We start from the raw sequence: 142,271 nt of genomic DNA on the forward strand, positions 1-142,271 counted from the left end.
GGAACTCCCGTTTATAAAACCATCAGATCTCGTAAGACTTATTCACTATCATGAGAACAGTATGGGGCAAACAGCCCCCATGATTCAATGATCTCCACCTGGCCCCACCCTTGACACGTGGGGATTATTAAAATACAAGGTGAGATTTGGGTGAGGACACAAAGCCAAACCATATCACCCACTGTGTACAGGTAGTACACAGTGACTGGATTTGAAACCAAGTTTGGGGGCTAATTTTTAAAAATTGAGGTATAATTTATCTACAATGCAACACACAGATCTTAGTGTTCAGTATGATGAATTTTTACAAATGTATACAGCACCCCAATTGCAATAGAGAGTATTTCCATTGCCCTAGAAAATTCCATTGTGCCCTCTTCCAGCTAAATACACCCATCTCCACCTGTTTTTTTTTTTTTAATTTCTGTCACTGTAGGTTGCTTTGCCTGTTCTTGAACTTCTGTGAACAAATGTGAACCTGAAAGGGCCAGACCTTCAAGATGGATCCTGAGTGGCTAAGTGGGCTAGGCTCCGCTGTTCTTGCTTGTAATCCCATCACTTTGGTAGGCCAGGGTGGGCGGATCACTTGAGCCCCTGAGTTTACGACCAGACTGGGCAACATACCAAGACCCTGTTCTCTACAAAATAAATAAATACTACCCCCCCCCCAAATAAGAATGGGTAAGTGGGCCTAAATTTAAAATAGAATGAAGCAGCCACTTGCTGACTATGGTTACACAACTACCCTGACTTCCCCAGAAAACCTGCACCTTTTTATCTTTGGTACTTTCTCAGCTCACCTGAACCAACCAATCAGGGCTCAAGTGTATAAACCAATCAGGGTTTGGCTGTATCAACCAATGAGAGCTCAGCTATATTGACCAATCAGAACTAAGCAAGTTTCAATCCTTCATTTGCACATCTTGATCTGATTGGGAACCTGGGCAGGAACTTTTGCGCAAAACTTGATGCTTCCCTCATTCTTGGGAACTCCCCTTCATTTTCCAGTGGAGGGTGCATCTCCAAGTTTGCAAACTGTTTTCTGTACTAAAGTCTCTTTCCTCTAAATTTCTTTTCAGAGAATTTTGTGCATAATGTAAATGGAAACTTACAGATTGTGCTGCTTTGCGTCTGGTTTCTTTTACTCAGCATAATACGTATATGATTAATGCATTTGTTTTATGTATCAGTAGTTATTTTCTTTTTCACTGCTGATATTTCATTGTTGCTGGTTGTCAAATTATTGCCTCTCCGCTCCACATTCACCCTTCTTGCCTGCTTGGTAAAAATGGATCTGGGCCCTTTAAATTTTCTCCCTGGCCAGCAGGCATGCTGGGCTTTGCCAGTAGAGGGCGCTGGGGAGCCCCAGCAGCGGGGAGGTTCCGCTTCCTGCTTGCCACGTGCTCACAGAGTAGGCTGCGGCACCACGTGCAGCCGCTCTCGTGCAGGCGTTTGCAGTGTGCAGCTGAGTTCGGCAGCTCACACAGCACCCCTTTCAAGTTGTTTTGCAGTGGGTGCCTCTTGTGAGACACTGTTTCTGAGAGCAGCTTTTGTGGCATCTTACAGGGCAGATTTCTGGTACGTTCTAAAAGTTGAATTTCTAACTTTGGCTGGTTGTGGCCCCTGACTGTTTTTTTTTTTTTTTTTGTCCTTCCTGTGGCACAGCCATGCCCTCTTAAGCAAGGCCTGGCTGTCAGCCCCCAAGGGTTTGTGTGTGGGGCACTTCTTTGTGGGGTTGGGGAGTGACAGGCTCTACCTCAGACCAAGGGCTTTTCCTTAGGGACTTGATTTCAGCTTTTGGAGGAGACTCTTCCATAGCGGCTGTACCTCAGCCACATGTGTGGGACTGGGGGCCCTTCCTTGGGGGCCCAAGCTTAGCCCCTTGTGGGGGCACCGCCTGGAGGGGGTTATCTCAGCCTGGTGGAGGGTCCCTTCCCTGGGGTGAGGGGCTCTTTCTGGAGGTCTCTATCTCAGCCTGATATGGGGGTCTCTTTTTGGGGCTCTATTTCAGTCCTGGGGTGGGGGGCTGTTCCTTGGGGGCTCCACGTCAGCCCTGGGAGGGCTCTTTTTTTGAGGACGTTTACTCTGTCACAGGTGGCAGGAGGGTGTCTCTTCGGGACTCTACCGCAGCCCTCAGGGGCTTTTTCTTTGTGGACTTTATTTCAGCCTTCGGAGGGGACTCTTCCTTGGGGGATCAATCACAGCCCTGGGTAGGGGGCCCCTTCCTTGGTAGCTCTGGGAGCTCTTCTTTGGGGCTCTATCTTATCCCTTGAATAGGGGCTCTTCCCAGGGGGCCTCAGCCCTGGGGGCCTCTTCTTGGGAACTTTTTTTTAAACCTCTAGTGGGGGACTTATCTTTGGGGAACCTATGAAAGCCCCCAGGGGCTCTTTCTTGGGGACTCTACCTTGGCCTTGAGGGGTTCTTCCTTGAGAGCTTTGTCCAGCTCTGGTTTGGGGGATTCTTAGCGGGGGGTTGTTTATCACAGCTCTGGATGGGGTCTGGTCTTCAGAGACTCCATCTCAGCTCTGTGGGTTGTGGTTGCTCCTTGCGTCTGCTGTTTCTGTATTAATTATCGTTCTCTTTACTCCTTATCAGTCAATTTCTTGTTAATTCAGTTCTCTATTATAAGTTAATAATTCTTCATATGAAACTTTCCCTGTAAAAATCACTGTATGGTGTCCTTTCCTTGACTGGACCCAAACTGATACAGAATTGGTGTCAGGAATAGGTATCAGGAGATGGAACCACAGAGGTACCATTTTGGGAGTGGTTTTCTGGTGATTTTGGGCTTGGGTGTAGTGTCAAGTTCCTTGCCAATGGGAAATGGGGTGCTAGTTACCCAAGGCATGTGGTGACATTATATGAGTCTATCATTTGCGGTTAAGACAAAATGCCACCTGAGGCACGTCTGTTGGGAGCCAGAGTGATGCTGCACTTGACTGTGTGGCCATAATGAGGACTGTGAGAACTGTGGGGTGGGATGGATCCTTTTGAGGGCTCCTGTCTTCAAGGAACCAGATACTATGCTCTATTTAAAACATACATAGGCAGGCCGGGCACAGGCATGGTGGCTCAGGCCTTTAATCCCAACACTTTGGGAGGCTGAGGCAGGCGGATTGCTTGAGCCCAGGGGTTTGAGGCTGCAGTAAGCTATGATTGCACCGCTGCACTGTAGCCAGGTGACAGAGCAAGACCCTAGCTCTAAAAAATAATAATATAATAAGAATTTGAAAAATGTGTAGATAATGACATAGAAAATGACAAGCCCAGGTCCATTAACTCTTCCTTCGAGCCACAGTCTGAGAATCAGACAGCTTCCATGGCAGCCCTTAAGGAAGTTCTTATTTCTTGCAGCCACAAGGCTGAGACTGCTGAAAATAAAACAAAAAATTTAATTGTGCTGGTTGCTGAATTATGACAACAGTTGGAATCACATCTGGACAAATTAGGGCATGAATCGTGAAAGAATGGGGTCCTGAAACATGGAATGGGGGCAGTTGTTGGACTCTGATGAAACTGACAATCTAAACTGCAAGTCACTCTGAGCCCACCCCCCCCACCCCCACCCCAACTTATCAAGTGGAAATACCTTTCCCTCCGCAGTGCTGGAGGAGACTGCTTTTTCTCTGTTAAGAAACCCTGTGATAATCTCGGCTGGAGCAGATGCTGTTCTCAAGACTCATCACAGCCACCTGCTGTTGTCACTAGCCCCTAGCTGTGGTCAGATCTCAGCATGTTCCACGGTGGCGGGTATACACAGACCTAGGAGGAAACAGAAAAAGAACGACAAGACTGGTGACATGTATGGGAGTGGATTCTAAGGGTTTTAGATCCAGGAAGGCAGAATGTAACACTAGCCTGGGCTGGATGCATTGATACGGGCACACTCATTAGAGGTTCTGAATTTGGCTGTTAGCTTCTGCAGCTGGAGGTGGCTCTAACAGCTTGGTTGGTTGACTGAAACTTGGACTTGACAGTAACCTGCAGTTAATGAGGGTTGTGATGTCATGATGTGGAAGAGGGAATCCAAAGGCTTGGGGAGACCGCAATGTTGGACTGCATGTATCATGTCTAATCTGCACTCCCCTGCTGCCACCACCTATGTTCCACAAGAAGGACCCAAAGACAGAGACATAGAGAGATCCATTAGTGAGGGAGCCCCTTTGTCCTTGAAATGCACAGTGGCTGCTCTCTTTTGTAGGCCACTGTGAATATAGAGGCTGCCTCCATTGAGATGGGCTCCCTGATTTCAGTGGGGATAAGGGGGTCCTGGAGTAGCAGATACCGAGGGGCAGCACTTCACTGTCAAGGACAAGGTGGGCACACATTGGAGAGGGTAGCAGGAATGTATGGGAAGGCAGAATGCCTTTGCCCACAGGGATTTCTAGTGGTGGTGAATTGATTAGAGTGTCTCTGGGAATGAAATAAGTGGGCAGCCTACTAGAGTATTATTTCATGTATTTTTATATGTGATAGAAAGTTCTAGGCCCGGTAGCCAAAACCTGGCAATTGATAGTCATGGCTTCTCATTCAGTTTCCAGACCCTAAGTCAATTCACAGACCCAGAATCCCTGGGTGGCCGGGTCCCCTTGAGGAAGGAGCCTGCATCATTGCCATAAATACTTATTGTAAATCTTCCTCCAAACCTTCCTCCAAAGGGACCTGTGACCATTTACCAAAATAATAGGGAAATGGACATACCCAGACAGTTCTGGAGTTACTTGGCACTAACTCTGAACTGATGCTGTTTCCTGGGGATCTAAAATGCCACTCTGGCTCATAAGTCAAAGTGGGGCTTGTGATGGTCAGGGATAGAGTCTTAGCTGTAGTCTGACTCTCAGTAGATTTGCTTGGTCCATGCCCACCCCGAAGTTATTTTCTGAGCTCCTGAATAAACAATTAGAGTAAGCACACTTGGTAATTATCCATTTTCTTCTCTCTTCTTCCCATTTTTGTTTTATATGCAAGTTTTTGGAAGTCGACTTTATAGTCTTTAGGTGACAGAATGTTCCATGGAACTGTGATCGGTATTTAAGTCCTAATAAATATAGTCCATGACGACTCCTGGGCCTATTAGTCTCCTTGTTTTGGGGAGTGAGTGAGAACTTACAAGGATGATAGCTGCATCTTTTTAGATAGAAATACGCAGTTGTGTTGTTGTACAGGACTTCAGTGGTGTGCAGGAGGATTCATATGGAAGCTAAGTAGTCAAAGAGATGGGCTTTTCTGGTTATCAATTATTGCTTTTCTGTGTCCAATCACCCTTCTTGCCTGCCTGGTGAAAATGGATCTGGGCCCTTTAAATTTTCTCCCTGTCCAGGCAGCAAGCTGGGCTTTGCCAGTAGAGGGCGCCGAGGAGCCTCTGCAGCAGGGACCTTCTGCTTCCTGGTTGCCACGTGCTCACAGGGCCTGCTCCTGCAGCACGTGCCGCTCAGTGCTGGCTGCTGCCGTGCTCAGCAGAGGCCAGCAGCACCTTATTTTAGGCAGTTTTGTAGTGGGTGCCTCTGGTGAGACACCTCCTGTGAGCAGCTTTTGTGGCACCCTGCGGGGCAGATTTCTGGTAAGTTCTACAGGTTGGCTTTCTTGCAAGTTCTGCTGGTGTGCACCAGACCAACTTTTTTTCTCCCCCAATGTAGTGAGGCACAGCCATACCCTCTTCAGCAAGGCCTGGATATCAGCCCTCAGGGGTGTTTGTGGGAGGATGCTTGTTTCTGGGTGGAGGCTCCTCCTTGGGCACTCTGTCAGCTCAGGTTGAAGAACTGTTCTTTAGGGGCTCTGCCATAACGCTGGAGTAGAAGCCTCTTCCTTGAGGGCTGGATGTCAGCCCTAGAGAAGGTGCGTTTGCTTGATACTCTAGCTCAGCACTGGGTGGGGTGGGGGACTTTTGCTTCTGAGGGTCTCTTTCAGCCCTGGGGGGCAGCAGCTGCTCCTTTTGTCTCCTAAACCTATATTCTTCAGAGTTCCCTTTACTTTCTAGCCAGTTTCTTGTTAATTCCACCTCCCATTATGGTTAATAATCCTTTATATGAAACTTACCTATTCAAATGACTGCGCAGCTTCCCCCTCCTAATAGGATGCAGAGTGATGCCCATTGTGCATACTGGCCACAGTTTGTCCACAGTTTTCCTGTGGACATTTCCAATTTGGGGCTATTATGAATAATCTGTGATGTGTATTCTTGAGTGGATGGGCTTTTTTGTGTTATGCGTTTTCATATCTCTTGGATAAATACCTCGAATGAGGTTCCTTTGGGAAGGCCAGGCCACAGGGCTTTCAATTTGTCTAGAGGGTGCTGAGGAGCTGCTGGAAGTTTTGTGGGTCTATTTTAAGTAACACTGATGGATTCGATGTGGGTCTTAGAAGGAGTGAATGGGAGGGGAGATGCCAGTCTTCAATTCCCCAGATGAGGGTGGCAGCTCAAACTGGTGACTTGGTGTGGGACTTTGCTCCATTGTCTTTTTCCTAAACTGTGAAATGGGTTTTTCACAGGCGTGCATAGGATCGTTGGCAGGACTGAGTGGGATGAAGCATGAGGGGCACTTGGCATGGGGCTGGCATGGAGCAGATGCACAGTGGTTGCAGCCAACAGGACTGCCATTTTTAGGTGTTTCAGGCAGGATGTCCTAGCTTCCCCCTGGTGCTAGCCATTATGTGTTCACAGTCCAAGAGCCCAGGGGGGTGGCAAAGGGTCTTGGTGCCCTGCTTAGAGACAACTCTGGACCTAGAAGGTGGGGCACAGCTGCCCGTTGCTGTGCAGTGCTGGGCACTTTCTGATGCCTTCTTGTGGCATCCCTCAGAGGAGTGGGTGGACAAGGTGGCCTTGGGTTCTGGGCACTTTGCCCAGCCCCCTGACAATCACCTCAGCTGGCATCTTGCCTGTCCAAGCCCCGAGCTGCTGTGCCCCAGCAAGTCAAGCGGCCATGATTAGTCAAATAAAATTTCCATCTGTTGAAGAATTTACGAGAGTTATTACTGGCTATAAAACCGATCTGAGGAGAAAGATGGATCCGAGGGGGTAAGTGCCTCTAATTATGTGCGGCAGTGACGTTTAAATAAGGTAGCACAAGTCCTTATTGGAGGGAGCCAGGTCCCTATCCCTCTCTGGGCCCAGAATGTGGCCAGACTGGTGGGGGTGGGTGCTTCACTGCAGAGGGAGGAAAGAGGAGCTACCCTATGCAAACTCGGGGACAGGGGTCATTGCGGCTTAATTTTTTTTTTTTTTTTTTTTTGGTAGAGACAAGGTCTTGCTATGTTGCCCAGGCTGGTCTCAAACTCCTGGGCTCAAGCAGCCCTCCCGGCCTCCCAAAGTGCTGGGATTACAGGTGTGAGCCACTGTGCTTGGCCACTGTGGCATTTAGAAAGATCTTAGATGCCAAAGGGCCTAGCGCAGTGCCTGGCATGCAGCAGTGACTTAATAAATGCATGTTTCTGCTTTACCTGCTTCCCTCCTACCTCCGGGGACTGAGCTGGGCCGCTTACAGGATGCAGGAAGTGGTCTCCCTGGGCCAGGCTCTTGTTGGCACAGACTCTGTGTGATCCGCCCAGGTAATCTTGCTGGGTCTTCATAGCTTCGACTTTAAAGTGGGACAATTAATTACCGAAGGAACACGGGGAAGGCAGGCTTTTGGGTATGTGGGCCCAAACTTGTTCTGTTTTTTTTTTGGGACTGAGTCTCGCTGTTTCACCTAGGCTGGAGTGCAGTGGTGTGATCTTAGCTCACTGTAACCTCTGCCTCTTGGGTTCAAGTGATTCTCCTGCCTCAGCCTCCCAAGTAGCTGGGATTACAGGCACCCACCACCACGCCCAGCTAATTTTTGTATTTTTAGTAGAGACGGGGTTTCACCATGTTGGCCAGGCTTGTCTCGAACTCCCGACCTCAGGTGGTCCGCCCTCCTCGGCCTCTCAAAGTGCTGGGATTACAGGCGTGAGCTGCCGCGCCCGGCCCTGTTCTTAACACATGACTTAGCTCTAATGCCTCCAGCATCTAGGGAAGGAGATCACATCGTGGGTTTCTCCTCATCTCAGGTGGGAAGGTCTCGGGGGTCCATGCGCTCACCTGAGGTCACCTGGATCCCAGATGCTCCTGCCTTCTTGGAGGAATGTGGCTTTAAAAGGCCAACCCCTAACCTTCACCTTACTCAAGATACTGAGAACAAGACCACTTGGGAGCAAATGTGGCCTCCTGGTAGCTGGGGAGAGCCGTGAGATGGTTGGTGCTGGAAATTCTGCCTGGAGTCCGGCATAACTGAGTTCCCGGGACCCAGGGTGGAGACGAATAATCCCATCCCAGAGAGTCCGAGCCTTCAGATATAGGGCTCCGGGGCCTGAGACTCTGAGGTCGTGCAGCAAATTCGTGGCAGGTCCACTGACTGCTAGGCCAGGGGTCTTGTCGCTGGTCCACGCAGAAAGGAAGGATGGCTACTTTCTGTTCCTCCCCTGACCACCACCCCATCAAGCACAGACCAGGCCCCACCCCCTGGGCCATTTAAAACCAGAGGCCCAGGTGCTGTGGCTACGCTTTCAGACCGAGAGTCAGCTGTTAAAAGGCTCACACCTGGGCCGGGAGCCATCCGAATTCAGTCTTCCTGAGGCTCTGGCTCACCTCCAGGCAGGTAGGTCTCACCGTGGGTCCCTTTCTCTCGGCCAGGCAGCTTGAGTGTGACTGTTTGGCAGTGGTTGTGCACTGTGTCTGGAGCCCCTGGTCCCCGATATCGAACCCCAGGGGGTTGGGCTGCAGGTGGGAGCCCAGGGGCTGGCGTTTGTGGTGGGGCTGCAGGAAAAACCAAGCTTCTCTGGTCAGGTTGTGGCCTGTGTGGGTGGTCTTCTCCTTGGTGCCCCCCGCCCCCCAAGGCCTTGTTCCCCGGTGACTCCTGAGCTGTGGGCCCCAGGTGGCAGTGGAGGGGCTCCCACCTCTGGCGCTTTCTGCGTGGCCTCCCGGGGACTCAGTTTTCCTCTGCGTCCATGGGGGTGGTAGGGCTGCCTGGTGGGGCCCGCGCAATAATGGAATGAGTGTGTGTGAGAGAGGGGGACCCCAGGCCTCTGATTCCTCGTTCGCCTTTTGGGGCCAGGCTAGGAGAAGCGGTGGGGAAGTGCTTACCTTGCCGTGGCAAGTTGATGTCTCTTGGACTGAGACCTTTGGGCCAGAGTAGCCTAGGTCTCTGGGAATTTTCATTTCATCCTGCAATGAAAGAGCCTGGCCTGCGGGTCCCCAGACACTGTGGGCTCTGGGACAGCTATGGAATTTCTGTCTTTGGATGGCTTCTATCGTGCTGAGGGATTCATTCTGTCTGGGTTTCACGTTGTTTAAAACCAGGTGGGCTGGGGAGCGGGAGTGTGTGGGGGCTGTGTTGATGCACCCCTGTGTTGGCCCCGAGCTGGCCCAACGCTCCTCTGACCTCGCTTTCAGACCGTAGAGTCAAGTGACGGGGTAGCGTGGGGGTGCTTTGGGGTGTGGTCTTTAGAAAGCCTCCCCGGAGGTGCTGGCATCCCTGGTTCCCTCTTAGTCATAATATGTGACCTCCATGGCTTTCCCATCTCAAACTCGGGGTGGAGTGGGTCCCTCAACCCTTTTCCCCACTTCTGCGGGACCCTCGGCCCCTCCCCGTGTCCCCTGCCTCCAGCCTGGAAGGAGGTTCTGACGAATTGGAGGGCTGCAGATCCCCCTGCTGGCTCCACAGCCTTTGTAAGCAGCTCATTACGTCTTCCCCATCCTATTCCTCATTAGCCGCAGGTGCTCTCCATGAGAGGGTTGCCAGGATTTCTGAGTTTTAGTGGCACCTAGGGCAGGGGAAGGCTTATGGCAAAATGTTCCTTAGTCTTTTCTCCCCCATTCCCTCCCCCTGCAGAAAAGGATGAGCGGTTGGGAGCCTTGGGGCTGACAGGTTTTGTGAGTGTGCAGTGGGGGCTTCCGCCCTCGGGAAACAGGGGTTGGCCCTCTGGAAACAGGGGTTGCGATGGAGCTCCATGCTTTACCGGCTGATGACTCAGCAGGTCTGAGCCTCAGCTTCCCATTTACTAAATGGGCTAACTGGGACAATGATTGATCTAGTGCCTTCTATCATGATAATCATTATTTTTGATAATATGTCCCAGACAAGAATAGCAAAGGTTGGAAAGCAGCTCTGTGTTGAGCTGAGCAGGGCTCGGGAAACCCCGGTGGGGGTGGGGGTGGGGGTGCTGGTGCTTTCATGGAGGCAGAAGCCTCTGGCTGGTCCCTTCCCTTGGTGGGCAGCTATGGTCCAGTTCCCGGCTGACAGTGGGGCTGGCCTTAGGTGTGACGCAAGGGGTGGGTAGAGGCCAGGGAAGCTGCTCTGTATCCTGCAGTGCACAGGCCGGCCCCTGCTGCAGACAGTCATCCTGCCTCAAATGTCAACAGTGCTCAGGTTGAGACACCCTCAAGCTCCATGCCTGGCACATAGTTGGCTCTCTATAAAGCTTGGATGAACACCAGTGGGCAAGCCAGGGGGGACTGGTCATAAAGTCAGCCTGAAAACTGGGGGTTCACTTCTTTCCAGCCCAATGTTTCTTCTTATTGCTCTGTTAGGCATGGTCAGGAATGCTACGAGGTTCTGACAGGCAGCTTCCAGTCCTGGGTACCCTTGGAGGTGGGGTTGGTGATGCTGTGACTTCAGCAGCCTAAGCTTCTGGGCACCCCCCCACAGCATCTCTCATCCTGATGCCTATTGGGTTCAGCCTCGTCCTCCTTGTGTCGCCCCCACGCTGTTGATGATCCTCCAGCCCCACTTGGCATGCCTGATGTGGCCTGAGAGCCTGGGTTTTAATAGCTGAATATTTCTTTAAAAGAAATTCCACTTGTCTTGAGGCCCGCGTTCCTCCAGCGTTGCCTGCCTGGCTCCCCGGGGGAGTTCACGCAGAAACTGATGTGTTAACAGGCTGCAGTGTCTCCCTTTCCATCTCTCCATTTAGCCTCCCTTGGAGATGGCCTGGTCGCTGGCTCTCTGTGCCCTTGCCTAGTGGCTCAAGATGGCACATGACTTGGGGCCCCCGGATCTGGGTAGGGGGGCTGTATAGACACCAGATGTTGGAATCCACCCAGGTAAAGCCACCATGATGCACAAGTCCCAGGTGCCAACTGTGCAGCGGTTGGGGGCTCCAGCCAGAGTGGAGTTGGAAGGGATGCTGCTGGAATCCAGCTTGTGGGGAGATGGTACCAACTGGAGGTGCTGGACGCTTCCTTCTTTGAGATGAGCAGGCAGCGATCACCGGGTCTGGGGCTGTGTGGAGCAGGTTGGGGCTGGCCTTCCTCCTCTGGGTCCCTGAGTGTGGTGGGCCTGAAGGAAGAGAAACATGTCAACTTGGCTGTCCAGGCCAAGTGTACTAAAGAGTAACCTCCACGTGGGCAGGGATTTTTATCTGCCTTAGTTCACTGTGGTGTCCTGGTGCCTAGGAGAGTGCCTGGCATGGAGGCCGCACTGTCCCCCACTCCTTGCCTCCAAACCACCTCTGCTTGAGCTCTACCTACAGACAGGACCCTGTGCTTTTTACACATTAACTCATCAGACACTCGCAATAACCATATGGAGTTGGTGTGATAACATACCCATTTGACAGGTGAGGAAACCGAGGCCCAGGAAAGTGAGGTAACGTGCCCAAGCCCCTCTCCATGGCAGGCTATGTAGCATCTCTTAGGTCTCAGCTCAGGGTTCCCCTCTTAAGAGGTCTGACCAGAGCCCTGGCTCCATTCCACACATGATGTCATTGTTGCTCCCTCGTAGCACGTCACCCGGCTCTCTATAAATGTCTGATTCACTCACTTATTCACGATCTGTCTCCACTCCCCGGAATGTGAGGTCTCTCAGGACAATGTCTGGCCCCTTGCAGGGCAGAGCTGACTGGTCTGACCTGACATCTGTGCTCTTACCCACCAGGCTTTCCTGCCTGCCTGGTTTGATGAGCTGTGGGTTCATTACATCTGGCATGGGCGCCATTTCCCGGGTCCTAGGATGTGAGGCAGAGGTTCCCTCGAGACCTCTCTCAACTCCCAGGGAGTTAAATCTCACCCCAGGTTTTAGAGCAGCCAACTTCCTGTGGCCTGCCCTCCTGCAGAGTAATTACTGTAATTTTCCCAGTGTCACCCTCAGCCTTTGGATGATATTGTGACCAAAATGTGAGAAGCAATGACACCCTGTGACACTCCCAGCCCTTGTAATTGAGGCTTTGAAAGCACTGCTGATGTCTCCAAAGGCATCTGGGTGCTCCACGGCTGTGATGGAGGTGGGACCTCTGAACCCTGGCTTTTTGACTTTGGCTGCTTTGCAAATGTAGTGACTAATAGATGTGATGTGTTGATTCACTCCCCTGTCTTCCCAAAATTGTGTTCACATCCCTGATCCAATCTGGAGCCTTGTAGCAGCCTCGTGAGGCTGGGACTGGTACTTTGGCCCTGACTTAATCGGCAGAGAACTTGTGCATTCCTTGAAATTGTACAGCGTATGAGTGGCAGAGCCTGGCTCAAACCCGGGTCTTCTGCTCCCATGTCACACACACTCGGTCTGGGACCTCTTCTGTGCAAATATCCCATTCAAGAGGGCCTCCTGATTATTCTACCACTATCTAAAGTTGGTTGCAGAGTAGCAATAGCAAAAGCAAAAGTCACAACCTTGGGCGCTGACAGCCTGTCAGGCACCGTCCTAATTGACTTGCCATGTGTTAATGCATTTATTCCTCCCTGAAGCCCACTGTGGTGGGGGCTGTGATTATCCCCACTTTACAGATGAGGAAACTGATGCCCAGAGAGGGTATATTTAGCCCAGGACTGGGAGCCATAATGTGATGGAGCTGGGATTGGAACCCACGTAGTCTTCAGAGACCAAGCTTTGACCATACTGCCATATAAATCATCTAGAAAGCCATAATTCCTGGAACTTACTGCATTTTTTTCTCAGGGGTGTTCATTTGTTCATTCATTCCTAAGCTATGGTTGAATGAATGAATGAATGAATCTATTATGTACTGACCATTGTTCTAGGTGCTGAGGATTCAGTCCTGGGCAAAACAGACAAAGTTTTGCCCCCGTGCAGTTCCATTCTAGTTGGGGGAGACAAGATATGCAGATGATGAATGTGGTTTCAGGTTGGGAGAACTATGGAGAACAATGAATGGAACGGGAACAGAGAGTGATGAAGAAGGTGACTTTGGCCACAGTGGTCAGGGACGGGGGAAGCAGACACCTGAGGGGGAAGCGAGACGGGTGAGCATCATGAAGAAGGGGTTCCAGGCAGAGAGCAGCGTCTGCAAAGGCCCTGCGGTGGGACTGTGGAGGCCTGCTCTGGAAACAGTGAGGAGGGCATCAGGAGGTGAGGTCAGAACGGTAAGAGTGAGGAGATGCTGGGGTTGCATCGGATGATAGGATCCGACTTCGCTGCTGGAGACAGAGCCGGGGGATGAGGCGGAGGCAGGGGGGCCAGTGTGGGGGCCGTCCCTGTGGTACAGGGGTGAGACGATGCTGGCAACTTAGCCTCAGGGTGCTTCTAAAGAGTCTCTTCTTAGATATCGCTCTCTTCCCTTTCCTCCCGGACTGACGTCTGCACATCCTTCTCTCCCGGCTAAGACCTTCCCTGCTCTCCTGGGGGTTGAGTTTGGCCTTGTCTAAGCCCGTGGCTGGGTGCATGGCTCCCGGGCACTGCTCTTTTGTGGCTGCCTTGTCCAGTGGTTATTTGGTGCGCAGTAAGCCCTTTGCTTTTTGGGTATTGACTGTAGATCAGTGCTCACCATGTTTATCCTCCATAGGTGCTTTATTATTATTTTTGGCATCTGCAGAAATACCTGCTTTATGTGTTGCCTGCTCAGTTATGTCTCATTGTTGCCTTTATTTACTTATTTCACACGAGACAATGTCCCTGCTTGGCTTCTCGGCTCAGTCTGATGCCGTGACTGCTGACACGGGAGGAATGACACTGCGTTACTCAAGCAGGTGGCAGTGTGGCTTTTCTCGAAAGCATGAGGCCCCAGCCTCCCTGGGTGTGCAGAATGGGTGCTCGTGAATCCCTCTGGTGGGACTGGGTGTCTGTGGGTTCAGTCCTGGGGGGCAGGGGTGAGCATATATGTGATGTGGGGTTTTAGAGAATCAGTCAGGGCTCCGTGTGTGTAAGCAATAGAAATTGCCTCTGGCCAACTGCAGCAGAAAAGGAATCATCAGAAGGAAACTCTTGTATCTGAAGTTGGGCCAAAAGACTGGCTGGGAAAAGGTGGGAACCCAGCTAACTCTGGTTGGGAATAGGGTGGCGGGCAGGTGGGGGTGGGTGGGTGGTGTTTCTAGCAAGATCTGCTCAAGGCCCTCTGGGGACCCCACCAGGATGGGTGGCTCCAGCCAGCTTGAGAATTTTGCAAGACTGGAAATCCATGTACCCAGAGAGAGGGGACCTAACTGGTGGGGATTTGACCTTGTGGCGAGGCCTGGCCTGGCAGTGTGCAGGGCTCATGTTCAACAGTCCTGCCAAGACTGCAGTTTGGGGAGAGGATCACTCCTGGAAAGGAATTTTGGGGTGCTGGTGTCAGAAGAAGAGAGGCTGGGCACTTGGCTGCTACAAGTACCTCCTGTACCCTAGAAGAGCCACACATGTGAGCTGTGTTTTGGTCTTTTAAGATGCTAAGGATGGAGGATATCATCAAATGGAATGTTAAAGTACAGGACCGAGTTCCTCTGAGCCAGTGAACGGGCTGGGCTCAGAGTGCAGAGGGGTTCCCAGGTCTGGGGAAGTTTTGGACACAGTGATCCGGCTGGGCCTCTAGGGCTGGGTTGCCTGGAATAGGAGGGGCGTTTGGGGAATGGAGCTCTGAGTCAGGCTCACTGCAGGGGCGAAGGCCTGGAGGCTGGGTTTGGTGGAGGTGAGGGGCAGAGTTGCTGACTCACTGCTAGGGAGTGGGGAGTGAGGCTGGAGCTGCAGGCTGAAGATGTCTTTGGACACCAGGCTGAGGAGTGTAGTCTTGGGAGGGTAATTGTGTCAGGAAGCAGAGCGGGAGGAGTGGTCCACTGCTTCATGACATCCCTCCTATGTGCCTGACACTATACTAATAGTGCTTTGTTGTAGCCTGTTTAACCTACTGATGCTGCTATTTCCCTTTTATACAGATGAAGAGACGGGGGGTCAGAGAGGTTAAGTGACTTGGACAAAGTCACATAGTGAGTCAGTCGCAAAGAAGGTCCTGCTTCTTGCTACGTCGCCCAGGCCTGGCCAATATTCTCCACTGGTCTGTGTTGCAGAATCGCCAGCTGTGAAGTCAAGCAGCTGCTGATCTGTCCTGTTGAGCGCCTTGATTCTTTTCCTTCAGCCTTCCCTTCCCCAGTATCCCTAGAGCACATTGGGCATGGCTGTGGGCCGGCAGGGGTGGCAGAGTGTAGGGAGAGGGTCTGGGGAGACTTTCTCCTTGTCACTGCAGAGCTGTTTCTCTTCTCTCCATTTCCTCTGTAAAGAGCTGGTACAAAGCTAGCAAAATCAGAGTCAGCAGAAAAATCTAATTTTCACCTTAGACACGTTTGTAGCTGGTAGATAGTAACCCACCTTCTAGACTTTCCTTCCAGACAGGGCTGAGCTGAGTCCTGCCCTGGACATTGGGGACCTGCTCTGTCACGAATTCCCTGCCTCTTGTTAGGCAAGACAGTTCTTCTCTGTAAGCCTCAGTTTGTCCACCAGTAAAAAGGGGGTGGTGGTGATCGTGGCAGGGTGTTACAAGCCCACATGCCTGCAGGGGCCCTCCAGGAGAGACAGAGGCATGAAATAAACCAGGCGCAGGGCAGAAGAGGGCATGGGAATACAAGGGGCCTGGTGGGCACGTGCTCAGCTCATAGAGTCAACCCCAGCTCGGGGCCAACCAGCTGTTGCTGTGTAGGGCTTCTTGGGCCACATCTTTGGATTATTTTCAAGAAAATCCAGAAATCTGAACTATGCTCCAAAATAATTGAAATTTTAAATGTTAGCAACTTATTTGAAATTTTTGAAAGATAGTATAGGCCAATAATAGTAGCTCCATGGCCTGAAACTGGCCTGTGGAGTCACCAGCTTGCAGTGTCTGGATTATTTGGGTCTCCTCCAGCCAGATGAGCTATGGCTACATTTAATAGGCGTATAAATAAAAATAAAATATTTGCCTTCTAGATATGTTGATTTGTATTTATTGATGAGGTCTGTGGTTTATAATTGGCATCTGAGCTCAGAGTTAATAATGGGGTAGAAGCCTCTTTGAGAAACTTTAATCAGAGATGTAGAATTGGTGTGCTTATACCTCTCTCTCCAGATTACTTCCTCCTCCTGACATCTATCTTTAATCCTTCCTGCTGCAGACTTAGCCTAGCCTAGTTTCTGTGGCAACAGAGTATGCTACCTTTTCTCTCCTCGTAGATTCAGAGAGAAGGAAGCAGGGAGGGTGGCCTTGAGATTTTCATAACTCAGACAGCAGTTCCAGGGACCTCTACTTTCTACACCTGCAAAATCAGGGGCAGGACAGGTTTATTTGAAGCCAGTGGGCAGCCCAAGAGCAAGATTTATTGTCTCTCATAAATTTTTAGAGACCTCTGGCTAAGAGCTACCGACTTTATCACATTAGCTGCTACCTTAGTCCCCAGTCTGGAGGGTGTTCGTGGATTAGTTTCTTTAGTATCCAGAGAGCAGTGAGTTTATAGGCCCTTTTAAGGGTGGGCTTGGGAAAGACCTATAGGAACCAAAGGCTTAAAAGAGGATCTAGGGGTCATACTGGCCAATGTGCTGGTCATTTCTACCATGCACAGTGCAGAGTTTGGGAAAGACCTCAGAGAGACAGTAGTGGCAGAAGAGGATCTAGAGGTCATAGTGGCCAATGAGCTGGTCATTCTCGCCATGCACAGTGAAACCAAGATGGACTGTATAGTCAGGAAAGGGAAGTGGCTCCACTGAGATTGTGGTGCTGATAGCAGTTGTCAGTCCTGGGCTCTGACCGGGAAGAATAGGGGAAGTGGGTAGGATACAGACATTGGAGTCAAATGCCTGGGTTTGGATCCTGGCTTCACCGCTGTGAGGCTGGGGGCGCGGGTAATTTACTTAACATCTCTGAGCTTCTAAGAACTCATCTGTAATGGGAAGATGACAGCAGTTACCGCCTCATAGGTTATCGTGAGGATTGAGATGATACTTGTAAAGCGTATAGAACAGGGGCGGCAAACTTTTTCTGTAAAAGACCAGATTGTAAACATTTTGGGCTTTGTGGGCCATATGGTCTCTGTCGGACGCTGCAACTCAGCTGTTGTAACTTGAAAGCAGCCATAGATAGATAATATGTAAATGATGGGCGTGGCTGTGTTCCAATAAAACTTTATTTATAGACACTGAAATTTGAATTTCAGATACTTTTCATGTGTCACAAAATAGTCTTCTTCTGATTTTTTTTTTCAACATTTAAAAATACAAAAACCATTCTTGGCTCTCGGGCCATATAAAAACAGGCAGTGAGCCGGATTTGGCCCGTGGGCCATAGTTTGCTGACTCCTAGTATAGAATAATGCCTATTATGTGTTTATTAAATGTCAGTCACTGATATTACCTTGATCTTTATCATTATTCTTTTTATCTCAGGAGGGCGGGTTGAAGACAGTCAGATATTTGGCTCAGAAAGAGGTGACTTGGTTTGGGGGAAGGAGCATATAAACCGTTACTACCAGGAAGGGAAGATGGGATTTGTCCTGCACTGTCCCAGAGGTGTGTCCTCCAGGCCCGATTGGCAGAATTGACAGGGAGGTAGATTTTTGGCTTCGAGGCCCCTAGCAGCTAGAGGTACTGAAAGTTGCTATAGACTGCCTTGGGCATAGTTGAGTGCCTGTCACTGGGGGTGTCAAGCAGAGGACAGATACTCCTGACATGCTGCAGTGGAGGGGGCGTGCTCACCGGCTGGACAAATGGACACTGAGGTGCTGGGGTCACCACCGTTTCTTGCAGCACCATCAAGGCTAATGGAAGAGGGGGTGTTTTCCTATTCTTCCACGGTCCTTTTCTTAATTCGTGAAGTATCTTGTCCTCTTCCTGCCTTCTCAAATAATCCAGTGACATGCACAGGCCACATTCTCCCCATTTGAACAGGAGAGACAGAGACAGAAAGCAGGAGAACAGGGAGGTGGTGGGAGACAGGATGCAGCGCTAACCTTCGCTGTGGACCTTGTGCAGTGCATGCGCTTCGTGTATCCCCGTGAGGCTGAGCTCTGCTGGGTGTAGTCTTCCGTGTTCACCTAGTGTTTCTAGGGGAAAAGTCCTGAATCAACACATGAGAAGTTTGCATAATGCTCAGATTATTCCCTAATGTATCGATTGCATTGGAACAAATACGCATTTTAAAAATTAGTGTTATGGCAGCATGAACTGCACTTTGGATCGGGAGTTATGAGCGGTGGGAGGGTCTTTTCTAGATAGGGACTTCCTTGTAAGGCTCACCTCACCCCAGAAGGTGGGCTGTTACTCGGCACTTCAGGGCCTGTGAAGGTTTCTGGGCTTTCGGTGAGGTTGATCCTCTCCTAAAGTCGGTTTCTCCCCCAGACCCCAGCAGCTTGTCTTTTGGGATCTCAAGGCACCATACTGGATCCCTCATAACTTCTGATCCCACCCATTATTTGGGGGAAAGCTGACACCAGGGATGTTGGGGCAGCTCCACAATTCTGACCACACAAACTCAGCAAAGATGTAGTTTATGCAGGATCATGCTGGACCGGAGAGAGGGAGCCCAATAGTGGTGGGAAGAGGTTGGGGGGCTCCCTTTTGAACGAGAGGGGAGCAGTGATGTTTAGCAGGAATTGGCCATGCATCCCTAGCTCCCAGCTCCCTGGAGCCTCTGCCATTTGACCAGTAAGTCCCACGTGCTCTGGAGCTACAGGGACCCAGAGGGGTGTTTCTGGGGCCAGACCCAGGCAGTCTAAGAACCGCTTTCTTTTGCATCAAAGCCCACCATGGGGCCTCTGTGTGGGTAATGAGGTCTTGTGAGTACCTCTTCCTTAGAGCAAAGAGGAAAGGAAAAAAAAAAGGATTGCCTGGAATTTATTAGTCTAATTACATTTTCCTAATGTGGTTGACCCTCGCTCACAGCAGCGAGCTTATCAAAGCAGCAATCATACCAGCATTATTGGAGTTTTAATAAGAGTCAATTGGTTATTGTCCTCGCTGCGTCGGACACTGTCGACGTAATCCTCCGAAGCCCCTCGAGAAGATAGGGAGTTTGCTTTCTTTGCTGGAATATTATTTACGTTAATAACAAGGATTAGAGGCTTGTTCTATGTGTTTAGGAGAAGCAGAGCTTTTCTTTGTTCGAGTAGCTCCTGGCTGCCGGCTGTGTACCTACTGGTGGCCCCTCTGAAGTCTAGAGAGCACCAGGCTGAGAGTCTGGACCCTGGGGCCATAGCTCCAGCTCCTGGCTCACCGATCGCTGTGCCTTGCTCTGTGAGCTTAGCCAAGCTGTCTCACCTCTGTGGTCCCTCCTTTGTGAAATGAGAAGACACAAGTAATAACAATTAGCGAGAATGCAGGGGAAGCCTTTCCTAGCACGCAGCAAGCATTAACAAATGCAGGCTCTTCTAAAATAGCCAAATACAGTGGTAGGTGCCGGCTTAGCTCTACCCTTATGCGTTTATTTATGATGCCATAGAGTGGAGCAGCTTTGTATCAGGATTGAGCATTTCCAGAGTGCCCGGTTCTGTCCTAGTTACTTGACACAAGCTGGGGAGCAATTTAGCCTGATGAAGAGGAGGCGGGGCTGCAAGGCTCACATTTCTGCTCTCCCCTTAGCTGTGTGACTTTGGGCGACATTCGTGACCTTTCTGTGCCCAAGCAAGGATAATCAAAGGGTCTCTCTCACAGGCCTAATGAGAGGATTAGGAGAGGCAATTCATGCAGAGTCCATAGAACAGCACTTGGCCCATGCCGAACAGATGCTGGTTATTGTGAGATTAACAGGATTTCTGAGCTTCCGTCTTCTACTTTGCGAAGGGAGGGAGAAGAGGCTGTCTGTGCAGGGCCACAGAGGGTGCACTAGAGTGACGTTTATGTAATGCCTGGCACAAGAGGGTAGCCAGAGGTGGTGGGGTGGGCATACAGGTGGGTAGACTGAGGCCAGATGGTGCAGGGGTTGGCCTGAGTTCACCTTAGCAAATTAGATGCCCACCTGTGGACATTGCTGTCATGGCCTAGAGGTAGCGCCACCTTCTGTCTCACACTTGAGGACTGCAGAGTCGGAACTAAAGCCTGGGGTCCTCTGAGGCCAAAATCTGGGCTCGTTTAGCTCCAGCAGGGGCTTGGGGGGTACTTTCTGTGACCGAGGACTCGGCAGCCTGACGAATAATCGCTTCCTGCCTTTCCCTCATTTTGCTAATGAGGAAAGCTCTTCCACCAGCTGAACAGCTAGGCGCCCTTGCCCACGCTGGGGGGTGGGGGCGGGGTGTAGGCTGCTGAGTCCCAGGGCCAGACCCAGCACCAGGCACATAGTAGGTGCTCCGTAAATATCAGCCCCACGTGGAGCTTACAGTATGTCAGAATGGAATGGGGACAGGATACTGGGGGACTGGGGGTAGGGGGTGTTTAGGGAGCCTTGAAAATTCAACTCCTCAGGGGCCAGGGAAGGCCCACTGAGAAGGTGCCATCTGAGTAGAGAAATCCAAGGTTATGAAGGAGCAGGGTGTGCCACTGTCAGGGGGAAGGGTGTTCAGGCAGCAGGAAGAGCAGGTGCAAAGGTCCTGGGGTAGGCATGTGCCTGGAGTGTTTGAAGAGCAGAAGGGAGCCAGGGAGGCTGGAGTGCAGCGCGCAAGGGGGCCTTGTGGACAAGGCCACAGCCAACTCTGGGACCACAGCAGCTTGTCGGGCCAGGCTCTGAGCTGCGGTAGAGGTGTTGACAGAGGCACCTGACCCCTGGAGCCGCTGGAAGAGGGCTGAGGGCCGCCTCTTTTGAAGGTTTGACTCTAGCATCTTTGTCTACGTCTCCCAGGAGATGATGCTCCTCTCTCAGCTGGGTGGATGTACCTGCCATGCCAGGCTCCCCTTTCATCTCTCCAGTCATCTTCATTTACCTGATTCCTAGACAGGAGGCGTGGGCTCTGGAATCTAGGTGAGGAGAGAGAGGCCTGGAGGTTCCTGGGAGGTGCTCCTTGCTCCTTCCCAAAAGTTCTAGGAGGACACCCCTGCTGGCTCAGCCTTCTGCAGCTGCCCTGTCTGTACTCTGAGAGGACTCCTTACATCAGAGCAAAATTTAGCCTGATGCTCTCTAAATACAGGTGGGTAGGCTGAGGCCAGATGGTGCAGGGGTTGGCCTGAGTTCACCCAGCAAATTAGAGACCGAGGGCTGATGTCAGCCAGTACGTTTGGAGCCCAGGGGTCCAGCTGGGCAGGGTCCCAGGAATAGCCTGCAGAGGCCACCCCATCCCTCCCCACTCAGCTGATTGACTCCTGGGGCCTGAGTCCTCACTGCCTGGAACTGGAGGAGGAGGAGGAGGGTTGGCTCTTAGGATGGGAATGGCCAGGAAGCTTATTAACCAAGCACCGGGCTGGGGAGGTGGAAGATTCCGGAGGGAAGTGAAGAGAGAGGTACCAGAGGCCAGGAGGTCCAGCCAGGGCTGTACTGTCAGCATTAGAAGCTCAGGCAGACCCAGAGGTGACATCACAAGGAAACCATCACAGGCCTGGACCAGGTATACCACCAAAAGGCTATCGTTTCCTGCCAAGGTCACCTGTGTCCCATGGTAGTTAAATCTAACAGCCACGTCAGTCCTCATCCTGATCTCAGCAGAGTTAAAGATATTCTTTCTTGAAACGCTCTTGAGCTTTTGGCTTGACTCCACTCCAGGCACCTGCTTAACTTTGAGAATGTCCCTTTTGGGGCTCCTTGAGGCCTCTCCTCTCCTCCCCCATCCTCCTTCCCTCCTAACATTCATGTGCCCTAGGTGCTCTCAGTCTAGTAGAGTAGACAGACCAAGGCTAATGAACCTAGCGTGAGGCAGGGGCTTCTTAGAGCTAGGACAGAAGATTCCCGGGACAGTATAAGGAAGCATCTATTCTACCTGGAAGAGTCAGGGAGGGCTTCCTGGAGGAGGCCTCAGACCAGATCTGTCACTGTTTGTGCTATCCAGATGCTGAGGTTCAGGGAAGTGAAGTCTCTCACCCAGGTCACATAGCCTGTAAATGATGGGGACAGGATTTGTCCCCCTTAGCCTTGCCTCCCCAACCAAAACTTGTGACCTGCCTCTGAGGGCCACAGGGAGCCATGGGAAGCTTTAGAGCAGTGGTCAGAAAGCAGCTCAGGATGAAGACAGCACGAAGGTCCTAGGCAGGATGGGACTTGCCCAAGGAGCCTTCACCCTGCCCCTTCCACCAGGCTTTGGTGACAGCTGTCCTCTCTGAGAGGACCTAGAAGACAGTCAGATCATGGGTTCAAACCAGATCCTGTGTACAGCCACTCCAGGGTCAATGAGTTTGGTTGCTCGGTGCCTGGAGCTGATGGTGAGGACTGCTGGGTTGGTCCTGAACTTGCCTTCCTCCTGTTTTGGCCCTCCCGCTGTGCCCCTGGTGTACAGCTAGTTCCAGGAGTTGCGGGGTGAGGCTCACTCGCTTCGGCTCCTCTGCAGTCTCCCAGGAGCTTGGACGGCTGCTTCCTTGCAGACCCCCTCTCTGTGAAGCTGAGTCTGCTTCCGTTCCACTCTGCCGTCGTCCCTTCTTCCTGCCATATGTTCCTAATGGCCTCATTTTTCCTCCCAGGCAGAGTCAGTGGCCATCTGCAAACTTGGCAGTGTCACATACGTTCCTGTACCCAGCTTGCTCAGAAGGGTTTTAAATAAGGCCGATTCTAGCACCGGTCCCTAGGGTTACCTCCTGTTTTATGCATTCCTTCCAGAGGACCTTATTTGATCCTATTGTTTGTTTCCTCTTTCCTTTTTCTTTGGACAGGGTCTCGCTCTAGCTCCCAGGCAGGAGTGCAGTGGTAAGATCATGGCTTACTGCAGCCTCGACCTCCTGGGCTCAAGCAATCCTCCCACCTCTGCCTCCTGAGTAGCTGGGACTATAGGCATCCACCACCGTTCCTGGCTAATGATTTTTTTTTTTTTTTTTTTTTTTTTTTTTTTTTTTTAGAGATGGGGGTCTTGCCATGTTGCCCAGGCTGATCTTGAATCCTGGGCCTGGGCCCAAGTGATCCTCCTGCCTTAGCCTCCCAAAGTGCTGAGATTACAGGTGTGAGCCGCAGAACCTGGCTATTTCCTTTTTCTAAGCCAATAACCTACCTGTGGCAGAACAAGCGCCTCTCTTTGAAAAATGCCAATCATGTGTCTATTGTCCTGGGTCAGAACTTTCAGAAAGTCCAAGGTCCCACATCCTGATTCTCCAGGAACATTTTAGCCTCCCCGGAGCGCCACCTGGTTGTTTACATCGTAGAAATGCTACTTCCTCTACCAGCAACTTCTCCTGGCCAGCAGTTCTTGGGTGGCACAGCGCCCCTGAAATCCTTCATCCCTCAGCCCCAGGCTCATGCTGTTCCCACTTGGAAGCGTGTCCCCATTCTCTCGCACATTCCACCAGATAAACACGTGCCTGGTGGTGGAAGGTGTCTGAGATCCTTGGCCGGTGATAGCAGGTGTGAGACGGGGTGCTCATCTCCTGTGCCAACTCTGATAGATTGGCCGTTGCTTACCAGAGTATGGTGTGGAGCCATTCCAGGCTGTGCTTGGGCTCGTGGGAAAGAATCCATCTGCTGATTGATTCGTGATGTCTGCCACCTCTGTGATGGAAAAGATTGGTGGTATGTGTGCTAGAAAGTGCCATCTGAGGCCGGCTGCCTTTTGTTTTGAAACAGTCTCACTCTGTCACCCAGGCTGGAGTGCAGTGGTGCAATCTCAGCTCACTGCAACCTCCGCCTCTGGAGTTCAAGCGATTCTTCTGCCTCAGCCTCCCGAGTAGCTGAACTACAGGCATGTACCACCATGCCCGGCTAATTTTTGTGTTTTTAGTAGAAATGAGGTTTCACCGTGGTGGCCAGGCTTGTCTTGAACTCCTCACTTCTGGTGATCCTCCTGCTTTGGACTCCCAAAGTGCTGGAATTACAGGCGTGAGCCACCGTTCCTAGCCCCGCCGCCTTTTTCTCTTGGGTTCCTTGTCATGCCATGTACTGTGGAAGGTGACATTGCTGGATGGTGGCACATGTTGGCTGCTTTGAGGGCTGAATGGGAGACAAGCTCTGCTCGTCTTAACCAGTTTGGGGAACAGTTGGGAATTGCTCTGTGCTTAGCAGCAAAAAGCTGTGGGTTGGCCCCTGCATTGGGGTAGGCTGGGGCAGCTTTGGTAAACAGAAAGGGTTTATCCAGGCATGGGGCTTTGGGATCCCTCCAGCCTTGGTGCAGGGCCTGCTCTTTTCCTGGTGGCATCTCACTGGCCCCGAGGGGCTGTAAGGCTGAAGCATTTCCTAAGCTGTAGGCCAGGGTGTCTTTCAGGATCCTGGGTGGGGGAGGGTATGAAGGGGCCCAAGCTAAGCTGCTCCCACTGAGACCCTGAATCATCATTTCATTCCCTTCTGTCTCAAGACTAGAACTGATGTCTAGTTGGCTGAAAGCATGTTGTCGGGTGTGGCTCCTGATTCAGAGAAGGGCCACTTTTGGTGAAGCAAAAATCCCAAGGACCCTGGGATCCCAAGAAGCAGTAGTAAAAGAAAGAATAGTATTCTCGGGGATGAATCTGCATTCTAGTCGCACAGCTGTACCTTGGATTTGCTGTGTGGCTTTAGGGAAGTTAATTCCCTACTCCGGGCCTATCTTTCTTCTCCGTACAAGGAAGAGGACTGACTAGAGATCTAAGGGCCCTTTTTGCCCTAACTGATGAGATGGGCTGTCTTGGGCACAATGTGTCTGATTAGCTTTCGGTGGGGCTTGTTTGAGAATCTGAGCTCAGGGATGATGAGTCCTGGAGGCTGCTCTCCCAGACATGGATTTGGTGCTCGTGTGTTGGGCGATGAGTTGAAGAAGAGATGCTGGAGTTGAGTGGCCAGTGTGGGAATGATAGAGGGGCTGATGACACAGGCCCGACCCGGGTCATGAGAAGCCAGGCCCTGCCTGCCTCTCCCCAGGACTGTTTTTGCCTGGAGGTGGGATAGGCACCCATTCTAGAAATGTCCCCGTCCCTGGCCTCCCCACTTACCTTGTACTCTTTCTCTGCCTCTCCAGCCCTGTTCCTCCTATACATACCCGAGATTCCAGATGTGCTAAACGACTCACAGGCTCACAGCTCAGTGTTTGATTTCTCCCCTGGGCATTTGTACCCATGGACCCTCTCCCTCCTGGACCCCTCTGCCTCCTGGACCCCTCTCCCTCCCACAACCCCTTCTCACCTCCTTCAACATTCAGCTGGGGCAAGCCACCACAGAAGCCTTCTCTGACCTTCGCCTTGTACCTTGCATCTGGCTTGAGTCAGAGGCCATCCAAGACTGCCTCCCTCCCCATTAAATTCCTTTGCCACCCTGTCCGGGTTTGATTGCTGCTTCCCCACATTATAGCTGTGTGAATTTGGGAAAATCCTTTTATCTTTCTGCCTAGATCCCTCATCATCAGATCTGCAAAAGGAGACAGTACTTGTGTTAGTCAGGATAGGCCAGGCTGTGTTGCACTAATAAATATGTCCTGAAATCTTGGTGGCTTAAAATACCCAAGTCTGGTTCTTCCCCCTGCAAAGCGCTAAGATGAGCTGGGTGCCTCTCTGGAGTGGCTCTCTTCCATGCAGTAACTCAGAGATCCAGGGTTGCTTTCATCTATGGCTCCACCCTCTCAACATGGGGCCTCCGTGTTTACCGCTAAAGGGGACAGACCACAAGCACACAGACGTCCCGCTGCTTTTTAACAGTCTTAGCATGGAGGTGATCACTTCTGCTCATAACTTTATAGGCTAAAATGTCTCATGGCCCTACCTGGAGTGGGTCTTCCATGTTCCTGGGGAGGGAGACCTGGCTAGGGGTAAGCACTAAGGAATCTACTACAGTCCATGAATCCATAAAGCTTAAGAACCTTTTGGCTGGGTGCAGTGGCTCATACATGTAATCCCAGAGTTTTGGGAGGCTGAGGCGGGAGGATTGCTTGAGTCCAGGAGTTTGAGACCAGCCTGGGCAACATAGGGAGACCCTTTCTCTACAAAAAATAACCAAATTAACTGGTTGTAGTGGTGTGCACCTGCAGTCCCAGCCTCTTGGGAGGCTGAGGTGGGAGGATTGCTTTGAGCCTAGGAGGTCGAAGCTGCAGTGAGCTGTGATTGCGCCACTGCACTCCAGCCTGGGCGACAGAGTTGAGACCCTGTCTTGAAAAAAAACCCCAAAAACAAAAAACCCTCTGGTTTAGTGACCGGCTTGTAGCAAAGAAGTGGCATTAGCCTGGGAAGACCTTAGGATGCTCTTGTCTAAAGACCAGGTGGGAGAACTGAGGCTCAGAGAGGGCTGGGGCCTTGCCTGAGATGGCATGTGGAGTCTGCGGAGGGGCTGTAGATCCTAGTTCTCCCACAGTCCAGGCCATATTCTTCCTTCCTTGTTCTGCTCACTGTAGCCTGGCCTCCTGCTGTGGGATGCAGGCAGGGATGGGGGCGTCATCTCTGGGGCTCTTGTGAAATTATTTTAAGACCGTGGAAAACAAATTAGAATTTCAAACCATCCAGCCCTCTTGAAAGCAGACTGGGGGTGTGTTCGAAGTAATGTAATTTTTGCTTTGTTTTATTAATAGGATGTGGGAGGTGAGGGGAGGGTGTGAGCCGATGGTGACTGAGGATGCTGGCTTCAGTGCCTTGGTTGACAGTGCAGTCCTGAATCGGGAACATTGGAGGAAGAGCAGGGGTGGGAGTGTGTTTTGGGGGTGGGGGTGGGGAGGATAAACCCAATTTGGGACACACTGAGGCTGAAGGGCCTTGAGATAGTTCCGGGTAGTGGCCAGGGAGCCCTGGCCTGGACATTCAGATTTGGCAACTGCTGGTCTGTATCCGGGAGGTTCTAAACTGGAGTCTGTGGTCTCTCTGGGACTGGGGGGCTGTGTTAATTTCCTTTGGTTGCCATAACAAATGACCACAATCTGAATGGCTTGAGAGAAATGTATTCTTTCATAGTTCTGGAGGTCAGAAGTCTGAGATCGGTCAGCAGACTGAGATCAAGGTATCAGCAGATCCCCAGTAACCTCCGAAGGCTCTGGCAGAGGATCCTTCCTTCCTCTTCCAGCTTCTGGGGAATCCTGTTCCTGGCATGTGGCTGCATCACTGCCATCTCCGGCTCTGTCCTTACATGGCCTTCCTCTCTGTGTGTCTGTGTTCTTTCCCCTTCTTAGAAGGATATCAGGAACATTTTCTTTCTTTTTTTTTTTTTTTTTAATGGAGACAGAGTCTCACCCTGTCACCCAGGCTGGAGTACACTGGTGCGATCTCAGCTTGCTGCAACCTCTGCCTTCCAGGTTCAAGCGATTCTCCTTCCTCAGCCTCCTGAGTAGCTGGGATTATAGTGCCTGCCACCACGCCTGCTAATTTTTGTATTTTTAGTAGAGACGTGGTTTTGCCATGTTGGCCAGGCTGGTCTTGAACTCCTGACCTCAGGTGATCTGCCTGCCTCGACCTCCCAAAGTGCTGGGATTACAGGTGTGAACCACTGCACCCAACCAGGATACCAGGAACTTCTAAGTCATTGGGCTTAGGGCCCAGCCTAAATCCAGGAGGATTTCATCTTGAGATCCCTAGCTAGTTACACCTACAAAGATCCTTATTTCCAGATAAGGTTACATTCTGAGGTCCTGGGGTAGACATGAATTTTGGGGGACATGATTCAACCCACTACAAGGGCCATTTATGGGTGGGCTTCGGGAGGGCTGCACACCACCTAGATCCATACGTAAAATCCCATGCATACATTTCCCCTGGAAAGACACACAGCTCTCTTTGATTTGTTAGGGCCCCCACAGATGCGGGGACCCATGCTCCTCCAGGACCCATCTCTGGCAGATAGGGCTATTGGGACAGAGGACAGGCCACAAACACAGAAAGAAGGGGAATGTGGAGAATGGGCCATCCATGAAGGAGCCAGATGGAGCCAAGAAGATATGGCAGAAAGATGTTTTGGAGGGTTTGGGAGACTGGCCATACCTCCTAGGTGTTACAGGCATCTTTAAGAACCTGATTTTTTTGGATCTATTCCCACAAGAATGTACATAATGAACACACACACCTTTGGTATACAGCTCTGGTACACGAGCCCCCGCTACCCCAAAGCCCATCCCTGGGCCTCTGGAGACCCTGATTCAGACTCCAGTTAGGGTACCTTGCTAGAGGAGAAGAGTTTGAGGACAGGGGGAGGGAACAGCACTAAATGCTGCAGACAGCTTGAGGCAGACTGACAATTAGGAAGACAAGGGCCATTGCTTTCGCTTCTGGCATTGAGGATTACAAGAGAGAATACGGGCGAAAGTGCTCTGTGGTTTTAAAAGTTAAATGACTTATCTTGTCATTTTTTTTTTGTTAAACGCTATAAAGCAATATCTGTCCATGGTAGGAAAAAATGAGGAAATATGCAGATAAGCCAAAGGAGGAAAATCCCTTTAATCATATTATGCATAGATCGCCACGGCGGCCACCTGGGTATATGACCTTCTGAACCTTCTTCTCTGTATTTTATTTGACATGAATGGGACCATAACATACGTAACGGTGTAACTCACATTTTCACGTGAAGAAGTGCTCATGAAACGTCTTTACCAGCCACATAGAGTTCTGTTGTCTGGTTGTACTGCACCTTAACCAGTCTTCTGCTTCTGAACAAATTGTTTTGCATCGTTTCCTTCTTGGTAAACAATTCTGTAGTGAACATCCTTGGAGTTTCTTTTGTGCATCTGCTTCTATAGGGGAAAGTACGCCACAGACTCTAAACCGTAAAGCACTTTACTGATGTACACATCTCAAACGCCTTTTATTTGATGCTGAATCTGTGTGAAGCTAGTCCTCAGCTATCCCATCCCACATCTGGGAACTGGCTTTAGGCAAGTTAATTCCCCACTCAATCAATGGCACATTGCAGAATGGAACCTTTCCAGTCAACATGGCTCACCATGTGTTTGCCAGCACACACCCAGTATGCCAGGCCAGCTGCTGATTGGGCAAATGGGGCCAGACACTGAAGTGGGCCCCATAGGCCCACCAAGAACAGGTCTTGCTTCCAGTTTATGGATGAGGGAACAGAGATTTAAAGGTCATACAACTAGTAAGTAGCCCAACAATCATTCAGACTGGCTCTTCTGGGTACCTGATATGGTTTGGCTGTGTCCCCACCCAAATCTCATCTTGAATTTCCACATGTTGTGGGAGGGACCCAGTGGGAGGTAATTGAATCATGGGGGCAAATCTTTCCCATGCTGTTCCCGTGATAGTGAATAATTCTCATGAGATCTGATGGTTTTAAAAAGAGGAGTTTTTTTTTTTGTTTTGTTTTTTTTTTTTAAAAAAACTCCAGGGCCTGTGACCCTAACTAGTCCCATGTGTCGGATGATGCCTGGAGGCTGTCTGTGTGAAGGTGGTGGTCCGTATTTAAAGCATTCATCACTTGTGCTCGCTTTGGCAGCACCACATATACGAAAACATTGATTACTTAATACTTGTGTTCCATGCCGGACTAGAATAGAGGAAAAGGAGTTCCATTCCTGCTGCCGTTTGGCTCTCTAGCTTCGCAACTCTGGCCTCCTTGTGTGTCCCTGAGGTGAGTTTATTTCTCGTGATGTTAAAGGGATCTGGAACTGCACGGTCGTCGGGCTGGAGATGTCACCTCCAGGCCTCTTCTGCAGACAAGCTGCTCCTATGTTCACTTTCATTCTAAGGAAGGGCTCCGTTTTCTGGGGAAAGCTTCTCTTAAGCTCCACTGGCCTACAATTCTCAAATGAGAAATAGCTCTTGCCTTGAGTTGGTGTAAAGGGGATATCTTGGGCCCTTGGCTGAAAGCCTTTGAATTGTTAGTAGCTTGGAGCTTAAGAGTCTCTAGGATGGGTCTGGCATCATCACCCTCTAGATCTAAATGGATATCCACCTTCCATTCTGCCTCTCAAATTGCAGACTTGGCCGAGCTGCTTAAGCATGTTGAGCCTTAGTTGTCTAGTCTGTGATATGGGAATCGTATTAGTCCATTTTCATACTGATATAAAGAACTACCTGAGACTGGGTAATTTATGAAGAAAAGGGGTTTAATTGACTCACAGTTCTGGAGGCTGTACGGGAACCATGGTTAGGGAGGCCTCAGGAAACTTACAATCATGGCCGAAGGTGAAGGGGAAGCAAGCATCTTCTTAACATGGTGGAGTGGAGGAGAGAGAAAGAGTGAAGGGGGAATTGCTACATGCTTTTAAACAACCAGATCTCATGAGAACTCACTATCTTGAGGACAGCAAGGGGGAAGTCCGCCCCCATGATCCAGTCACCTCCCACCAGGTCCCTTCTCCAACATTGGGGATTACAATTCAACAGGAGATTTGGGTGGGACACAGAGCCAAACCATATCAGGAATTGAACTTCTACCTTCCATGCCTCATAGGAACATTAGAAAGCGAGTTCCATTGTCCTCTGTGGGTGAAGAACAAGTACCATATGTTTGGAAGAATGATTTGTCATAACCCACTTTCCCAGAAGTTGTTATTGTTCTGAAATTGAACTTTTGTTATTTTTGTCCTCATATTTTCTGAGAGCAGTATAGAATGTTAGGAAAGAGATTCAGCATCTTCCTATGCTGGGTACCATGAGGTGTTCTTCTCAATACAATGCTATACCCCATTTATTCCTCATGGGATAAGCACCACGCTTCTTCCCGTTTTATAGGTAGAGCAGACTGAGGCTCAAGAGATAGCATGGTGTGTTCAAAGCCTAGGTTGTGGAGTCAGATGAGACACAACATGGGCTTGGGTACTGTATTAGTCCGTTTGCACACTGCTGATAAAGACATACCCGAGACTTGGCAAGTTACAAAAGAAAGAAGTTGAATTGGACTTACAGTTCCATGTGGCTGGGGAAGCCTCACAATCATGGCAGAAGGCAAGGAGGAGCAAGTCCTGTTTTACATGGATGGCAGCAGGCAAAGAGAGAATGAGCTTGGGCGGTAGAACTCCTCTTTCTAAAGCTGTCAGATCTCATGAGAATTATTCACTATCACGGGAACAGCATGGGAAAGATTTGCCCCCATGATTCAATTACCTCCCACTGGGTCCCTCCCACAACATGTGGGAATTCAAGATGAGATTTGGGTGGGGACACAGCCAAACCATATCAGGTACCCAGAAGAGCCAGTCTATATGATTGTTGGGCTACTTACTAGTTGTATGACCTTTAAATCTCTGTTCCCTCATCCATAGACTGGAAGTAAGACCTGTTCTTGGTGGGCCTATGGGGCCCACTTCAGTGTCTGGCCCCATTTGCCCAATCAGCAGCTGGCCTGGCATACTGGGTGTGTGCTGGCAAACACTTGGTGAGCCATGTTGACTGGAAAGGTTCCATTCTGCAACATGTCTCTGATTCTTGATAGGAACATTTGGACTATCCCCTTTTGTCCTGGGAGATAAGAGGACGCACCTAATAGGTTGTTGTGACAATGAAATGAGCAAATGCAGGTAAATTTCCTAGAGCAGTTGACAGCACAGATGTACACTGCCTTGCTGGTCCTTCAGGGTCTTAGATTTCAACCCTCTCATCCCACTGTGACAGGGATGCTTGTAGGGTCCTTTGCCCTAACTCACTATGGCTCCAGATAGTTGTTAGCTAGTTTATATCTGCTATTCTTCATCTCAATCTTCACTTCTTACAGTTATTAGTATCTTTTTTTCACTCCACTCTTTTATTTCTTAATTTGATGGGTGTGTTAGTTTTTTCCTTGTTGCATAACAAATGACTACAGATTTAGAGGCTGAAAACAGCATTAATTTGTTATCTCACCATTTCCTTGGGTCGGGAGCCCAGGCAAAGCTTAGCTGGGTCTCCTGCTTGGATCTCACAAGGCCACAGTCAAGGTGGTGACTGGGCTGTGTTCTCATCTAGAGGCTGGAGTTGGGAGAGAAGTGCTTCCACACTCATCTGGATTGCTGGCAGGATTCATTCCCTGTGGCTGTGTGACTGAGGGCTCCAGCCTATTTCTGGCTCTTGGCTGGGCCTGTCCTTGGGTGCTGCAGGTGGCCCTGAGCCCCTAAGAGGCTCCCGCAGGCCTCTGCCATGTGGTCCTCTCCATAGGCAGAGCCCAGCATGGTGCTTTGCTTCTTCAAGGTGGACAGGGTGTCTCTCTCCAGCCTGTTCAGACAGAGTCTAACAGGAACAGGAAATAGAATGAAACGCCATCACAGGAGAGAGGATTTATCACCTCTGCCTTACCCTATTGATTAGAAGGAAGCTGCAGCTCTCACCCACCCTCAAGGGGAGGGAATTATACAAGTATGTGGATCACTGGGTTCGCCTTCAGGCGTGTCTGCCTTGGTGAGTTTAGTAAGCTGACAGCTTATTGAAATACAAAATAAGAGTTATTAGTTTAAAGCAGATACAATGCATTTTGACCATCAGATGTCTGTTTGTCTTGTGGTTCTAGGCTGTGTTCTGGAGAGTGAAGGGTGCCAGATAAATAAGTTATTTAGCCTGTTACTTAGCCTGTTACTGTTTGTTTTTTGTGTCTAAATGGCCTGAAGTGAGAGGAAGAATGGAGAACAGGGGAGGAAAGTGAGCAGGACCTCAAAAGGGATAGAGGAGAGAGGGGACATATACATGGACCTTCTTTACGTACATATGCAAATGCCTTTTGATAGACAATTTTATTTTTAATTATTATTTTTTTAGAGATACGGTCTCACTCTGTTGCCCAGGCTGGAGTGCAGTGGCATGATCATAGCTCAGCACAGCCTCGAGCTCCTCAAGCAATCCTCCTGCCTCAGACTCCCAAGTAACTGGGACTACAGGTGTGCACCACCATGCTGGCCTATTTTTTTAAATGTTTTTTTTTTGTAGAGACAGGATCGTGCTTTCTTGCACAGGCTGGTCTTGAACTCCTGGCCTCAAGCAATCCTCCCACCTTGGCCTCCCAAAACCCTGGGATGACAGGTGTGAGCCATCACGCCTGGCCCTGACAGTTTTAGATAAGTGCATAAATGTTACATTTATAAAGTTCAGTATATTTTTTCCCTTGTTTTGTTTATCTCCTAACCCTCCTTCAGTGACATCCCCCCTCACTCCCACCCTGGAACTCATGCTAATGATCTCATATAGATCTCTTTCATACTTTTCCATGCTCTTATAGTCAGTTACAAACATATATGAATGCTTTCCTGGATCTTTTCTTATTCAACCATGTCCTATGGAAATCCTCCCACCTCAATAGCTGTAGATCTAGTGCATTCTTTTTTTTTGAGACAGTCTCATTCTGTCACTGGGGCTGGAGTGCAGTGGAGTTATCTTGGTTCACTGCAGCCTCTTCCTCCCAGGCTCAAGCAATTCTCATGCTCAGCCTCCCAAGTAGCTGAGATTACAGGTGTGTGCCACCACGCCCAGCTAAATTTTTTTCTGTATTTTTAGTAGAGACAGGGTTTCACCATGTTGGCCAGGCTGGTCTCCAACTCCCAGCCTCAAGTGATCCTCCTGCCTTGGCCTCCCAAAGTGCTGGGATTACAGGCGTGAGCCACACCGCGCCAGGCCTCTAGTGCATTCTTTTAACAGCTACATAATATTCCAGTGCGTGGGTGTGCTGTAATTCAACTGACCATTCCCTATTGATGGGTATTTGTTTCATTTCTCATTTTTTTTTTTTGCCATAATAAATAGCACCAAGATAAACCTCCTTGCACGCACATACATCCTACAGAGCTAGTTTTATTTCTCTGGGGTATAATCCCAGGCATTGGATTGCTGGGTCAAAAGGTTTGTGTGCTGTTAATTTTAATAGCTGTTGCCAGCTGGATTTCCCCAGAGGCTGTAATACTTCACATTTACCCTGGTAATTTGAGAGAGGTCGTTTTCCTGTATCTTGCCAGCAAGAGATGTTATTGGCCTTGTTAGTTTTGTGGGGGCTGAGAGGTATAAAGTGATCTCATTGTTGCTTTCCATTTTCATTTCCCTGACAAGCAGGGGGGCTGAGCAGCCTTTCATCTGTTTGGCCCTTTGGCCGTGCTCTTGTGAGTTGCATCTGTGGATCCTTTGCTCATTTCCCCGTTGGGTCCTCTGCCCCTTCTTGTCCACTGTCAGCCCTGTGTATAGCATAGATATCAACCCTCTTTTTGCCTTCTGTGTAGCAGTTATTTTGCCAGAGATGTTGTGTGTTCATTTTGTTTATGATATCCTTTGCTATGTAGAAGTTCTTATTGTTAGTCAGTTTAAAAAAAATCTGTGTCTTCTTCTGCAGTCTCTGGGTCCCCAAGGTTGGTTAAGAAGCCTCCTTTCCACCCCCTGCTCCTGCCACATGCCTACCTTCCTTTCACATCCACAGCTCTGGACTGGGGCCGGGAGTCAAGGTGGGCTGCTGCCTCAGCTCAGAGCTTCCCAGCCAGGATACAAGTGTGCCCAGCTCTGATGCCCTCAGCCCTCGGAGCAGCCAGGCAGGGCCTGGGGTAGCCAAAGCCTGAGGAAGATCACTGCCTGCCATGGACGGCCTCATCCCTTTACCCCGTACAAATATTTTCTGTTTTCCAAGTTTGCATGCTTCAAGGATGACAGCTGAGTCAGCCAGGTGCAGAGGAGGAGGGTGGTATGAGAGAATTCCTGGAGGAAGAAACAGCAAGAGGAGTGGGGTGGGGGGTCTTGTCCTACCTGAGGAGTCCCACCCTGGGCCATAGGAAGAGGTGGGCACAGGGGAGCAATGGGCATGTGGGGAGGTGTACCACCAGGCTGCAGAAGGCCCAGTGCAAACCAGAAAGGAACCCAGAGTGGGTGCCCACCATAGCGGGGATGTTGGGGAGAGGAGAGTTGGACACTTTGCCTCCTTTTTAGTACATCTGAGGTGGGAGGGGCAGGGCCCCTGTGTGACAGCTGACCTCCTGGCATGGCTCAGGTCATCTCTCCTGGCTGCTCTTGATCAGTGGTCATCAAAGAGGTATACACGAATTTGCAGGAGAGTTTGAGAAGACCTGCAGAGTGCAGGAGACAGAATTAGAACTGCATTTCTATTTATGTTCTCATTTCTTCCTCTAAAGGTGTATTTTTGTGTGTGTTTAATGATGTACATAATATTAAGAAGGCAGTGCATGTTCTTAATTATAAACAAATATGTATCAGGACATATACATAATCAGAGTTTGGAGACAACTGCTCTTAGTGGCATGATGTATGGCAGCCCTTGGTCCTCTTACCTTCAGCGACTCCCAAGAGCGAGGGGATCCCCTGACATAGAAGGGAGGGATGCTCGTGTGGGCAGGGGAGGACTGGGAAAGTGATTGCTGGGAAGGGAATAACTTCTCCCATGCTCCCAGAAGGGCCATCTCCTTCTCACATATCACCCCTTAGAGCAGTCCCTCTCAGTGCCCCTTGCATGTTATTCTAGCCCCCTTTTTTCTTTCCAAGATATCTTCTAATTTGTAGTGATTTTGCCTATTTACCTTTTTCCTATTTCCCCACTAGACTGTAAGCTCTGTGAGAGCAGAGATGGGATGTTTCAGTCTTGGTGGTGTCCCCAGCACTTAGCACAGTGCCAGGCAACAAAACTGGCCCTCAATACAGAGTTGGGGAGCGTAATGAGTGGATGTTCCAAGCACATGTTAGTGTTTTCCATACCTTATTTATTTCTATGTCCTTGAAGGTAGACATCATCATCTCCATTTTGTAGGTAAGAAACTTGGGTTCAGAGAGGTTGAGTAATTTACTCTAGGTCACACAGCTGTTTGTGCCTAGAGGTGGGAGAAAGAGAGATAACATTTTCCAAGTACCTGCTAAATGCCTGGCTCTGACCATACCGTTGTTATAGGACCTTTGGGGTGTCATTTTTCTGGCTGGAAACCTCTGTGGCTGGTGGCACCTTTGCCTGAGTTTTGCTTAGGCCTGCTGGGCTCATTTCACGCACTCAGCCTGGAAGGCTGCACTTGGCTCATGCCACTGGCCTGGGTCCCACGCCTGCCAAGGGAGAGTCAAGTGTGGAATGGCAAGGGGTGTGTGAGCAAGCGTGGTGTGTGGCCACTGCACACAGTCAGACATGCCAGCTGCTGCAGTGGGGCAGGCAGCTCTGGGTGCCAGCACAGGTGCCAGCTCTCTGTGGGTCTGTGGCTGGACCAGGTGTACCACAAGCAGCTTCCACGGCTGGCACCGGGGAACACAAAGGCACTCGGAAGCTTGGAGATGCCAGGAACCACAGGGCCCCAGTGAGGGAGTCACAGCCCTGGCATGGGGAGCTCCCAGGTCTGGGCTCCCTGAAGGGCCACAGCTCTTCTCTTCTTCTCTTCACCTGCAATGTGGTGAGCAAGGGTCATGTTTCAGCCCTGTTTGTGTTACAGCTCTTTTAGCCTCATTCAGTGGTTCCCAAGTTCTTGTCCCATGCCCTGGAAGAATGAGATAGGCAGACAAACAGAAGGTGAGCAAGACGAAGAGGAGCTTTATTGAGCAAATATAGCTCAGTGGAGGCCCTGGAGTGGGTAACTCCTCTCTGCAGCCTGTTGTCCCGATGTCTGCTCAGCTCTGGCTGATCCCAGGGCTTTTATGGGCCTCAGAAAGTGCATGCTGATTGGTCCATGGGCACCCATGGGCGGGCCCAGAAAAGGCACCACAAGTTCCCACTCTGTGAGACTGGCATCTGGCCCCCAGCCTTCAGGTCCTCCCTGATCTGAAGGTGGGGCCTCACCAGGGACCCACCCCCTTCTACCCAGGAAACTGTCTGCCTCCTGCTGCTGTTCATAGTGCCCCAGGCTGTAGGTGCCAAGGGGCACCTGCAGGCCAGTGCCAAGTTGCCCTTAGCCCTCCCTTGGCTTCCCTCCTGTGCTCATCAGCATCCAAAATTCAGAGGGGGCTGAGGCAGCAGGAGGCTGGTGTGTCAGCACTTTCCTGACCGTGTGCACATCTGGCTGGGCTGTGACAGGGCCTGGGCTTGGCCTTGACTTTGCTCTGAGATTGGAGCAGATGCTAACAGCAGGGGGAAGCCAGGCAGTGGGAGCAGGCTTTTCTGAGCCTATGAGGGTTGGGGGGAGGGGGCCTTCCTGGGCCCCTAAGAGTGCAGAGATGACTGGGTGGCTGCAGCTGTGCCTGGCAGGGGGTGGGGCCGGGCTCCTGCCTACTCCATGGAGCAGGAGGCCTGGGTCTGCTGCCATAGTTCAGACAGCTGCAGCGGCACCCAGGGATCTCCTGCCCCAACTCGGAAGGGGCAGGCCTCCTGCTTGTCCCCAGCTCCCGCCAGCTCCACGGAGTGTACAGCCCTGGCCACGCCTCCCTGCTGCAGCAGGCGTGATGGCAGCAGCTGCTTCAGATGGCTCGCTGCTGCCATCACCTTGATACCACCTCATTGGCTACGAAGAGGAAACTGTGTTCACAGAATAGTAAACTGAGACTCAGAGATGAGAAGCAGCTTTCCAGGGCCACACAATTAGGGAGTGGAAGATCCGGGATTTGAACACAGGTCTGTGTGAATCCTAGGCACATTCTCTTGCCACCACCCCAGCAGCAATTTCCTTTATTTTGAGTCAGCTCAAGTGCCTGGTGGTGGCTCTGAGGTCTGCATCGGGCACATCGGGGTGCAGAGTGAATGTGGGTTCCCCTGGCAGATGCCTCCCTGAGGGGCCATCAGCATGGTGAGGAGGCTGGCTAGATCAAGCCGCCCTGCGAGTGGGCACCGGGCCATGGGCACCAGGCCCCGAAGCCAGCCTGATTTGCCTGTGGAACGAGGAGGGTGATGTTTTATGCATGGTGCCTAATTTTGCCCTGGCAGTCTCTGGCTATATTTAACACCATTAATCATTATTGTTGGCTCCCAGGGGGATGGATCCCTGATTAGTGTCAGAAACACATCTTATGAGGAAGAGAGAGGGAAAAAATAAGAGCTTCACCCCCAACTTGATTTCTTCCAACTGAAGCCGGGACTCCCATTCCTGCCACCATCTCTTTGCTATCTGCAGAGTTTGTGACTTGTGGCATCCTTGGCTTGGGATCCTGCCCCCCCTCATCAACCCCATCAGGAACCCTTATCATTGGGGCTGGAGCCAGGGCCTCTTAACCCCAATGGGCCCCTCTCAGTTCAAAGAAGAGGAGCCCCTCTTTGCATCAAAGCACTGTGTGGCTCAGCCAGGTCAGGACAGCTGCCCCAGGTGGAGCTCAAGAAAGGGTGGACCAGGCGCTTATTAGGCTCTTGCAGTAGGCAAGTCTCGCTGCTCAGTACCTTACCTGCCTTATTCCAGTCATCCCGACTCTGACCTTCCTAACGGATGTGTTTTTAACCCTTCTTGACAAATGGGGAAACTGAGGCTTGGAGTTAGCTTTCATAGGCCCATGGCTGGTTTGATCAAATGTGTATAATCACCCCCTCTCCATTTATAAAGTACCATGTGAACATTGTGTAACCCTGTGGTTTTGCCTTCAAATATCTGGAAGGGTCTTCAGACCATATCCAATACAGGCAAGCGTCCATCTTTCTGATAATCAAACATCACCATGCATATAGACCAGAGATTCGTGTACAACATTCATGTTCTGCTGTCTTCGGGCCTCAGATAAGGAGCTTGAAGCCCCTTCTGCTTATCTTCATCCTCCTCCTAACTCTGCCGTTTGACCCCCACTCCCTTGGGGCCCTGCTCATCCTGCCATTACCTTTGTGTTGACATTGGGACAGTGGCTCCTTGTCTCCTCTTGGAGATCGTGAGGCTCTTTCCTGAGCAGAGTGTCTGCCCTCCTGCTCATCGTGATGACTTTTCTTGACATGACTTTAGGGCTCACTAAGAACCTTCCCTAGCAGGGGTGTATATGGGAGACCAAAGAGAAGGCAAGGACAGAAGACCCTGTTATCATCCAGGGAGGTGGCAGACTGAAGATCCCAGAGAACTAGACAGAGGTCAGTGGAGAGTGGAGACAGGAGGACATAGGCTCTCTCTCTGGGGTGTGGGAAGGGACAGGACCACCATCAGGTTCACATCTGCATTTTTTGGGAACCAAAGGCTTCTTGCCCTGGGAGAGAGAAAGCAGGGGCGGGACAGTTGGTCCCCTCCCATCCACCCTGCCCAAGCCTGTCCTGAGTGGTGTCTTCTGACTTTCTTGCACTGTCGAGGGGACGATAACCACACAAATGACAACAGATGCCGGCCTGGGAATGGAACAGCATTTCCTAAGCAAGGGCTGGACTTCCCTCTCTTTTGTGCCAGATCTAGTGTCTCCAGGTTAGACTGCATTGGGTGCTCTTGGTCTGAAATGTTCAAATCCTGGGGCTCCCTGGAAGGGTCTGGAGTGGCCATCTGGAGCCCTCTTACTCTTGCATATGTGGAGCTGATGCACTGTGAGCACCTACTGTGTGCACAGCCTGTGCAAAAGGTTTTATCTGCGCAGCTAGTTAACTGAGGAGTCTTAATGCTTTATGGGTAAAACCAGGATATGGTTTTCATTTTTCCACTTGTTGCTTTTAATGGAATTCCTTCAAGTTCTCCTTTTTTTGAGCCTTAAGGTCCTCAGGCAGATTTCATTATTTTCCGGCCATTTCCAGTTAAAATATAATCTGATTCATTTTAGAACCTGGGACCTCACATCTCATCTAAAGCACTCTAAACCCTTCCCCTACAGCTTTTCCAGGCTGCTCCAGGAGTGGGGAGAAGGAAGGAATCTCACTCTCTATTGGACAGGCAGGTTGCAGAGGGTGAGTGGCCACCTACCCTGGTCTGGGTTAGCTCTGCCTACTCTGGTGATCTTCTGCTGTGGTGGCACCTCCTGGCTCCTGTTCCCTGACAACCTCCACCTCCCGGCCTGTGTCACCTCTCCTGGCCCATGCTCTGCTCTCTGCAAGGTTGGCATCCTTTGTGTAGAATATGTGTGGGGAGAATTGGTATTGGGGGTGATTCTGTTGGCTTGCGGTCAGTGCTGCCTGGTAGAGGATGGGAAGGGGGCAGGTCTGGCTCCAGTTGTGAGTAGCTTCTTGTCAGCTCTCTTTAGAATCTCGGGATACTTGGCCCTCCTTGTCCTTCATTTTGGCTTCAGCTGTCATTCCAGGGCACCATGAAAAGTCCCTCTCACATTCTGTTATGTGGCAATCTCTCTTGCTGACGCCTCACAATCACCCTGTTTATGGGATTATTCCTATGGACAGATGGGGAAATAGAAGCTCAGAGAGATGCAGTCGCTTGGCCAAGGCTGCTCAGCAGTGGAGAGTGGGTAATATCTGAACCTAGGTCTGGCTGACCTTTTAGCCCGTGGTTAAGAGCCCAGTGGAGTGGAATCACAGTACTGCCATTTCCTAGCTGTGTGACCTTGGACATAGTTACTTAACTTCCTTTTCCTCATCTATAAAATGAGGAGGATGACTAGCAACAATATCCTGGGTTTCTGGGGCGATTCAATACATTGTATACCATAAGACTCATGATTGCATTGGCTACCAGGACTGTTGGTGGCATTGTCCATCAGTTACACCATCCCCTCTAGGCTCCACAGGAGAAATGGCTTTCAGGCCATGATGTCTGGAAAATAGATGTTAAACAAGCAACAGTTACCATAAATTGATTGTGTTTTCCTCTTTGCTTTGGCTACTAGGAAGCTCAGTGAAATTGCTCAAAGTATATAGGCCTCCCTGGTCTCATCTTATTTTTTTACTACTTTTCTCTTTGCATAATTTTTATTTGTGTCTTATTTCCTACTGTATGAAGTTGTATTAACATTTTAAATTTCTGTATCAAGCTCTTGTTGTCATAAGCCAATGTTGCCATCAGAGGGGAAGTTGAGGGCAACGTAGAGATCCCACAGAGAGTTGCTCTCCCAGATCGTGTCCAGTTCTTATTCCTTAAAGAAAAGCACCTTTGAAAACAGAATTGCCCTTGTGGGAGTGGGAGAGGGGGCTGGTTAGTGAGACTGGACTTTCCTTCTAACTCTTTGGATGCTGAGGTGTGTGGTAGGGGAATCTGCTGATGACATCTGCAGAAGGAGGAATGCTTAGCAGCTCACTGTATCAGTTTAAGATTGATGCAGAAAATCCCCAAATGAGAGGCTTAAACAATCCAATAGTTGATTTCACTTTCATGTTCAAATAGTTTAGAAGAGGGTCCATTCCTGGGGTGGCATGGGGCCCCAGAGTCCAGGTACGTTAATAGCATTCTCGCTCGCACTGCTGTGTAATAGCTTCCATTCTCAAAGTCACTCATGTTCCATGTCCAGAGTCACTGTCGTTTGCCCTCACACCCTGCATTTCAGAAGGGAGGGCAAAGCAAAGAAGGGCACTTCCTAGAAGTTGCAGAAGACAGCCCCTCCCCACCGTACTTTGTCCTCATTGACTAGTTTCAGGACCGGCCTAGCTTCTAGGGAGGCCTGGGAAAGGAGTCCTCATTCTGTGCAAACTTGGGCTTCTTTGAGCCTATTTCCTCCACTATAAACAGTCTGACTGCCTTGCAGGGTTCGTGTGAGGATTAAATAAGAATGTAGTAAAATATAACAGGTGTTCTGCAAATGTAAATTTGCTTCTATTTTTAGTTTTCCCTTCCCTCTGTTACTTGGGTCTAAGAGAGAAGCTTTAGCTACACGAAGAAAGATTTAGGAGCAATAAAAAAAGAAAACTCTTTAAGAGGAAACGTTGCAGCACACACCAGGAAGCTGGGATAACAGATTCCCTTTGGCTCCAATCAGGGAGGCAGTAAAACTGAAATTAAACAGAAGGGTGGGGGTCCCGCGTCAATCACTAGAGGTTAGATAGGTGCAGAAATGGGGTACAGACCCTCAGAAGGACCTCCCGTGCCGTTTGATTCCAAAATCTTGTTGTGATCACCTTCCCCGAGTTCGAGGTGGTGAGTGCAATACATGTGCAAGGCGGGTTGCGTTTGAATGTGCAGCTGTTTTCATCCTCAAGATGAGCTCGGGCATTTCCAAGACTGTCTGCACACCAAGCACACTGGCATGGGGTACAGCATTGCTCAGCATCTCATTCCCCTGATGCCCCTTTCTGCCAGGGCTGAACCCTCAGGAAGTCCCCTGGGGCCTTTAAAAGCTGAGCTAGGGAGGGAGAGAGCCCAGCTGGTGGCTCGCTCTGCTCAGTGGGGGCTGCTGGGAAATGCTGCTCTTTCCTGGGTGTCTTACCAGGGTGGAGATGTTGAAGTCAGCAATGGGGCAGCAGGTCCTGGGGACCCCAGCTGCTCTGGCTACTGAGCATGCTCAGACACGGACTCTGCTGGGGATGGTTTGGTTCCCTGGAGGAGAAGGAAGAAGAGGAGGAAGAGGTGGTTTTGGGTGGGGTGGGCTTTAACTTGATGGAGGGAGGAGGATGGCTCTGTGCATGCGTGCACCTGTGTGTGTGTGTGTGTGTGTGTGTGTGTGTAGGTAAGCACTCCCACTGTTTTAAACGTTCTCTAGCACTGCTGGAGTGATGGGCAGCTGGAGGTGAGTTAGCTCATACATGCAGGTGCCTTCAGTATCTCATTTAATCTTTACCATCCCAAGAGGTCGGCATCACGCCCCCACTTACCAGAGGTGAAACTGAGGCTCGCATGGGAGAACAACTTGTCCAAGGTCAGTGGCAGCCAGCGGTATATTTGGAGAGATACAAATCCAGCTTTGTTAAACACTCAGCTTTGCCCTCCACCCCCTCTGGGGTAAATGGGCATAATCCCTACAGGGAATGCTGGGACTCTCCAACCCCCAGCTCTCACAGCTACCCTGTGGCTCATACCGGATTCAAACCCCAGGTCCACCCGGCTTCAAAAGCCAGCCGTGTGCTTCTTGATCTAGTCTTCCGACCTCTTCAAGCTTCTTCAGCAGCTGAGAGGATGCTCTAGACTTAGATTGCAACGAGTAGGGAGGTTTAGGTGGCTACTTGTCGGAGTGTTAACTTCTAAGCTGGGAATTTCTAGAATGATAGAGTTTGCACAGCACCGGCACTGCCGTGGCAAGTGGGCCAGCCCTGAGGGCCTCGGAAGGCAGCAGAAGTCTGCTCTCTGCTCTGGCACTTTCTAGGGACACGCTGCTCAAGTATGGCTCGTACAGGGCCTTCCCTAGGGGTGGTATCCACACTCCTAGCATGGTGCTTCCTGGGTTTCAGGCCAGTAGCTGAGATCTGGGGCACCTGCTACTAAGAAGCTCTTGTTTAAGCAGAAAGAGCTCAGACTTCCAAACCCACCAGGGTTGGGATCCAAATCCCTCCCGCCTCTCTGTGGTCCCTGCTGCCTGAGAGTTTCAGTTTCTGCACCTCTCCAGGCAGGACAGCAGCTGCCACCTGCTAGGGCTACTGTGGCAGTTCGCGGTGATGCCGATGTTGTGCCCAAGCCCTGTCATGAGGGCACTTGATGCATGGTAGCTATTAGTCATAATTTAGGACCTCTCTGTCCCTCCTATGAGACCACGTATGCTTTGGAGCTAAGGACCCCACCTCTTTGAAGTGCCTGGAGCTTACTTCATGCCATATCGGCGCTTCCCAGGCTGTGTTCTGCAGACAAGAATGTTCCCAAAAGGAGTGTTCTGTAACCACCGTGCATCGGAGGCATTGCGCTCAGTAGCCTTCTCAGGATCTTTAATATGGCAGAAAGCATTGTGACTCTGCAGGCGGACAGGGCCAGGTATCCAGCATTTCTCAAGCTTGACCAATAATCAGACCTTCCTGTCCTGCCTTCAGAATGCAGTGTAGTGTGCAGTCGAGAGAATATTCTGGAAGCCCACAGGCCTGGGTGTGGCTCTGGCAGCTTCCTGTACTTGCTGCCTGTTTCCTCTCTGAACCCTGAATCTCATTTCTTCCTCTGAGGAGTGGGGAGATGAATCCCCAGCCTTCCAGGTGGCTGATAATTAAATTGTGGGATGGAAGTAAAGCGGTTTGCACAGGGCCTGGCCGTCAGTGGGCTTCCAGCAAACGGGAGCCAATGTTCCTGGCAGGGGCTGGGTACAGGGCAGGGGAGCAGGAAATCTGACTTGGCTGTAGGAGGCGAGGAGGTGGGAGCAGGATCATTGAGAAACTGAAATGCTGTCGAATCTGAGTGGGGCAGAGGACGGAACTGAGTCTCCCTCCATAAAGGCGTTTTGTCCCGGAGTAGATTGACAATCTGTGTTACCTCCACCACATCTTCAGTCTGGGGGCACCTGGGTTCTCTCCTAGGATCTCAAGGAATTAGCTAATTAGGCTGGTGTGCCTAGAAGGCAGAGGTCATATGGGTCTGCGCAGTCATCAGTCCCGGCTCTGCCTTCCCTTTTCCTGAAATATGCAGTGGGAGTGCTGCAGGGTGTGGCACATGTCATCACTTCATGCCACAAATATCTACCCCAAGATATTCGCCCGAGGTGCCCTAAGGAGCTCATGGTCTAGGTGGGAGCTAGACCAGCAAATGCAGAATTAGAATAGGTGACTGGGGAGGGGCCAGGAGGGCAGAAGACCCACTGCTGCTGGGAGGGAGGACCCAGACGGGAGTAAGAGTAGGTGATGGCAGAGGTGCTGGCTCTTAAAGGAAGCCACAACAGCTCGCCTGGCAGATGCTGGGCTTGGAGAAGGACATTTTGGGAGAGGGAGTTGGTGGAGGGGGCCATTCAAAAGGACCAGAGAGTTTTCTTGGGAGTTCTGTTTTAAGATTTTAGTCTGAGTCACATCCTAATTTCTACCAGGATGATTGAGATGCATGAGATTGACTTGCATTTGTTCCAAACATGCTTTTCAAAAGCAAAACTGCTTTTTAAAAAAATCTATCTTTGTTCCCCCAGGTAAAACAAGTTCATGTCATTCTACCATTTGTCTGGCCAAGGACCCTCTCTGGTTTTCACTTTTTTAAAGTCTTTCCTTCTCCATTCCAGCTCCTGGACCCTCCTGGTGGGAAGCCACGTGTGTGTTGTCCTCAGATATGTGTGCATCCGTGTAAAATAAGCAGGCGTTTGCCTTAACCGACATCACTAGTCTTGTGCTATTTAAGTTCTTGTTTTACATCTTTACCATATCTACCCCACACGCTGTTTGAAAGCTCTGTCTGCACTGCTGTGAAGTCCACTCACGAGCGAGCTCTCCACGGATGCATTCCTGGCTCAGCCTCTCCCTAAGCGATGCCCACTTTGGTCCCCTCTCTGGTTTTCCACTTTACTAATGATGCTGTAGAGAATGCCCTTGTAGAGTCCCATCACAAGCTTGGAGGACGTGGTTTCTCTGGGGGGTGTGCCAAGGTTTGGGAAATGCCGAGTCAGCAGGACACGCACATCAAATTCACCGTGTTCCCAGATGCCTTTCCAGCCAGTCCCATTGGGCTCACTCCCACCAGCGGGGTTGGGAGCTTCCTTTTCCCACATCTGTGCCAGCACCTGTTGGCGATCGTCTAGTTTTGCTAATCTGATATGTGTAAAACATCTCATCCCTTTACTGTGTGTGTTGCTGATCAATGTATGTTTGAACATCATCTCCTTATATGCTTGCTGTTTGGATTGCTGGTGTCTGAATGGATGCGTTTATACACTTTGTCAATTTCCTCATCTTTTTGTCTTTTTTTTTTTCTTGTTGGTTTCTAAGTTCGTTCCATGTCATTTTTAGATGTTGCTAGTATCATCTCCCATTTTGATATGTTTGTCTTAAAGGTGTCTGTGTTTTCACTGAGCAGAAATCTATTTCTTTGTTGCTTCCTCTCTTTTTTTTCTCTGGCCTTAGAAATTGTGTGTGTGCCTTCTGTCTTGTTTTTAGAAGTCCTTCCCTTTACCAAGACCAAAAAAATTCTCCCACAATCTCTTCCCTTAGCTTTATAGTTTTACTTTATAAATTTAGGTCTTTAATCCATCTGGGTTCTGTCCTGTGTTCTCTGTCTGATAAGCACACAACCTCGTTTTTCTCTGTACTGTAAATCAGCTCCGCCCCCGCCCCCACCACCCACATCCATCCTTTTTCCTCCGGTTTCAGGAACCACCTTTATGGTGCTGAATTCAGCTCTTCACACACAGGAGGTTCTATTTCTGAGCTCTCTCTGCTGTTCCGTTGGTCTGTCTGTTTTTATACGAATGTCTTAGCCGTTTCTATTGCTGTACCTCTGGGACATCTCTTAATGCCTCGGAGGCCAGAAGTTTTGCTCTTCTTTTTCATGATTAAGCAACTGGCAGACCCTTTTCTTCTTCTAGACAATTTTAGAACTTATTGACCATATTCTCTAAAAACCCTGCTGTAATTATTATTGAAATTACTTGAAAATGTCTACACTACTTTGGGGAGTTAACATGTGACTAATGTTAACATGACAGTTTCCCTTTTGGGTCATTTTAATAATGTAAAACTTTTCTCCATACAAGTCTTGAGCATCTGATTCAATTCTAAAATAGTGTATATGTTTTCGTTGATAATATGAGTGGGGTGTCATTTTCTGTTGTGTTTTCTTCTAGTTGGTTATTGCTAGGGCAAAAGAATGCTGTTAATTTTTAAGTTGGTCACTTTGAACGTGTTCAGATTCTGTTGGATTTTTTCTATAGATGATATTATCTTAAACGTGAACAATGGTGGTCTCTCTGTCTCTTCTTCCAGTTATTTTACGTGATGTTTCTCCTTTGCCCTACTGCCCTTGCCGGGACTTCGTTTGATGTTGAGTTGTTGCTCAGTGGCAAACTTCCTTGCCTTGGTGTCAATCTTTTTTTTTTTTTTTTTTTTTTTTTTTGAGACAGAGTCTCGCACTATTGTTGCCAGGGCTGGAGTGCAGTGGCGTGATCTCGGCTCACCACACCCTCTGCACCCGGGTTCAATCAATTCTCCTGCTTCAGCCTCCCGAGTAGCTAGGACTAAAGGTGCGTACCACCATGCCTGGCTAATTTTTGTATTTTTAGTAGAGTCTGGGTTTTGATATGTTGGCCAGGCTGGTCTCAAACTCCTCACCTCGTGATCCACCCACCTCAGCCTCCCAAAGCGCTGGGATTACAGGCATGAGCCACTGTGCCCGGCCACCTTGGTGTCAATCTTAAGAGAAATAAGGTGAAAATTCCCAGCTAAGGGCGGCATTTGCTGTAGGTTTTACTATGTTGTGTTCATCCAGTCAAGGAAATTCTCTTCAATTCCTTGAGTTTTTAAAAGTAAATACATGTTAAATTTGGTCAAATGCTTTTGCCAATCTATTAAAATAATTCTTGCACTTCTGTGCTAAACTCTGTTCTGCCTAAAAGTACTTATAAAGCTCTGTGTGCCAGACTGTGTTGTAGGTGCTTTGTAAATATTTACTTTCTTAATCCTTATGACAGCTCTATAGAGCTAGATACTGTTTATTATCTCCTCCTTGCAGATGAGACAAGACACAGAGAGGTTAATTTACTCAAGGTCACACAGCTGGTCAGGCCCATCTCTAGCATTTGCAATACTGGGGAAGAGTATAAATGGACACACAGCAATTCTAGATATTTAAAGCTGTAAAACAAGATAACAAACTGTTAAACATCTATCCTCTTATCTGAGAAATATACGTTGATAAAGATAAAATCTACAAGATACCAAGATGGCCAAATTTAATGATTATTGCACATTTTGGCATTCCATTGTAAGTCTGAGATAGTTGGATGAGTAATAGTCATACATAACTCATAAATTATGTATTCCATAAAATTTTTCTTGCCTTCAATAAAATAAATTCTGATGTAATCAAGATTTTCATGTAGTTTGTGTTCTATTATAGTAGTGATATAAAAGATTAAAAATAAAACATAATTATGCTCAAAGCATACAAAATTAAACTTTTACCACCTAGAAGTGAAAGTAAATGTAAAAAAAACAATTTCTGAAGCTTTCAAAAAGTTTTTCATCTAAAATTGAGAATTATCTGTAAACATTAAGAAGCAAAATACAAATCAGTATGAATTTTTAAATTAAATGTATTTAAAACTGAAATTTATTCATGCTTTGAAAATACAATGTTAGCATTCGGTGTCCATCTAGTTACCAGCATAAATCATTGGTCTCATGCTTTTACCCTTATATCTACAGATGGGTATATGAAGGGTCATATGAATTGTTCAGGGTTTCGAAATGTTCCCAAGCTGCAGCGTTGAGCTGTTGTGAACGCTGTTCTAATTTAGCTGCTAATTCGTATACCTCTACTATCCCAATGAGGAGCATGAAGAGAAACAAGAAAATGGATGCCCTGCATTTCTAGGAAATGAGTCTTCATTTCGTGGGAATCTATTGCAGGAGTGCTAACAGGAAGATTTGATAAGTTGGTTAATTTGTCTTTTCTCTTACCGAAGTGCTTTTGCAGCTCAAATCCTCCCTGCACCTCAGAGCTGTGCCCTCCTTCTGTCGACAGCACTACATACAACCAGCCTCCACGGTGTGTGGATTCAGGTTGCTGTTTGTTTCTATGAAGTTGAGCCGGGGCTGCTGGGGAGTGTTTCCCTGGGCCCTGAATGGTACTAGTCATGAGGGTGGACGTGGAGTCAGGAGTTGCATCGTGCTGGCACTGAACAGCAGATCCCGGATGACTGTGCGTGCGTGTGTGTGTGTGTGTGTGTGTGTGTGTTGGAGGGCAGTGGTGCACATATTTATCAGATGATGGGGCTTAGGGCAGAATCCCCTTTTACCTGGGCTGAAAGGAGTTACTACCGCGGGTAAGGAACAGAGCTGGGGTGTGACCTCAGGCTGCCTGATTCGAGTCATATCCCCGATCATAACATCATGTAACTTTCTCTACCATATTGTCTTTAACTCTTAGACTTAGCTAGCTGATACTTTATTTTGCAGAAAAGATATCTTCAAACAGTTAGTGATGGCTGGGCATGGCGGCTCATACCTGTAATCCCAGCACTTTGGGAGGCCAAGGCAGGCAGATCACTTGAGGTCAGGAGTGTGAGACCAGCCTGGTCAACATGGCGAAACCCCATCTCTACTAAAAATACAGGAAAATTAGCTGGGCGTGGTGGTGGGCACCTGTAATCCCAGCTACTCGGGAGGCTGAGGCAGGAGGATTGCTTGAACCCGGAAGGCAGAGGTTGCAGTAAGCCGAGATCGTGCCATTGTACTCCAGCCTGGGTGATAGAGTGAGATTGTTTCAAAAATAAAAATAAAATAACAAACAGTGATATCTGCTGCTATGGTTTGGCTGTGTGCCTATCCAAATCTCATCTTGAATTGTAGTTCCCATAATCCCCATATGTTGTGGGAGGGACTTGGTGGGAGGTAATTGAGTCACGGAGGCGGTTACCCCCATGCTATTCTCGTAATAGTGAGTGAGTTCTTACAAGATCTGATTGTTTTATAAGGGGTTTCCCGCCCCCCCTTTTGCTCGGCACTTCTCCTTGCTGCCGCCATGTGAAGAAGGAGGTGTTTGCTTACCTTTCCACCATGATTGTAAGTTCCTGAGGCCTCCCCAGCCATGCGGAAATGTGAGTCAATTAAATCTCTTTCCTTTATAAATTACCCAGTCTTGGGTATGTTGCCCAGGCTAGAGTGCACTAGTGGTGCAGTCTCAGCTCACTGCAGCCTTCACCTCCTGGGTTCAAGTGATTCTCCTGCCTCAGTTTTCTCAGTAGCTGAGATTACAGATGCCTGCCACCTTGCCTGGCTAATTTTTGTATTTTTAGTAGAGAGGGGGTTTTGCCATGTTGGCCAGGCCTGTCTCAAACTCCTGACCTCAGGTGATCCATGTGCCTCGGCCTCTGAAAGTGCTAGGATGATAGGCGTGAGCCACTGTGCCTGGGCCTTGGATATGTCCTTATTTAGCAGCATGAGGACGGACTAATACACCTGCCAAGGGTATAAGTGGGGAGTGAGAGTGTATGCTGCATTGGTCATTTCTGACTTAAATCATTAAATTCAGCAGAAGGTCTCTATGACTGTAAAGGCAGACAGAGTGAGCGAGGGAGAGTGATAGGGAGTCTAAGCACAGAGTAGGACTTTTGAGCCAGCAAGACTTGGTTCATATGTCAGCTTTGCCAATTTCCATCACTATGCTTCTGGACAGTTTATTTTTCTAGTTCTCAGTTTTTGTACCTGTAAGTTGGAAAATTGGATATACGCTTACTTCCTAGGGTCCTCATATGGCCTAAGTGACATCACATACGAACCCTAAGAATTCTGTCACGAATCTAACCTACCCAAACTGGCTCAAAGAAAACAAGGAAATTGATTGATTCAACGAATTTAAAGCCCCAAAGGTAGTTCATGCTTCAGGAGCAGTTTGATCCAGAAGTTCACAGTGATGTGCCCTGGCCATATTTCTCTGTGACATTCTTGGCCCTGTCCTTCTCCACAGGCCTGCCTCTTCTTCAGGCTGTAGTGGGAAACACTAAAGGCTGTGGTGGTCTCAGAGCTGACACCCACCAGCTGAACACGAGCAAATGGGTCTTTGGGGGTCTTGTGTGATGAGGAATGAGAAAGCCTCTTTCCCAGAAGCCCTTAGTTAGTGTCTCCTCCTCTGATTGGCTTGAGTTGGGTCACATGGTCCTCCCTGAACCTTCACTTTGTCAAAAGGTTGGGCTGTACCCCTGAGCTGAGAGAGGGGTGAATACATTTCATCTAGGCCACAGGCTGACATGGGGAAAGGGCAGGTCCAAAGCAAGACCTGGGTGCTGTGGACTGGGGAGGCAACGAGGACACAGGGACCCAGCAAATGGCTGCCCCTGACCATTGCAGCCACCACCCAGCTGGTCGTCTTCCTTTCATCTTTGTCCCCATCTTTTTTTTTTTTTCTTTTGAAATGGAGTTTTGCTTTTGTTGCCCAGGCTGGAGTACAATGGTGCCATCTCGGCTCACTGCAACCTCTGCAACCTCTGCCTCCTGGGTTCAAGCGATTCTTCTGCCTTAGCCTCCTGAGTAGCTGGGATATAGGCACACACCACCAAGCCCAGCTAATTTTTGTATTTTTAGTAGAAATGGGGTTTCACCATGTTGGCCAGGCTGGTCTCGAACCCCTGACTTCAGATGATCACCCACCTTGGGCTCCCAAAGTGCTGGGATTACAGGTGTGAGCCACTGTGCCCGGCAGTCCTCATCTTCTATCCTCAACCCAGCAGCCAGTGTCATTCTCCTAACACTTGGGACAGACGGGACCCACCTCCTCTCTGCTCAGAAACCTTCAGTGGCTCTCCGTCTCCCTAGGGACCAAAGCCGTATTCTTTACAATTTCCTAACAAGGCCCTAGATGCCCTGCGCACCTCACTTCTCCAGGACCTCACTTCCTCTCCCTCCAGCTCCCTTCCAGCCACACGGGGAAGCACCCACTTCAGGGCCTTTGCATTTGCCCAGAACCCTGCCTGGAATTCTCTTCCCCAGATGTCTGTGTGCTTCCTGCCCTCACTACTTTGGGGTCTTGGCCAACTGGGACCCTCCTCAGTCTAAAACAGGAACTCTTTCATCTTCTGTCATCTTCTACCCCTCACAAGTCTTGGCTTTATTTTTCTTTATAGCTAGTGCTTTATAAAATAGATATATTTTCTTTTTCTTTTTCTTTTTTTTTTTTTTTTTTTTTTTTTTGAGATTAAGTCTCCCTCTGTCACCCAGGCTGGAGTGCAGTGGCGCGGTCTTGGGTCACTGCAACCTCTGCTGGGTTCAAGCGATTCTTCTGCCTCAGCCTCCCAAGTAGCTGGCCTACAGGTATGCACCACCATGCCCAGCCAATTTTTGTATTTTTAGTAGAGACAGGGTTTCACCATATTGGCCAGGCTGGTCTCAAACTCCTGACCTTGTGATCCACCGCCTCAGCCTCCCAAAGTGCTGGGATTACAGGCGTGAGCCACTGCGTCCGGCCAAAATAGATGTATTTTCTAACAGACATACAGACATGCATACACACCCTCCACTCCAATGTCAGCTTCCTTAGGGCAGCCACTGTTGTCTTGTTCATGGCTATATCTGCAGAGCCCTGTGCAGTGTATGGTACATAGAAGGTGCTCAGTAAGTATTTGTTGAGAGCTGTAACTCTAACCCCACTGCCTCTTCCTAACAGCCCACTGAGGGTCTCCTCTCTCTCACCTACCTATCCACTCTTGTCCTAGGGACAGGCTGGGAGGCCGTAGGGACAAGATGTCACCTACCCTGATGATTTGTGATATGTGTCCTGGACATTGGTGTATCCATTCCGGTCCTTGGGAGTGGCTGATTAAAGGCATCATCTTCCTGCTTCCTCCTTTTCCTCCTCTTTCTAGGCTGCCAGGATCTTATTAGCCCTGTTTACACAGCCGGGATGTCGAGCGATTAATTTTTAATGGCTTGGTTTATTGCATGTTTGAATGGTTTATTGAGTAATTCTCACATTTAAGTGATTAATTCTCCAGAGTTCAGAACGACTGGTTAGTTTTACATTAATGGGGGTTTCTGAATGCCAAGAGACAATCAATCAAGCCTTCCTGCCAGGGAGAGTAATGTTAAGATACCTCAAGGTACAATGAGGTTAAGAAGAGGCATAATTAAAACCCTGTCCTCCCCTCATGCAAATTTGATGTCTTTCTCTGTTTCTCCTTCTCTTTCTTCTGGTACTCCCCCTGTTTCTCAGTACAGCCCTCCCTGAACCCGGTTGCTCTTTAAGAGGCGCAAGTCTCCCTCTGTCCCTGGAGGCTCTGACTTCCCTGGTAATGAGGCCCAGTCCAGCTGCTGCTGGGAGTGGGACTTGCTTAGCGCTTGGTCCCCAGGAAGGGGACTTTGGAGCAGAAGAGGCCTGTAGCAGAGGTTCCTGATTTGCAGGGAAGCTGAGCCACATCCTCAGGATACAATGTCCGGTCACACCTTGTAGCCAGACAAAGCCCAGGTGGGCCTCAGGAGGACATCCACACAGGGAGCAAGGGAGGGTTTTGGGATGGGGTTTTGCCTTTAGATTCTTCTGCAGAGCCCTGCGACCTGCTGCGCTTTGAGCAGGAGAGAAGTGGGAGCTGCTTTTGCATCTGCATGAATCTGCTGTTATTACTGTAGCAAATTACCAAATGCAGTGGCCCAACACAGCACAGATTCATTATCCTGCAGTTCTGGAGGTCAGAAGCACGGGATGCGTCCCACTGGGCTACAGTCAAGGTGTTGTCAGGGCTGCCTCCTTTTGGGGGTTCTAGGGAAATATCCATGTCTTTGCCGTTTCCAGCTTGTGGAGGCCACCTGCATTGCTTGGCTCATGGCCTCTTCTTCCATCTTCAGATCTGGCAGCGTTGCTGCATCTGCACATCTTTCTCTGACTCTGGCCATACTCTTCCACATTTAAAGGACCTTTGTGATTACTGTGGGCTCACATGGATAATCCAGGATAATCTTTGCCTTCTCAAAGTCAGATGACCAGTAATCTTAATTCCATCCGCAGTCTTCATTCCCCTTGGTCTTGTAATCTGACATAGTCACAGTTTCCATGGATTAGGGCATCAGAATCTTTGTGCTTTGGAGACCGCAGCATTGACAGGATGAGAAACAAGACGGCTGACAGGTTGGAGGCACAGACCCTGGAGCCTGATACCCTGGTTCAGTCCTTGCTCAGCTCCTCAATAGCTGTGGGGACATGAGTAAGTTTCCCAACTGTGCCTCAGTTTCCTTATGAAACTGAGGCAGATGATAGTACTGATCTCCTAGAGTTGTGCTGGGGAAACGAGGAGTGAAGTAGTTGGCCTGGCGTTTGGATCATAGCAAGTATGCCGTGTTATGTATGTTTATTGCGGTACTATTCACAATAGCAAAGACTTGGAACCAACCCAAATGGCCATCAGTGATAGACTGGATTAAGAAAATGTGGCACATATACACTGTGGAATACTATGTAGCCATAAAAAAGAATGAGTTCATGTCCTTTGCAGGGACATGGATGAAGCTGGAAACCGTCATTCTCAGCAAACTATCACAAGATCAGAAAACCAAACACCACACGTTCTCACTCATAAGTGGGAGTTGAATAATGAGAACACATGGACACAGGGAGGAGAACATCACACACTGGGGCCTGTGGGGGGTGGGGAGCTGGGGGAGGGATAACATTAGGAGAATTACCTAATGTAGGTGACGGGTTGATGGGTGCAGCAAACTACCATGGCACGTGTATACCTGTGTAACAAAATTGGATGTTCTGCACATGTATCCCAGAACCTAAAGTATAATAATAAAAGTATGCCATGTTAGCAGCAGTAGCAGTGCTGATACCCATAAAATGAGATGGAAACTGGAATGATGTTGCCTACTTTAAGAGGTTGTCTAGGACTCACTGAGAATGTGGGTAAAAGTGCTAAGTGGAAAGTTCCTTGCAAGATGTTTACAATCACAAAGCAATTCATAAGGGTCCCTGATGGAGTCTTGATGAGCAAACTCTGGAGAGCTTGTGTGTGCAAACATTGCACAGACTTGAGGGACACAAGACCCCAGGGACACATTAACAGGAGGCAGATGGCAATAAGAGCTCAACAGACCAATGTGAGTGAACACACTAAGGCCTCTACCCTTTTTCCTTCAAATGTTATTGTTAGTCCTTTCATCTGTGAAAGATAGTTATTTTCATCTGAAGACTACGGTGTAGAGAGGTGCTTAACTTCAGGCCACATAATTAATCATGGCAGTGATTAAGAGCTTGGGCTGTGAACCCACAGGTACGGATTTGAATCTTGACTACACTCAAAGGTGGGTGGCGTGGGGACAACTCTGTCACTTCTCTAAGCCTCATTCCTTCATCTATAAACTGGCAATGATACTATGCCCTCATCATTGGGTTTTTATGCGGAGCAAATAAGAGAGATACTGTGTGAGAAGTATCATACCCAGTGCCTGGTTCTTAGTAAGCGTGCTCAGCAAGGATTCTGGATTCATAGTGGTCCGTGGAGGAATGAATTCCTGTTTGCAAGTTGTCTGGTGTTAGAAGCTTTATGGGGTGAAGGTTTGGTGTGGATCTTGAAGGACTGAGAGGTGTGATGGAAGTGAATTTTAGGCAGAGAGGAGATGTAGAAAGGACGGAATTCTCCAGCAGCAAACATTCCAGCGTGGCTTTAGCTTCAGGTGCATGGAGAAGATGGGGAAAGTTGGCCAGAGACTGGTGGGCTTTGTGTGTCAAGCTAAGTTTAGGCTTCATCTTGTTGGCAGTGGGAGCTGTTGAAGAGTTTGGAGCAGGAAAGTAACCAGAAGCCTATAGAAGAAACCCATGTTTTAGGGACACGGGAGTGCAGCCCATATGGAGCTATCATGCCGCCAGCAAACCAATGTATTTTTAAAAATTTATTCATTCAACACAAACTGATTTAACAAAAATATGCCAGTTACGTGGTAGAAATGGGGAAGTAAAATACAAATATGAACTTGTCTTCCTGGAGCCTACGTTCTGGTGGTGCTTGGGAGAGGTAGACAACAGCCAGCAAACACACAGCATAATTATGTATGGTAATAAGTGCTATGACAATAATAAAACTAGTCAATGCAATATTGGGTTGGAGTTGAGTGGTCAGGAAAGGCTCCAGATCTCACTCAAGCTAAATAAGAGTGATGAGAGCTGGTTTTTGGAAGGGCTAGCCGGGGGTTCCACACAGAGGGTAAGGCAAACATAGGGGCTGAGGAAGGAAGAAGCAGGCTGTGGTCCAGGGACAGAGAGAAAGGAAAGGCCGTGGCCTGTTGGGAACTAGGCAACAGGAGGTGAGCAGCAGGCAGGTGAACCAGTGAGGCTTCATCTGTATTTACAGCCACTCCCCATTGCTCACATTACTGCCTGAGCTCCACCTCCTGTCAGATCAATGGTGGCATTAGATTCTCATAGGAACATGAACCCTGTTGTGAACTGTGCATGTGAGGGATCTAGGTTGCGTGCTCCTTATGAGAATCTAATGCCCGATGATCTGTCGGTGTCTCCCATCACTCCCAGATGGGACCATCTAGTTGCAGGAAAACAAGCTCAGGCCTCCCACTGATTCTACATGATGGTGATTTGTATAATTATTTCATTGTATATTGCAATATAGTAATAGAAATAAAGTGTACAAGAAATGTAATGCACTTTTGAATCATTCCGTAAACCAACCCCTACTCCAGGTCTGTGGAAAAATTATCTTCCACAAAACCAGTCACTGGTGCCAAAAAGGTTGGGGATCGCTGATACAGTGTCTAGATTTAACTGCAGTTTGTTCTGATTTTATTCAACTTTTTCTTCCACTGGATTATTCCCATCAGCATAAAACCTTAATACATTATTTCTTCTCTTGAACAAAACAACCAAAACCTCCTGGGGCCCCAATTCTCTGCACAATCTACTGTTGTCTTTCTTTGCTTCCTTTCAGAGCAGAGCTCTTCAAAGTTGTCTTGCTGTCTCCCATATCTCTCCCCACATCCTTTCTTTTCCTAAAAGCTTTTCATTTAGAGAAGGTCCAAGAATAGTTCAATACGTTCTCCAATATCCATCATATATATTCACTAGTTACTATCTTTTGACCCCATTTGCTTTGACACCTTTTCTATCGACACATGCTGGGTTTTTCTTGATCTATTTGAAAGTAAATCTCATGATATTTTACCTGTAAATACTTTTTCATGGATCTGCTTAAAAATAAGAATATTCTCTTTGAAAACCACAACATAGTGATCAAACACAGGAAATTTAACATTGAAAATATAACCCATATTCAAATTTTACCATCTGTCCCCAAAATGTTCTTTCAAAAATTTCACCTTAAAATGTCATGTGGCGAGACTCGCTTTTTTTGATGTATAGTTCTCAGTTCTGATAAATGCATGCAGGCATGTAACCACTCTGGCAATCAAGATATGAGACAGTTCCACCACCTCCAAAAATTCCTCCAGTCCTGTATAGTTAACTCTTCTCACCGCCCCAGAAACGACTGATCTGTTTTGTTACTATAGTTTTGCCTTCTCCTGAATATCATATAATTGGGAATATGCAGTATGTAAGTCTGGTTTATTTCATGTAGCATAGTAATTTTGACAGTCATGGATGTTGTCATGTATATCAATAGTTCCTTTTTATTGCTAAGTAGTATTCCATTGTATGGATGTACCACAGTTTGTTCATTTACCAGCTGAAGAACATTTGGGTTGTTTAGTGATTATGAATTAAGCCTCTGTAAACATTGGTGTAAGGGTTTTTGTGTGAACATAAGTTCTTATTTCTCTGGAGTACATAGGAATAGGATTACTTGTTTGTATGGTAAGTATATGTTTAACTTTAAAAGAAACTCCTAAACTGTTTTCCAGAGTGTACACTTTTATATTCCCACTAGCAGTGTATGAGAGTTCCAATTTCTCCACATCCTTGTTAGCTCTTGGTATTGTCCTTAAAATTTTATGGTTTTAATTTGTTTTTCTCTAGTGACTAATGACATTTAGCATCTTTCAGTGTGCTTACTTACCGTCTGTGTAGCTTATTTGATGAAGTGTGAAAATCTTTGGCCCATCTTTGGAAGTGAGTTGTTTGCTTTCTTATTATTGATTATTAGTTGGTCTTTATATATTCTGGATACAAGTCCTTTAGCAGATGTGTGATGTGTGACTTGCAAATAGTTTCTCCCAGTCTTTGGCTTTTCATTTTCATTCTCTTGATAGTGTCTTTCAAAGAGCAGAATTTTAAAATTTTGGTGAAGTCCAGGATATTAACTTTTTCTTTTATGAGTGGTGCTTTTGATGTTGTACCTAAGAAACTTAGATGTTCTTAGATCTAAGGTCACACAGATGTTCTTATGTTTTTTGCAGAAGTTTTATAATTTTCTGTTTTATATCTATATTTTACATGATCCATTTTGAGTTAATTATGTTTTTTGTAAACAAGTGAGGAATGAGTCGAGGTTATTATTTTTACACGGAGAAGTCCAGTTTTTCCAGCACCATTTGTTGAAAAGACTATCTTTTCATCACGGAATTGTCCTTGTACCTTTGTCAAAATCAATTGATTAGATTTGTGTGAGTCTATTCTTGGACACTCTGTTCTTTTCTACTGATCCATGTGACTGTGCTTTTACCAATGTCACATTGTCTTGATGACTGGGTTTTCTGTCTTTTTTTTTTTTTTTGAGACAGGGTCTGGCTGTGTGGCCCAGGTTGGAGTGCAATGATCTGATGTCAGCTCACTGCAGCCTCTGCCTCCTGGCTTGGCCTCCCAAGTAGCTGGGACTACAGGTGCATGCCACTGAACCTGGCTAATTTTTTTATTTTTTGTATTTTTAGTAGAGATGGGGTTTCATCATGTTGCCCAGGCTTGTCTCGAACTCCTGAGCTCAAGTGATCTGCCTGCCTTGGCCTCCCAAAGTGCTGGGATTATAGGTGTGAGCTACCACACCCAGCTCTATCTTGATTATTATAAACTTATAGTGGGCCTTGAAATCAGATAGTGTGAGTCTTCCAACTTTGTTCTTTTAGAAATTGTTTTGGCTATTCTGATTCCTTTGCCTTACCATATACACTTTAGAATCAACTTGTTGATATCTAACGGTAATCCTGCTGGGATTCTGAGATTTTGATTAGGATTGAATCTATAAAGCAGCTTAGGTAGAAATGACATTTTAATGATATTGAATTGTCTAATCTGTGAACATAGCATATCTATTTTTTTTCCTTTTTTTTTTTTTTTTTTTTGAGACGGAGTCTCACTCTGTCATCCAGGGTGGAGTGCAATGGCGCAATCTCAGCTCACTGCAACCTCCGCCTCCCGGGCTCAAGCAATTCTCCTGCCTCAGCCTCCCAAGAAGCTGCGACTACAGGCGTACGCCACCACGCCCTGTCAATTTTTTTTTTTTTTTTGTATTTTAGTAGAGATGGGGTTTCACTGTGTTGCCCAGGCTGGTCATGAACTTGTATTTTAGTAGAGATGGGGTTTCACTGTGTTGCCCAGGCTGGTCGTGAACTCCTGAGCTCAGGCAACCCACCCGCCTCAGCCTCCCAAATTGCTGGGATTACAGGCCTGAGCCACCACACCTGGCCATCTCTCTATTTAGGTTTTCTTTGATTTATTTCATCAGTATTTTGTAGTTTTAAGCACATTTAATGTTTTGTTAGATTTATACCAAAGTATCTCTCTCATAATTTTTGATGTTATTGTCAATGATACTTTTTTAAAGAAACACTTTTCAGCGATTTATTGATAGTATATAAAATATAATTGGTTTTTAAAATATTTAACTTGTATCTTGTGACTTAGTCAAATTCACTTATTAGTTCTAGGATCTTTTTTGTAGATTCTTTGGCATTTTCTACTTAGACAATTATGTCTTCTGCAAATAGGGATAGTTTTATTTATTTCCAATTCATGTGTCTTTTGTTTCTTCAGTCTTGCCATATTGCACTGGTTTAGGACTTTCAGTTCAATGTTGAATATGCGTGGTGAGGACTGACATCTTTACCTTGTTCCCAGTCTTAGGGAGAAAGCATCCTACTTCTCACTATTACCTATGTGAGTTGTAGGTGTTTGGATATTCTCTTTATTAGGATAAGGAAAGTCTTCTCTGTTCCTAGTTAAAGATTTTTATGATAAATGCATGTTGAATTCTATCCATTGATTTTTTTTGCATCTGTTGAGATGGTCATATGGTTTTTCTTTTTCAGTCTGTTACTCGTTTGAATCATACAGATTTAAAATATTGAACCAGTGTTGCATTCCTGGGAGAAGCCCCATTTAGTCATTGTGTACTATTCTTTTTATATATTACTGGGCTTGCCAAAATCTTATTAAAGAATAATATATCTTCATGAAAGATTTTTGGTTTGAGTTTTGTTTTATTTTGTAATATCTTTGCTTTTGGTTCAAGGTAATACTGGCCCCACAAACTGAGTTGGGGTGTGTTGCCTCCTCTTTTGCTTTCTGGGAGAGATTGTGTACCGTTAGTATTATTTCTTCCTTAAATGTTGGGTAAATTCTCCAGTGAAACCGTTTAGACCTAGAGTATTCTTTGTTGAAGGTTTATAACTAAAAAGTCTATTTCTAATAGTTATATGGCTATTTAAATATATATTTCTTCTTGATTGAGCTTTGGTACTTTATGTCTTTAAAGGATTTATCTATTTTACCTAAATTGTCAAAGTGTCAGGTAGAAAGTTATTCCTAATATTCTCTTGTTATCCTTTTTGTGTCTGTAGAGTCTGAAGTGATGCCACCTCATTCCTGATCGCAGTCTTTTGTGTCTTTTCTCTTTTTTCTTAGTCTTTGATCTTTTCAAAGAACTAGCTTTTAGCTTTTGGCTTTATTGACTTTTCACTATTTGTTTTCCATTTTCAATTTCGATTACAGTCATTCACCACATGACATTTTGATCAACCACAGATGGCATATATGATGGTGGTCCCATAAGATTATAATATTGTAGTTGTACTGTACCTTTTCTATGTTAAGATACACCAATACTTACTGGCTGGATATGGTGGCTCATGCCTGTATTCCTGGCCCTTTGAGAAGCCAAGGCAGGAAGAACGCTTGAGGACAGGCATTCAAAACCAGCCCGGACAACAGAGCAGACTCCATATCTACCAACAAAACAAAACAATACATACAATTATATTACAGTTGCCTACAGTATTCAGTACAATAACATGCCATACCAGTTTGTAGCATAGCAAGACTCTATATCTACCAACAAAACAATACAATACATACCATTATGTTAGTCACCTACAGTATTCAGTACAATAACACGCCATACCCGTTTGTAGCATAGCAAGACTCCATATCTACCAACAAAACAAGACAATACATACCATTATGTTACAATCGCCTACAGTATTCAGTAGAATAACACGCAGTACCAGTTCATAGCATAGCAAGACTCCATATCTACCAACAAAACAGGACAATACATACCATTATGTTACAATCGCCTACAGTATTCAGTAGAATAACACGCAGTACCAGTTCGTAGCATAGCAAGACTCCATATCTACCAACAAAACAAGACAATACATACCATTATGTTACAATCGCCTACAGTATTCAGTACAATAACATGCCGTACCGGTTTGTAGCATAGCAAGACTCCATATCTACCAACAAAACAAGACAATACATACCATTATGTTACAATTGCCTACAGTATTTAGTACAATAACATGCAGTACCAGTTTGTACCATAGCAAGACTCCATATCTACCAACAGTACGTACTATTATTTTACAATTGCCTGCAGTATTCAGTACAATAACATGCTGTACCCGTTTATAGCATAGCAAGACTCCATATCTACCAATAAAACAAGACAATACATACCATTATGTTACAGTTGCCTACAGTATTCAGTACAATAACATGCAGTACCAGTTCGTAGCTTAGGAGCAAATGGCTATACCATACAACCTAGGTAAGTAGTAGGCTATACCATATCTTTGCTTTCAATGGCCATACATATTTTGGGAGGAGAAAAATATACTTTATAATTTTTTAAATATTTACCGTTTCTGTTTCTCTTTCTTCATTCCTGAGTGCTAGATTCAGCATTATTTTCCTTCAGCCTGAAGAGCTTTAATTAGCATTTCTTTTTAAAGCAGTTCTGCTAGTAATTTTCTTAGTTTTCCTTCATCTAAGAATGTCTTAACTTCATTCCTGAAAGATTTTTTGCTGGGTATAGAATTCTGAGTTGATATCTCTTTTCTTTCAGTCCTTTAAAGATGCCTGACTGTCTTCTGGACTCCATTTTTTTTTTCCCCTGGTGGGAAGTCTGCAGTCATTCAAAGTGATATTCACCTATATTTAGTGTTTTATTTTTCTCTGGATTCTTTGAAGATTTAAAAAAATATTTGGTATTTAGCAGTTGGGTTATAATGTGGTTTTCTGGATGGTTTGCATGGTTTTCTTTGAATTTATTTTCTATGGGGTGTGCTGAGCTTCCTGGCTTTGTAGATTTGTCTTTGACCAAATTTGGGAAATTTTTAGCCATTATGTCTTCAAAACTTTTTCTGAGCCAGTCTTTTTCCTCTCACTTTGAAACTTCAATGACATGAATGTTAGATCTCTTTATATTGCCCCACAGGTCTCTGAAGCTTTGCTCAGTAAATTTTTTTCTCTCTGTGTTTTAGATTGAATAATTTCTATTGATATTTGAAAATCCCCTTACTCATTCCTCTGTCGTCTCTATTCTATGGAGCAGAACTTTTCTTTGTTTTTATTTTTTATTCTAAATTAAGAATTTACAATTGTATAAATGTATGGGATACAACATGTTATAATTTATGAATACAAGGTGGAATAAGTAAATCAAGCTGGTTAACACATCCATTACCTCTAATCCTTAACATTATTTGTGATGAGAGCTTTCAGAACTTACTGTCAGCGAATTTGAAATGTACAGTACTCTGTTACGAACTATATTCACCATGCTATGCAATAGAACTCAAAATATTAATAGCTTTTTTTTTTTTTTTTGAGACCAGGTTTTGCTCCCATAGTCTCTAGGCTGAAGTGCAGTGGTGCAATCTTAGCTCTCTGCAAACTCCGCCTCCTGGGCTCAAGCAATCTTCCCACCTCAGCCTCCTGAGTAGCTGGGACCACAGGCACACACCACCACATCTGGCTAATTTTTTTGTACTTTTGGGAGAGATGGGGTTTTACCATGTTGCCCAGGCTGGTCTCAAACTCCTGAGCTCAAGCAATCCACCCGCCTTGGCCTCCCAAAGTGCTAGTATTACAGGCGTGAGCCTCTGTGCCCAGCCTAAAATATTAATAGCTTTTCAGGCTAAAAATATTTGAGCATTATGCTGTGAGACTCTGTGTTCTTTTAACATCCTATGGAGAACATTTATTTGGTTGTGTTTTAGCCTTCAGTCACCCCTGTTGCACGCAGCCTGCAACTCCGTCTTGTCCTTTGTGGGTGGTGATTCCGCTGTGAGTTCAGTACAAAGGCCTGTGCTCTACTGCCATGGGTGTGTCCCAGCCATGCACAGGTGAGCTGGGACCTGTGCCCGTTCATATATAGAATCTGGGGAATCCTTTCTCTGACTGGCTCCCATTTCTTCAGTATTCTTCCCCAACTCTTTGAGTTGCATAGGTTCCTTTTCTTGGTCTTATGTCCAGAGAGACAGGATTTTGCTCAGTCTTGGCTGTGCTGGAAACTTGTCTCAGGTCAAAGTTTGAGAGAAAACAGGAAAATAAAACAAATAGGAACCTCACCCTCTGCAGGTTGCTTCTCCAAGTTTTGATTCTCTTCAGTCTGCCTGTTATTTTTTTCACTCATTGTCCTCAGGTTGTTGGGTTTTTTGTTTTGTTTTGTTTTTTGTTTTTTATTTGTTTTTTCATTTTGTCTAGAATTTTTAGTCCTACTCAGTAGGAAAGAGGGCTGAAGGAGGCTTACTTCATCCTGGTGAGCATCAGAAGCCTGTGGTAATGTACCTTAATGCCATTTTTTTTTTTTTTCTGATCTGGGATCAGAAACTGTGCGTGGTGTTGGCTGCCATGTCTTTCAATTTTGAACACTTCTTTAATATTTCATTGTTGTGTATGCTGTGATATTTTTGCAGAGCCTGGGCCAGTTTGGTAGAATTGCTCTCAATCTCTCACCCTTTCTTGAATCAACCTTTTCAAGCTTTTTCTCACCTCTTCAATGGACATGCTTTAGCCAAGGCTGCTGGTAACTTCCATGTTGCTAAATCCAATGGATAGTCCTTTGTTTTCCTCCTAATTTCTCATCCCATTCGATTCTTCCCTTCTTGAAATACTTTCTCTGCTCGGTCCCGGGACACTGTTCCCTCTGGGTTTCTTGCCCTCCTCCCTGGCCATTCTCACTCAGTCCTCTTTATTGGTGCCTTCCCAAGGCCTGGCCACTAGACCTTAGAGGCCCTCAGGCACAAATCTTTGTCTACACTACATCTCTTCATGACCACTTCCATCCCAACCACTTTTCTTTTTTCTTTCTTTCTTTTCTTTTTTTCGAGATGGAGTCTCACTCTGTCACCCAGGCTGGAGTGCAGTGGCATGATCTCGGCTCACTGCACCCTCCATCTCCTGGGTTCAAGCAATTCTCCTGCCTCAGCCTCCTGAGTAGCTGGGATTACAGGTGCGTGCCACCACTCCTAGCTAATTTTTGTATTTTTCAGTAGAGACGGGGTTTCGCCATGTTGGCCGGGCTGGTCTCAAACTTCTGACCTCAGGTGATCCACCTGCCTTGGCCTTCCAAAGTGCTGGGATTACAGGTGTGAGCCACCGTGCCTGACCTCAACCACGTTCAATTCCATCCATTCAGGAACTCCCAATTACACCACTAGCTCAGAGATCTTTACATACACTTAATAGGCACCTCCAACTTAACATGTCCCAAATAAATTTCTTAATTTCCTCCCAAATGCCAAACTCTTCCCCCATGGTCTTTTCCATCATAGTAAATGGATACTTTATTCTTCCAGCTTTTCAGGCTAAAAATTGTGGTATCTTCCTTCATTCTTCTTCTGGTCTAACATTTCAGTCTATGAGCCTTACTTAGGTATATCCAGAATCTGATCACCTTGCACCCTCTTCCTGGCCACCACTTTAGCGCAGGCTACCCACACCTTTCACCTCCTGTAATCTTTCTTCTGCTCTCTGCAGTCTATCCTTTCTATTGGCCGAAGTGATCCTTTCACAAGTGAAGTCAGATCATGCCATTCCTCTGGCCAAGCCCCCAGTGGCCTCCCACATCTGCAAGCATGATACAGAGGCTTGCAAGGCCCTTCTCAGATCTCCAGTATCCTCCCTCCACTCACCGTGTCCTTGCTACACAGGCCTGCTGGCTGATCCTAGAACTCATCTGACCTTGTCTTCCTCAGGGCCTTTGCACTTGTTGTTCCTTTGGGGTGGAATGCTTTTCCAGGTATTCACATGCCTTATTCCCTCACTTCATTCAGTTTTCTGCTCAGATGTCACCCTAGAAGGAGGCCTTTGATGACTGCTCTGCTTAAAATGGCATTGTGCCTCTGTGCCTCTTGAGTTCCCTGTCCTTACCAGGTTTTCTTTTTCTCCGCTGTACTGATCTTCCCTGACATGCTGTGTTTGATTTGGTGCTTATGGATGTTCTTTCTTAGTAGAATGTAAACTCCAGAAGGGGAGAAATCATGCCAGCCTAGAACCGGTTTTATACCTAGGTAGATGCTAATGGGGATTTGTAGAATTGGTGGCTTAGTAAAAATGCTTCTGAATATACAGATTTTATCTCTGTCTTCAAAGCTGGCTCCTTGGACCCATCCAAACTTTCTTTTACAGTCATGTGCCAGGGGAAGAATGGCCCCTGCCTCCCAGCCTCCTCCTCCCAGGTCAGGTCACTTGGGCCACCAACCTGGAGTCCTTTTCCATCCCCTACCCTTGCCATGCGCACCTTGTTTCACAGCCACAGTGGAGATCACTCTGCCAGCGTCTCCCATGACACCACATGCCAGGGCCGAGAAGCATTTATCAGTCACCTGCTCTCAGCAGGGCAGAGCCCGCTTCCCGGAATGTCATGCAGCCGGCCAGTTCTCTGTCACTCTGGATGATTGAGTGTGAGGAATCTATCACTCAGCCTGCCAGGAGGCGAGGCAGGAGGCCCGGTCACCACAGCTCCATCTCCACGCTCCTTCTTGGCTCTCCCCAGGTCTATGTCAGAGCCGATTAAAGGCAGATAAGCCTGTTCTCTGCCCTGCAGCCGGTGACAGCAGGGAGCCACTGGCCAGGGCCAGGCCATGGCTCTCATGCTCAATAGTGATGGGTAGATGCAACTGCTGTCCAGAAACGGAAGCCGAGCAGATAGCTGGGGGAGCGACAGCCCCAGAATGCTGCCTTCGGGCTGAGCTGCCTTTCCGGAGGCCTCTCTTACAGGAAACACCCACATACAGTCTAGGCACCCAGTCTGCTGTCTGTCTGACAATTTGTATTCTGCAAGATGAGTTCATACACCTTTCATTGAATATTCCCACACCCGCTGGATTTTTCCCTTAAAATTTTTTTTTACTAGGGCCAGGTGTGGTGGCTTACAACTGTAATCCCAGCACTTTGGGAGGCCTAGGTGGGCGGATTGCTTGAGCCCGGGAGTTTGAGACCAGCCTAGGCTGTTGCCTAGGAAAATTAGCTGGGTGTGCATGGCTTGCACCTGTAGCCCCAGCTACCCAGGAGGCTGAGGTGGGAGGATTGCTTGAGCCCAGGAGATTGAGGCTGAAGTGAGACGCGATCGTGCCACTGCCCTCCAGCCTGCGCAAGAGCGAGATCCTGTCTCAAAAAAAAAAAACTTTGTTTTTACTAAAAGTTTACTCTAAAAATAATATAGTTGCGGGAATTTAACAAATGCATACAGAAGTGTGCCCAGCTCCACAAACAAGATACAGCATAGTTCCATCATGGCCCCAAATTCTGCCATGTCCCCTCTGGTCATCCCCTCTCACCACCTGGCTGCCAGCGGCCACTGATCTGATTTTGGTCCTTATAGTTTTACCTTTTCCAGAATGTCATGGGAATGGAGTCATACAGTTTGTCGTCTTTGGGGTCTGGCTTCTTTCAGCCTCGGGCATTTGAGATTTATGCACATATTCATGTTATGGGGTGTATCGGTTGTTCATTCTGTTTTATTACCAGGTAGTATTCCACTGAATGGAGATTTGTGTATTCATTCCCTAGCTGAAGGACTTTGGGTTGGTTTCTATTTTTGGCAGTTAGGAATAAGGCTATCTGGCTACTATACGTATGTGCATAAAGGTTTTTGTGTGAACGTACGTTTTCATTTCCCTTGAGTAAATACGTAAGAGTGGAAATGCAGGTCATACGGTAGGTGTATGTTGAACTTTTTTTTTTTTTTTTGAGATGGAGTTTTGCTCTTGTCACCCAGGCTGGAGTACAATGGTGCGATCTTGGCTCACCGCAACCTCCACCTCCTGGGTTCAAGGGAATCTCCTCCCTCAGCCCCCCCAGTAGCTGGGATTACAGGTATGTGTCACCACGCCCAGCTAATTTTTTTTGTTTTTGTATTTTTAGTAGAGACAGGGTTTCTCCATGTTGGTCGGGCTGGTCTTGAACTCCTGACCTCAGGTGATCTGCCCGTCTTGGCCTCCCAAAGTATGCTGAACTTTTTAAGAAACTGCCACACCATTTTCCAAAGTGCTGGTGTCATTTGCCATTCCCACCAGCTGTGCATGGGATTTCCAATTTCTCCACTTCCTTGTCAGCACTTGGTAAGGGTGGGCCTTAATTTCGGTCATTCTAATAGGTAGGTGTACAGAAATATCTTGTGATTTTAACTGGCATTTTCCTAATGAGTAATAATGCTGAATACCTTTTCATGTGTTTATGTGCCATCCATCTATCTTCTTTGGTGAAGTGATTCTTCAAAGCTTTTGCCCATTAAAAAAAAAAATTGGCTTGTTTCTCCTATTACTGGGTTTTGAGAGTTCTGTATTAAATATATGATTTGTAAGTATTTTCTCCCAGTCTATGGCTTGTCTTTTCATTCTCTTTGTAGTAAATAGCGTCTTTGGAAGGACAAAAGTTCCTAAATGTGATGAAATCCAGTTTATCAATTTGTTCTTTTGTGGGTCAGACTTCTAATGTTCTAAGGAAACTTTGCCTTCGTGGTTTCTCCTAGGTGTTCTTTTAGAAGTCTTATGGTTTCAGGTTTTACATTTATTTCTGTGATCCATTTTAAGTTAATTTTTTGTAAGGTGTGAGGTATGGGCTAAGGTTCTTTTTTTGGTATATGGACATCCAATTGTTCTTTGCTATTTGTTGTAAAGACTGTCCTTTCTCCATTTAATTATTTTTCGACCTTGTCAAAGAGCAAATGACACTTTTTTTGTGTGTGGGCCTATTTCTGGACTTTCTGTTCCATGGATCTATGTTTGTGACTATTCCCTTTTTTTTCTTTTTGAGATGGAGTCTCACTCTGTCGCCTAGTCTGGAGTGCAGTGGCACAATCTTGGCTCACTGCAACATCCGCCTCCCGGTTTCAAGCGATTCTTGTGTCTCAGCCTCCCAAGTAGCTGGGATTACAGGCGCACTACCACACCAGCTAATTTTTGTACTTCTAGTAGAGATGGGGTTTCATCATGTTGGCCAGGCTGGTCTTGAACTCCTGACCTCAGGTGATCTGGCCGCCTTGGCCTCCCAAAGTGCTGAGATTACATGCGTGAACCACCGTGCCTGGCCTTGACTATTCTTTTACCAGTACCTCCCACATTGTCTTGGCTACTGTAGCTTTTGAGTAAGTCTGAACATCAGGTAGTGACCATACCTACCTTTTCAGCAGGGGGGCTGCTGTTCTCCCCACTTTACAGATGAAGAAACTAACCACAATCATGGAGTCTTCCTGATAGTCTCCCTTATCATCAGGTGTTAGATGCTTAGCTCATGTTTAACACCTAATGCCTGGTGCCTCGCATGCTTGATGCTCAGGACATCGCCTTTGCAGTCTGGGTTGGGTTTGACTCTTAGCTCTGTTTTTGTTAGTTGTATACCCCTAGGAAAGTAATCTTACCCCCTGTGCCTCAGTTTCTTCATCTGTAAAGTGGACGTCACCTGCCTTATACATCGTGGCAAATATTAAATGAGTCCATGTATCAAGTGAAACCATGTGAAATTGCTGATCTCTGACCATTTTCACAGACACAAATGACAGTTTTACCTAGTCCAACCTAACATGCAAAGCATTCCTTGTAGTACTGGAGAAAGAGTAGGTTCTCCAGAAAATGGTCCCTGTAGCTGCTGCCATGCTCACTAATACAATGCCTGCTTCTGCTGCTGTTGCTATGACATTGTTATTACTGAAGGTGGTGGCTCTGAGGCTGATGTTTCATGTTCCTTGTGCCCTCTAATCAGGCAGCCAGTGTCTACAAGGACTTCCCAAGTGGCAAGCTTCTTGCTGAGTCTGCCAAGAGTAATCCAACCCTTTGCAGAGTTGGATTGTGGGGCAGAAGTGCTCACCTAGCAGGATACATGTGTGTGCAAAGTGCAGTGGGAGAAGCTGAGTGGGCAGGAGGGGTGGGGGCCACTTCCTGGATGTGGCCCATTAAGGGAGCCTGGTAGGATGGTTGGGAATTTGGGATGGGGGGAGTGTTCCAGGCACAGGTAATGGCTTGTGTAAAGGCTTGGAAGGGGCAGTGGACAAGCTTCAGGGGGAGCCTGAGGTTTGACTGTTGGGTAGAGGGGGAAGCTGCTTATGGTGGCCTAGGCTGCCTGCACAACTAACCCCATCCTTTGCTTCCGCAGGTCCCACCCACCTCTGCCTCCGCCATGGCTGCAAGAACCGTTATCATTGACCACGGGTCTGGCTTTTTGAAGGCTGGCACGGCCGGCTGGAATGAGCCTCAGATGGTCTTCCCGAACATCGTGAACTACCTACCGTGCAAGGAGAACCCTGGCCCCAGCTATGCCCGTAGGCGTGTGAGCCTGGGCATCGACATTTGCCATCCTGACACCTTTAGCTACCCCATCGAGCGGGGCCGCATCCTCAACTGGGAGGGTGTGCAGTACCTCTGGTCATTTGTGTTGGAGAACCACAGACGGGAGCAAGAGGTCCCCCCTGTGATCATCACGGAGACACCCTTGAGGGAGCCTGCGGACCGAAAGAAGATGCTGGAGGTGAGGCCTGCCGGGGCCTGCTCCCACTCGGGAGCGGGAAACAGACTGACACTATGTCTGGACTGATTGGGCACCAGGAATTCTGCTTTTTAAGATAAATTGCCAACCAGGTGTGGTGGCTTATGCCTGTAATCCCAACACTTTGGGACTCCCAGGCAGGCAGATTGCTTGAGCCCAGGAGTTCAGGACCAGCCTGGGCAATATAGTGAGACCCCTGTCTCTATAAAAAATACAAAAATTAGCCAGGTGTGGTCCCAGCTACCTGGGAGGCTGAGGTGGGAGGATCAGTTGAGCCCGGGAGGTCGAGAATAGAGTGAGCTGAGATCACGACACTGCACTCTAGCCTGGGCAACAGAGCAAGGCCCTGTCTCAAAAAAACAAACAAACAAAAAAACCCAACAGAAACCAACAAATTGCCCCACAAACATTTCCCAAGAACCTAGTGAATGCCTGGTGTGCCACTAAGCAGGGGAGCTCACGGAGGCCCCACCTGCAGACGGACATGCAGCAACCAACGTGCTTGGTGGAAAGGGGGTTACCAGGGAGACGTGGAATATTTGCTTATGGATTCCATAATTGCTGATACAGGCCATGTTCTGGCCCTCAGAGAGCTTCCATGAAGGGGTTAAGAAATAATTCCAGGTAGTGATGAGTTCTAGAACCATAATGAAATGGGATCATGGTGGACTGTTGGGGGTGGGGAACCTGTTTGAAGAGAGCGCTCAGGAAGGGCTTCTCTGACGGAGGTGATTTCAGCAGCAAGAGCGGCAAGAGGCAAATAGGATGGTGAGGTTGGAGGAGGCTGGGCCTTGTAGGCCTGGTAGGCTGTGGGGAGTGCTTGGATTCTACTTTAAATCAAGGATTGGCAACCCAGTGAGCCAAATCCGGCCCACCACCTATTTTGTAAATAAAGTTTTATTGGAACATAGCCACACACATTCATTTATATGTTATGTAAGATAGAAAGAGAGAGGAAAGAAAAAAGAACATATGCTCATTGCCTGGTAGGTAAAGCCCTATTATTATTTTTTAAATAAAAACTTTCCAAACATGAAGACAAAACAGGAATTCTGATATTTAGGGTTTGGCAGAGTGTGCTTTCATACGACAGCATCTGAGTTAAGTTGTTGCAGCAGAGACTGTTTGAGACCATACATCAAGTTAAAGGCTAAAATATTTACTATTGTAGGTTTACTAGGTAAAATACGTGATGCCTAGTTAGACTTGAGTTTCAGATAAATTACAAATAATGTCTTAGTATTTAAGTATGTTTCATATTGCATGGGGCATACTTACACTACAATATTATTTATTATTGATCTGACATTCACATGTAACTGGGCATCCTGTAGTTTTATTTGCTGAATTTGGCAACCCTTACTGTCTATCCCTTTACAGAAAATGCTTGCCAGCCACTGCTCTAAGTGAATAGGAAGTTCCTGGGGAGTTTTAAATGGAGAGTTTTAAATGGGGGAGTTGTATCTGATTTTCTATTTGAAAAAGAGGACCTTGGCTGCTATTTTGAGAAATGGCTGGTGGGGGGACAATTTTCTGAGAGTAGTAATGGAGGGAGCCCCCTCCCACTGAGGGGAGACGATGGGCTTGTGGGGGCTTGAAGAGGTGAGTAAGTGGCTGGGACCACAGAAGGGTTGACTGTTAGGATCTTTCTGCTTCTATGGGATTAGAACCTTGGGGAGGCTGCCAGAGCTGAGGAATGGGGGGCAGGGGGGCTTTGTAAAGATTCAGGGGGTGAGGAGCAGGGGGAGAAAACCAGCCCAGGGACTCTGGCAAACCCTAAATACCAGAATTCCGGGTTTGTCTTGACGTTTGTAAGGTTTTTATTTAAAAGAAAAAATAAGGCTTTTCCTGCCAGGCAGTGAGCATCTTTTCCCTTTTTTTCTTTTTTCTTTTCTTTTCTTTTCTTCCTTCCTTTCCTTTTTCCTTCGTTCTGGCGTCTTTTTTCTTGTCTGTCTTATCTTTCTGGTCTGTCTTTTCCAGTCTTCCTCCACTGTTTGGAGACAGTGGTGAATACGCAACACTTGTTTCTTTTCTAATCTGTTCTTCCTTCTAAAGAGGCGGTTCAGGCTGCACATGTGACCCGTGGCCATGTTGCTCCTGCAGCCAGTGTCCCAGAACCATTTCTTGCAGCCACAGAGCTCTTCTCACCTCTTCACCGAAGTGGTCTTCTGAACAGCCACGACCAGACAAGCTCCTGAGGGCAAACCCAGCTCCCCTTCTAATCCTCCAGAGCTGCTGCATTATCCTCACTGCATAAGCTCCAGGGGCCCTGGGCGCAGCATCCTGGGGCAGCCCGAGAGTCCCCCCGAGGATGGGGCTCTGTGCTGACTTCAGCTTTGACTGCTGAGCAGGCTGGGGGGAAATGCACTGAGTGAATTCTCCCTCGTTGCAGATCCTGTTTGAGTTGCTGCATGTCCCATCGGTCCTCCTGGCCGACCAGCTGCAGATGTCCCTGTATGCCTCTGGCCTCCTGACCGGAGTGGTGGTTGATTCTGGCTATGGCCTGACCCGCGTGCAGCCTTTCCACCAGGGCCGCCCCTTGCCCGCCAGCGGCAAGACGCTGGAGTTCGCCGGCCAGGATCTCTCCGCCTATCTCCTCAAGAGTCTCTTTAAGGAAGATTGCGATAGACGCTGCCTGTTTCAGCTGGAGACAGTCGCCGTGACTCAGATGAACAAGTGCTACGTGCCGCAGAATCTGGGGGAGGCCCTGGACTTTCGTGAGAGGCAGCAGAGTGCCTTGGATGAGAGCAACACCTATCAGCTCCCAGACGGCTCCCGCGTGGAGCTGACCCCCATGCAGCGGGTGGCTCCTGAGATGTTCTTTAGCCCGCAGGTGTTCGAGCAGCCGGGGCCCAGCATCCCACGGGCCATTGTGGAATCCGTGGAGTCCTGCGAGATCTCCCTGCGCCCCCTGCTGGTCTCCCACGTGATGGCCTGCGGGGGCAACACCCTCTATCCCGGGTTCACAAAGCGCCTGTTCAGGGAGCTGATGGGGGATCACGTCTCCTCCACCAAGGCCACAGTCTGGGAGGGTTCCAATAGAAACTTTAGTGTCTGGCTAGGAGCGTCCGTGGTGGCTCACCTTTCTACCTACCAGTCTGAGTGGATGTCCCGAGAGGAGTATGGTGAGCATATGAGGATGTGACCCTACTGGCTCACTCCTGAGAATGGGCTCCTGTTAGATGGGCACGGGCGGATTAATTTTAGCAAAATGTTCTGGGTGGGGGTAGAATGAGGTGGGGTGGGGTGAGCTGGCTTTGGAATTCTAGGGGCATGAGGGTATTTTTTAGGTTCTAAGGTTTTATCTTGTTGCAAGAGTGGGACCTACCCAAGGGGGAAGACAAGATGTCATCCTTGGAAACCCTGCAGGGGACAGTTTTTCCAGGGTGGCCTATCATTGGGGTATGAGTGGCTGACTGCCATCTCCATGCCTGAGAGCCACTGATTTTTCATTGGCATTTCCCCTGGTTTGTCTCATTCTTCTTGGTTGAGTAGGTTTTAACTGGGGTAGCACTCCTGCTAGGAGTCCCAATTATTTTTGACTAGGGGATGGGGGACAGTTGACATTTCTGGTCCTACAGGCCCTTTCTGGCCAGGGAGGCATTGCTGCAGGTGAGCCTGGGATGCCCTTGCCACCCGTGGTTGGATCTTGTTTTATATCTGCAAATAAATAGCTTGTTTGGAAGCAATGCTGGCTCCTGTGATGGATGGGGGTAGGGTGCGCAGCCCCTTGGGGAGACTTAGGGAGTGTAAGTGTGAGAGAGCCAGGTGGGGGCCAGGGCGGGCTCTGAGGTGTCTGGGGCCTATGAACAGTGGCTGCCACTGAGCAGAATAGGCAAGGGTCTGGACCCCGTGTTCTTTCACTGCCACATTCTATCCATCCATCCCAGGTGTCCCAATATTCTGTTTAAAGTTTCCCTTCTTATTCGTATTTGTTTGGTATATATCTGATGCATATTCAAGTACCTAGCATGTTTTAGGAGCTGTGCTGGACCTTGGGGACTTGAGAAAGATGTACAAGGTTTCTGGTTTCAAGCTTACAGCCTCCTGTGGGATCTATTGTAGACAGTATATAAGTAAACATATTTCTGATGATGAAGAATGAAATGAATCAAATGTGACACGGTCATGTGATCTGGAGGTGGAGGGATGGCCACTTTCAATGGAGTGGACTGAGATGAGGTTGCTAGGGACCATCAGTAACTGTGTCTTCTCCTTCCACGGCACACTGTGAGGCAATGCTCCCAAGTCTCCAGCAGTTATATAGGGCCAGGTGGCTGAGTTCTGGCTCAGTTGGCATGCACCTGACCTTAAAAATACTCCTTCACAGCCTGTGGGATGGGTCAATGGGGAGGACGTGTAAGCCCTAGGGGATGGATGGCAAATGCTGCAGATGGAAGGAGCCTGAGTGCCTAGGTGGAGCAGAAACCCCTGCCCAACCCCACCAACACTAGCCTGTGGCATGAGGAATCTATGTTCAGCCACTGAGAGTGTGGGGATGTTTGTTACAGCAACTGTTTTGCTTACTCTGACTAATACAGAGAAGGGAGCCACAATATACTATTTATTTAATAAAATGTGTTTTCTGTTAAGTGCCAGAACTGGGGTTTGAACCCAGCCTGGACTCTCAACCACAGTGTTATCCAGCTGTTTCTGAAAGGGATTCTTGGCTCCTTAATGTTAAGAGCTGGAATAGAGTAACAAGTGTAGTTTGGAAGACTGAAGCTCAAGGAACCCAGATATCTCAGGGCAAGTAGAGGAATTTGGAGGGCAGAGTCCAACTCACCTTGTCTTTGAACACATGAGCCATATTCTCATGTGTTTGCTCCCACACTTGAAGCATCAGCAGTCCCCAGGGAAAAGAGTGGGGGCCTGGAATAACAATTCTTAGGTAGACCAACTCAGAACCAGCCTGGTGCAAGCCCCAGACTTGGTGTCAGATTGAGTTTCAGGCTGGCCCTATCATGAGCTGAGCTGCCTTGGGCAAGTTATTTAACCTCTTTGAGTCTATCAAGTATAAAATAGGAAGTAATAACCACCTTCTCTCAGAGATTTGGAGTTGAAGATGAACTAAGATAGGGGATGAGAACTCACTTTGAAGCTGTGACGTGCTACTGAGGTAAGAGAAATGACTTTCAAGCTTTTAAGTTGATGTCACTCGCCTATTAAACATGAGTGTTAATAACAATGGCAGCTACCATCGCTTGCCAGGCGTTGTGGTGAGAGCTTTACAAATGGAATCACATTTAATCCTCACGTGCACACTGTGAAATGAGTGACGTTTGTCTCCACTTACAAATAAGAAAACCAAAGATGAGCGATGTTAAACACTTGTTCAAGTTCACACTCAAGTTCAAGCTAATCATGATTTGTCAGAGTTAGGAATGGATTCAGCATTCCTAGAACACTAGGCTAAAAGTGGCTGAAACAGATTTATTTGTCTCAGGCAACAAGTAGACACTCCAGGTGAACAGTGTCAAATCTACATCACCAAGGTCTCTCTTTTTCTTTCCATTTCTCCACCTTCAGCATGTAGGCTTGTTGGATTGTGGTCACAAAACAGCTGTGGCAGCTCCAGGCATCACCCCCTATATTTCCTGCAGGAAAAGGAAGCATGAAGGGAGTGTCTTATCTGGGTCTGTCACTTGCTATTAGAAAGTTGTCACCTAGCAGATTTCTGTTTGGCTCATTACTTGGAGGTAGCTGAAATAGGTGACACACAGGTTTGAGTGAGCTGATTCACAGTGTCTGTTCCTTGGCAGAGGAGGGCTTTGAATCTAGGTCTGTCCATACTAAAGCCTGTGTTATCACCGATAGTGGCAGGCTGCCTTCTCAGCTTTCTGGGCCTTCTTGGTTCCCTTGGCCTGAGATGCGGATGTGTGATTTTTTCCAGGCTTGTGTGAAAGCTGCTTTCGGATAGCAGTCGAGGTGTGGGCACCCTGGGCAGAAATCTTTGCATTTGAAACCCCTATATTTGTACACACCTGAGCCTTAAAAGGCAGAAGTGGGGGAAACTTAGAAATGAGGACAAGGAAAAGGAGGGCCTGGAGAGGAGATGGGCAAGGGGCATTTTCTTTCCTTATTTAGCTCTGGGCAACTGTCATCAGAACCCTTTTCCTCATTTCATTCTGAATGTAACATTTAACCTTTCTGTTCAAGCATCAAATCTGGCTGCCTAGTGTATAATTATGAACTTTTCTTCACTTTCTCTCCCCCCTCCCCCACTCCCAAAGCTTTTAGAACTCCCTTGTTGGGTACTATCTCTCTCCTCTGACTCTCCAATTAAATTAAAAATAGCAGCTCCATGGGCCGTGTGGGGCCTTCAACCTAATGCGGAACTGCTGGCACGCCTGGCCTGGCGGGGTGGTACGTGGTGCCCAGAAGATGCCTGCTGGGCTCCAGCAAGTCCTGGCAGCTGCTCAGAGCTCGAGGAGGCTCATCCTCTGTGAGAGGTCTGGGGCTGCCTGCCAGGGGCAGCCAGGTGCAGAGGGGAGGGAGGCAGGGTCTTGGCAGCTGGGTCAGGGGCTGGGTGGGGCTGGCAGAGGGGACAAAGGGAAAGAGCCCCCAGGCAACCCATCCCCAGTTCTGAGGATACAGTCCTGCCAATTTCTGCTGCCAAGGCTGGGGCTTAGTACCCTTGCATCTGGGTGTGGGTAGGGTTTGGATGCCTGAGTTCCCCAAGATAACCCTGGCAGAAACTTTAGGTTCTGCTGATGCAGAGAACCAAGTCGACATTGACACTGAGCACCCTCCTGGCTCTAGAGGAGAAGTGTGTGGCCTCTCCCACCTCCAGGGCCCTTTCTTAGACAGATGGTAAAATGGACAAGGGCATGAGCTCTGAAGCCAGACTTCATGGACTGCAGTCCCCGCTCTGCTGCTTTCTGGCTCTGCTAACCTCCCTATGCCTTACTTTGCCTCTCTGTAAAGTGGGCCCAATAAAGATGCCTACCTCAGGGTGGCTTAGATGATTGCCATATAGTTTTAGTGAGTTAACATACATAAAACACTAAGCGAACACCAGGCACATGAAGGTTAGCTATTATTTCGTACACACCAGCCTCTATTGGCCAAATCCCTAGGCACACACCTGGCTCATTTTATATGTACTTGTTCACAGGCAGATAGATGCTAGTGATACAACATGGTTAAAACATAAAGTGCTGGCTTAGTTTCCCCGGGGAAAGGCATTGCAGGGTAATTTCTTTTCTTGTCTGAATGTTGTGGTCTGAATGTTTGTATCCCTACAAAATTCATGTTGAAACCTCATCCCCATAGTGGTGGTGGTAAAAAGGTGGGGCCTTTTCGGAAGTAAGTGATTGTCATGAGGGTTCTGTCCTCATGAATGGGACTAATTCCCCATAGAAGAGGGCCTTGTGTGCCTGGCCCTCCAGTCTTCCACAATGTGAAAGCACAGCATTCCTCCCTTCTGGAGGATGCAGCGATAAGGCACGGTCTTGGAATCAGAGAGTGGACCCTCACCAGACACCAGATCTGTGGGTGCCTTGATCTTGACCTCCAGACCTGTGAGCCAAACATTTCTAATCTTTGTAAATTATGCAGTCTGTGGTATTTTACTATGGCAGCAGGAACAGACTAAGACATGGAGTGATGGGGTAGAATCACATTCTGGACACGGAGGTATCACAGGTGTCGGAGGGTACATGGCACCAGGGAGAGGTAAACAGCCAGAGGTGTCTTCTTGTAGGAAATGATGCCTGAGGTGGCTCTTGCCAGAGGAACAGGACTTTGCAGATGCTGTTCCTTTTGTTTGGAATGCTTTTCCCCACTGCCACCCCCATGGTTGCCTTTGACACCTTGGTATGGGGGGTTAAATAGATGGAACATTTGAAGTGGCTGGGGAATGAGAGGGAGTAGGGAAGGATGAAGGTGGTTGTTGACAGGCTCAGCTCTTGAAGGACATCAGGGGTCACATCAAGGACAGACTTGTAAGCAGAATTATGACATCACTGGAGAACGCAGGGCTCTCTGGGTATAGCTCGGAGAATATAGGGGCTCAGAGAGGGATCAGACAAAGAGTGATAACATACACCATAAAATAGATATTTCACTAGACTCTAGGCTAACAATTCTATATCACCTGGGACCTTGTTCCCCTCTGATGTCTTGGGTTGGGAATTTGGCTTCAGTGATACTTGGGGTCTTGGTGAGTTTGAGGGGCTAACAGATCTTCCCTATCCTCCAGCAGTGGTTGCAATTAGTTATCAATTTTGGAGCTATTTTAGTGCCTGGGTTATGGCAGGAAAGGCAGCCCAGAGTGAAAGACTTCGGAAGAGTAATCTCAAGGTGGAAAAATGAGATGAATTCACATTGAGGGCAAGACCAGCTCTTCGTCAGTTGCGTACATCTGTGCTTGTTCCATTAGCTCTTCCGTTCAGCACTACAAGTCTTGGACAGCTCCCCTGGGCTTCTCACCTCCTCTCCCCTCTCATTCATGATTTCTGGTTCCAAGAAGCCAGTCCCTACTGAGAAAGCAGGAACCCTGGCGGAGAGGACAAACTCTGTTGTCAAAGTCAGGCAGATGCAGGCCGGAATCTCTGTTCCTCACTTATAAGCTGTGTTGCTTTGGGCAAAGCACTGCCCGTCTCTGGTTCCATGGCCTCATCTGTAAAGTGGTGATAATAATACCTAACTCATAAGGCTGATATGGGAATTAAAGCCATTTATCCATTTAGTGAAATTCAGTAAGCACTTTCTCTGTGTCCTAGGCCCTTTGCTAGGCTCTGTTAAATTGAAGCATGTTTGTAAAGTGGCTTAGCAGAGCTTGGCACATAGTAGGTGCTCAATAAAGGTAATTTTTCTCCCTGAATCACTGCAAGAAAAATCCAGGACTAAGGATGCCAGGAGACTCCACGATGATGCACGGGCCCCAGCACACATTCATGCTACTAGGAAAGGTTCCTTTTCATCCTGTCCTTTTGATTAACTTTTCCACTAACGTGTTAGGATCTTGATATACAACCATCTTAGGAATCTTCAGAGTTTTAAGAGGCCCTAAAATCAGAGTATGAGAGGTGGGTCTACTCTTCTTCTGTAATTAATACAGAGTTAATGACACTCGCCCAAATTCAGGCCATTCTCCTGATTACCTAGATCTGTGGTTGTCCCCTCTACAATTACCTCCCTCCAGGGAGAGGACATTGCTTTCACCTAGGAAGGACAACACTGATGAACTGAAGACACAGATTCATCTTGGCAAGCCTTGCTGAACACCAGGTGGGGCTGCTGGGGACATGGAGAACAGACCTGACTCCCACTCCTTAGGGTTTGATGGGAGTGGACATACCCCCAGGGAGGTGGGGGGCAGGCCAGAGCCATCTCCTCTGTAACCCTGTGCTTGTGGGGTCATGATCTTAGCCCAGCTCTTCCAGCCAGCAAATCAGTCTCCTGGAGCGACTGAGAGCCTTGCCATGTTGCTCCCACTGGAGACATTCGGCAGGGGGAAGGGGTTGGTCGTAATCCGGGTTTAATTTCTCCAGGGCCTCCATTATGAATTCCATAACTCTACCAGTCAAAACATGACTAATTCCTGGGACTGCAACCCCCACCTGGGAGTAGAAAGCTCTGTGCTGTTTTTGCTACCTTTTGTCACCACTAATAAAGGCTTGGCAGTCGGAATTTAGCTGCTGTGGGTGGTTTTCTTACCCATGTGGGCTTTCCCTTCCCCCTACGGGGTCACTGTAGAGTGAATGCTTGCTTGCCTGCTGGGCTGGTTTTCCACCAGCTTTGTAATATTCCCAGCCTGAAATGCCATGGTTTTGGGGGCAGTTTGCAGAGAAGGGGCCACGGCATTCAGGGTTAATTGGGCCTTTGATGATTTTGACAAGGGTAGGATACTGCGTGATTTATGGAGCAAAGAATGGGTTGGTTGAAAGTAAAAGAGCAAAATTGCAGGTGTGATGTTTAACCTGCTGAAGAGAACATGATTCAGGACGCATTCCCTCGCCTAGCTGGCGTGATAGTCTTTGGGAGAGTGGGCCGTGCAGACAGTGAAACTGTGCAAATTGTTGTTTCACCCCCACCGCCCATCCCCTACCCCTCACTAGCTGCAAAACCCTGAGCAGGTTACTTAGCTTTTCTGAGCCTCAGTTTCCACATCTGCAAAATGGTACAGACTGGCCATCAGCCCCAGCTGTGCAGCAGGGTTGTGTGTGGCTGTGTATTTAGCACAGGGCCTGGCCCATCAGGAGGCCATGGAGGTGGCGGAAACAATCTTCCTGTGGTCGTGTTATTTTATCAAACACCATAGTCATTGCATAGTCATTAGAGATGGTCCCTGAGGGCCTGGCTAAGGTATGAGTTTGTTGTCTCTGCAATAAGCAAAGACCAACTTGGCTTTCATCTCTCTAAAAGCAGCACCTGGTTCCAACCACCTGGCTCTCTACCTGGAGTTAATGTGGTCTCGCTCCAGGTAGGAAATGGGGGAGCCTTTGACTTGGGGAGTCAGTGGAACCATCTGTGCATGGGGAGGGAAAGGGGGTACGTGTCGAGGGCTGGCCCTGTCTTGGAAGAGAAGGGTGGGGATGGTGGAGCCGGGGCCAAGGCGATGAGGAGGTGAAACAAGGTGGATCTGCCTGGTGAGCCCTTGAGAGGGTCCGTTCAGCCAAGAGCCGCTCAGTCTGGAAGGATAAAGGCTGGAGGAGAAGCCCGAATTTCCACCCTGGCTCTGTCACTGTCTAGCTGTGTGACCTTCGGCTGATTACCTAGCGTCTCTGAGCTCCAAACCCCTCATCTCTAAAATGAGGATAATCATAGTATCTACCCTATGGCTTATAAAGCATTATCTGAGCTTACCTTAAGCAGAAAGCTTAGCGCGGGGCCTGGCACTTAGTGAATGTGCAGTGTTGGCTGCTGCTATGATTATCGTGATTGCGATCATGTTTACTCATCTTTTCAGCTGCTTTCATAGGGGGTCCTTGGCATGAACAGACACAATTGGTCTGGGGTTATCAGTTGTGGCTGGAGGCTGTGAGTTGGTGACTCTGCTGCAGGGAGCAGCATCTTGCCAGATGTAGATGGATGCTCTCATCCTGACACCCCTGAGAGCCTCATGGCACGTCTCAGAGCAGGCTCAGACCAGGCCTCTCCTTTAAGTGCTGGGTAAGAGTTTTAATGTGAAAAGCTGCCTCTCCTCCAGCTTCTGGAGGACTGGAGTCAAAAAAGAGAATGTCAGTGTCAGGTAAGGACTCCTTTAGGCTAAACTGTTGACCTGGTGGCCATGACCTTGAAAGTCAGATTCACCTTGGATAAGCAGGAGTCACAATAAATACTTTCCCTGTTGTCTCTGACTTCAGACTCTCTCCATAAACTGCCACTCTTTACCTGCTCCACAGGCCACCGTCTCTCACCTGGGTTCCCGCAAGGAGCTCTTACCAGCCTTTCCTGTCTTCAGCTTTGTCTCTACCCCCATTCCGCAGGGAACCTGTGAAAGGCCGTGTCGGGCCATTCAGCCCCTTTGCTTAAAAGCCCTCCCATCTCATGCACAGTAGAAAGCCCAAGTCCCCACTGCATCCTGTAAGGGCCTGCTCAGTCTGGCTCCTGGTCCACTCTGATCGCCTCTCCTCTCCCTCGCTCAGTCTTCAGGCCCCCCAGGAACTAGACCGGCCTCCCCACTGCTCCCTGGTCCTGCCAAGTGTGCTCTGCCCAGACCTTTCCCCTTGCTGTTCTTTCTGCCTGCAGCACCTTCCCCAGACAGCTGCTGGTGCATTTTCTTGCTTCTTCAAGTCTTTGGTCAAATGCCACTTTACTAGAGAGGACATCCCTGACTGCCCCCATTCCCATTAAAAATTAAAAGCCCCCACAGCTCCTCTCTTCCCTCTTCCTGATTTATTTGATTTTTTTTTCTAATTTGTCTCTCCATTAGAATGAAGCTCCATGAAGGCAGGAATTTGTTTCATTCACTGCTGTTATCCCCAGTGCCTAGAACAGTGACAGCACATAGTAGTTGCTCAATAAATGTTTATCAAATGAATTAGTGATGGAATCTTCCTTCCCTGAGGGTGTGTCTATAATCTACACACAGGATGGGCAGTCAACTCTTCCTTCTCTTCTGAGAACCAAACAAAGGCATGTGGCTCCAGCATCCAGCAGGAGGTATTGAGGTGATCCGCTTGTAAAACTTTCTGGCATTGAGCTAAAGATTGGTATAGCCTTGTGAGTGCATTGATGGAGATGCCTTTCTAGGAGGTTTGAAAGCCTCTCATCTGCAGGGATGTATATTTAGTTAGCTGCCTGGTAGAACTTTCTGTCGTGGGAAGGTGGGTCTGATTAGAGTGAAAAAGAAGAAGCCGAGAGAGGTGATAGGATGCAGTCAAAGTTGGTCACTTAGTAGCAGAATCAAGGTCCAAGTCAGGTCATGTTATTTAACAGTCCTCGCTTCCATTTATCAGGCACCTACTATGGCGTAGGTACTGGAGCTACACAGATGAATGGCTCCTACCCTTGAGGGGCTCTCGGTCTAGACCCTTGATCCCACCACCTGATCTTCCCATCCATCCATCATTTAAGGCTCTGTCACCTGTTCTCCCTCATGCTGCAATGTTCCGGGCACACTCCCCACCTCCTTCCCTGACCATCTTGCTACCTTGGCACTTTTTGCTGGCTTGCCTCTCTCCCTTTCTCTTCAGTCTGGCTTAAAGCACCATCATCTGGCTAAGGAATCTGGCTCATGATCTAAGCCAGGGAATATTAGCCCCATTTTACAGATGAGCAGACCAAGGCCTTAGCTTGACTCGAAGACACTATGGCTCAAGACACCATCATCTGGTTCAAGACACCATGGTGTCTTGGTGCTTCCATTAAGAGCACAGGTGACCTAGGAGGGTGGGTAAGGGATAGGGCTGGAACTGGGGGCCTTGAATGCCTGGTTGAGGAGCAAGGCTTTATCTGGAGGCTGGTGGAGCTTCCAGAGTTCTGTGCCTTAGGCTGTGATATGCAACAGGCTGTGATGTACTCAGCTCAGCCTGTGTCCTGGCTCTTGCATATAATGAATTGGAGCATCATTTCTATTTCTTGGATATTTTGGGGAGGCTGAGCCTTATCTCTCTCAACTCAACCGCAGCTACTGGAGTCCAGGGAACTTCATCTCAGAGTCCTTGGGCAACAGTAAATTGGAGTGGAGAGACCTCAGCCTCTGTTTTTAGATGGGAGATCCAGTTGAAAATCTTGGTTCCCTGTGAGCCTCAGTTTTCTCATTTATAAATTGAGATGAGAAAACATTCCTTGTCATTATTGGGAGGATGTGATGAGTCCTAGCATGTGAGATGCCCATCGCAGTGCCCGGCCTGTTGTAACCATTCATCGAGAAGCTTGCAGAGCTGTGGTTGAAGGTGTTCTCTCTGGAGCCAGGAGGCCTGGGTGCCAACCCGGACTGTCACTCTCCAGCACCGTGACTTGGCTTTTCTGTGTGACGTAGTTAATATCTGCCTGATGGGGTTGTGGGGAGGGAGGATTCAGGGAGATCCTGTAGGAAGCCCACAACACACGTGCCTTCTTAGATTAAAGCCTTTGTCTTGTCATCATTGCTAGGAAAATGGTGGAATGTTGTAGAAGGAACTAGGAGAGGCAGGGTCTCTTCTAGCTCCTTAATTTACATATGGGGAAACTGAGGCCCAGAGAGGCAGAGCAGAGACACAGGTCCCTGACTTTTAGGCCTGCCCTCTCTCCTCAGTTTCATTGTTACTGATTGCGGTCTGTCCCCCCACCAACCCCAAGGATGGGGACAGTGGGGGTTTGGTGACAGTGTCCTGCCTGCTGCAAATGTGGCACCTCCAAGGGAGCGTCTGTGGGGGAACTGTAGCTGACATGCCATTCGAATCCCCATTTGGGAGATGCAGACACTGGTTCCATGAAGGCTGCTGCTTTTCCCCCTAAATGAGAAAAAATGTCTTAGATATGCCTTGTGCTGCAACCACCCCTAATCTGCAAACCCTGTAATTCTCCAAAAGAGGGAAGGGAAAGGAAAAAAAAAAAACATGCCTACACAGTCTGGCCGACTCATAGGCCAAGATTTAGAGACGGGAGCTGTAGTGAGGTCTCGCATTACTGAGCCTTCATTACTTTTACAAAATATGTTCTGGTGGGTTCACCCGCAGCTATAAAGTGCCGTCGTAAATAATTAAACTCCACTTGTCAAGGGGGCTGGGAAAGGGTGGTGAAACATGGTGTGTGTGAGGAACACTGGGCTGGGAGATAGGTGTCCTGGGACTCTGGCCTGTCTCTGATCTCTGTGCCCTTGGGGGAGGGGGGCGGGCAATTTCACCTCTCCTGGCTCTGGCTTCCCCCTGTGTAGAATGAGGAGGTTGGAGCAGGTGGTCTCCTGAGTCCCGGCTAGCACTGATGGTCAACAGTGCTCAGCTGCAGTGAGTGTGCATTTTGGGGAAAACAACTCCGGGTTTCTCAATCTTCCTTCTAGTCATCCTTCCATTTACCCAAGTTCCAAGTGCTTTGTCAGACGCTGGGAAAGAAGAGGTGGTTACGACATAGGCAGCCTCAGCTCTTTAGAATCTCTCAATTCAGTGTAGAAAACCATCCAAGAAACTGATCACAACATCAGAGCAGCCCAGAGTCCCGTGGATGTGCAGGAGAGGGGCAGCAGCTACCCAGCCTGGGAGGGCTTCCTGGAGAAGGTGCCATTGAGCCAAGTTTGGAGAATGGGTAGAAGTTACTCAAGGAAGGACATTCAAGACAGAATAGCCTGTGCAAAGGCGCAGAGGAGGGCCCAGCAGTTAGAAGACTGGCTGGTGCTTCCATCAAGAGCAAAGGTGACCTGGGAGGGTGGATGAGTGATAGGGCTGGAGCCAGGGGCCTTGAATGCCTGGTTGAGGAGCATGGCTTTATCTGGAAGCTGGTGGAGCTTCCATAGTTCTGTGCCTTATCCTGTGATATACAACCTTACCAAAGCCAGGGTGGAATTTAAGTAGGTTTGCCCCTGCCCAACCCCACTCTGCCCCTGTTTCTTCCTTGGATTAGGTAGGATTGGTGGAGTGCTTTAGTCTGCTCTGGCTTCCATAACAAACACCACAGGTTGGGTGGCTTATACAGCATAAATGTGTTTTTTCACAGTTCTAGAGGCTAGAAGTCCAAGGTCACGGCGTCAGCAGGTTGGTTTCCTCTGAGGAGCCTGTCCTTGGCTTTTGGATGGCTGCCTTCTTGCTGCATCCTCCATGCACACACATCCCTGGGATCTCTTTGTGTGTTTATATAAGAATACCAGTTAGATTGGATTACGGTCCACCCTAACGGCCTCATTCTAACTTAATCACCTCTTAAAAGGCCTTATCTCTACATACAGTCACATTCTGAGGTCCTGGGGCTTAGGGCTTCCGGAATTTTGGGGGGACACAAATCAGTCCATAACATGGGGCTTCACACATTATTGGTGGAGGAATGGGGTTGTCCCTTGAGCTCCTGGGGAGACTTCTATGATGGGAAGATTCATAGAATGTTCTGGCCAGATGGGGCAGCCATTCCTGCCTCTCCCAGTCCCGCCTCCCAGCTTAGCAGATGGAAAAGGCAAAGCTCAGAGGAGTTTCAGCTTGCCTAAGGACACAGCAAATGGGTGGCCCAGCAGGATCAGGACTCAGCACACTGGACGCCCCACACTCCGCCTTGCAAGGAGTGAAGCCTGTGCGAACGTTGTCCTTTCATGCCTTGGTCCCCTTTACTGAACAAGAATTCTGGCAGCCCCTCTTACCAGCTGGTTGTCCAGGGTAAAGTCACTTTGCCTCTCTGAGGACCTTGGTCTGCTCCTCTGTGAAATGGGGCTAGTATTCCCTGGCTTAGCTCCTGGAATTACTATGTGGACTATGTGTTCTTGTTATGAATATATTAATGCACTCTGGTGGAAGGGAGGCCCAGAGATGGCCAGATGGCCAAAAGTCACATACCCTGCTGCAATGGACTGAATGTTTGTCCTCTGCAAAATTCATATGTTGAGACCTAATCCCCAGTGGGGCGATATTAGGAGGTGGGGCCTTCAGGAGCCTATAAGGCCATGAAGGCAGAGCCCTCACGAATGAGATCAGGGCTCCATAAAGGGCTGAAGAGACCCGAGTTCTCCCCAGCTACCAAGTGAGGACACCGAGAGAAGGTGCCATCTGTGAACCAGAAAGAGCACCCTCATCAGATGCCAAATCCGCAGGCTCCTTGATCTTAGACTTCCCAACATCCAGACTGTGAGAAATACATTTCTGTTATTTATAAGTTCCCCAGTTCATGCTATTTCATTACAACAGCCTAAACAGACTAAGACAGCCTGTTCTAAGGGTCCTGGCTTTGGAGACCCCACTCCTGCTTCTGTCTCCCTGGGCTGGCCACGAAGGTGAAAGAGGAGGGGTGTGTGTGTCTATTTATTTCCACTGCCTCTTTCACATTACAGGACGAGCCTGACCCGTTTCAGCCCATTAACAGCCAGCAGGCTTGGCTTGGTGGTAGCCGGTTGGTGGTTGTAGCAGCAGACACAGCAGGTGCCAGCTGGGCACAGCTCTTAAAAGGGCAGTCTCAGCTCCCCACTGGGGTTGTCCAGGTCTCCTGTTGGAGTCCCTCGCTGCGGTTTTGGGAATGGGTGGCTTGAGGACAGGCCTGGGTCAGGCTGGGGTCCTGCTCTAGGGGTGGGGTGCAGGGCTGCCCCAGGGAAGGGCAAGCTGGTTCCGGACAGTTGACTTCAGGGCCCTTGCCCGGTGCTCTCCCCACACCTTCAGATTCTTTTGCTTTTTATTCTCTCTCTCTTTCTCATCTCCTCACCATTTCTCAGACTCCTTTCTCTCCTGCAGAAGTTATACTAGAGAGGATTGAAGGAATCAGGCATGTTTTCTTTTCTTTTTTTTTTTTTTTTTTTGAGATGGAGTCTTGCTCTGTCGCCCAGGCTGGAGTGCAGTGGCGCGATCTCGGCTCACTGCAAGCTCCACCTCCTGAGTTCACACCATTCTTCGGCCTTAGCCTCCTGAGTAGCTGGGACTACAGGCACCCGCCACCACACCTGGCTAATTTTTTTTTTTTTTTTGTATTTTTAGTAGAGACAGTGTTTCACCGTGTTAGCCAGGATGGTCTCGATCTCCTGACCTCATGATCCGCCCGCCTCGGCCTCCCTATCCCACCTCCACCAACCACTTCCTAGCAGGGTGACTCCATGAACGCTGAGTAACTTCTCCGAGTGGGTTTCTTGTCTGTAATGTGCAGACAGCAGTGCCCACCCTGAGGGCTGATTGTGATCATTGTGGGAGAGGATAACTTAGGTACAGAGGCTGAATGCCCCCTGCCTCTCCGTTTATTCTGGCCTGATTTCTGATCCAGGCTCACCTTCACATTGGGCAGATGGGACTTGCAGGGTGAAGGGAACACAGTGGTGCTTTCTCCTCTGTGTTCTGATCCAACTTGCTCTGTGGGGCGACGTCATCCTTTGCTACTAGATGAAACTGAGAGCGAGTCCCACAGCTTTCCTGGTCACTTAGGCAGTGAAAGTTTCCCTGATTACTTCTGTAATGTCCAGTCTCATGGAATAGTGAAAATGTGCAAATTCATTCATTTAAACTCAAGGCCTTTTCAGTCCCTGGGCCCAGGTCAGCTGGGGGCAAGAAGCAGGGTTGTGGTAGGGTCTCGATTTCCCACCTTGCTTTTCCTGTCTCCTCCCGATGGCTGGCAGTGTTTCTTGAGGGTCCTGCTCTCTGGGGTCAGAGGTAGGACAGGTGGGAAGAGAGAAGGAAGGGAAATAGGCAGAAGTGGACCAGAGTGGCACTTGTGAGCCGGGGTGAGTGCACTCTGGGCTTGGCCCATGTTTAAATCCCATGCTTTTTCATGTGGGACTTTGCTGGGTTCCTTGGAGCCCTGCCCCTTTCCGGGGCCCCCTCACCTGCAGCTCCTCTGGCTGGCCATCTGTCCTGGCTCTCCAGCTGCCTGGTGCTGAGGTGTCTTTGCTTCCTGGGGATCCTCGATCACTCCCGTGCCCTTCTCTTGTCCCTGAGAGATGCTCTGCCCTGACAAACACCAGGTTTTAGGTGCCTCCTCCCCTCCCCCACATCAACTTACCTTTTCCTGGGCGAGGCACATATGATTGTGTCCCCACTCAAGCACCCAAGGGAGGCATATGTAGCTGTCTAAGTAGCCTTGCTGAAGACCATCTGCTTGGGCTCAGGGTCAGGATGAGCACCCACCCTTCTCTCTTTGGAGGGACACTCCCTCATCACTCTCCCCAGAACTCTCCTCATCTCCTCCAGCCCCCTCTTGGCCTCTCCAACCTCTTTTTTTTTTTGTTTGAGACAGTGTCTCGCTTGGTCGCCCAGGCTGGAGTGCAGTGGCATGATCTTGGCTCACTGCAACCTCCACCTCCCAGGTTCAAGCGACTCTCCTGCCTCAACCTCCCGAGTAGCTGGGATTACAGGGGCCCACCACCATGCCCAGCTAACTTTTGTATTTTTAGTAGAGATGGGGTTTCACCATGTTGGCCGGGCTGGTCTCAAACTCCTGGCCTCAAGTGATCCGCCCATCTCAGCCTCCCAAAGTGTTGGGATTATAGGCGTGAGCCACCGTGCCTGTCCTCCAACCTCTTTTAACTAGAGGAAGGATCAGCAAGGCCAGTTCTTGGCCACTTCCTTTGAGATCCTGCTTGGGTGGTCTCACACCTCACCTTGGAATGAGGATGTGGTTGGCATCTGTTGTCTTAGGGCCTCATCTAAAACAGAGGCCAAAATGGTTCCATTTCAACACCTAGTTACCCTCAGGCATGCTCAAGCATTTCCACCTCAGTACCTTTGCACACGCTGCTGCTGCTGCTTCTGCCTGAGTGCCTTGTCCCCAGATCCCTGCATGGCTGGAGCCTCATTCTATGACCTCAGATACTTCATCTAGTCATGCACTTCCCCCTCCCCAGCTAGTCATGCTGTCAAATCATCCTCCTCTCTTTTCTTCTGCAGAGCGATTATAGAGACCTGGAATGATTTGTTTGTTTGCTTGTTTATTGTATGTCCCCACTCCCCCCGCCCCCACTACTTCCTCTGTTGCTTCTAGCCCATCAGCTCCGCAAGACTTCGTTTGTTTTGTTCACCACCATAGCCCTGGGGTTGATGGAAGTTCCTGGTGCAAAGATGACACTTAGAATGCCTTGGGTGATCTTCTCAATCCCCCGATCAGTCCATGCAAGGAGTCCACAGCCTGGCATGTGGGATCTGATCAGCCATTAGGACATCTCAAGGGGCCGAGGTAATAGGGACAGTAGTTCTCTGCCCATCCATTTGCTGCAGGTGGCAAATGTGTGTCTCTGGTCACAACGGCATGAGCCACATCGTCCAGCTTTCCCTGGGTCCTCTCCTGCACTGATGGGTCAGGAGCTGGGTCTCAGATGTGCAGACCCCAAGTGGAAGTCAAGGGCCGGGGGAGGTAGGTGTGAATATTGAAACAGGAAGAAGCAGGGAGATGTCTTGGTGGGTGGTGCCCATGGGAAGCTGAATGCCTCCTTGCCCAGAGGGGGGCCATGCTAGGTCCCCGAGATTGCCCAGAAGTGAGAGGAGGCTCGGCTGTGAGCAGGGCCTGCTGCGAGTGGGAAGGAGCAGAGCTTCCCCCTAGGGAGAAGCAGGCTTCATGAAGCAGGCTGGCCTGTGGGAGGGGCTAATCAGACCAGGGAGTGGGGGCTGGCAGGGACGGGGTACAGGCAGACCCATGGGGCAGGAGGGAGGTCAGGCAGAGAGAGTCAGTCTAGCCAGGGGAGAAGGGGCCTGAGAGTCAGTTTCTCTGGGGCCAGGGTTCTGGTCCCAGCTTTCTTTGGCTGGCTTGGCTTCAGTCCATGCTGAGGACAGTGGCCCAGTGGCCTGGGCTACACTTAATACCCAACCTGAAGCTCACAGACACTTTCCTTCGTCCTAATCATAATGAGGTCAGGAGTTTGAATGGGATCATTTACCTGCTGGGAAAGGGGAAAGCTCTGCAAATATTCACTGAGCACCTGCCAGGTACGAGATGCTGTTCTGGCCACCACTTTGCAGGGAGGGGCAGCAGATGTGGGACTAGGTGCCTCCTTGGGGTGGGCTGCAGGTGTTCACCGTGCACAGCTCTGCCTGAGCTCAGGATCAGCCACGCTTGGGACAGACCAGATATGCCTGGGAGTCAGTGCTCCAGTGTGGAATTGGTGGGGGGAGAGGTGGGGGTGCTGGTGGACAGAAGCCCAGCTTCCTTGCCTGTTCCTCATCCTCTATCCCTTGAGGGACAATTCTGAGCTGTGCTCACAGGGTCTCTTGAGTGCCCGCGGTGGTAACTGCCCATGAGCTCCCCTTTACTGGCCACCTTCCTTCTCCTTTCACTTCCCACCTTGCCGTGCTTCCTGCAGTCACCTCCTTAATGACGGACTTGTACTCCAATTCTTGTCTGCTTTGGAGGGAACCCAAATAAGAAAGGTGGCCTGGAGATGGGTGTGTTGTTTCTTTCATGGAGAAAGACAAGTTCAGAGAGGTTAAGCAGCTTCCCCCAAATCACTCAACCAGGAAGCGAGGAGCCTGGCTCAGAACCTGGGTCTGTCAGGTCCATGGGGACAAGAGAGGTCACGTGGGGAGGGGGAAAGAGGAGCTGGATTTCTGGAGTTGTTGCCTTCCTGGGGTCTTGTTTATAGGGCAGCAAAAGGTGAGAGTCTGTGCTCCCCAGGGATGGTCAATCTTGGGGTCACATCCAGCTTGGCTTCCAGAAGATTCTGTAAGGGACAAAATTTAGAAGAGACTGCTGACTCGAATCTGGGGCTTGGGGACCCCACAGGGCAGGGGTTGAGGGGTTAACATCATGCATAGTGATGGGGGGAAGAGTTCAAGGGATGGGGTTGGTCCAGCTGTGTCCAAGGGCAGTGGGTGGGGTCAGAGTGGGAGGGCCGCTCAGCAGGGGCCCTGCGGGTGGGGGTGTGAAATTAACAACAAAATCAGAGGGGAAGAGACTGTCATCCAACCCCGAGCCCCAGCCCTGCCCAGCACAGATGGTGCAATTAGAGGCTTGGGCAGATTCGCTGTAGAAGATGATGCCACTGGAGAAAAGGAGCCAGTTCTGCGGGGGGTCTTCTCTATTTTAAAAGCAGCCGGCAGTGTATAATTCCTGCGAGTAAATTGTATATTTAAGTGCTTAGGGTGGGGGTGCAGCCGTGGTACTTTCTTCTGTGTGGAAATTAGGACGATGCTGGGCCCTTGGATCTGGAGCTCCTGCTGGGAGGAGGAGGGAGGAGGGAGGAAGAGCACAGAACCATGTGCCAGGGCCCCCATTCCTCCCTCCAGAGGCTTGGAAAGGGAGGACAGGCAGATGGCACCCTCTCCCCACCATATTGTCTTGTGAGGCAAGACAGGGTCCACCCTTTACCCTCCTTTGAGATGGTGGCGCCTGACACCAGAAGACCAGGCTGGGGTGGTGGGTTCAAGGGCTTGTGCTCTAACCCCTCCCTGAGTCCCCTCAGGGGCCAGGTCTCCCTCACTGCCTTGAGTCTGCAGGGAACAGTGGGACCTTTAGGCATTTGTGGAACCCCAAGAGGGCAGGGGCCCCATCTGGTTTGTTCGTGAGGTATACAGCAGGTGCTTAATAAATGAGTTGACTGAATCCAATAGGTGAAGGGGCATAGTGAGGACTCCTTGACTCGGGTTGCCACTCGAGTGCCTCTGCTGGGGCATGCTATCCCCAGCTCTTTGTATGTGGAATGGAGAGAATGGTGCTTACCTTGGGGCTTTGAGGAGGCTTCCTGGAGGTGGTGCTTGTAGACTGCTGGGACAGGCCCTTGGCACCTTTCCCCTTCCCCATGTGACCTCTCTTGTCCCCATGGACCCGACAGACCCAGGTTATGAGCCAGGCTCCTCGCTTCCTGGCTGAGTGATTTGGGAGAAGCTGCTTAACCTCTCTGAACTTGTCTTTCTCCATGAAAGAAACAACACACCCATTCTCCCGACCACCTTTCTACCAGATAGTAGGGCCTCTGTCCCCTTGGTTCTCTCAGTCCTGCTTCCTCCATGTGGCCTCTGAGTCAGGATGGGGGTGGGCCACATTTTGGGCCTTGGGGACCATAGGGAGTAGTGATTAGTCCCTCTAGGAGCTGGTTCTGGTCTCTGCACCCTATCTATACCCCCCTAACTCCCACCCCCAGTTTACACTCCACCTGCAGGCAGCAGAGGCCGGAGCCCATGTGCAGAGGGAGGAGCTGTGGCCTCACCTTCTCCAACCTGCTGCCTGCTGTAAAAAGGGCAGGTTCGGAGGGGGGATGAGCTCTGTAGACCCACCCACTCTTGTCCCCTTGCAAGGGTGCAAACATGTCATTCTCTTCCAGAGCCTGGGAGGGACAGATAGGGAAGAGGATAATTCCAGGGAAGCTCGTTGGCTGGCTGCTGTCACTGTGTGTGTGCCTCTGTGTGTCTGTGTCAGTGTGTGTGTCTGTGTATGTGTGTGTGTGTGTGTGTGTGTCTGTCTGACAGTGCCCTTGTCCAGGTGGTATCTGTCTCTGGGTCTCTCTCTGGGTTTCTAAGGACACTGTCCTTCTTGGACTGTGTGCCCCCCAGGTGCCGACCTGTGTGCCTGGTTGTGTGTGTGTATGTGCGTGTGTGTGCACACACTGCAGGGCAGCTGGCTGCCTCAGAAACAAGCTCTCAGCTGGGTCCCTGTCTGCCTTCTTCCCTCCGAGCTCCAGCCAGGCCAGCTGCCTAGAAGCACAGCTTTGGTTGGCCTCCCTGAGATCAGGCATACCTGAGCTGGGTAGATCCAGGTCACCCACTGTCCCCTCACCAAATCCCTGCCCTCTCCTGTAAACCTCGAACTCCTGACCTCAGGTGATCCACCTGCCTTGGGCTTCCAAAGTGCTGGGATTACAGGTGTGAACCACCATGCCCGGCCCCATGTTTCACTATATTTACTGGCCAGCTTTCAGCCTTCCGTAGCCGCCACGCTCCCTCTACCCCAGGGACCTTCCATGTGCTGTGTCCTCAACCTGCAGCACTCTTCTTTCTCTTCTTCAGAAAATTCCTTCCAATCTCACCTTCAGCATCATGTGGCCCACCCAGCCTCCCTGACAGGGTCTGATTTCTCCATATGAGGTTCTCAAAACCCACACACCCTATGGCAATTGCCATGGGTGCACTTTTGCATTAATGTATGTGACTACGAGATTTATGTCTGGTTTCCTGCCAGCCTGTGGACTCTGAGAGCAGGAGCCTCCCCTGCTTTTGTTCTCCACTCTCCCCAGTGCCTGGGAAGTGGTTGCACGTGCTCTCCATGTTTGAGGAGTGAGTGAGTGAATAAACTAGCCATGTTCCATGAATTTCTCATTTCCTCAAGGATGTGGGATGCACTTGACGCCTCTCCCACTGGGCTCTGCCCCCAACTCAATACTCAGTAAGTTCAGGGATGTTTGGAAAGCCGGCCCTGCCTTTGACGAGTTTGTTCCCTCCTCAATTCCAGCACTCGCTAGGCTACCCAGGCGGAGGTGCCTTCCCTCTCTGGTTCACTGCGTTCCCCACTTCTCCACCTTATAACTTTCCTCAATTTAGGGAGTGGAGTTGATCCTCATCTTTGCCTTAGAAATGAGGCCACTGCGGCTCAGAGGAGGGAGGTGACGTCCGAGTCATCCTCAGGTCTGTCCCGCCAGATCCGCTGCCTCCTGCACACTTCTGCCCACTTCTCACCACCTCTCCCGCAGCACCGCATCTCCCTGCAGCAGCATCGACTCCAGCCTCGTCACTGCACTCCTTGCCTTGCCTGCTACCTCCCAGTCTTTCCTCCACCAGGGGGGTATTTTAAAAATATAAATTAGATTAGGACATTCCCCTGCTCCAAACCCTCCAGGGGCTCCCATTACAGTTAGAATAAAACTCAGTGCCCTGTGTCAGGACTTGGCAACCTCTTCTGTAAAGGACCGGATAGTAAATACTTTCAACTTAGTGGGCCATATGGTCTCTGTTGCAATTATTTGGTTCTGCTGTTGTAGCACAAAAGCAGCCACAGACAATTTGTAAGGGAGTGGGCATGGCCGTGTTCCAATAAAACTTGGTTTACAAGAACAAGTGGTGGGCCAGACTTGGACTGCAGCCTGTGGTTTGCTGCCCCCTTATCTACAGGTTTCTGTGTGAGCCATCCCTGCTTCCCTTCCCCACACCTCACCACCCCGCTCCCTCCTCCTTGCTGCCTCTGCCTGGGCTACTCAGGCCTTCTTTATGTCTCCCAAACATGCCAGGTGCAGCCTTATCTTAGGACATTGCATGTGCTGTTCCCTCTGCCTCGAATACGGTCCCCCTGGATCTTCATAAGACTGACTCTGTCATTCTGCACATCTCAGGGCAGATGTTATCCTCTTGAAAAGCCTTTTCTGACCAGTCTGTCTAAAAAGCACCTTCCCAAGTCTTGCTTTGCTGGATCCTGTTTTATTTTCTTCAGAGCGCTATCATTCTTTGAATTTATTTACTCATTTGTTTGTTTGTGAATCTATCATCCATCTGTCCATTCATCTCTCTATCCATCCTTCCATCCATCTGTTCATCCATCCATCTGTTCATCCATGCACTCATCCATCTGTCCATCCATCCATCTGTCCAACCACTCATCCATCTGTCCATCTATCCATCCATCTGTACATTACTCATCCATCTATTCATCCATCTATCTATCCATCTGTCCCTCTGTCTCAGTCTGTTTGGGCTGCTCTAAGAAAGTACCCTAGACTAGGTGGCTTATAAACAACAAAAATTTATTTTTTACAATTCTGGAAACTGGGAAGTTCAAGATCCAAGTCTTGGCTGGTTCAGTGTCTGGTGAGGGCCCACTTTCTAATTCATAGATGGCACCTTCTGTCTGTCCTCCTCATCTGGCAAAGGGATGAGGGAGCTCCTGGGGTCTCTTTTATAAGGGCACTAATCCCATTCATGAGGGCTGCACCCTCATGACCTAATGACCTCCCAAAGGCCCCACCTCCACACACTATCAAGTTGGGGATTAGGTTTCAACATAAGAATTCTGGGAGGTACACAAATATTCAGTCCATGGCACCATCCATCTACCTATCCGTCCATCCATCCATCCATCCATGGTCTAACTCCCCCTTCTAGACTTTAGGCTCCATAAGGACATTACTTTTTCTGTCTTGATCACTAACATAGTCCCTGCATCAAGAGTCATGGTAGGCACCGGATATGATAAATAGTCAGTAATGTGTGTGAACTGACTGCCTAGTTAACCTGCTTGTCCAAGGTACCAGCCTGGCTTAGGTGAGTACACGGAGCACCTCTCCGGGGACTTCTCCCACCTCTGATGCAGCAGCACCCTGTCTTTTCTGCCCACTCTAGAGCTCTTTGCCAGCTTCTGCCCCCTCCCGCCACCCACCCCCCTGCTTCCTTCTCCAGAGCAAAATAAATTTAAAGAATCAAATGGGCCGGGCATGGTGGCTCACACCTGTAATCCCAGGACTTTCGAGGGCCGAGGCAGGCAGGTCACGAGGTCAGGAGATCAAGCCCATCCTGGCTAACACGGTGAAACCCCGTCTCTACTAAAAATACAAAGCATTAGCTGGGCGCGGTGGCAGGTGCCTGTAGTCCCAGCCACTCGGGAGGCTGAGGCAGGAGAATGGTGTGAACCCAGGAGGCGGAGCTTGCAGTGAGCCAAGATCACGCCACTGCACTCCAGCCTGGGTGACAAAGCGAGACTCCATCTCAAAAAAAAAAAAAAAAAAAAAAAAAAGAATCAAATGAAGTCACAATCTTTGGGAGCCTCCCTGTGAGCACATCGAAGGTTAAGCTGAGGAAGCTCTGCTCTGCAGACCGAAGTGACATGGAGGCACTTGAAAATGAAGTGTCTCCCATACAAGTATTTAATTATCCTATTATAGGACAGTAACTGGGCACTAGGATTTTTTTATAATTATTAATAGAGTATTAAACAATTATCATGAACAATTAAAATTAATTACATTTCTTGGAATTAATGAAATTATCCTTTTGATAGGACAAGTGGCTAAGCAGACATAAAAATGAAGAACCGGTACTCCAAAAGTCTGCAGGAGTTGGGTGTGGTGAGGCTGGGTGCCTTTCTCTCTCCAGCCATGGGGAGGGGCTCCATGCACAGGCTGGGGCCTTGGGAATCTCGAAGTTCTTTGGAAAGAAGGATGAACTGGAAGGCTGGACCCAGACTGCGTGCTCAGAATTCTGCCTGGAGCCTCATCTATCCAGGCCCAGCTCTTGGCTTATCTCCTCCTCTCTACCCTCCTTTCCTCTCTTTATTTCTTCCTGTCTCTTACTTTTTATCCTTCTTTCTTTGGTGCAGGCTAGGCATGCCCTAGGCACTGGAAGTGCAGGGATAAATCAGTCAAAATTCTGTCCTTTTGTAGAGTTCAAGGTCAAGGAGAGAGACCTAGCACCGTCTTGATGCATAAGAGTCAGAGGGCTGAGGTTCAGCTTTGGACTCTACTTCTTACCAAGTGTGTGACCTTCAGAAAACTGCTTACTTCCTCGGAGCCTCAGTTCCCCCATCTGTAACGTGGTACCTCCCTCATGGGGCTGTTGAGGGAAAAATGAGTTATTATGTGTTAATATGATTTGGCTGTGTCCCCACCCAAATCTCATCTTGAATTGTAGCTCCCATAAATCCCATGTGTTGTGGGAGGGACTCTGTGGGAGATAATTGAATCATGGGGGTGGTTTCTCCCATACTGTTCTTGTGGTAGTAAATAAGTCTCATGAGATCCAATGGTTTTATAAGGGGAGACCCCCTTTGCTTGGTTCTCTCATTGTCTCTTGCCTGCCGCCATGTAAGACTTGCCTTTCACCTTCTGCCATGATTGTGAGGCCTCCCCTGCCACGTGGAACTGTGAGTCCATTAAACCTCTTTTTCTTTATAAATTACCCTGTCTCAGGTATGTCTTCAGCAGCGTGATAATGGACTAATACATGTGTCAAGCATTTATCAATAGTGTAGTGCCTGCAACATAGTAAGTGCTCAATAAATGTTCGTTTATATCATCATTGTGGCCATTTATTAATAATTGCTGTGACAGCCATAAGCAAGGGGAAGATACCTAACCTGGCCTATTAGGGTCAGAGAAGCTTTTCTGGAGAAGAGATTCTTAGTTGAGTCTTTAAACATGGGTAGACCTTGGCTAGGTTGAGATGCAAAGGAAGAGCATCTCAGGCAGAGGGGAACAGCATGTGCCAAGGCCCGGAGGCACTGCCCATGATGTGAACTGCAGTAGTTCTGGGTTCCAGGAGTGTCGCCTGAACATTGTGGAGCGGGGAAAGATGCAGCTTGGGGAGGTGTGGGAGCAGCCTCCCAGTGGTGTCCTGCCCTGTGTCATCCCGCCCTGTGTCATCCCCTCCCATGCTGTACTGGGGCTGGTCTGTGTTGAGACCTGGTAGAGGGAATGGAATGTCACTCTCAAGGCTCATTCCTCAAAGGCACTCTGGTGTCCTCCTTGCTGTCTTGCTTTGGGATCAATTGCTCTGGGGGAAGCCAGCTGTCATGTCAAACAACCCTATGGCGAGGCCCTTGTGGCAAGAGACAGAGGCCTTCTGACAACCACCAGCAAGGAATGAGGTCTCAGCCAGTGGCTGTGAGAATCAGCCATCTAAGGAGTGGGTCCTCCAGCCCCAGTCAATCGTGTGTGGATGGCTGTAGCCCAGGTGACGCACTGACTACAACTGCATGAGGGCCAGGGCCAGGGCCAGCACCACCCAGCCGGCTGCTTTGTTGTCTTAACTCACAGAACCTGGGGGAGACACTGTTTCTTGTTGTTTTAAGCGACTACATTTTGGGGCAATTTGTCACAAGCAGTTGATAACTAATACAAGTAGTTAGCAGAGCTACTAACACGTGAAGGGTCTCATGGGAGCCCTTTAAGTGCGAGCTGAAGGTCAGATTTGTGGGTTAGGAAGATCACTCTTTACAGCGTAGAGGACGCGTTGGGGAATGAAAAATAGCTGTTAGTTATTGCTCATTTATTATGTTCCGGGCACAGCTCCAATACAGCACACGTGTTAGCTTATTTAATCCTCACAACAACCCTATCAGGTACATACTATTATTATGCTAATTTTGAAGATAAGAAAATTGGAAAGGTTGGAAAACTCACTCCATATCACACACCTAATAGGTCACAATGATGCTGGATTTTGCATGCATGCAGTTTCTTAACCTCTCTGGAGGCCAGGGGCCCAGAGATGAGAAGGGCAGGAATGGATGCAGGACAGAATGAGACACGAGGGGTGCTTGAGAATTGGACTTGGCACCTGCTTGGACGGACAGTGAGAGAAAAGGAAGCCACCTGCATGCAGGTTCCTGTCTTTGCCTGTGTTCCTGTCTTGGGCCCAGGGTGGATGACCCAGGGTGGGCCCAGAACCTGAGATGGGGAAACCATAGCAGGGGCAGATTTGAGGCAGAGCAAGGAGGTGTTTTGGGATGTGTTGAGATTGAGATGCTGAAGTGCATGTAGGTAGCTCAAGGAGATGCTAGGGCTGGAGAGCCCTCATGCCCTACAGCCCCGTTAGCTCTTATCAGACCACATGTGCCTGTTTCCCCGACACCTTGTGTCATTCCCATGCCTTGTGTCTGTGCTACCTCCAGTCACCCAATGCCGAGCATGCAGCTTGGCCCATGGCTGTGCCCTGGGGATGTACACGGAGGGGTTCACTGAGCTCCGGGTCTTGGGTCTGGTGCTGCGGGCTGCTCTGAGGTGGGTGCAATGGGAAATGCACAGGGCAGCGGGGAGCTTGGAGCTGTAGAGCATATCCTGATGGTGTGCCCAGGAGTGTGGCTGGGACCAGCGTCTTCACCTCGTATGCTGTTCTTCCCAAACTGACAGCTGCCTGCTCCTTCCCCAGCCCAGGGACACCAGGCCTGGTCCCTGGAGCAGCTCAGTGTGTCTCATGGAGTGGCTGCCCAGGGCCTGAGCTCACAGAGCAGGGCCTGGTTCCTGGCTGAGGCTGAGATGCACAGTCACCCTGGGCCCAGGGGCCGGGTCAGAGGGTGTTGGGAGAATACCTTCCCCAAGAGATCTTGAGGCTCTTTCCATCACCCCTGCCCTCCAGGGTCAGAGCGCTGCTTTTGCATCTGTGTCCTGTGTGAGTCCAGAGCTGCTCTGTTGCTCCTGCCCATGCTGGGTTTGATACTGCGGTTCCATGGAGCAACTTGCCAGGACGGACAGCCAGGCTCAGATGGGCAGGTTCCCTTCCCATTCACGGGAGCTGGCAAAGACCCAGGCCTAGCACCTGCTGAAAGGCCCCTCAAGTGGCTGGCACCAAATCTTTGAGCGGAGCTCAAGGGAGCCCCATTGGCAGCCCAGGGCCTGGAGAAACTTCAAAACACAACAAGAGGCCTAGAAAACTCTTCAGAGCAGAGATTCCAAATAAGAGAGTGGGGAAGGGAGGGAGAGTAGATTTTGCTCCCTAGGGGACAGTTGGCAGTGCCTGGAACCATTTTTGGTTGTTACAATTAGGGGTGGGGGTGCTACTGAAATCTGGTGGGTAGAGGCCAGGGATGCTACTAAACACCCTACAGTACACAAGATGGCCCCACTTTTTTTTTTCTATTTCTATTTTTATTTTTTTTGAGGAAGAGTCTTGCTCTGTCACCCAGGCTGGAGTGCAGTGGCACCATCAGGGCTCACTGTAGCCCCACCTCCCAGGCTCAAGCGATCCTCCTGCCTTGGCCTCCCCCACCCCAAGCAGCTGGGACTACAGGCGTGTGACACCACGCCTGACTAATTGTTTTTTGAATTTTAGTTAAGACAAGGTCTCGCTAGGTTTCCCAGGTTGGTCTCAAACTCCTGAGTTCAAGTGATCCTTCTCCTTGGCCTCCCAAAGTGCTGGGATTACAAGCGTGAGCCACTGCGCCTGCCAACAGCCCCACTTTCAATGATGCAGAGGTTGAGAAGCCCTACTTTGGGGGCCCAAAGCTGCAGGGGTGGGTAGCACTGCTCTGCAAGTCCAGGGGATGTCATGAGGCTCTATGTGGAAGTGCGTTCCCCCAGCCCTGCTCCTGGGACAGGACCCAGGATCTCAAATCTGCTCTCATCTGAGGCAACAGCTCAGACTTCAGAGAAGACAGACAGCCACAGTGCTATAGGGGCAGGCCGCCTGCAGCCATCCCTTCTCCTACCCCATCCCACTTTGGCCTGGGGCAGAACTTTTCAAACTCTGTTTCCAGAGCCTCCCTATGACCCCAGAGCGGGAGCTGAGTGGGTGGGGTCTGGGGTCCTCTGCTCCCTAGCTACTCTTTTTATTATTTTTAAATTTAAGGGCTATCTAGAGAGTGAGTATGAATTTTCAAGCCACGTACTCTGGTGTGCAAAGAACTGTAACTTTATTTTTCTGTCACGGAACTGAATTTCCGTCCCAAGTTCCCTTTCTGCCCGAGGGCAGAAAATGTAATCTCAGACAATTCCAGGTAAACTCAGTCATTTCAGGTTTAAGCTCAGTTGATCTGGGACTTCCTTCCGTTCCTGCTGCTCGGGATGCCATCTAAGTTCCAGGGCTGTTGTGGCATCTGCAGGCAGTGCCCGGTGCCTCGTCCTCAGCTTCTGTCCACAAGAGCTTCTGCTGGGTGGGCAGTGGCCAGCCTGGCCCCTCAGTGGGGTCACTCCTTCCTGGAGCCATCTACCTTCCTAGCTGGTCTCCAGGAATTAGGTTTGTGCCTCATTTCTGTCTCTTGAGGAGTAAGACAGGGAAGAGGGTGCTCTCCTCCTCTTCCTCCTCCTTCCTCTTCTTCCTCCTTCCTCTTCTTTCTTTTCCCCAATCCCTTTCCTCTTCCCCCTCTTCATCCTCCCCTCCCTGCACCTCCTCCCCCTCCCTGGTAGAATGTAGCAAATCTCTCTGCTTTTCAGTGCAGAAGCCCAGAATTTAACCCCCATTCCCGAGGGGCAGCAGCCTGCTCAAGTTCTGTTTGCAAAGCGCTTTGGGATTCATTGGCTGGTTTCAGACATCTCAGGTGAGCTTTTCGGGGGCAGAGCTCTGAGCTTTTGCGTAAGAAGCCATGTTTACCCAGGAGTTCTGCCTCTCCACTCATCCACCATCTAGAGGCTCTGCTGGAGAGGCTGCCCAGGCCTGGAATTGTGCTGAGCTGCTTGAGGAAGCCAGGTACCCTGGACACACAGAGGAGGCGGGGAGGAGACACCTGCCTTTCTCCAGGAGGGGAGACTGGGACTCAGAGAGGGATGGACATTTGTCAAGGTCATTTGGCAGCAAAGTGACAAGGCTGGCTTAGCATTCTCAGTGGCTAGGGAAGGCAGGGAGGGTGGGGTGGCATTTGTGGAGGGGAATGAAAGTAGAATCTGCACACGTCAGTCCAAGCGAATGCCCCGAAAGAGATGGGCCTCTGGCTGCAGCAGTGTAGACTCCCCTTCTCCCCTCTGCCCTCCTACGTACTGGGTGCCACAATCTCTTAATCCTCACAGTACATCTACGAGAGAGACATTGCTATTCCCATTTTACAGGTGGAAAGACTGAAGCACATGCAGTGACATGCCCAAATCCCATTGTAAATCAGTGACAGAGATGGAAGTTTTAAAAATTGCCATTTCTTTATTTTATTTTTTTGAGACAGAGTCTCACCCTTTTGCCCAGGCTGGAGTGCAGTGGCGTGATCTCGGCTCATTGCAACCTCTGCCTCCCGGGTTCAATCAGTTCTCCTGCCTCAGCCTCCCGAGTAGCTGGGACTACAGGCACTTGCTACCATGCCTGGCTAATTTTTGTATTTTTAGTAGAGACGGGGTTTCACTATGTTGGCCAGGCTGGTCTTGAACTCCTGACCTCAGGTGATCCATCTGCCTCAGCCTCCCAAAGTGCTGAGATTACAGGTGTGAACCACCATGCCCCACCAACCATTTCTTTATTTTTAAAATATATGCTCATTAAAGCGATTTAAATAATTCTGAAGTATACAAAATATTAATAACCTTTATTACCTTTCTTCCATTTTCTGTTCTGCCAGTGTCTCTTCCCAGAGGTAAACAATCTCCATCCACACCTATAAATATATACAAACATATACACACGTATTTGGGGGCACTGGGAAAAATGTGGGGTGCTGCTGTCTTCTCTGCAACTTTGTTTTCACGTTAATATGTTTTTTCCTCAACAATATATATTTTGCTTTACAATATATTCTGGATACCTCAGGTCAATAACACAGATGTCGGTGATTGTTTTTAATAGCGTTTTAGTAGCCAGTAGCATGCATTAGTGTAGTTATTCAGCCAGCTTCCCTTTCGATGCACGTCTCGGCTGTTTCAAGGTTTCCATTCTCACAGTAGTGCCACGTGGAGTGGGTGTCCACTGATAATGGTACTTTGATGTCTGAGGATCGATTCTAGACGTGGGACTGCGGTCAAGGGTTATAAACATTTTATGTTTTCATAGATTCCAGAGGCGGATTTGAATCCCAATATGTCTGACTCCAAAGCTCAAGGAAGACCCAGGGTAGGCTAGGCGCAGTGGCTCACACCTGTAATCCCAGTGCTTTGGGAGGCCAAGGCTGGCAGATCACCTGAGGTCAGGAGTTCGAGACCAGTCTGGCCAACATGGTAAAACCTCATCTCTACTAAAAATATAAACATTAGCTGGGTGTGGTGGCAGACTCCTGTAATCCCAGCTACTCAGGAGGCTAAGGCAGGAGAATCGCTTGAACCTTGGAGGTGGAGGTTGCAGTGAGTCAAGATCGCACCATTGCATTCCAGCCTGGGAGATAAGAATGAGACTCCATCTCAAAAAAACCAAAAAAACCAACAAGAAAAACAAAACCCAGGGTAAAAGATGAGGGCACGACCCATGGACACCATCCTGGCATCCAGACCTCCTGCCCCAGCTGGTCTGGAGCCTCTGACCTAGGCGGCAGGAATTCAGGCATCCTAGCCTGGCATGAGCTGCTAGGCTGTAGGCTGCAGCCATAAGCAACCCCCATTCAGAAACAGCCTCCACACGCACAGCCTCATCCGTCCTCAGAGGCAGCCTGTGAAGTGGGAAGGGAGGCGATTGCCATTCCATTTCCAAAAACTCCCAGGTTGCAGAACGGCAGGAGGAGGGGCAGGTCTGGCAGAGATAGATTTCCAGGCTGAGAGTAGATTCGGGCCGAGAGTAGAGAGGAGACTTACCCAAGGCCATGCGGCTTGTAAGTTGGACCCAGGAGTAGAACTGGCAAGCCAGGGTTTTGAATCAGTATTTGTGGGGTGGGGTGGACTCTGTGTGCTCTCTTGTGGACCTCCCGACACTCTGCCATGGCCTGGTCCAGCTGTGGGCTCTGCACCGCCATGGAGGGAGAGAAGGCCATGCTGCCCCTCCCTCCCCACCCACATAAGCGTGCACACTCCATTCTGCTCCAGCTGTTGGAGAGTCTGGGGCGGGCCGCATGAGGCACCTGTTAGTGAGATGATGGATGTGCTGTTTGCTTCCAGGAGAAGGAGCCACAAAAGGGGATCCAGGGAAGGGACAGCACCAGGGCTGTGTGCTGGGAGAGGGGGTCCTGCTATGGTGCCCAGCAGCCTTTTTTGGAGTCACTGACAGATGGGGAGTGCAGAGGAGGGCAGGGGCGGAGGGAAGGTGAGATCTCCCAGTCTGATGGAGGAGGCCCAGTTTCTGCCTTCAAGGAACTATTGGTCTGATAGGGGAGGCACCGCTTCTGTTTCCAGCCTGATAGAAGAAGCACAGCTCCTACCTCAAGGAGCTCCCAGTCTAGTGAGGTGACAATCCTGGCCCTTGGGGTCATCTCAGTCTCATGAAGACAATAGGAAAATATTAGAAAGCCTTGGTGTAGTTTTGAATCACTGGAAACTCTGTTTAAAAACTTAGAAAGCGACATCTGCATCAAGGACTGATGTTGTGTGACAGGGAGTGTGGCCTTATGGGAGGTACACTGGTTCTGGAGTCACATCGGCTTGGGTTGGAATCCCTGCCCCACTGCCGACAAACTGTGTGACCTTGGCTCTGTTACTCTGCCTAGTGAGACTATTTTCTCACCAAATACAGGGTTAATATTTAAATGAATGAATACTCCTAAAGCCCCAAGTACAGTCTTTGGCTGTGAGCACCCAAAGCATGGTAGCTACTCTGATTGATCTTATTTGGGTAGGTTTAAATCACAGAGGGCTTCCTGCAGGAAGAGAGCATTGAGGCTAGACTTCGAGGTTTTTTTTTTTTTTTTTTTTTTGAGACGGTATCTGGCTCTGTCGCCCAGGCTGGAGTGCAGTGGAGCAATCTCTGTTCACTGCAAGCTCCACCTCCCGGGTTCACACCATTCTCCTGCCTCAGCCTCCTGAGTAGCTGGGACTACAGGCGCCCGCCACCACGCCTGGCTAATTTTTTGTATTTTTAGTAGAGACAGGGTTTCACTGGGTTATCCAGGATGGTCTTGATCTCCTAACTTCGTGATCCACCCGCCTCGGCCTCTCAAAGTGCTGGGATTACAGGCGTGAGCCACCGCACCCGGCCACCCTTCAGAGTTCCCCTGGAGGAGCTCAGCCACTGAATTGTTCTCAGCCCTTTTGGGCCTCCTCACCTCTCCTTGCACCTTTCCTGGGCAGCTGAGCCAAGCTGCTCAGGAGTGATGGTGCATTCAAAGCAAGAGGACGTGTTTAAAGGCTGTAATGGAAAGGTGTAATGAAGATAATTAAAGTAGATAGAAGACACCCGCTGGAAGAGCTTATAATGGAAAAGCCATCAGGTTTGAGTAACCCCGTGCTCCCCAGTCATGAATACTCTCTGCAATGGCTACATCAGTTGCTCCCGGTCACCTGTCATGGCAACGTTCAATGCAGACAAATTGGATGCTGGAGCCAGGCCAGACAGGCAGAAGTGAGAGTGTTAGCAAGCACCATGGACAGGCGAAGAGGCAACAAACAGGGACTGCAGAGGTTGGGAAAGGCTAGGAAGCTCCAAGAGTCTTGGAATGTGGCCTGGGAACCAAGCCAAGCTGCTGGGAGCTATTCCTCTTTGGATGCGTCAGGTGGGCTTAAGGGCTGGACACTGCCTGATCCCCTCCCTGAGCTGGCTTCTCTGGCCTTGACCTCCAGCCCACCTGACCCTAGTGACATGCCATTCCCTCTACTTAAACTCCCAGCCTTTGCCATATGTGGCTTGGGTCCCACGGCAGAGCCGATGGGCGTTGTTGATACTAGGACAAGTAGAACCAAATGGAGACCAGTGGGAAGTTGGAGGATCACAGACCCAAGGTCTGGCATGGCAAGAGAGAAGTCTGGAGGGTGACCAGAACTGGCAAGGGGGAAGGTTTCCCAAGCTGACTGTTCCTCTTATTGTTATTTATTGAACAACTGCTATGTTTTGTACACTGTGCTAATTATGTGCGTTATCACGTCGAATCTTCCCAACCACCCTATGAGTGGGTGTAACCATTATCTCCACTTTACAGATGAGGCAACCAAGGTCCAGAGAGGCTAAGTCACTTTCCCAAGTCACACAGCTACTCCGTGATGAAGCCAGGCTCAGATGCAAGTCTGTCTCGTCCCAAAGGCAGTATTCCAAGCAGGCTGATCCTAGGGGAAAGACCGTGGGTGGGCCTCCCAGGAAAATGATAGGGGTGGGGGAGTCAGAGCTGAGACATGGGAGGTTGGAGTCCTCTCCATGGGCAGGGCTTGTCTGGACCCTCACTCCATCTGCAGACTCAGAGGTAGGCCTGTAGGATGGAGTCTCCTCTGGCTGAAGGGCGCAGCCCTTTGACCCCAAGGAAGTGCCCTTCCTGGTTGGGTTCATTATTTTATCCACCATCTGTGCCTTGGAATGCTCCAGATATGACCAGCTCTGCTAGCTCACCATGGGACACCGGGGGACACTTGATGACAATCTCAATCACCATCCAGTGGTAGCCCCCTCCAGGTCAGTTTCCCCAAGGGTTTTCACTCTTGGACTTGCCTCCCGGGACTCAGTCTTGGGCCTGACTCTGGTTCCTCTGTTCAGCATGTACAGCTCTTGCTACTGGCTTTAGACTTTCTCTCCCTCCCACCCCTACCTACTCCTGGGTCCTCAGAATGCGCATCTGGTCCAGTATGGCTTCAGAGTCTGCCTGGGCCACTGGCTCTTTACCCATCCAGAGGTGTCTGGTCCCTGGCCTGAAGGGGCTGTCTCTCCTATTTTTTGAACTCTACGTTGACAAGAATAGTGATGGGAAGGGTTAAGGCAAGTGTGGTGCCTGGGAGGAGGGGGGCAGGGGGAGAGAGAGAGAGAGAGAGATGGGGGAGGGGGAGAGGAAGGGAGAGGGAGAGGGGGAGGAGAGAGATGGGGGAGGAGGAGAGGAGAGGGAGAGGGAGAGAGAGAAAGATGGGGGAGGGGGACAGGAGAGGGAGAGAGAGAGAGAGATGGGTAAGGGGGAGGGGGAGAGGGAGAGAGAGAAAGAGAAACAACCCAGCAGGCTGTTCCCTCCAAATCCCCACTCCCCAGGACAGGGCTGCTGACAGATAAATGGGCAAAACAGCACAAAGGTGCGTACTGACATAGAGTTATTTCAAAGTGATTATCTGGGATAACAGTAATTATGTCCAAGAACAGAGAAGGTCAAACTGGCTGGTCCCACTGCTCAACTCCAACAAGACTCTTGCCAAGAGAACGCTGCTGTGTGGAAGGAGTGGCAGAGGGAGGAGCAGGGAGGTGGGAAGAGGGAGGAGCAGGTGGAGGAAGGCCTGGGACAGAGCCTAGTCCTTGACCAGGGACTCAGAGGAGGCATTGAGCCCCTGGAGAAAGCTTACCTCTTAGTTCCTTGGGTTCCCCAGGAAGCCTGGCTTTGGTTGGTTCTTGGATGTGGTGTGAGGGTGACTCTCTTTCCCTAGCAGCCTTAGGATGTACCTCAGTGGTGATGGTGGCTGGGATAAGCCCTACCCTCTTTTCTTCCCTTCATTTCTTCTCTGCCTCTGTCTCTTCCTTCTCTCAGGCCCACACATGTGTTCATCCATCCAATCATGTTACCATCTATCTACCCAGACACCCTTCCATCCTAACCCACCCACCCACTCATCCATCTACCCACCCACCCTCCCACCTATATCCACCTGTCATTGTCTGCCTTCCCACATTTTCAGTCTACTACTATCCATATGTCTACTCATTCATCCTTCCAGATGATCATGTTAACACCCATCCATGCATCCATGTGCCGCTGCTCACATTTTCATTTTTCTCCTTATCTATCCATCACCTTTCCACCCTTTCATTCATCTCACCCCATCCACCCTTCACTTTCCACTTTTCCACCTATTCATCTACCTACCAATTCTCCCTTCACCCTTCCCTGTACCCTCCCCTCCCTGCCACCATTCATTGTCTACCCGTCTACCCATACACCCATCTCCCTTTTCATCCTTCTACCTTTTCTCTTCCATTCATTCATCTATCCAGACTTCATGTTCACTCATCCACCTATCCACCTATCCAACCTTCCATTCATCCATCCATTCATCTATCCATCCATCCACCTACCTGCCTATTCACCTATCCACTCACCCACCGACCCACCCACCAATTCACCTGTCCATTCACCCACCCATCCACCTCTTCATCAAGCCACCCATCCACTTCTCTACCCATTCACCCATCCACCTCTCCAGCTCTCCACCCATCCACCTCTCCACCCATCCATCCATCCACCCACCTATCCATCTATCCACTCATCCACCTATCCACCCATCCACCTACCCACCCATCCACCTCTTCACCCATCTACCTATCCATCTATCCACTCATTCAGCTATCCACCTATCTACCCACCCACCTATTTACCCATCCATCTATTCCCCCATCCATTCATCCACCCACCCACCCGTCCTTTTTACCACTCCTGGTTTGTCCATATATCCCTCCATCTACACTAATTCTTTCACCTCCTGTGTGAACCTTAAGCCTACTCAGTGCTCTTCATAAGCCCCATCATTTCCTATTTCCGTTAGTTTGTTGATGCTCTCTACCATGTCTCTCATGTTCTCCACCTGAACTCTGATTGTTGAAATCATACTCACTCTTCAAGGTTTTATTTAAAAACTCTATTTCGAGCAAGCAGAGAACACTAGAAAATAGGTGACTCTGCAGCCAGAAATGAGTGTTATCATTCTGGCTCAGCTATTCATTGGCTGCATGACCTTGGGAAGGTTGCTCAGCCTCTCCAAGTCTCAATTTCCTTTTATGGAAAAGGGGCTAATGATACCTACTTTGTGAAATAATTGAAGGGTTAAATAAAATTGTCTATAAAGTGCCCAGCAACATACATGGCACCCAGGGGATACTCAACAAATACTAAACTCCATTGAAGTGGAAATGCGAAATTGATTAAAGACCCTCCTGTATATGTGAGATGGCTCTCAAGGTATATATGAGATGGCTGGCTGGGGGCAGACGTGCTTCCTGAGGCTGACTTCTGCTTTTGTTCTCTGCTTTGCATGGTCTCCACTCCAACCACTGATACAATCTTCAGAGTATTAAAAGCAGAGACAAAGGGTGGGCAATATAGACAGCAGGACATGGTTAAATCAACTTCATCTCAGCAGGGGGCCTGGGATGATACTGCTGGCATCATGCCAACTGCTCATTAGAGACGAGAGACCTGCTCTGACATGCATATCAATGACTCCAATGGGCTGGGCTTTGATATTTCCAAAGGGAGCTAGATGTCTGTGGGGGAGTCCTTTGACTGAATCCTGTGGTCAGAGAGGCCCCCTGCAGAGATGAACAGGTCAGCTAGGCCCCAAACGGAATGTGTGCTGAATTTCCCATCCCCCATAGGGAAGCATCAGAAAGTGCAAGGCTGGTGCTGGCTTCTGAAGCGAGACGTCTTTTTTTGAGTGAAGATGGTTTTCTCTCAGTTATGTATGGCCTAGTGGAGAGTTTGAAAACCATACTCTTTGATTATGTGACCATAACGTTGTTGGCACATGTTTAATAACAGTCTCTCTGGGACATTAATAAAAACAGGACCTGGTTTGTAGCATTTGCCAGTTTCTGTGATGTAAGTACTCCCACCATGGCTGATCTCAAGCCATCCAATGTGACGTCATTGAACATGGAGTTGGGAAGGGAACCTCAGTAGGACATCCTAGAGTATCTTGATCCTGCAGATACAGAAGACAGAAATAAGCTCAAAAACATAGGTAGTACTAAATATACTAAAATAATTATAAAGTGATGAATTTTGAGTTTTAATCATCTTTGTTTTTAATGTAATTTAATTAATGGCAAGTTATGTAATTTTTTAAAAGAATTACACACATTATTACAGTCAAGAACAGGCAAAGTAAAATAACATGTTAAAGATGTATACATATACGGCAAAACTGTACAAAAGGCAAGGGATTAATACAAAATTCAGAAAACTGCTAGTGGGTACATGGATATTTGTTATTAAATTATTGTTATCATGTTCATTAATTGTATTATCAGTTATACCAAACACTATATGTATAGTATAGTTCATAATTTAAATAAATTATATAATGTTGAAACTAATAATATAACTAGAATTGATCTAGTCCACACTCTCATTTAACAGGGAAAAATATATTGTACGAAGAACAAATGGCATTCAAATTAATATCAGATGCTACAAAATTATTAGTTAACACTAATTAGATATTTTTCCTCTAGTGAGAGATTCAGGTACAGATTTTCAATTTCCTCTCTTACTTTAAATCCAATCCCAACAAAACTTAGTCCCCTATGTCTTAGCAACGAAAGTGAAAGAAGGTCAGGCGCGGTGGCTCATGCCTATAATCCCAGCACTTTGCGAAGCCGAGGTGGGTGGATCACTTGAGGTCAGGAGTTCAAGACCAGCCTCGCTAACATGGTGAAATCCCGTCTCTACTAAAAATACTAAAATTGGCCAGGCATGGTGGCATGTGCCTGTAGTCCCAGCTACTGGGGAGGCTGAGGCAGGAGAATCGCTTGAACCTGGGAGGTGGAGGTTGCAATGAGCCGAGATTGTGCCACTGCACTTCAGCCTGGGTGATCGAGCGAGACTCTGTCTCAAAAAACAAAATAAATAAATCAAATCAAATAAAATGTAAAAGAATTGCTTTGAGGAAGTCTTATAACAGGGACAAGTTTCAGCTGGACAGAAGATGTAGACAAAATGTATTTAGTTTATGTAATCTGATTTTTTAATAATGGCTGTGTTTGACAACAGGCTCACAGAATTCCTGAACCCTTGACAATGGATTCTCACAAGCCCTTGCGAGCCAGCACCAGCACACCACTTTTTCTCATTTAAATAAGTTTGTTTTCCCCCCTGGCACTCTCAACTCTGGGGGTTGAGGAGAGCATCATGCCAAATTATTAGCTGGAGAGATGGAGAAAAACACTTTGGCTTTGAACTTTTGCTGAGGTAGTCTCCAAGGCGGGTAATCCACAGATCTGAGCTGGTGCCATACTCCCTGAAGAACAGATGGGAAAATGTGATTTTCTGCACCATTCGCTTGAGAGACAGGTGGTGGAAACTGACCTAGGTTCAAGTTCAAGTTTTACCATTTAGTAGTGATGTGAACTGGCCTTGTCCTCCTGAGCCTTTTGAGTCAATTGAATAATTTATTAACTCAATAGAAATGTATTGAGTACCCATTTTATGCAGGTACTAGAGATAGAGACATAAATCACCAGACAAAAAAATCCCTCTTTGCTTATAGCCTGTGTTCTTTCTGGATGAAGTATTCAACTGTCTGCCATACAGCAAGAGCTTTTCAATGGTGACTTACTTATTATTTAGGTATTATTTCCTCCTCCCTCAGAGGCTGGATGAGGTGACAGTGGATGGGATTCTGGTCTTTTTTAAGACAAGGACTTATTGCTACCAAAAGCACAATATTCTCTTTCATAAGGGTTTGACATTTGTAACTTTTTAAAATAGAAATTGACTCCCTGCCCTGGTATGGTTTGTCTTCCCTGGATTTCACATCATCTGTGTGTTAACAATCCACCATCCACCCACCCCATCCATCCACCCCATCCATCCATCCATCCCTTCCATCCATCCATCCATCCATCTGGGAGGAGTGTGTCTCCAGTTCCAGTGTTTCCTTCACAGGTGGCTCAATTAGTATAATTCTTGGCCTCTCTCCATTCTGTCCCAGGGGTGTGGAGTGGTTGATCTGATTGGTGATTTTGGCTCACGCAGCCTGGCCCTTTCCCTCTTCCCCCGGCTGAAAGCTTGCTGTCCGCAGGGGGCAGGCATTGCTCTCTGGTCTTCTATGACCTCTGCTATCCAATATGGTAGCCACTCACCACTTGTGACTATTAGCATTTGCAATGTGGCTAGTCCAAATTGACACATGCTGTTAATTTTGGGAGGCCTAGGCAGGAGAATCTCGTGAGCCTAGGAGGTCTAGGCTGCCATGAGCCATGATTGCACCACTGCACTCCTGCCTGGGCAACAGAGCTAGACCCTGTCTCAAAAAAAAAGTGCTGTTAGGATAAGATGCACTCTGGAATTTGAAAACTAGTATTCAAAAAGAATGTAAAATAGCTCATCAATAATTTTTTATATTATGTGTTTAAATGATAATGTTTTAGAGATACTGGGTTAAATACAATATATTATTAAAATCAATTTCACCTGTTTCTTTTTAAAAAATGTGGCTGCATGAAAATTTAAAGTAACATATATGTGGCTTGCATTATATTTCTATTGGACAGTGCTGATCTAGACGTGAGCTTTGTTCCTGTGAGGGGGCTGGGAGGCGGGTGGCCTGCCTCACTCAGTCTGTCTGTGATGAGCTGGGCTGGTGGGCTTGATTCGGGAGTTCACTGCATAGGCCCACTTGCTTTTCACACTATTCTATGTTCTGTTTTCTAAATTAGCCTTTATCTATACCAGAGCTGACATGTTGGCCTCCATCTGTGAATCCTTTGTCTTATTTCCCAATTTGTTCAGAACTTAAGTGGAGAAGAGGCAAGGTCTTTGTGGGAGTCTTTAAGGACCCCCTGCCTGTGCTGAGCACAAAACAGTCAAACAATTCAGCTTGATATCTAGTCTTAAAACGGAACTGAAACTTACAATGGTTGTCAGGCTGGAAAAATTCATATGTACACATAGACCCCCAATTTTGCTTATGATTTTAGGGAGATACCTGGGTTTCTGGAAGAACATCCCTGGGCCTTGTAAGGGTCCTAGAATCCCTGGTTTAAAAAAAAAAAAACTTGTTTAGGCCAGGCACGGTGGCTCATGCCTGTAATCCCAGCACTTTGGGAGGCCAAGGCAGGAGGATCGCTTGAGCCTAGGAGTTTGAGACCAGCTTGGGCAACATGGTGAAACCCTGTCTCTACCAAAAAAAAAAAAAAAAAAAAAATTAGCCAGCGTGATGGTGTGCACCTATAGTCCCAGCTACTTGGGAGGCTGAGGTGGGAGGATCGCTTGAGCCCTGGAGGTTGGGGCTGCAGTGAGCCATGCTTGCACCACTGCACTCCAGCCTGGGCAACAGAGATCCTGCCTCAAACAAACAAAAATAAAAATAAAACTCCTTGTGTAGAGCAGGGTTGTTATCGTCAGCGCCATGGACATTTAGAGGTGGATCATTCTTCGTTGTGGGACCGCCCTGGGCTCTGTAGGATGCTTAGGGGCATCCTGGCCTCCATCCTCTACAGGCCAGTAGCAAGGCCGCCCACTCTCCCCGTTACAACAAACAAAAATGTCTCCAGACATTGCCGAGTACTCCCTGGAGGATAAAAATTGCCCCCTTGAGGACCACTGAGGTGGAGGGAGCTGCATCTGGCTAGATTCAGGCAACACCGTGGGACTGGCCTACTTCTAAACAGACTGTGGGCTCTGTGAATACCGAGGCCATATCTTACTCATCCTTGAATCCCCACCTGCCCCAGTGCCTGGCCTGTTCCCCCTTGTCCTGCCTGGTGCTGGACCCAGGATAGTTTTGTTGAACAGAGACTGAGTATAGGAATTAAACACCCCTCCCCCATCATTTTCCCCTTCCCATTGGCATGTAAAACTCACTCTTGTACGTAGTCCTAAATTTTCTATTAGGCCCTGGGGGACATGGCAGCTTTAATTATTTTAAATTCAGACTCTGCTGAGACATCTTCTTCACTTCCTGACAAGAAATCACTGCTTCTGAGCAAGCAAGAAAAAAATGTCCCCGAAAAGCCTCAAGCCAGTTGTTCCTGGAGGTCCCTGCTGGCCTCTGCTTCCTGCCCCTGTGGCTGGCAATTGTGGATCTGACCGATGCACTTGAGCTGCACACAAGCATCCTGCCCCATACCCCACAGACCCCTTCTCTTGGCCTATGAGTGGCTTTGCTGCCTCAGCACAAACCCAGGATCAGGGATCTTCATGGCCTCCAGAGAGCCTGCTCCAGAGTGACTGGATTCTAGCCCCCTCGGTGACTCAGGAGTTGGGCAAGAGCTGGCTTCCTGGAGAATGAATCAATATGAAATCAGACAACAAAAAGGGCAAGAGCTTAAATGTCAGCCAGAGCCTACTGAAATCCCAGATTTCACACTCTTATCGGCTGTGTGATTGCCTGCAAGTGGCTTTCCCTCTCTGAACCTCATTTCTCATTTGGAAAGTGGGTACGTGGGTTGATTATCTCTAAGGACCTTCCTGCACTGATGCTTGAGGATAATTTTTAGTCCACATGGCGGACATTGGCTCTTGGTTCACTTTGTCCTAGCAAATTTACTTTCCATCATACAGGGATTGGGGACAAATTATTCCAGGTCAGTCCTAGTGTCTATTTTGAGGTTTTTACTCCAGCCTTCTTCTGCCTCCTGTGTCCTCTCTGTTTTAATTTCTAGGCTCAGCAAACACCTGAGTGATGACAGCTGTTTTGCAATTATTTCATTCTCACTTTGCCTCTCTATACCTCAGTTTTCCCATCTGCACAATAGACATAATAATTAGTTTCTACCTAACAGGGTAGCAGTAATCATGATTATCTCCTTTTTGTAGATGAGGACTTGGAAGCATAGAGAGGCAACATGCCTTGCCCAAGGTGGCCTCACAGCCCATGGCAGAGCTAGGATTAAAATCTAGGGAGGGTCAGGCCTGGGACTTTACCCATTTTGAGACAGGTCTTCCAAGTCAGAGAGCCTCTGCAGATGGACCCACAGGTAGGAACATGCATGTCCTTACCTGTAAGTGTGATGCTCGAGGGTCCACTGGTACATGCCTGCATTCACTCAACAAATGTTGACAGAGCACTGAGGGTGTGGCAGGCACCATGTGGGAACAAAAGCGCTGCCCTTGCAGTAGGAGATGGATTCTGATCCTAATAACATGTACATCATAGTGTGTGTGAGAGGTGAGAGGTGTCATCACAGGCAAAATCTGGAAACAATCGAAACATCCATCAACAAAAGAATGGGTAAGCAAAATGTGGTATATCCATTCAACGGAATGTTACTCAGCGGTAAGAAGGAATAAACTTTTTTTTTTTTTTGAGATGGAGTTTCCCTCTTGTTGTCCAGGCTGGAGTGCAGTGACGCGATCTTGGCTCACTGCAACGTCAGCCTTCCAGGTTCAAGCAATTTTCCTGCCTTAGCCTCCTGAGTAGCTGGGACTACAGGCATGTGCCACCACGCCCGGCTAATTTTTGTATTTTTAGTAGAGACAGGGTTTCACCTTGTTGGTCAGGCTGGTCTCAAACTCCTAGGAATAAACTCGATCCACGCAACGGCATGGATGATCCTCAAAATCGTTTTGCTAAGTGAAAGAATCCAGAAACAGCAGCAGGAGGAGACGGATTATAATCATAAGAATCCGTGCATTGCAGAGTGTGTGAGAAGGTGAGAGGTATCATATTGCCGGGAGGACAGAGCACGGTAAGGGTGATCAAGAGAAAGGAAAAGGGAAAAGCAATTTTAAATAGGGCAATAATAGTAGGCCTAATATAGTTTGGATATTTGCTCCCTCCAAATCTCATGTTGATATGTGATCCTCAGTGTTGGAAGTGGGGCCTGGTGGGAGGTGTTTGAGTCATGGCGGTGGATCCCTCATGAATGGCTTGGTGCTATCCTCATGATAATGAGTGAGTTCTCACTTTATTCGTTCATGCGAGGGCTGGTTGTTTAAAAGAGCCTGGCCCCTCCTCCCTTCTCTCTTGCTCTCTCTTGCTCCCTTTCTTGCCAAGTGACACACCTGCTTCCTCTCCACATTCTGCCAGAAGTAAAAGCTTCCTGAGGCTTCACTGGAAGCTGAGCACATGCTAACGCCATGCTTGTACAGCCCGCAGGACTGTGAGCCAAATAACCCTCTTTTCTTTCTATGTTATCCAGAGTTAGGTATTCCTTATAATGACATGAAGTGGACTAACACAAGGCCTAACCAAGAAGGTATTAGGTTTGGTGCACCAATCTAATAACATTTAAGCAAAGACTTGAAGGAGGTGAGGGAGTTGACAATATGGCTATTTGAGTGAAGAGTGTTCCAGGCAAATGGAACAGCCAGTGCGAAGGTCCTGGGTCAGGCATGTGCCTGGCATGTTGAAAGAACAGCAAGGAGATCAGTGGGGCTGGTGCGGGAAGAACAGAGTTTTAGGGACCTTCTCAGAGAAGGTCAGGGGAGTAATGGGAGTGAGACTGTGTAGGGCTCTGTGGCTCAGAGTGAGGACCTGTGCCTTGACTGACAGCTCAGAGTAGAGTGAGCACCTTGTCTCTACAAACAGGTCGCTTATCCAGGGGGCCTAGCTCCGATGGAGGGAGCTCTAGGACTCCTTGACAGCAGGGCAGTCTCTGTGGAGTCCTGGGGTGTGGGGGCCCTGTGGCCTTGCCTCCTGGAGGTCCCAGAAGCATCCAGAACCCAGCACTCAAGCCCAAGGCTGGCTTGCCGGGGCCCAGGGCCCAGCTTGGGCTCCCTGGACACACCAGCTCCTCAAGTCAGAGTTTCTCCTCCCCTCCCCAACAGCCTGGAGCTTTTCATCTTTGCTTTGTCCCCTTGGGCAATTATTTATTATTTCCTTCTCCAAAGTGTTTCTGAGACACGGCTCTTATGAAAGATGCTACACTGAATAAAGTGGGATGGCATCATAATTCACCCCAGCTCCAGCTGAAATATTTGAACGACAACACATTACTGTCCAATTTCGCTGCTCTCTGCTTCGAGGGAGAGGCAGGAACCCCCACTCAGGGTGTTCTGAGCTCTTTGCAGAATTGAATGAAATGGGTTTGGCAGCTGTGGTGCTGAACGGGAGCCACAGGGAGCCGCAGGTGGGGGACCGTCATTCAGCGTGACTGAGAGGACCCTCTGCTTTGCTCCCCTGCCTGCCCTATCAGCCTGGGAGGTCCTGCAGGGCAGAGATCCCAACTTTTCCTCCTTTCTTGGGATCTCCCAAGGGGCCTGGTCCGGGATGCTTAGAGAAGTGTGGTGGAAAGACCACAGCTCTGGGGTCAGGCTGGTTTAAGCCCCAGCGCTATCTCTTGCTAAGCTGTATTATCTTGGACCAACCCCTGGGCCTCAGTCTCTGTACCTCTGTAATGTGGATACAGATATCTACTTAAAATTTAGGCTATGAGGGTCACCATGAGATAGTGCATGTTAGTTATCTATGGCTGTGTAACACATGACCCCAAGATTAGCATCTTAAAACAGCAAACATATATTCTTTCACAGTTTCTGAGGGTGGGGTACTGGGAGCATCTCAGCTGGGTGATTCTGGCTCAGAGTCTCTTGAAGGTTTTTTCAGTCAAGACGTCAGCAGGCCTTGTAGTCATCAAAGGCTTGCCTGGACCCAGGGGAGCTGCTTCCAATGTGGCGCACTCACATGGCTATTCCAGGCAGCCTCATTTCCTCCTGGCTTTGTGGAGGCTTCACTTCTTCATGACTTGGACCTTTCCACAGGGTTGCAAGTGACACAGCAGTGGGCAACAAATGGTCAAGAAAGTGCAAGAGCTATGCAGGGGCAGCTGTGAGGTCTTTCCCCCCGCCAGTGGTTTTAATAAATTTATAGAGTTGTGCAGCCATCACCACAACCAGTTTTAGGAAATTCCCATTATCCCTAAATGTTTCCTTGTGCCCACTTACAGTAAATACCTGTTCCCACTCTCAGCCCTAGACAGCCACTCTTCTGCTTTCTGCTTTCTGTTTTTTTTTTTTTAATTTTTATTTTGAGACAGGGTCTTGCTCTGTTGCCCAGGCAGGAGTGCATTGGCATGATCATGGCACACTGCAGCCTCCACCTCCCGGACTCAAGGGATCTTCCAGCCTCTATCTCCCAAGTAGCTGGGACTACAGGCATGCACCACCATACTCGGCTAATTTTTAAATTTTCTTTTGTAGAGAAGGGATCTCCCTCTGTGCCCAGGCTGGTCTCACACTCCTGGGTTCAAGTGATCCTCCTGCCTTGCCCTCCCAAAATGCTGGACTCACAGGCATGAGCCACTGTGCCTGGCCTGTTCTGCTTTCTGTCTATACAGGTTTGCCTTTTCTGGTCACTTCGTTGAAATGGAATCATAGAATAGGCAATGTTTTCTTTCTGGATTCTTTCATTTAGCAAAATGTTTTTGAGGTTCAGCTATGTTGTTGCAGGGATCAAGAGCTATTTCTTCTTATTGCCAAGTAGCATCCTGTTGAATGGATATACCACATTTTGTTTACCCATTGGTTTGTTGATGAGCATTTAGAGTATTTCCAGTTTTTGCCTGTGATGAATGACATAGCTATGAGCATTCACATGCAAATCTTTCTGTGGACATGTTTTCATCTCTCTTGGGTCAATTCCTAGGAGTGGGCTTGCTGGGTCTTGACAAATTATTGTTTATCTTTTATAAGAAACTGCCAAATTGTTTTCCATTTTAAATTTCCACCAGCAATGCATAAGGGTTGCGCTTCCTCTATATCCTCAACACTTGGTATTATCTGTCTTTTTGATTAAAGTCGTTCCAGCAGATGTGTAGTGGTATCTCATGGTGGTTTTTATTTGCATTTCCCTGATGATTAATTATGTTGAGCATTTTCTCATGTGCTTGTTTGCTGTTTGTATATTATCTTTAATGAAATATGTATTGAAATCTTTTGCCTATTGGATTTTTTGTCTTATTACTAAGTTATCAAAGTTTTTTTTTTTGTTTTTTGTTTTTTGTTTTTTTTTTTGAGACAGAGTTTTTCTCTTGTTGCCCAGGCTGGAGTGCAATGGCATGATCTCGCCTCACTGCAACCTCCGCCTCCTGGGTTAAAGCGATTCTCGTGCCGCAGCCTCCCGAGTAGCTGGGATAACAGGCATGCACCACCACGCCGGGCTAATTTTTGTATTTTTGGTAGAGATGGGATTTCACCATGTTGGTCAGGCTGGTCTTGAACTCCTGACCTCAGGTGATCCATCTGCCTAGGCCTCCCAAAGTCCTGGGATTACAGGCATGAGGCACAGCACCCGGCCAAAGTTCTTTATATAGTCTGGATACAAGCCCACAATCAGATATATGATTTGCAATATTTTCTCCCAGTCTGTGGCTTTTCTTTTTATTCTCTTAATGGTATCTTCTAAAGTGTGAAAGTGGTTAATTTTGATGAAGTCCAATTTATCAATTTTTCTTTACATCGATCATGCTATTGCTGTCATATATAATAATTCTTTGTCCAACCCAAGGTTATAAAATTTTTTTTCCTATGTTTTCTTCTAAAATATTTAGAGTTTTAGTTCTAACTTTCAGGCCTAGGATCTGTTTTGAGTTGATTTTTGTGTATGGTATAAGGTAAAGGTATCAATTGATATTTTTAACATGTGAATATCCAATTATCCTGGCACCAATTGTTGAAAAGATGATTGTTTCTCCACTGGAATGTCTTAGGACCTTTGTTGAAAATCAATTAGCCATAAATGTAAGGATTTATTTCTAGACTCTTAATTCCATTCTGTTGGTCTGTGTGCCTATCTTTGTGGCAATACCACACTATCTTGATTTGTGTGGCTTTATAGTAAGTTTCGAAATCAGGTAGTATACGTTCTTTCATTCTGTTGTCTTTCAGAATTGTTTTTGCTGTTCTACCTCTTTAGCATTTCCATATAAATTTTGGGATCTGCTTGTTAATTTCTAAAAAGAAGCCCACAGGGATCTTTGTAAGGATGGCAGTGTCTTTTGCAACCTTAAGGGTGTCACGCCATCACTTGTTCCGTCAGTCATAGAACAAATATGGTACCATATCATCACTGTCTTAGAAGTATTGTGCCACCCCTTGTCCTTTGGTGACAGAGAACAACCCTGGTGCAATGTGGGAGGGGGCCATATAAGATATGAACACCAGAAGGTTGGGACCACTGGGGCCATCTTGGAGCTGGACTCCCACCTATTGGATGTGAACATTCACTGGAAATTGAGACTACCTGAGCACTCAAGAGGGACTGTATTGTGGATCTTCCAAACCAACCAATCAACTTCCACAAGTTCTCTCATCCTTTTGATGATATCAGTGTGAAAGTTGAAGTCCAGGGGCTGGGGTTGGGGTGCACCAGAATTGGGAGATGACAGGAAGCCAGGCTGTCATGCAAGTTTAAGTTTGCCGGGTGGACTTGGATATTTTCAAGGAGACTTTGTTCTCTCCCATCAGACCGGGAACACCCTACAAGAAACTGTTCTTTGGAAGGACTGGAAATGAAGTCTGGGTGTTCAGCAGTGGTTGTGGGACTCAGTAGGTGTCTCAATAAGTTGGGGTGCCATAAGTCACCTGCTACCGATGGATAATAAGGCACCAGCTCTTGCCACAATAGGGTTGCATAACAAATCCCCCTCAAACTCAGTTGGACTACTATGATAGGCATTTCTTCTCAAGCTCACAGTACTAGGGTTCATGAGTCTAAGATGGGCCTGTCCCATGGCTCTGTTTCTGCCTGCAGGTCAGGTGGGCTGGGCTCCAGGCTGCAGGCTTGGCTCAGGTCTGCTTCCCCTGTGCTCCTTCTGGGACTTGGGCTGAGGGCCAGCAGCTGTCAGGGCGTGCTGTTCTCAGGCTCGATTACCAGGGTACAAGGGAGTGGGCAGAAACATGGTGCACGATGCAGGCTTCGCCCTGGAACTGGCACACTGTTGCTCCCACCCACAAGCCCTCAGCCAGATCACGTCACATGGCCACACCCAATATCCATGGGGAAGGAAGAGATTCACTCTGCTTTTTCTAATGGGTGGTTGTGCGAGGGTACATGACACAGCGTGTGGAGGTATAATTTTATAGGGGGAGGGCATGAAGGATGATGACTGATGTCCAGTCCACCACAAGTGCCAGTTTGCATGAATGATTTGCTTTAAAAAAAAGTTAGAGGCCAGGCTGTCCCCAGATGATTGTGCTCAGCCCTCACTTGCACTCATGGGCTTTCTAGGGAGGACAGAAACAGCTGAGTTACAGTTAAGGGACTCTTGGGGAGTTGCCTGTACCCATTCGCCCTCCTCCCTGGCTGCAGATTATAACTGCATGATTAAGTGAATAAGTGGCCTTTCTGTCTTCTTTCTCCAGGGGGCCAGAGATGGGCCAGAAAAGCAAGCCTGGCTCAGGAAAGGCACCATGCAGAAATGCTGTTCCCATTACACAGGTGGCAAGACTGAGGTCCCACCTTTAGGTCCCAATTCTCTATTTGGGAGACAAGGGAAGATCTCAGGTTTCCAACAGGTGGCAAATCTTTACTTTCATTCTCTGTTCCCTCTCCCCACTTATTAATATCATGTGTTCTGAGTGTCAGGGTGGGGACACTGGTGGAGACCCCCCCCAATGTACGATCACTACTAACATAGCTGACATCCATGAGCAACTGCCATGTAGCCGGCACCGTGCTGAGTAACCAGCTCGAAGCTTCTTCACAACAACCTTAGAGGTAAGCAGAATTATTGTTTTCATTTCACAGATGAAGAAACTAAGACATGGAGGGATGAAGGCACTGCAGCTCACCTAGCTGGGATGGGCACACACACCTGTCGGATTCCAATTGTCCACCGGGCTTTCCTGGGCCTCCCTTTGGGCAGGGGTTTCATGAAAGTGGATTTGAGCTCATATCTATGAAAAGACTTTGTAACTTGTGGAGCGAGCTGGCAATAGAAAGGATGTCTTCCTCCTGGTCCAGGGAAGTGAGCTCCCCATCTTTGGAGGTATTCCAACAGAAGCCAGATGGTCATCTTTCAGGAATGCTAGGGAGGGGTTTAGGGGGAATCAGAGGCTGAATCAGTTCATACCACAGATGCCTTCCAGTGTTGAGCTCTGAGGAGTCTAATGGTTATGTTCAGGCCACCTGGTAAGTCAATGCCAGGTTCACAATTAGAATAAGTGCAGGTGTCTGGACTCTCAGGTATAACCATGGACTGTTACTTCTAGAAGTCCCATAGCAGTCATCTAATCCAACCCCCCCATTTTACAGAGATGAGGGGTAACTGAAGAGATGACGCAAGGGCACCTCCATTCTTAGTGACAAAGCTGGATTTGAACTCCGTTCTTCAGGGCTGCCATCTATCTGCCTCTCCTTCTGTGCCCCAGGCTTCCTGGGAGCTAAGAGCCTGCTGTCTCGCCTGCCTGGGGCAGGAGGGAGTTAACAAGATAACTAAGTGACAGCCACTCTGCAGCAGCGGTTTCTTGTTGAGAAATGCAAATGCCTTTGTGAGGCCACGCTCAATGCTTCACGTTTTTTTACACCACACAAATTACTCTTTTTTCCCCCTCCCTCTAAGACTTGTCTGGGATTGTTTGTACTACAAAAACCAGAGGGAATTGAGCCATTTTCTGGAACAATCCTGCCAAATCCAGCCTCTGGGATGAGGCCTGCTTCAGCAATGAGGGCTGTCACCCACCGTCCCTTCCTCCTGCTGGCTGTGGGGCCCAGCATCAGGGACACAGCTTCCTGGCCTTTCTGACTTCCTCCAGGGATGGGCCAGAAAAGCAAGCCTGGCTCAGGAAAGGCACCATGCAGATGTTATTCCCATTACACCGGGAGGAAGACTGAGATCCCACCTTCAGGTCCGAGTTCTCTATTTGGGAGACAAGGACAGATCTCAAGTTTCCAACAACTGGCCTATCCTTACTTTCATTCTCTGTTCCCTCTCCCCAGTAGCTGATTTCTATGCCCTTGGCAAGGCACTCACTGTCATCCTGTTGCTCTGGGCAGCCCATCTGTGGTTTGTAATGTCATTTTGGTTATCAGCTTAATCCTTACCATGAGGATCATGACCTCTATTTCACAAGAAGGTGAAGGGTCAGGTTGAACCATATGAGGTTACCATTTTTGTAGGTCAGAAAATGGTTGTATATTGGGTATTTCATGTGGTTCAACTTAATAACTTGTCCTGGGTCATATAACTTACCCTTTGTTTAATGACAAAAAAAAGAGCATCTAACATGTTTCAGACTAACTCTCTTACTGGTGATGGACTTTTAGCTGAATCACTGGCTTCTGCACGTGGTCTTGACCATTCCCCTTCTTCCTTGGGATGACTGCGTTATTAGTTGATTCCCTGGGGTGTGGCCTAGGCCATGGAGCTTTGCTGGGGGAGGTTGCAGGGTATCGTAGGACAGGCACTGGACTGGGGAAAGCAAGAACTGGGTTTTGGTCTTATCTGCACAAATGGGCTGCAGGAATCTGTTAGTTAGGACTCTCTGGGCACCAATAACATAAAATTCAGCCTAAACTGGCTTAAGTAGGAATAGAAAATTTAATAACTTATGTAAGTGAAGAAGATCAGGGGGTGAAGCAGGCTCCAGGAGCTGCCGGAGGGAAGCATTCCGTGATGTGGAGGTGGCTGGCCGGTCACCGAGAGCTCAGGCTCCTTCTGTTATGGTGTAGGCTGTTGCTTAGAAGCAGCTGGCCTGCCAGCCAGGAACTACATTTCCTAGCACCTCTTGTATTTAGGTGTGACCATGACCAGTTCTCACCAATAGAAAAGGGTAGAGGTGGCATGTGACTCACTTCCAGACCAGGGAGCTTAAGGAGCAGATATGCCTCCTGCATTCCAACTTCCCCCAAGGGTGGAACTTAGAGAACTCCAAGGCACAAGGGGTGGGTGAAGCACAAGGTAGAAGGATCCTGGATCCTGAATTACCAGAGAGATCCATGTAAGACTATTATGTGAGCAGGAAATACATTTTTTTTGAGACAGGGTCTCACTCTGTTGCCCAGGCTGGAGTACAGTGGTGCAATCACGGCTCACTGCATCCTCAACCTCCTTGGCTCAGTCAATCCTCCCACTACAACCTCCCAAGTAGCTGGGACCACAGGTGTGTGTCACCATGCCCAGTTAATTATTTAATTTTAAAAAAATATATTTTTTAATAGACATGAGGTCTTGCCATATTGCCCAGGCTGATCTTGAACTCCTGGGCTCAAGCAGTCCTCCCATCTCAACCTCCCAAAGTGCTGGGATTACAGGCATGAGCCACCAAGGCCAAGAAATAAATTTTTATTATTTAGGATTTGAGGGTTTATTTGTTACAGCAACTAGCATTTCTCTGACTGTTACAGATACCATCAGGACCTCTTCTCTCTCCAGCTGTCTCTTCTGCTTGCTTCTCTGCTGGCTTCATTCTTCAGGCCCATGGGATAGCAACGTAGCTGCCGGCAACTCTAGAACACGGAGAGATCCGGAGGGTCCTAGGTTTAAGGCCAGCAGAAAATATACCACCCTCTTAATAGTTTTAATGCAGTCCCAGACCTTGTATCTCATCACTTAAATTTGTGAGCTTATACCAGAATGAATTACTGTGTCCGGGTGGGTAGCAGTGTTTGGGTTGGTCAGCCCAGCACATGTTCACTCATGGGGCTGAGGGTGGAGTTAATTGCACATGGGGTGCAGTTTGGGGAGGAAACTAGATTCTGGGCATTTATGCATCGCCATGAACTTGAACAGTGCTCAGAAACTCTGAGTGTCAGCATCCTTTCCTGATTCAGTGAGGATGCCAGACACACAGGTATGGCGGAGGGTTTGCCGGGATGGAATGACCTTGCCAAACTGTCCAGGCCTGAAATGTGTGACTTGGTGATGCTCAGATTTCCTTACTGCTGGAACATCATGGAATTGGCTCATTTAGGCCTTGGGTTGACTCTCCCAGCTGAGCATTTTCTCTCTCCTCCATCCTTTTGTTCTCCCTCACATCCATGCAGGGCACTTTCTGGAAGGATATCAATGTCTGGACCCAAAGTGTGCGGTTTTGAACATCACTCACTCAGCCTCGCCCGCTGCCAGCACTCCAGTTGGTTCCGCTGCCATCCCTGATCCTTTGATCCAAGAGAAGTGCTGAGAGCCTCTTTCTCCCCTCAGAGGCAGTGGGTTTCAAACCTTGAGGCAGCGTTTTCATGTCCTCACCCACATTGCCGGTCCAGTCTTGCCTAGTGGGAACGTGATCCACGAGGCCCTTCATGTGGCAGATAATGAGGTGGATGGCTCTTTCAAACACCTCCTCCCAGAGGCCCTCCAGACTGCTGCAGTCCACAAGGTGCTCTCTGAACTCCCAGGGGACTTCTGCTTCAACACCTAATTGTAGCTTGTCCTCTAAACGAACAGCTTCCTACTTCTCTGTCTTGCGTAAAGCCCTTCAGGACAAGAATACATTTTCTCCTTCTCTTATGTTCTCTGTGGGTCCTTGGGTGGAACTGAACACAAAATCCAGCAAATGAAATAAAATCAAGGTGAGATTTATTTAACCTGGACTGTCAGACACCCCACCAGGCGTGTTTGCATCCAAGCTTTCATTTGGTTCCCACCAACAGCCCTGTGAATTGGATATTCGGACACATACTTTTACACACAAAGAAACTGACACTTAAGACAGACTGTGTCACACGCCCAAGGTCACATAAAGAGCGAAAGAAGGGCTGTTGATGCAACTGCCAGGCTTTCATTCCTTTGGTATTTACCAAGTGTCTTCCATGCGCCAGGCTGTGGGCTCAGCTCCCCAGGGAAAATACTGAACTGAACAGGAGGAATCTCTGCAACTTAATGATTAAGGGAGGAGGGAGGGGGGGGTCTCTGGAATTGGCCTTTTTGGGTTCAAATCCTGCCTTGATAGCTTTTGAGCTGTGCCCCCGTGGAGCAGGCGTTTCTTCTCTCCAGACCCAGGTGTCTGTGTGTGGGTGCATGGTAGGATGTCCAGGGCCTGTGTTCATACCACTGCCCCACACTGCCTCATTTATCAAAGCCCTTATGGAGCACTTATTTAGCACTTACTATACGCCTGAAAAGACTTTAAGTGCTTTATAATTTTTTTTTTTTGAAGGTGGAATCTCACTCTGTCACAGAGGCTGGAGTGCAGTGCGTGATCTCAGCTCACTGCAACCTCCGCCTCCTGGGTTCAAGTGATTCTCCTGCCTCAGCCTCCTGAGTAGCTGGGACTACAGGTGTGTGCCACCACATCTGGCTAATTTTGTATTTTTTAGTAGAGGCGGGGTTTTGCCATGTTGGCCAGGCTGGTCTCAAACTCCTGACCTCAGGTGATCTGCCCACCTTGGCCTCCCAAAGTGCTAGGACTACAGGTGTGAGCCACCATGCCCAGCCAAGTGGTTTACAGTTGTTAACTAATTTCATGCTCATGCCGTCCTGTGAAGTAAGTGCTATTACCCTTCCTATTTTACAGATGAGGAAACTGAGGCTCAGAGAGGCTAAGTGACTAGTCCAAGCATTGCAGCTAGGATTCAAACCCAGTCCACCTGGCTCCACAGTCCGTCTTCTTAGCTTCCATGTTTTGCTGTCTGTTCACTTAATAAACAGTGGTTGAATTGGATTGAATTAAATCACCCACATGATTTTTGCCAGGCCTACTTGGGGCTGAGTTTTCGTGAGTGCCTGAGGGGCTGAGTCAACCACATCCATCTTTCTTTTGGACTCTGATTCAGGGAGTGAAGTCACACTCCCATGAAGGCACGGTTACCAGCCCTGTAGGCAGGACAGTGTGACCTCCATGAGCTGCCCTGACCTGGCCCTGGAGGCTGGGCTGCCCAGCAGTGGTTCAGAGGCTCTGAAGAGGGGTGCCCTGCTCAGACCTGGCTTAGTGGTACCAGGAGCTGCCAACTCCCCTCTCCGGGCTGGACATGCCCTCCCCTAGCACTCTTGGGACCCCATTCTCTCCATCATCTCAGAATCTACAAGGAAAATGCTCCAACTTCGAGGCAGCCACCAGCTCATGCTCTGGTGCCTGCACTCCAAGGCTTCCCGTTTGAAAACAGCAGTTTTCAAAGGAGTCTTGTTTGATCTTGTGGGTCTTTTTTCCCCTCTACTTGACTGGAAGCTGATGGCAGCGATCAGATGTGGCTTCTGACAAACCTCAGGGCTACTGAACAGTCCCTGGCATGGCCGATGCTGGCCGCCAAGGCAGGAGAAACAAATCTGCCAGCTGATGGTGGCAGGACCTGGTGACAGATCCAAATGTGCCTTCTTCCCGTGGGCCTTTCCTTTCCTGTGTGGCTCTGTCTGTTTGAGATTCCAGTTGCCCTTTGAGGATGGCTCTGTGCTCCCAAAGGCGCTGTTGTCTGGGGAGAGCACAGATGTACCCAGGGCAGAACTTCGCAGCCCTGACACCCTCCATGACCATGCTCTCTCTCTTCCTCTTCTGAATTTCCTAAGAAATATTTCTGCACACAGAAAGATACAAAGAATAAGAGGAACCAAGCCCTACTTACTGGCCACCAGGACTTTATCTCCCCTTTCGGAAGCATAGCGTTGCACAGTTATGCTCAGATACGCACACACTCACCCTGTCCTGCAGCCAGACATGGTGGCTAAAGTGTTTCCACATCCCTCACCTAATGTGAAGAAGGCAGATTGGTATAAGTGCCCCCATTTTACAGATGAGAAAATGGAGGTTCAGAGAGGTGAGCTGTGACCTGCCTTTGGCCATGCAGCCAGAGAGTGGCCAAGACTCCAAAGCAAGACCTGTCAAAATCCATCCAGCCTCTTCCTGCCTATTCCCCACCATAAGCCAAGCACCCAGGATGGGAGAAAGCTATACTGTCAGTGTCTGATGTGTGAGCCCCTTGAGTGAGGGGCCATATATTCTCTGTGTCCTCAGTCCCCTGGCACCTACTGACTGTCAGGAAATACTTATTTGACTGCACAAAGAGATATTGTGGGACCCTAACTGTGGGAAGGGAAGATTGCACGGAGGAGGCATCGGAATAGTCACTCTTGGATTCTGTATTTGTTTCCTGGGGCCTTCATAACAAAATACCACAAACTGGGTGGCTTAAAACAATAGAAATTGATTCTCTCTCAGTTCTGGGGGCTGGAAGTCTGAAGTGAAGGTATGGGCGGGGCCATGCTCCCTCTGAAGGCTCCAGGGGAGAATCCTTCCTGGTCTCTTCCAGCTTCTGGGGGCTGTCGGCAATGCTTGGCGTCCCCTGGCTTGTCACTGCATCGCGCCAGTCTCTGTCTCTGTCATGACTTGGCCTTCTCTGTGTCTCCACAAGCCTTCCTGTCCTTTTAAACACACCAGTCAGGTCAGGCGTGGTGATTCATGCCTGTAATCCTAGCACTTTGGGAGGCTGAGGCGGGCAGATCACAGGGTCAGGAGTTTGACGCCAGCCTGGCCAACATGGTGAACCCCGCCTCTATTAAAAATACCAAAATTAGCTGGGCGTGGTGGCACACACCTGTAATCTCAGCTACTTGGGAGGCTGAGGCAGGAGAATCACTTGAACCCGGGAGGTGGAGGTTGCAATGAGCCGAGATCGCACCACTGCACTCCAGCCTGGGGGACAGAACGAGACTCTGTCTCAATTAAAAACAAAAACAAAAAAAACCAAGGCTGGGTGCGGTGGTTCACATCTGTAATCCCAGCACCTTGGGAGACCTAGGTGGGTGGATCACCTGAGGTGAGGAGTTCGAGACCAGTCTGGCCAACATAGTGAAACCCCATCTCTACTAAAAAGACAAAAGTTAGCTGGGCGTGGTAGCATGCTCTGTAATCCTAGCTGCTTGGGAGGCTAAGGCAGGAGAATTGCTTGAACCAGGGAGATGGAGATTGTAGTGAGCTAAGATCGCACCACTGTACTCCAGCCTGGGCAACAGAGTAAGATGCCGTCTCAGGAAAAAAAAAAAAAAAAAAAAAGCACCAGTCATTGGATTTACAGGCTACCCTAATCCAGTATGACCTCTGCTTCACTGATGATCTGCAAAGATCCTATTTCCAAGTAAGGCCACATTCCGAGGTTCCAGGTGACATGAATTTTGGGGGATACAATTGAACCTCTACAAATTCTGATCCATCACTTGTCAGCTGTGTGTCCTTGCGAAAGCCTTATTGGAGCTAAAATGTCCTCATTTGGCCAAACCGGGGCCAAGAGGGTGTCCTTGTATGGGGGTTGTGAAATGAAGTGTGAGAGTAACACCGTGGCACCTGGCGTGCTGCAGACACCAAACAGCGGTGGTCTGTCTTATTATTAATACTGCTATTTCTACTATTAAATGAAATGTGAGGTGAGTGTAAGAGAATGGCAAAGTTTATATTTAGAATGGGATATATTTAGAAGGCAGTGAATTCCAATAGGGGCGAAAAAAAATCTATTTATTTATTTATGTGTTTGTAACTACTGGGCAGACAGCAAACAACTTGTTCCGCTCCCAAGTTTAGAACCAACTGAGAGACAGATGCGTGTGTCAGAGGGAGGGAGATCAAACGTCATTCTGATTGCTGATGAAGCTGTCTGGAGCGGGTGGCTTTGTCTTCAGCAGGCCTCCTACCGCCCAGACCCTGGCAGAGCAGGCAATGCCAGTCCTAACCCCTTTACTGGGGCCAGGCAAGTGCCCTCTGCAGGCAGAGGAGGAGGGTGGGCATCTCACGCATCTGGGGTGCCCTCTCCAGACTCACCAATCAGAGGCTGGGGGAGGGGAGAAAGGGGAAACGTCGGGGAGGGGCTGGGTGCACAGCAAGTGAGTGGGGGTGTTATCAGGACACATGAAACCTGCAGAAGGCATTTCCCCTCCTGGTATATAAAAGTAATCCTGGCACTGCCACCTTCTAGCTGGGAGGCCTATAGCAGGTGGCTTAGCCTCTCTCAGCCTCAGTTTTCTCATCTGTAAAATGGAGATGATGAGAGTTTCTAGTTTATGGGCTCATGTGCGAATGAAATGATTGAATACCTGCAAGGCAGTTGGAACATGTCTGGCCCAAAGCAAGAGCTTAATGAAGATCGCTTCGATTTTTTAAAATTTATTTTTTTTTGTTTGTTTTTTGAGACAGAGTCTCGCTCTGTCGCCCAGGCTGGAGTGCAGTGGTGCGATCTCGGCTCACTGCAAGTTCTGCCTCCCAGGTTCACGCCATTCTCCTGTCTCAGCCTCCCGAGTAGCTGGGACTACAGGTGCCCGCCACCACGCCCAGCTAAGTTTTTTTTTTAATATTTTTAGTAGAGATGGGGTTTCACGTTAGCCAGGATGGTCTCGATCTCCTGACCTTGTGATCCGCCCGCCTCGGCCTCCCAAAGTACTGGGATTACAGGCTTGAGCCACCACGCCCGGCCTATTGCTTCTATTTTTATTGTGCTTCTCATCACTGCTGTGCAATGCTGAGGGTCAGTGAAAGGCACCAGACCGTAAGTATGATCATCAGATGCTTCTGTAATAGGCTCTGATTCTAGGAGGAAGTGGGGCCCCCAATATTCTTGAGAAAATGGGTGTGGAGGTGAGTGATAAACTGTCTTGTGCTGTCTGAAATGAAGGGATTATTGGTGCTATTGCGAGGTATGGGAGCTGTCCCCGGAGCTGCCCTGCCCGTCTCGGTGGACTGGCAGGATGCTGGGATAAAGGCCCTTTCCTGATGCTTGGGCTGGACTGTGGGTAGGGGTCATGGGAGGGCGAGACATCTTGTGAAGGCCTCAGTAGGCTTGTGCACATGGAGGGGACAATGCCAGGGAAGGTTGGGATGCTGGGCAGGAGGGTGACATCACCTGGAATCTCCTCATCTCCCTCTCCAGCCTAGGGGGTAAGGGAGAGACATGGAGAGAAGCAGAGAGTGCCAGCTGACTGTCTGGGAGGTTTTCTTTTCCTGTAGGATCCATCAAACTGCCTGCCTGAGGAGTTGGCTGCTGCTGGGATCCATCCTTCCGGAGGCGAGTGGCACCTGGTGGGGCTGTACGGAGTAGATGTTGGCTCCTCATCAGTGGCTCTGCAAGTCAGCTGCCTGGTGCTGTATCTAAGCCCAGGGGTGGAGCAGGGGTTACGGGTCACGGGGGCAGATGGCATTTCAGGAGCTCTGCCCCAAAGGTTCACATTCTAAGATGTGGTACCTGGGGCAGTGTCTGGAGTCCACAGATATTAGTGGCTTTCTAAGTGGTTGACCTCTTCAAGACAGTCCAAAGTCAAACAGAACCAATGTTGTAAGGAATTTTTTGGATTACCTGGGCTCCAGGCTCTTACCTTGGTTTGGATAAGGAAGAAACAGCTTGAATTTGAATTATTGAACAAGTTACCAAATGGCTAGGAGCCTCGATCTGTTCATCTGTACAATGGGGATAATGATAAAGGACCGTCCTCCTTATTGGGATCTTTCTGGGGATGCCTTCACACTGGGCCTGGCACACAGTAAGTGCTCAGTGAATGTCAGTTGTGACGACAGTAATGGCAGTGATGGTGGTGGAGGTGGTGGTGGGAATGATGGAGTGGTGATGATGGGGTGGTGGCAATGGTGGTAGTGATGATGACAGCGGTGGTAGTGATGGAGGTGGTGGTGGTGGTGATGAGTGTCAAGCCTGGGGCTGGGTGCTGGGGATACGGAGATTTTTTAAAAGGCAGGAAAGAGAAACAGAATTGGTCATTACCATACTTTGTGACAGTGAGGAACGTCGGAATGAATTGGTCAACTATTTAAGGACACGCGTTTTGAAGAAGTAATGATTTGCCATATTTTTAAGGAGGAAAAGCGTATGGCATGGAGCAGGAACCATGCCTACTATGGCGTGGAAGTAGGAAATGGCAGGGTGTTCACTGTTGCTGGAGCACAGAGCCTGGGCCAGCGTTGAGGTGGTAAGGCAGGGGCTGCAGAGGTAGGCAGGGCATTGGATGCCATGTCAAGGATTTTGGCCTTGTTCTTACAATGATGGGGAGGCACTGACAACACAGCACAACCAGATCAGCTGGGACTTGAGGTCCAAAGACACCTGATGTCACCAGCTCTTATGTGTGGCGGGGTGGGGTGGGGGGAAGTTTGCATGAGCCAGACATCTGTGAAGGATGGGTGTTGTCTTATGGTATACTAGTTCTCCAGGGGCTGGAGGTGTCAGTGAGTTTGGGGGCTGGAGCAGGACCCATTGCTGGGGAAATCAAGATGGTGGCTTGATTACCAAGGGGGTCCTTTGATTTTCGTTCAGTTCCCTGGCCCTGGTGCTCACTACAGAAAGGCTCCAACATGCTTCTCAGACTGACTTACCACTGGACATAGGCTGTCCCTGAGCCAGGGCCCTGGCTATTCCATGAAGCTTGGTTAACATTCATTCATTCATTCATTTATTCAGTGTCTATTTATTGAGCAGGAGGCATTGCTGTATGTCCTGAGGATTACAGTGGGGACCTAGACAGACAATATCTTGGTCCTCAGGTAGCCTCTATTCTAATAGATGTCATCTCTTATGGCTGACCCTAACCCTGGTCAAACTGCCCCTCAACCTTGGTCATGGATTAGGCCCATAGCCCGATACTCAGTGGATGTCTGTCAAATGCAGGTCATTCATTACTGTGCCTTCAACAAATTTCATGGGCACTACTCCTGTTAGTAATGGGCAGGTGGAAGGAGAGTGTGCAGAGGCCCTGCAGGTAGTGAGAGGGTCTGGATATTGCAATGCAATCCATTCTTACTGCTGGAGAAACTGCCCTCCATGTCTGTTTTAGCAACCTCAGGGAAGAGTTGAATGTAGTCACCTCTTGGTGATAGCTTTGCCTGGTGACTACTCCACGGTGCTGATGGTGTGGCCTCAGGCATGGGTACAATGTGTGTTAATGGAGGGGGAGAGGGAAACCTTCCTGGACACAGCAAACCCTGCAGCCCTGAGCCAAGCTTTCAGGGCTTAGTACCAAGGAAAGGGAGCCCAGGCTACTTCAGGCTGGGAGGTGAGAAGCAGTTGATCCCTACTGAGGGGGTGTGGCAGGGGAGATGTTGCTGTAGGTGGTGATGAGTCCTTTAAAATCACAGAAAATCTGCCTCTGGCCTTCAGGATGAAGTCCAACTATTTGCCAAGGTCCAGGAAGCCCTTCAGGTGGAGACCCCTGGTCACCTCCTTTGCATCTCACCTCTTACCTCCTTCTCCCATCACACTTGAGGGTACAGCTCTCCTGAGCTCCTAGTAGTTCCCCCAAAATGCCCAGCTCTCTCCAGGCCTTGGCACAAGCTATTCTCTGTGCCTGGGATGCTCTGTCTTTCCACTTTACTTACTGCCAACTCTTCATTATCCTTCAGCCTTTGCTCAGCTATCACCCACTCTCCTCCCTGTCCAGATCATGTGGGTGTCTCATGCTTGTGTCCCTCAGCCACCTATGCTTCTTAGACTTAGACTTATCACACTGACTGTAAATACGTAAGTTTTCTCTCTAGACTGTACTCACCTTGAGGGCAGGGGTCGGGTCTAACCACCATGTCCTCAGTGCAAGACATGGAATATTCTAGGGGCTTTGCTATTATGTGTTGAGTGGTTGGATGGAAGGATGGAGAGATGGGTGGATGGGTGGATTGGTGGGTGGATGGATGGGTGAATAAGTGGGTGGATAGATGGGGTGAGGTTCAACAGACAGACAGGCAGCTTCCACCCAATTTTTCGTCTTTGCTTGGAACCAGCATCTGAACCCCCCGGCTGGTTACTGAAAGCTCAGGCAGCCAACCCTGTGGAAATATAGAGCGTTATCTAAATGCTAAATAGCAGCAGTAACAGCCGAGATGGGCTCTATGAACAATGTGTGGGCTTATTGGCTATCTCCTGCCTGCCATCCTTCTCCCGCCCCATTCTGTTCTTGAAAGCCTGTCGGGCCTGGTTAGTGCTCACACTTTGTCAGCACCATGAGGATCTCTGAGGGGCCGAGGCCTGCACACACAGCAGGGCTGGGCAGGCTGCAGCCCCTGGAGGGGCCTGGAGATGGGGTGGGGTAGGCAGCGCATGCAGTGGGGAGCTAGCTTGCTGGTGTCCAGTCCAGGGGCACTGCCACTGACCCTCGGGTGACCAGCAGATGAGTGACATCCTCGTACATCCTTGGGCTCCTCATTTGTAAAGAAAAGGAATTTTCTCACTGTCACTGAAAACCTACTATGCACCAGGTTTCCTAAAATTACATTTGTAGAGCAAGCCTGGGAAGTTCTCCATTGTACAGAGAGACTGAGGCTCAGACTGGGAAAGAGACCCCCGGCTAGGGAGTGTTATAAATAGGATTTAGCCCAAGGCCGCCTGACTGCAGACCTCCACTGTCTAACACGAGGGGCTGGGCTGGATCAGAGGTTTGCAAAATGTTTGTAGTGAAGGGAAGCTTTGTTCAAACAAAATCTCACCCAGAAATGCTTTATAGAAAGAAGATAAAAGCAGACTGGACCCGACTGAAGCAGGAGTCGGGGTGGGCGAGCAGGGGGTCGGTGGGGTGGGCCTTCTCTGATCCCTCCTTTCCACCCTGCAACCAACAGGGCTCCACTGGGGTACTTCTGGGGTCAAAGCTTCCCCAGGGTGAGGCTCACCTGGAGGATGTAACAGCAGCCACTTGGGGTCACTCAGAGGGTTGTGTGACCTGAAAGTTCATGAGTCCAACCTTCCCAGCTGGGAGGGACACAGGCCTTGCAGGGCTTCCCAGTTCTTACCCGAGTGTCCCTGCTGGCCTCTCCGTAGGTGACCCCAGGCCTGTGGATTATCCAGGCTGGGCTTCCTCCAGTCACCTCCTCCAGAGGGGCTGGACAGGGTAGCTCAGAGTCACTGCCTTTTGACCCTCTGATGTTAGAAATAGGGACTTGGAGAGGATCTTGATTCTCTAGCCTCCCACACCTTCACCCACACTGTGCATGGCTCACTGTGGACTGGCACGTGCTCAGAGGAAGCCTGGGCAGGACCCCACGTGGGGCAGGAACAGGGCCATGAAGAAGGTGTGGCCAGCGTGGCTGGGGGATGTCAGGACGTGGGCAGGGATATCCCCTGGGCTGGCACTGGAGCCCATGTCAGTAGGCTCTGGAGATGAGGGACAAATTCCAGAAAAGAGCCCCCAGGCTCAGGGAATGGGGTATGGGCTCTGAGAGAGAGCAGGGGGCTGGGAGAGGGGAGGAGGGACCCTTGGGTGGACAGTCCGTCCCTGCAGGGGGTCAGATTGCTCTCAGAAAGATCATTTTTGAAGAACAATTAAATCTCTCCTAAAGCAGGCTTAATAGTTCTTCTTCTGGGGCTGGGTTTGGGGTGTGTCTCCCTCCCAACCCCCTCCCAACACCCTCCCCTGTCAAATATCTGATCTCCAGGTTTCCATTCCTCGCTCCGACCGCTCCTGCTTCATTTCTCCACCCAGTAGTCTTCGGCTTATCAGAACACCACCACCCACCCCAGACCCCAGACCTGACCCACACGCACCTGGGACCTGGAAATCCCGGATTCTAGTCCCAGCAATGCCCCTGCCTGTTCTACCCCTGCCTCAGTTTCCTCACCTGCACATTGAGGGTGTTGGGAGAGTGTCCCTGGGCCCAGGCGACTCTGGAAGTCTGCGACTTGAAGTGACTTGAAGCCGAAGTCTGTGCTCTCCTGTGCCCCCTCCCCCCTGCAGCTGGCGCCTGGCTCAGTAGGAAAGAGGCCAAGGAGCCGCCAGGATTGCACGCTGCCTCTGCCATCAGTCACTCTGGGTGGACTCTGAAAAGCCCATTTGGTTTATTAACACAAACACTCTTGGCATAAGCCCGGGAATGGCAAATTGGATGGGAGTTCACGGAAGTCAGGGGATGTGTTTATCACCTCCTGCTCCATCACCTGTCGCTGCTCCTGGCAGTTGGGGAATGGCCAGGCCTGGTCGCGGGGAGAAGCAGGGGTCAATAAAATCACCTCAGAAAGCCACTTGTGCTTGGCCGCAGGCTGCTATCTGCCCAGTAGCCAGGGGCCCGCTCTCTGATCTTGGTTCTACAGTCGGCTGACCAGTGCATGACCTTGGAACAGGTCCTTCTGTTGACTTGGCCTCAGTGAGCAGGGCCTTGAGGAACTGCAGGAATAGCCTGGACTGTGGCATCAGATCTTTCTCTGCTGGAGGCTGGCTGAGTGACCACGGATGCAACCTCCCACCTCTCCTTCCGCCGCTGAGCCTCACGTTCCCCAACTGTAAAGTGGGGATCTTGATTCATCTCTTTATTCATTAGCCATTTATAATAAATGCCTCCTCTGTGCTAAGAACCATGTTGGAGCTTCAAAGATAATAATAGTAGTAGTAGTAGTAATAATAATAGCTAGCTAAATATGTCGAGCACTTTGTGTACTCTGTTTGTATAGTGTATTAGTCTGTTTTCACGCTGCTGATAAAGACATACTTGAGGCCAGGTGTGGTGGCTCACACCTGTAATCCCAGCACTTTGGGAGGCCGAGGTGGGAGGATCACCTGAGGTCAGGAGTTCGAGACCAGCCTGGCCAACATGGAGAAACCCCATCTCTACTAAAAATACAAAAATTAGCTGGGTATGGTGGCGCATGCCTGTAATCTCAGCTACTTGGGTCGCTGAGGCAAGAGAATCACTTGAACCTGGGAGGCAGAGGTTTCAGTGAGCTGAAATGGTGCCATTGCATTCCAACCTGGGCGACAGAGTAAAACTCTGTCTGAAAAAAAAAAAAAAAAAAAAACATACCGTAGACTGGGGAAGAGAAAAAGGTTTAATTGAACTTTACAGTTCCATATGGCTGGGAACCCTTAGAATCATGGTGGGAGATGAAAGGCACTTCTTACATGGCGGCAGCAAGAGAAAATGTGGAAGAAGCAAAAGCGGAAACCCCTGCTAAACCTATCAGATCTTATGAGACTTTTTCACTCTCATGAGAATAGCATGGGAAAGACTGGCCCCCATGATTCAGTTACTTCCCCCTGGGTCCCTCGTCCCTCCCACAACACATGGGAATTCTGGGAGATACCATTCAAGTTGAGATTTCGGTGGGGACGTAGCTAAACCATATCATATAGTAAGTGATTTAACCCTCAAAACAATGCAATGAGACAGGTACTGTCCATAGCCCCATTTCACAGATGAGGACCCTGAAGCACACTAGGTTACGGGTTCTAATGAGGACGATGGCACAGGTGACATTATGCCATCACCACTGTCAACGTCTTGGAGGGGTTGTTGTGGGGGCTGTGGGCTGCAAAGCACAGTGAGGTCAGTTCCACATAACGAGATCAGGAAATGCTCAGGGAGAAGGTGACATTGAGTAGTGGCCAGGGGGTGGATGGTCACCCCTGAGACAGAAGGGGTGGGGGAGAGGGCATTCCAAGCAGAGGGAACAGTGTGTGCCAAGATCAGCCCAGTGTGTCTGGGACCAGCAAGTGTTTGGTAGGAACGAGTTCTGAGAGGAGAGAGACTTGAATATGGCTGAGACACATCATCTTCAGAGCATCTCTGACAAGATTCGAGGAGGCAGTTCCCACCCAACGCGGAGCACCATGCCCCGGGCTGGAATTTGATGCCCTTTCTTCTCTCTGACTCCCAAGACTGTGGCGTACTGAGGATGGGATGGGTACTTTGAGCTCTTCAGGAGGGGCACAGAGGAGATGCTTCTCTTCTGAGCATCTCTCAGAGGAACACTGCTTCTTGGGAGGAGCTGGGCTTTTCAGAGCCTTCTGGGCAGAAAGAAGTGGGCTGGGCTCCCTTACCTGGAAGATGAGGGTCCTGTTAAGCTGGGAGCCATTTGCATTAATTAATGCCTTCTTTTCGTCTATTAATCTTGATAGCAGTGCGTGCCTGTTCCTGCCTGCTGGGTGCTGGGAGAGGTGAGATTTGTTCTCACTGCACCTCAAGAGGCAGTTCCTCTTTGGCGAGCCAGGTCTTGGGAAAAAGGTGAGGGCACCTGGGGCCATGGAGGGACATCATGGTCTTGGAATCAGGCTGGCTCCAGCCCTATTGCCATTTTCGCGATGAGGAAACTGCGGCTTGGTTGGAGTGACTTGTTCAAGGTCATGCAGCGGCTGTGGTGGAGTTGGGGGCGGCATCCAGTCCCCCAGAGCCAGGTCAGTTTCCCTGCACCAGAAATCTCTACACAGCCAGCTGCTCTTCGACAGAGGCTGAGGGACCTGCCCCTGTGCCCTCCCCTCTCTCCCGCCTTTTCTTCCCCTCTCCATCCTTCCCACTTTTGTTCTCCTCCTCCCCCGACCTCACACATCTGTTTCCAGTCTCCCCATTCCCCAAGCCCCTGGACCAGAGGGGAGCTCAGCACTGCCTGCGTGGGCTTTGTCTGCGAGGACGAGCAAGCAGGGAATGTAGGTCAGTCAGGGAGATGAATCGTGCATTGGAGGTGGGCGCGTGGATGAGGGAGGGGCTCCAGCGCCTGGTCGTGAGGGCTGCATCCTCTGGAACACTCGAAAGCAGAAGTCGGAGGACTGGCCCCCACCCAGTGGTGTCTGTCTCTCCCAGCAGAAGCGAGGGAGTGGGTGGAGAACTCGTTCTGAGGTTGCCTGCCTGTCCTTTGAGCATCTCCAGTATCCGTCTGCTTCTCCCAACCATCTCTGTGGCTCTGCTCAGCCCTATCCCTTCATGCACTAGGACCCCATGAACGTGTCCTCACCCATCCTCCTTGATGCTGTCGGAGTGGTCTCTCTAAATCTGACCACACCTCTGCCTTGCTCCCATCCCTTCCATCTCTCCTCATCACCTGTTGGACACGAAGTTGGAGATCTCAGCTTGGCAAAGCCCTCCCTCTGGGATTGGGTTCCTCCAGCCTTGCCCCGTCTCTCACCCCCTGCCCACGTGCACCCACATGTCACACTTGCAGTTCCACGGCAGGGCACACACTCGCTCCCTGGAGCATCAGCTCTGGGTCCAAATCTCAGGTCTGCCACTTACAAGCTGAGGGGTGGGCAAATCATTGACCTCAATATGCACTTGTTTCCCTATCTATAAATTGAGGAGTGTAACAGTGCTCCGCTCACATGTGAAGAGCTCTCATGGCACCCAGCAGAATGGAAAGGAGGTGCAATCGCAGGGCTATTTATTGCTCCTGCTGCCGCCGCCGCTGCTGCTGTTGTTGTTACTATTATTAGCCCCAGGGATGGCCGGCCTGGATGCCCTCAAAGGAGAGACCCATTTTGTTTCCATCTTTGGTTCTGCCCAGTGCTTGGTGCAGTGCCAGGCATACAGTAAGTTTTCAATGAATGCTGAGTGAGCAAATCAGTGAGTGGGGGAGGATCTATTCTCTGGGGACCCTCAATCTGATAGGGAGAGGACACACCTCAGACCTCAGGACCTCCCAGGCAGACAAGGGAGGCAGGTTGCACTCATATACAAACGTTGTGGGGTTTCCAAAGGTGTCACTATTAGACTCTTTGGGTGTCCAGCGTGCACCAGCAGGTCTGCAATAAAATCAGCCCACAACAGCACTATGGGGCAAAGAAATTCAAGAGGACCCACCTGGTGTGTAGCACAAGCAGGTTTGGGGAGACACCCCTGCTGTCTGCTGAATCTGCCTGCTGGCTCTGTGAGGGTGCCCCCTGGCCGCCCATCACAACCCCTCTGCTCTTGAGTGGTCTCTGCTGGGGAGCAGGAAAAGGGAGGTCAACTAATGTTGCCTGACAGCCTCCAGGCCAGGGAGTCAAGGTTGGCTGCCATTTAAAGCTTCCTGATTGCCCAGCCCCTGCCTTCCAAAGGTGTCTGTCCTGATGTCCTCCCACAAGCCCAGTTGGCTTCAGCAACCCCCCAACTCCCCAAATCCACACTCACATACCCTGAGCCAGGAGCATGCTCACCTGCCATCTGTTTTCACAATAGCCTTTCCAGGTGACAGCAGGAGCTCCATTTTACATTTGGGAAACTGAGTCACAGGTGCAGTGACTTACCCAAGGCCACACAGCCAGCCGTCTGCATAGCTGGGACTGGAACCAAGAAAAAGTCCCCACCCACTTCTCAGCGTCCTGCACCCTTCAACTCTGGAGATGTCGTGGAGGTTTTCCTGCCTCGGTTTCTCCATCTGCAGAGGCGCTCTTCCTCTGATCTCTGCTCTCCTCTCTGGGCTCTGCGGGGTTAATCTGGGCCAGCTCCAGGAGCACCTGGGACAAGACGTGCTATAAATAGTTTCTATGGCAGGTTGCCATCAGCCACCCTTGGGCTCCAGGGCATGATTCTGGTGCCAGCTGTTTGCCAGCCAGGCTGGGGTCACTGCTGGCAGCTCAGCCTCTTAGCAGCTTGCTTGTCTGGGACGTCGCTCAAAGGACAGTATGTCCTATGTGGTCTCCTCTTTTCTTGTAGTGAAAATCTCTTTTCTCTGATGCTTTTTCAGCCTCTTCTTCCCCAAGGAGGCTGGGTGGAGAGGATGACATTGGCTGTCACATTGGGCAGAGTCTGCAAATCTTCTAGGCCTCAGCTTCCACAGGTGGAAAATGGAGCCACACACCCTAAATGGTGTCCCCAAGGATGTCAAGTTGTAATCCCTGGAATCTGCAAATGTGACCTTATTTGGAAAAAGGGTCTTAGTGGATGTGATTAAGTTAAGGATCCCAAGATAGGGGGACTACCCTGGACTATCTGGGTGAGCCCTAAATGCTATCACGAGTGTCCTCGTAGGAGGGAGGCAGAGGGGATTTCACACACACAGAGAGAAAGGTGCTGTGACATGGAGGCAGAGATTGGAGTGACACAGCCGTAAGCCGGGGAACGCTGACCACTCCCTGAAGTTGCAAGGGGCAGGGAATCCGTTCCCCTTCTGCAGCCTCTGGAGGGAGTGTGGCCCTGCTGCCACCTCGAATTTGGCCAAGGGATGTTGATTTCAGGCTCTGGCCTCCAGAGCTGTGAGAGAATGAATTTGTATTATGTCAACCAGTTTGGGGTGATACCTTAAGCAGCTTCAAGAAGCTAATACTTTGTTTATAAAGATGTGGCTAGAGGTTCCTGAGAGAGAAGGAAGGGAGATTGAGGCCCAGGGGTTGTATGGGAGAGGGGAACAGGGATCTTAGGGCCGTGGAAGTATGACATTTGTGCCTAAAGGGGCTTTGTTGGCACAGACTGGGCTCAATGCGGGAGCAACGGACGCATTCAGCAAAGGTGGAAAAAGCTTCTTTAGTGCACCTCCCCTCCCTCCCTCAATGCTCCCCTCCCCTCCCCTTTTCTCCTCATCCCCTCCCTTCCTCTCCACTCACCTCCCTTCTCTGTGTAGTGGCAGGTGATACAGGGCAGAGTTTCTCAGACATGGTGCATATTACAATCTCCTGGGAAATTTAAAAAGTCTTGATGCCCAGACTGCACCGAAGCCTTATTAAATTGGAGTCTCTATGCTGGAACATAGACATTAGTACTTTTGCTTTTTTTTTTTTTTAAGAGACAGAGTCTTGCCCTGTTGCCCAAGGTGAGTGCAGTGGCACAATCATAGCTCACTGCAGCCTTGACCTTCTCAGCTCAAGTGATCCACTCTTGGCTTAATTTTTTACATTTTTTGTAGAGATAGGGGCCTTGCTATGTTGCCCAAGCTGGTCTTGAACTCCTGGCGTCAGGCGATTCTCTCACCTCGGCCTCTCAAAGTGTTGGGATTACAGGTGTGAGCCAACATGCCCAACTAGTACTTTCACTTTTTAAAGCACTATAGGCGATCCCAGCACACAGCCAACGTTGAGAACCCTGGGTCTAGGGTTTGAGAGTCAGGTACCTGGTTCTAGCCCTGCTGTGTTCAGACTTGCTTGGTGGAGTGGATGTTGGTTGCTTTGCCTGCTCGTGGTCTGCATCTCCTTCCTAAGGGTCAGCACCCTGGCATCCCTTCAGCGGGCCTCCCTCCCCGACTCACAGTCCACATGGGGTGGGTGGAACTAATCCCCCTTCCCTGGTCCCGGGAGTGGGCATGTGACCCAGGCCTGAACAACCAGCACACCCCATCCTCTTTGGCTAAAGAGATTGGCCAAAAAGGACACACAACTTAAGTCAATTCAATTAGTGTCCACCCTAGGACTGTGGATGTGGTTATCGGCAACAAGCTGTGCTCTTTCTGCGAAGGCTGCTGAGCTAGGGGGATTCAGCCTGCAGCTGCTGGAGGCTGCCAGGTTGAGGGAACCTGGCCTGAGAGTACAGTCAGCACAGAGAAGAGCAGAGCTGAGAGGCAGAGAGAGATCAGAGCGGATGACTCATGTGAACCCCTGGATCCAGCGGAGCCTGACAATGTTCTCCTGGGCATCTCAGCTATGTGAGCCAGTTATTTCTGTTGTTGTTTGTTTAACTTAGTTTGAGTTGAGTTTCTGTCATTTTGCAATAAAAGAGTCCGGACTAAAACACTATATGACCTCAGACAAGTCTCCCTCGGGTCTCTGCTGTCTGTGTATAAAATGGCTAGGTCGGCTGGGCGCAGTGGCTCACGCCTGTAATCCCAGTACTTTGGGAGGCCAAGGTGGGTGGATCACGAGGTCAAGAGATTGAGACCATCTTGGCCAACATGGTGAAACCCCGTCTCTACTGAAAATACAAAATTTAGCTGGGTGTGGCAGCGCGCACCTGTGGTCCCAGCTACTTGGGAGGGGAGGCTGAGGCAGGAGAATCGCTTGAACCCGGGAGGCAGAGGTTGCAGTGAGCCGAGATCCTGCCATTGTACTCCAGCCTGGTGACAGAGCGAGACTCCATCTCAAAACAGCAACAACAACAACAACAAACAACAACAACAAACAAAACTGGCTAATCAGTCAGTCATTCTCCAGTGTCCCTTCCGGCCCTTACATGCCACGCCTCACCTCTCCACCTAGCTCCTAGACAAGGAGCTGCCTCTGGCTACATCAGGGTGAGCATAGCTCTGGGAGTCCTTGTGAGGCCAGGGGTGCTATGGGGGGCTGTGGGCAGCATGGGGCTTTGTAAACTGGAGGTGTGACTGGAAAAGGGGGACAGAGGGACATGGTTACAGGTGCCCAGGAAATGTCCCAGCTATCCCAATGAAGAACTGAGCCATAGCTGCCTATGGCCTCTGCCTAGATGTAGATTCCATTGGTAGCCAGTGCCTGTTAGAGATCTGTCATCCAAGTGAAAACTCTTTTGGGGTGTCCATTTGGCCGTAAGTAGACCAGCAGAAATACATAAGGCACTGAAGTTGTCTGTCACCTTGACCAGCTTCTGATGGTGAAGATGACAGTCTGGTGGGAAAGTGGAGAAACGTGCTTTGGAGTCTGTGGCAGACGTCATTCTGATTTCAGCTCTGTCACTCCTGTGTCACCTGGGGCAGGTCCCTCAACCTCTCTATCTCAGCTATCCATTCTCCTAGGCCTTCATCCGTGCCAATCACTGTGGCCAGGGAGATAAAATAGGCTGTCTGGCTAGACGTGGATCACATGCCCACTCCTGTGGTGGGGAGGGTCTTTGGCCTCACCCCTCCATGGACCCATCATAAGGAAGAGCAGGGTGCTGTTCCCCAAAGGAGAAGGGGATGGTGGGTAGGTGAAGCAATCAATGCCCCCTTGCCCACAGCAAGGCAGGGGCTGACACCCTGAAGGGGGTGTTGAGGATGAAGCGTGTGCGTGTGCGTGCATGCGAACACTTGTGTGTGTGTGTGTGTGTGTGTGTGTACGTGTGTGTGTGCATGAACACCCGGCATTTCTAGGAGCTCAAGAAGTGCTGGCTGACCTGGCTGCTGGTGAGTGGGAAGAAGATGTCAGGGCCAGGGTGATGGCATTGGGTAGTTTCTCAGAGGACAGTTTGGGTTCCCAGTAAACATTAAGTTGCTCCTAGCCTCCAACTCCAGCCAGCAGACAGCCCGGCTGGGAAGAGGTGGGTGCCTGTCAGTGCCTCCGTCTTTTCCCATCCAGCAGGCGGGCAGCAGAGCCAGGCATGGGAGAGGCTGAAGGCTGGTCTGTCAGGCTCGGTGTCTTTGGAACCCCTCCTCCAGGCC

General features: G+C 49.1%; 1 protein-coding gene across 2 annotated transcripts, besides 3 other annotated features; it reads left to right on the top strand.

The window, feature by feature from the left end:
• The first annotated feature begins 1,406 nt into the window (after positions 1 to 1,406).
• On the top strand, positions 1,407 to 73,137 carry ACTL8 (actin like 8). Of its 2 annotated transcripts, none has more exons than NM_030812.3 (3): positions 1,407 to 1,578; positions 69,059 to 69,430; positions 71,841 to 73,137. In NM_030812.3, the coding sequence occupies exons 2-3, from the start codon at positions 69,083 to 69,085 to the stop codon at positions 72,591 to 72,593; spliced, it is 1,101 nt and encodes a 366-aa protein (NP_110439.2). In that variant the 5' UTR covers positions 1,407 to 1,578; positions 69,059 to 69,082; the 3' UTR covers positions 72,594 to 73,137. The 2 variants fall into 2 exon arrangements, with proteins under 2 accessions (NP_110439.2, XP_011540514.1); XM_011542212.3 differs by lacking the exon at positions 1,407 to 1,578 and adding an exon at positions 5,403 to 5,560.
• Positions 14,133 to 14,699: an enhancer, noted in NCBI's record as "H3K27ac-H3K4me1 hESC enhancer chr1:18094554-18095120 (GRCh37/hg19 assembly coordinates)". NCBI's record gives its function as "activates a minimal SCP1, AML or CMV promoter by ChIP-STARR-seq in naive H9 embryonic stem cells {active_cell/tissue: H9 hESC(naive)}" and the evidence as "EXISTENCE:reporter gene assay evidence [ECO:0000049][PMID:30033119]".
• Positions 72,102 to 72,691: an enhancer, noted in NCBI's record as "H3K4me1 hESC enhancer chr1:18152523-18153112 (GRCh37/hg19 assembly coordinates)". NCBI's record gives its function as "activates a minimal SCP1, AML or CMV promoter by ChIP-STARR-seq in naive H9 embryonic stem cells {active_cell/tissue: H9 hESC(naive)}" and the evidence as "EXISTENCE:reporter gene assay evidence [ECO:0000049][PMID:30033119]".
• Positions 119,687 to 120,886: an enhancer, noted in NCBI's record as "P300/CBP strongly-dependent group 1 enhancer chr1:18200107-18201306 (GRCh37/hg19 assembly coordinates)". NCBI's record gives its function as "activates an origin of replication core promoter dependent on BRD2, BRD4, P300/CBP, MED14 and CDK7 cofactors, with strong dependence on P300/CBP, by STARR-seq in HCT116 cells {active_cell/tissue: HCT116}" and the evidence as "EXISTENCE:reporter gene assay evidence [ECO:0000049][PMID:35650434]".

The sequence above is a fragment of the Homo sapiens genome, chromosome 1, assembly GCF_000001405.40.
Source record: "Homo sapiens chromosome 1, GRCh38.p14 Primary Assembly".
NCBI lineage: Eukaryota > Metazoa > Chordata > Mammalia > Primates > Hominidae > Homo > Homo sapiens.

Bases quoted from the DNA above. Each gene is read 5' to 3' on its own strand.
- ACTL8 (NM_030812.3), top strand. From the start codon at position 69,083: ATGGCTGCAAGAACCGTTATCATTGACCACGGGTCTGGCTTTTTGAAG. The intron at 69,431-71,840 runs GTGAGGCCTGCC...CCCTCGTTGCAG, and splicing joins ACCGAAAGAAGATGCTGGAG to ATCCTGTTTGAGTTGCTGCA.